Source organism: Oryctolagus cuniculus, chromosome 3, assembly GCF_964237555.1.
Source record: "Oryctolagus cuniculus chromosome 3, mOryCun1.1, whole genome shotgun sequence".
NCBI lineage: Eukaryota > Metazoa > Chordata > Mammalia > Lagomorpha > Leporidae > Oryctolagus > Oryctolagus cuniculus.
In genome coordinates this window covers 74014705-74158883 of record NC_091434.1, presented here as the reverse complement: position 1 = coordinate 74158883, position 144179 = coordinate 74014705, and the positions used below count along the sequence as shown (strand labels likewise).

General features: G+C 37.8%; 1 protein-coding gene across 3 annotated transcripts; it reads left to right on the top strand.

The window, feature by feature from the left end:
• Positions 1-50203: 50203 nt before the first annotated feature.
• Positions 50204-127997, top strand: XIRP2 (xin actin binding repeat containing 2). Of its 3 annotated transcripts, none has more exons than XM_017342905.3 (9): positions 50204-50532; positions 77466-77626; positions 83153-83290; positions 105506-105592; positions 106181-106253; positions 107131-107264; positions 108607-117946; positions 120006-120123; positions 126173-127997. In XM_017342905.3, exons 2-9 carry the CDS (start codon positions 77570-77572, stop codon positions 127671-127673), a joined length of 11448 nt encoding a protein of 3815 aa, XP_017198394.2. In that variant the 5' UTR covers positions 50204-50532; positions 77466-77569; the 3' UTR covers positions 127674-127997. The 3 variants fall into 3 exon arrangements, with proteins under 3 accessions (XP_017198394.2, XP_008256920.2, XP_008256921.2); XM_008258698.4 differs by having other exon boundaries at positions 119990-120123; XM_008258699.4 differs by having other exon boundaries at positions 50324-50532; positions 77466-77577; positions 119990-120123.
• The last annotated feature ends 16182 nt before the right edge of the window (positions 127998-144179 follow it).

Sequence of the window (144179 nt, the reverse complement as noted above, 5' to 3'; positions counted from 1 at the left end):
TCTATCAGGGATTTCTATCACTTGCCCGGAGTACTGCCACGCTGAATTCCTTACTAACCTTCCCATGTACATTTGACCTTCTTCCAATCTAGCCTACTTGAGATTAGTGACTTCTAACAGTGACTCCACTCTTTACAGGACATTTGGCAATGTCTAAACATACTTTTTGATTCTTATAACTGGGAAATTGAGGACAGGAGCTGCTGGCATCCAGTGAGACCAGGAGTGCTGCTCAACATCCTAGAATATACAGAATACTTGTCTACAGCAGGGAATACCTCAACTAAAATATCAGTAGCTGCAATGTTGAGAAACCTCAATTATAGACAAGCTTTTTGCAATGCGGACTTGATTCTGTCATGTGTATACACACATGGACATACACATGCATGCACTCTTAAAATCTTAGTGACTTCCCATTCATCTAAAACCAGAATGGTAAAAATGGCACTCCAGGTCTTTCATAATCTGGCATCTACCCAACTCTATAAGCCAACCAGCATCATATTTTCTCTCAAGCAACTTTCTCAATGACCATTCCATTTACTGTGCTTTTTCCCAATCCAGGACATTTGTGTGTGTGCGTCCGTGCGTGTGTGTGTGTGCACTTGGAAATTTCTTCACCAAATTAATCCCTATTCCTTAATATCTGCTGAATTTTTCCCCTAGAGAGTTTATATGACTTCCAGTATAGATTGTTTCCCCCATTGTAGGCATGAAGAGATTTTGTTATCTCAACATTCGGGCAGTAGATAGTTATATATTTATATTGGACTGCTGATAGTTAAATATTTATATTGGCTTATATGCTTTGTTACTGTTTAGTTTCCTCACTAGACTGGAAATCACAAAAGGCATACAATATTTCTATATTTTGTTTTATTTTATTTCTAATTAAATTATAATGCAACTGATTGGTTGTATTGTCAAACATCGGCTGTTTGATAAATAAATAAATAAATCTCTTCATGTAACATATGAGAAATCAGTCCTCAAAATGCCTAGTGACTGGATCAAGGCCACACTGCTCATGAGTAATCAAGGGAGTAGCCAAGGGAGGGCTTCAATCCAAGCTCTGCATTATCAAGTGTGCTGTAGTTATTTCTTCTAAACAGGTGTTTTATGCATTTGTTTAAGCCTCTACATTTTTACTCCATATATATTTTTAGAAACACAGTATGTAAAACAGATTAAAAGAGATTAAAGCATGGTGCAAGTAAGGCCGCCACCTGCAGTGCTGGCATCCCATATGGGTGCCGGTTCATGATCCAGCTCTCTGCTTTGGCCTGGGAAAGCAGTAGAAGATGGCCCAATTGCTTGGGCCCCTGTACCCACATGGAGGACCTGGAAGAAGCTTCTGGCTTCTGGCTTTGGATCGGCCCAGCTCTGGACATTATGGCTATCTGGGGAGTGAACCAGCAGATGGAGGACCTCTCTCTCTCTGCCTCAGCCTCTCTATAACTCTGCCTTTCAAATAATAATAAATAAATCTTTAAAAATTAATAAAAATTATGACAACATATAGCTTAGGAAATAATTCAGGGAAAATAGAGGCAAATGTAAGTGCTTTAAGAAATGTTTTAAGCATTTAGCTGTCTCTCAAACTTGACTTACATCAGTATATTTCAAAAGTAAAATCAATTGCATCAGTTTGAGTGGTTGTTGTTTATAAATATTGCCTCCTGCACAAAACTTGAACAAAAATCTAAAATCCGTAAGTACTTGTGAAAAACATTTTCAACATATTGATTTTATATATATATATATATATAAAGTATATATATATATAAAGTGTATATATATATATATACTTTTTCTTCTTGAACTGTCTTGGCTCATTCACTTACCTTTTTAATTTTTATTAACAAAATATAGTCTGACTTGGTTTATTTTATTTGATTATATTTCTCAAGTTATAAACTAAGGATTACTAGACTCCCTATATTTTAAATGCCTTTTCTAATTTTTTCCTTTGAGATTCTTTTGTATCTGCCCTTTTGATTGCTATCTCAAAGAAGTAATTTCATACTCTTCATGAATCGACAAACTGTACTCACAGTGTGGTGACTGAATGGATTTGTAATTTGGGAGCTCTGTAATTGCTAAGGTTATCATTATAGAGTACACATGACATTAAAAAACTCATTTCCTTCTGTCTTTAACATGTTGATACAGTGCTATTTGTTGAAAGTCCCGCATTGACATTTCTCAGGCCTAGGAAGTTGCATCTATTAACATATATTACATTGCATTGTGACCCTTATTTCCACTTTCTCTCTCTTATGAGAGGAAAAAAAATCACACACATGAAAGAAAAGCTAATTCAGAAGTGGAACTAGTGGCAGTAAAGTAAACTGTCAGATACGTGTTTGCAGTTCTTGGCAAAGTTATCAAAATATTACCTGCAGCATCCTGGAAAGCATCACTCCCGATGCAAAACCCCTCCCTCTTCGCTCCTGACTTCTAGACTCCCTGAAAACCACATCTGTTTCCCACTGATAGCTTTTAACACACATCCCTTTCATGTCTTCTAACAGGAAGTGGAAATTGAGCGGGGTTTGTGTTCACCAACATGTAAGAGTCAACCCGGGAGCCAGTTGGATGACTTTGTGAAAAACTCAGACAAGAAAGTCGATGAAACATCTGTTGACAAGACGTCCCCTGAAAGTGGTCACAGCCACATCTTGGAAGGTTAGCATGATGTTTTGATGTGATTTCTTGAGATCCCACCTCGTACAGTATGAATGGTTAATAAATAAAATGTTATGAGTTTGTTTAAAAATGTATAAGGGCCAAGCCTTTGGCCTAGAAATTAAGATGTTCGCACACCATATCAGAGAGTGGGTTTTATTTCCTGCTACGGCTCCTGACTTTGCTTCTTGCTAATGAGGGCCCTGGGAGGCAGCAGTGACGGCTCACATGACTAGGTTCCTGCCATTTGCAGGCACTTGGGGAGTGAACTGGAAGATTGGACCCTTCTCTCTATCTCAAATATATAAATAAATAAGTATTTTTAATCAATAAAGGAAATTATGAAAACAAATAGCTTAGGAAATAATTTGGGGAAAATAGAGACAAATGTAAGAGCTTCTATGTTGTATTTGAGAAGTTAAAAACTAAATAATATATATTTGACTATAAATTGATACAATAACCATTTTCAGTGTTGGGTTTTTGAAACAGCATATTTAACCACCATCTGACCTTTCTTTTGTGAAAATAATTTTGGTCCTTCTGTCTTGGTGTAATGAAAGTTTAAAATATAAGTTACTATAAGGGAAAATTTTTTTAAAAAATACAGATGCCTTAAATATCTCTTCAGGCATATAAATTGAATATGTATAATGAATTTGGAATAAAAAGGTGATGTGGTAGTACCTTATTTTAGGGGGAACCTCATAAATGTAATTAATGTTTCACATGTCATTAAAGTTAATAACTCCTAGGTTAGAAATTGCATTATTACTATAATTTTCAACAAAATGACAGAAGCTCAAAGTATAAATAATTTACTGGAAAATACAGATATCATTTTTGCTTCTAATAGGCCCACTATAGATCCCTTTCCATTTTAAAAAGTAATTCTGTATTTTAAATGGTTGTGGAAGATCAAAATAAGTACAACTTCTAGGGTATCATTTAGAATAGATAGCTCACCTGGGAGTTTCTTGGAAGTGCAGGGTCCTGGGAGGCGCACCAGTCCCACTGAGTCAGAATCTGCATTTTAGCAAGATCTCCACATGACTCCTGTGCACATTAACATTTCAGAAGCTCTAGGAATCCTGTCACATTCGGTGACAGCACAGACTGGTCCTCAGGGTTCAGTCCATGCTGATTCTGTGCTTTCATTATGTAATTTGGAGTGAGGTAGGTGTGGGAGAATAAAGGGAAATTTGCTAATGATGGACTGGACATGGATTTCTAAATATGTGTAAATTATCTCCATCGCCATTTTTCATTTTTGATTCATATTGGTATGTCCGATTTATGTCCTGATAGGATTAGTATCAGTCTTCATGAATTTCCTCCACATAATTCTGGGCTGTGATTAAACTTTACATGCACCTGGCTGAATGAAAAAGAATTAGATTGGCAGAGGCCAAAAAATGGAAGCTTTAGGGGATTAATTACGTTCTGATAATGCCTGCCTGTTGAGATCCTAGCACAGGGAGGTGAAAGTGAGGTTGGCAAACCGATCAAAGTTAGGTGAGATAATTACTTCCACTCATCACAGTTCTCACATATGTTTTCTTTGGTTTCCATACTAAGCTTTTCAAAAGGTTTTATTTTACAAGCTTATAAAAGATATTCTGTGGGTGAATAAACACTATAAAATATCAAGGTAGGACTTAAATTTAAGAATGACATAGATTTAAATTTTCAGATTTAAATTTAAATTTTCAGACTGAAAATATCCAGAGCTACAGCTAAAGACACGGAATGGGAAAATTTCATTAAGGTTGATCACAGCAGCTCATTTTGTTTTTATTTTATTTACAAATTGCATAAAAATTTTAATTCCTACTTTTAACATAAGGAAAATTGTTTTCACTTTGAGATTCATTTAACTCTTGACAGTGCTCAAAATTTCTATGTCTGATAGGACAACTAGAAAACTATTTTAATCTCTAACTCAGTTAACTTGGATAGACTTTATTATACAAACTTGATGAAACCCATACAACCAAAGATTATTTTGTTACTATTCTTCTATTGCAAACATTTATTTTTTCCAAGAGTATAAATACATGGGCCTGAATAAAGTGTGATAACTGAAAGAGTTAAGAGCTTATACAATTATATGAGTGACATGAAGGCCTCACATACTAGTCAAGCACGTTAACTAGCCACAAGAGATTCTCCTACTTGAGGTGGTGTTTACTTCGAGCTCTTTCATAAAGTATAGATTTTTGAAATTATATTTACAGAAGATCACTAATGTGCATCTACCTTGTATCTTTCATTTTGAGAATTTAATAAACAATTTGATACTGCATCTCAGAACTGAGGACTAGCAATGCCTGCAGGATTAGTTCCCTCATCCTACCCTCAACCGCAGGTCCAAGGCAGTCCAGAAAGGCACTGGGTCCTCCCCACAAACCTCTCCACCAGCTTTCCTTTCTTTGCCTGCTACTCCACTCCCAGGTTCCCAGGTTGTGTTTAATTGCTCTCACCAGACTGTTTTGTTTGCTACATTTCCCTCCCTTCTGTATTGGTGTCAAATGAAGCATAGTGCATCAGTGTGCGTGTTGATGCATCCCAGCCATATGTTCTTTGGGATGAACTCTTATAGTTGTTCCAATGATTTTGACATGTGACTCATATGAAATTAAACATGTAACATGACAAATCCATAATTTGACAAATTTAGATGATGTAATAGATAAGTGGTAAAAGATAAAATATTAAAGCAAAATTCATTCTTTATGCTTATAATGGTTATTCATCTCCTCTTATAGATTTTACAAAAAAAATTGAGGGGTCTATTCATTTCTAATTTCTACTGTCCTGGAAGTGGTAGGATCCCTTCCAGTTATTAGTATGCCTAAATACTGAAGTATGCATCATCTGTGTATTTGTATGACTGTTATTTACATGTCTTATTTTTCACTCGAAGTCAAACATTTTTTGAGTAGTGTTTGTCCAGTTGGGTTTTTGGCAATAAGAATAGAAGTGTCCTATATCTGTGTTGTTCAATATGACAAGCACTAGCTATATGTGACTTATTAAACAATTGAAAAGCAGCTAGTAAAACTGACCAATTTAATTTTTCATTTCATTGAATCTTTATTAACATATATATATATATATATATATATATATATATATATATATAGTTACCATATTGTAAAACACAGTTTTAGGAGATGACATTCATCCAAGAAACTCATTGTTATAGCAAGTGATCCAGATGCTATTTATTCATTTTAAGATACCCTTTATTTTCAAATTTATCTTTAATGTGTACATGAGGGCAGGCCTTTAGCCTAGTGATTAAAATACCAGTTAGGACATATAGGAGTACCTGTGTTTGAAACCCAGATTCTGCCCCTGACTCAAGCTTCCTGCTAATGCAGAACTTAGGAAGAAGTGATAAAGGCTCAAGTAATTGGGTACCTGTGAGCCACATGGAAAACTTGGATTGAGTTCCTGGCTCACTTCTCCCCTGCCCAACCCTGTCCCAGCCCCAGCTGCTGTGGGCATTTGGAGAGTGAGCCAGCCAATAGGAATGTGTTGCTTGCTTGATCTCTCTCTCTTCCCCTCCTCCCCACCTCTTTTGCAAATAAAATTATAAATAATAACCAATGAAAATAAGAAAGTTATTTTCAAGACGTAATGATAGACTGCTCTACAGTGTTTTCTACTGATGAACTTAGGAAAAATTTTACTTGTGTTCCCTTTTGATGCACTGAAAAGTTTTATCACAGAAAAGTCTACCGCAAGGCTTTGCATTTTTCCATCACATCTTTTCTAGAGCTTGAGAATCTTGGGAATATTAATCCTCTCAGGTCAGAAAGCAAACCTGCCTCTAAATACCTAAGGTCAACACAATTAAATGAATCGGAGGAACAGGATACGTTAAAACTAACACCACATTTCTTAATAAAAAAAGGATTTCATTTGGAAACTTATAATAAATCAGACGTCTGATCACAAAACAGCTCCAGGGCAGCCATGGGCACCCTCAGTTCTTCTCCTGCTGCCTGCTACAGCTAATGTGACTCACAGGAGAAGCTTGTAGACATGCACTCTAGACACAGCACATTGCGGTTAGGATCCCCAACACTGGCTTCTGCTTCCACACTTGCCTGTACTATATAACATATCCCAAGTAGCCTCCTGTAATATTGTCGTATTATCTTAATTGACGTAAGAGACACTTCGTTAGGAAAAATATTATCAGTGATTCACCACTTTAAATAATCATTTGGTGGTGACTGTACAAAGCAAAGGACCCAGTTTTCATATCAGTAACCATCTTTGATCTGTTTTCCCTGTTAATTTCTTTTCCTCTTTGTTAAAGCGGTTGCAATTTTTCAATGATTCTAACATGATCCTTTTAGTCACTATTATAGCCCGTGAGTCAAAACAAATTCCAGAGTTAAATCATGGGCCCAGTGGAAGGGGCAGCTGGGAGCCTGCTATTCTGAGGAACACGAAAGGTCTACTCATGCAGTCATTCACATGGTTACTATAAATCAGCACCTTGGAATGCTGGAGCGTTTCCACTGATTAATAATCAGAATCCCAGGACCTCTGTGAGCTTGTGCCTGGTCATACTTAATTTTAAAACATGATGCCATCAAAAAGAGAGAAAAGCAAAAATAAATATCTTTCTTAAAAGCACTCATTCTTTTTGCCCCCTTGAAAGTGGATAGAACTAAATATTACATTTAATATCTGATAATACAAGCTTAGAGGTGTTTATTCGTTTTTTTAAGACTTATTTTATTTATTTGAAAAACAGAGTTACAGAGCAAGGTAGAGACAGAGGGAGAGAGGTCTTCCATAGGCTGGTTCATTCCCCAAATGGCTGCAACTGTTGGAGCTGAGCCGATTCAAAACCAGGAGCACAAAGCCTCTTCGGGTCTCCCAAGTGGGTGCGGCAGCCCAAGGATTCATACCATCCTTTGCTACTTTCCCAGGAGCAATAGCAAGGACTGGATTGGAAGTGGAACAGCCAGGACTCAAACCAGTGCCCATAGGGATGCCAGCACTGCAGGCCAAGGCTTTAACCTGCTGCACCACAGCACCGGCCCTATGTGTATCTATTCTTACAGACCACTTTTTCATGTGTCAGTTCATTTAATCAGCAAATATTTATCAATAGCCTTCCTGTGCCAACTACTGTTCTAAGTACTTTGGGACATGAATGAATAAAACCTATATAAAAAATATCCTGCTTTTGTGTAGCTTATATTCTAACAAGGAGATATAGACAGTGCACCAAGGGGGAAACTTGTTGAAATGAAATGGACACTATGAGAAACAGTGACTTGATCAGCTCTTGTCCTGACGGTTGATGTACAATGTAATACTTTATCCATTTTAGTATTTTTTTTTTGTTCTAGTACCATTGGTTGAACTCTGTAATTAACACACAGTTATTCTTACGTGTTTAAATTTTAACTGAAAAGTGATCCTTGTTAGGAATTTGGAAAACATTATGCTGAGTGAAATAAGCCAATCCCAAAGGGACAAATACCACTTGTTCTCCTTGATAGGTGACAACTAACTGAGCGCCAAAAAGGAAATCTGTTAAAGTGAAATGAACACTATGAGAAACGGTGACTTGATCATCCCTCACCCTGACTGTTGATGAGCAGCTTAATATGTTATCCCTCTTAGTATTTTTTTTTGTTTGTTCTGCTTAATACTTTTGGTTGAATACTGTAATCAATACACAATTCTTCTTAAGTGCTGAAACAACTGAAAAGTGATCGCTGTTAAATATAAGAGTGGGAATAAGAGAGGGAAGAGATGTGCTGTGGGGAGCAACTCGGACTATACTGTTACTGGAATTAAGACTTATTCTATGCATCTGCTCTGCCACAATATGGCGCTGGGAGAGGAGGAAACAGCTTCTACACAGCTGCCTCCAGTTCAACCAATAAACAGCAGGACCTGCTCCTGATTGGAGGAGAGCAGCGTACTCGGCGTGTGGGTAGCAGAGTTGGGATTGGTGGAAGAGGACTATAAAGGAGGAGAGAGACAACATGCACCAGGAACATCTGAGGGAACACCTGTGCAGCCCCCGAGAGAGCCGGCCGGTGGTGTGCCACTCCCCCACAGAAGTGGGGAAAGTGGCTAGGGGGAACCGCCCTTCCACGGAGGTGGAAGGGTCGGTAGCCAACCCGGGAAGAACCAGCAGCAAACCCGGGAAGGGCCGAGCAGACAAAAGAACAGCGCAGGGTCCTGTGTCGTTCCTCCACGAAGAGGGGGAGCGACAATGTGCAGTTCGGGACATGCTCAAGCTGACTTACCTCAAACGGTAGAGTTAGAAACATACCAGGGGATTCCAATTCAATCCCATCGAGGTGGCATGTACCAATGCCATCTCACTAGTCCCAGTGATCAATTTCTGTTCACAATTGATCGTAATGATAGGACTAAGAGCCAAAGGGATCACATAAACAAGACTAGTGTCTACAAATACTAGCTGATAGAATAAAAAAGGGAGAGAATGATCCAACATGGGAAGTGAGATACACAGCAGACCCATAGAATGGCAAATGTCCTAACAGCACTCTGGCCTCAGAATCAGCCCTTAAGGCATGCAGATCCGGCTGAAATGCCCATGAGAGTATTTCAGGCATGGAAAGCCAAGACACTCTTGGGGAAAAAAAAAAAAAAAAAAAAAAACTAAATGAAAGATCTCCACGAGTGAGATCCCAGTGGAAAGAATGGGTCATCAAAGAAGGAGGTACCTTTCTCTGAAGGGAGGAGAGAACTTCCACTTTGACCATGGCCTTGTCTAAATATGATCAGAGTTGTTGAACTCAGGGGGCTTCCATAGCCTTGGCAGCTCATGACAAGAGCCTAGGGTGATTACTGGGGCCATAAACAAGAGTGTCAATTTGTTAAGTCAACAACAGGAGTCACTGTGCACTTACTCCTCATGTAGGATCTTTGTCCTTAGTGTGCTGTACATTGAGATTTAATGTTATAACTAGTACTTAAACTGTACTTTACACTTTATGTTTCTGTGTGGGAGCAAACTGTTGAAATCTTTACTTAATGTATGCTAAACTGATCTTCTGTATATAAAGAGAAATGAAAATGAATCTTGATGTGAATGGAAGGGGAGAGGGAGTGGATAAGGGGAGGGTTGCGCGTTGGAGGGACGTTATGGGGGGGAAGCCATTGTAATCCATATTCTGTACTTTGGAAATTTATATTCATTAAATAAAAGTTAAAAAAAAGAAAGTAATGAAGAAAGATATTTTATATCAGAAGGTGATAAGAGCTAAAAAAATGTAGAGCAAGGGGTCAGTGCTGTGGCATAGAGGGTAAAGTTGCCGCCTACAGTGTCGGCATCCCATATGGGTGCCAATTTAAGTCCTGCCTGTTCCACTTCTGATCCAGCTCTCTGCTATAGCCTGGGAAAGCAGTAGAAGATGGCCCAAGTCCTTGGGCCCCTGCATCTGCGTGGAAGACCTGGAAGAAGCTCCTGGCTCCTGGCTTCAGATTGGCAGATCGGCACAGCTCTGGCCATTGTGGCCATCTGGGGAGTAAACCAGCAGATGGAAGACCTCTCTCTCTCTCTCTCTCTTTCTCTCTCTCTCTCTCTTTCTCTTCCTGCCTCTCCTTTCTCTGTGTAACTCTGACTTTCAAGCAAATAGATAATCTTAAAAAAAAATGTAGACCAAGACATTTGTCATTTTAATTAAGTTAGTAAGGACCAGCCACAGTGGGGAGGTGACATTTAAGCAGACTTGAGGAAAGTAGTTTGTTTTGCTACAGTTTAAAAAGTAAATATCCAAAGTCGTATTTCGTTAAAGATGAATATACTCTGTGCGGTTTAAAACAGGGTCTCCTCTGGGTGATCCGGGTTGGAGCAACTATGTTGCTGGTTTGGATGCAGTCGCCTGGGCAGTGAAGTCCTTATTCCTTACCACTGTCACCAAGGCAGAGTGTGTCTGTCACACTGCTAGTCTTCCCTTAGACTCTCAGTCTGCATCTTGTGCACTGGGTGTGTTGTCCCATTCTGGTCTCCAAGGAGAACAGGCCTAGGGCAAGGTGTTCAGGCAGAATCACAGAGCTGGCTAGCAGACCTGGAGCCCTCAGATGGAAGCCAAACCCCAAACAGGTTTTTCCAGGGAAAGGTACGTAGGAATTCTGATACCTAATAAATTGGAAATGAGGATGTCAGCACAAAGATGAAACACAAAACCTCACATCTTAAACTGAGGCTATGACTCCGTGTGTCTATACAGATGAGCATGGCTCATATGACTGTCAGTGTTCCAAAATAAAGACAATGTTAGAGACTCATGAGTGTTGTAGGTGTATACTGGAGAAGTCTGATGACAGATATTGGCGCTGTAATCCTAATGAGCCTGGGTTTCAAAATAAAAGACCCTGTCCCTCTGAATTATGACACAGCTTAAAGACTCACTCTACATCAGTATTTTGAAAGGATGGGTAAAAGGAAGGAAGGGAAGCAGGAGGAAGAAAAGAGACAAAAAGAGGCAGAAACAGGAATGGAGGAAGAAAGACAGGGAGAGAAATGGGGGAAAGACTGATCCATGGATCTTTTAAGAAGAAGCTAGAATCCAATTGCTAAAGAATTCTTTTTGGCTTCAGAGAGAAACACACAGGAGCACCATCAACATCCATAATTCCCGCATTTACAAAACTAATGCTATGGACCCGCCCAGTTCTTGGTGTTGGAGAGTCAGATGTGTGAACACACAGACCAGGCTCCTAAGTAGGGGGGCAGGCACATAAAGAAATAGCAACACGGGAAGGTGAGCAGTGGCAACAGAGGACACACAGGCAGCAACTGTTTCTGTCTCCTCAGCAAGCACTGGGCAGGTCAATGATGCTGATAGGGCTCCTGTTGTGTTTCTCTCTGAATCCCAAAAGAATTCTTCAGCAATACTTTAGATGTTTCACAAAAGTGCTTGGTACTTTTGTTTGTTTTTTAGGTGCTTTTAAAGTATGAGTTGAAAGAAGAGAAAAGAGGTGTATGAGAAGGAGGGATTTGGGAAAGGGGGAGATTGCATATGAATCCTGCAAAATCATGAAGGAGCATAGAAAGTTAGAAATTTGGGTGCAATAGGAATACATATGTATATTTGATACTTAGCATCTCATTTCAACAAATATTCTTAAATCCACAAGAGCTGGAGCCATGGGAGATTCTGTAGTCTAAGTCAGAATTCTTGTTGAGTTAGACCCAGCTAGCAAGTTAAGAAGATCGATTTATTGAAAAGAGAAAACTTGTTTTTGTGTTTTCAAAGCTTATTAAAATTTTCATTGACATGTTTTAATAATTTTTAAAAATTGAAAGAGTGGCAGTGCTAAACTCTAGATATTTCCAAAATAGTGACTGGAGGAAAAGCCACTATATATGTTAGCTAATTAGCAATGTTGCTTTTCTATGTTTATATATGCTTTTTATTCTTATTTTTATTTGGAATGTAGGGTGACACACACATGGTTCACTCCCAGATTCCTGCAACAGCCAAAGTTATGCAAGGCCAAAGCTAGGAGCCAGGAGCTCCACCGGGGTCTCCCAAATGGGTGACAGAAACTCACATACTTTAGCCATTTCTGCTGCCTTCCAGATGTCTTAGCAGGAAGCTAAATAGGAAGTGGAAGTGTTAGGTGGGGAGTTAAAAATTAGCCTATGTGTGTGCGCGAAGGGCCTGAAGAAACCAACATGGCTTCCAGGTCTCTTTTGTCTGGTGACAGAAGCAGGTAGAAATCCAAAGTATTCAGTAATGGGACTTCCACATCCCCAGAGGCTATTTCAAATACTACACCAAATACCTGGCCCTAAAATTAATTTTTAAAGTATTTGTACTAATTACAATTTTTAACATCTTTGTATTTCCTCAAGTTAAGCCAAAAGCTTTTATTAAAGTTAAGCCAAAAGCTTTTATTAAAGTTCTCTCCTTTTGAGGGAAGTGGGGTGTTGTCACACAGCAGGTTAAGCTGCTGCTGGAGGTAACTGTGTTCCATATGGCAGTGCCTGAGTTTCGGTTCTGCCACTGCTTCACATCCTGCTTCATACTGATGCGCACCATAGGGGCAGCAGACAATGTCACAAGTACTTGGGCCCCTTCTGGCTGCTTGGGAGATCTGGCTGGAATTTCTGGCTCCTGACTTTAGTCTTATTACGGGCATGGGAGAAGTAGGCCAGCACATGATGAAGCTATCCCTCCCCCTCTCTCACCTTCTCCCTCTCCCTTCCTCTCTCAATCTGCCTTTCAAATAAATTTAATATAAATAAACTTTTAAAAAGTTGTCTCTTCCTCTTCCACTTCATTTCTTATAGGCATTTAATATTAGAAATAGTTTAATGTAAATCAAAATTAATTAGAAGCAATTTATTTTAAACATAACTTTATATTTCCATTTAATACTTCATTTCATAAAATACGTAATGTCCATATTACATTATAAAAATAATGAGATAAATGTGAAGACACAAACAATATTAGCACATAAACCTGTCTCTTTGTGAGGTTACATTTACAAAGAGCCACTTGTTTCTATCTTCAGATATTTTTCTACCTCTATAAATATGGGGAGAGGGCTAAAATAATGTTCTATGAATAAATTGTGCATGTCACAGTGGTGACTGTTTACACTTTCCAAGCTGATGAAATAGTAGATGAGGACTCAGAAGAGTACATGTGGTCCCAGCCAGAGGGTCTCAGGAATTCTTGGAGAATACACGTAAACTTGTGTTGCCTAGACTAACAGCCAGTTGTTTCATTTTTTAAAGATCATCTTGAAGGAAAAGTCAGATGTTCTCAAACACAATAGGTAACTCGTTTCATTAATAGTTTATTTAATCTAACATTTCAACACTTACTATCCTAGCTTCTCTTTGACTTATAATGGGATATGTAATCATCCTGTAGTGATTTGCTTTTCATAAACCTCTGAGATGAATTTGATACACCACCTCTAAGCCTATTTAAATCATTACTTCACAATATTTATGACTCATGGCTTAAATATTTTCACTTCCCTGCTCTGACAATGACATCCTGTCCTGTGGGAAGATGGTATCAAAACTTGGAGCCCATTGCCTTTAGTTATCTATAGGTAGGCAATTATAAAGGAATTTTAACATACCCAGATTATATTTATAATAATCCAGAATAAAAACACAGGAAATGAATGAAAGTACAAATATCATGCATTTTAATGAATACAAGTGAGAGTTCTGGACCACCTAAAAGAAACATTTGATTAAGAGTTGAAAACCTTTTGACTTTTTAGTACAGCTATCCTTTTCTGTGCACTGCACCAACAGACAACCTGATCTTGGCTCCTTCCTGATTGTTTTTTTCTTCTACCATAACACAGAATGTTTTTTTTTTTCCAGTTACACATTTCTAAATCCTATTTCCTTGCAGGAAAATAATGAAAGATGCTACATAAAATTATATTTTCTATAATTGCAGAATTAAAACATGAACTGCACTTTTGCCTTTCATTTTATTCTTTTATTGCCTCTAATTACCAGTCCTACTATACATTCTCATCTTTTTGTAAGCAAGAGAAAAAGCCTCTAAGGAGGCTGGCATTGTGACACAATGGATTAAGCTGCTTCCTTAAATGGCAGCATCCAGTAAGAGTACTGAATCGAGCCCCAGGTGCTCCACTCCTGATTCAGCTCCCTGTTAATGAGCCTGGAAAAATAGCTAAAGATGGTGCAAGCACTTTGGTCTTTGCCACTCATGTGGGAGACTCAGATGGAATAGCAGGTTCCTGGCTTCAGCCTGGCCAAGCCCTGACCATTGCAATCATTTTAGTAGTGAACACCAGGTAGAAGATTAATATGTCTGCATGAAAAAGTACAAATAGAACAAAACATTTGAGGATTTAATGAATGATATAAATCAATAGAAATTCCAGAGAGAGTGCATGGAAACAAAAAGAGTGGAAAAGTCAAATAATTTACTGAAAAATAAATTTTTTCTAGAGCTAAAACAGTACAGTATGCACCTTCAAATTAAAAGGACCACCTCACTCCAAAGAATTAAGTAATAATACATGTAGACACAAGATAATGAGATTATAGAATGAGATCTTACATAAATCCGTGTATTATTGTGAAATCCCAAAAACTTCCATATATGGGAAAAGGACATGTTTCCAAAACAATAAAAAATAATAATAAAAAAAACTGAGTGTCAGTTTGGCATCAAACTTTTCATTGACAACACTGGATGATAGAAAAAAAGCAGTTAAAATTCTTGCTTCACACGTCATTTCTATGGAATTATACAGAAATAGTAAGGAAACCCCAAACTGAGAGGTTAAGTAAATGTTGTCACAAATTCCATTTGTCACTGAATATATGGCAAAAGTGAATCAAATCACTTCCACACCTTTCAGTATTGCCATGGTGAAAGACCATGGACCTGGGCTACAATTCCAAACTTAAAAAAAAAGAAAAAGCAGGTTAATAATCCAATATCAGAGGGAGTCAGTGGAAAATGCAAATAATTAGATTGTCATGAAATTCAGTTAATAGTAGTATTAGGATTAGGTTGTTAAGAGACTATGATAAATATACTTTAAAAGGTGAAGGATATCACAAAACAGTAAAGTAATGGAATGTGTTTAAAAACAAAGAATCATGTTTGGAAAAGATCTATTTTAAGGAAAAGGGGTGCAGAACAGAGAGGAGACAAGATAGGAACTTACATCCAAAATGAACGTGTTCAAGAAGAAAAATAAGCTTGCAGAGGTTGCAAACTGCTGGCATGCTCAGAATGAACACATGGCACAGGGCACAGTGCCCCAGTGGCTGGGCCTTATGTATCTTAGGGTGGACTGAAGGTCCAGAGGCCGGAGTTGGAGGGCAGTTGTGGTGAGCTGCTCCATACAGACTTCTCGGGTTTTTCACAGGCTTTCAAACTTGGAAAACAATGCAGGGAGTGGGGTGGGAAATAATGCAGGGCACGGGGCTGAGCTGATCTCTTGAAAGAAGGCAGGGGTAAGGGGTAAAAAGGAAGTTTATCTACTTTCAGGGGAAAAAAGGAGCTAGAAAGGCTGAGGCTATGTCCTTGTTCCATCAACCCTGACTCTGAGTATAGATAAGGAGATGGGACTCTGGTTTCTTTCTGGCTGCTACCTGCAGATACGGGGCATTGATACTGGGTGTAGTGTCTATACTCTGGATTGGATTGATTGAAGAAAAAAAGTAGTCTTGTGTTGATCGTGGGTGATGGCTCAGGATATAGAAGCCATTTGTTCCTGTAAGAACTTTTGAAATATGTTAATTATACCTGGTAGGAATAGGAGCACTATAATTATGAGGATAAAAGGAGACATTAGAGACGTTGCCCAAGGTGGAAAAGATGACTGAAATGAGGACTGAGGGGGAAATAGGAAAGCATGGGTACAAGTCCCTGTCCAGTCAGTGGGAAGACAGCTCCGGACTGGTCGCCACAGAGAAAAAAATCCCATTTAGTTTAGTGTGTGCATGGTGGCAAGGAGCTATGGGTTGCAGTTAGTCTGGCCTGCTTCCAGTCCCAGGCTCTCCCTCCCTCATTTCCTCTCTCTACTTATGGAAATCCTGCCCGCTGTCAGAGGTTAGGGGATTAATATCTCTGGCTTCTTTAAGGAACCCATGGTCAAGACCAGCTTTCAGCCAGAGAAGGTCTCTTGAGGGGACCACAGTTCAAGCTAACAGAAACTATCCCCATTTGAGATTTCATGTGCATGACCAACTAGAATTTCAGTGCTTCGAGTCTGGAGGAAATAGATCTAACAAGCAGATTAAATACACTGAGTCTAAAACAAAGGAAGAGCATTGTTAGAGGACCTAGAAAAAGTGTTATCCACAAGGAGAGAGTTTTCCCATTGAGAGGCAAATAGAAACCGTGAGGTGGGGGAGGGGGCAGGTGATAATAATTATTGGGCATTAAGGCTTGGACAGTTATATATGAGGTCCAGACCTACCTGTCTCATCACATTGTAAGGGAGATGTGAACCCTGTTGACTCACATTATCTAGCTGGCCAGGTAAGAGACCTGGCTTAAATAGTGGTTTAGAACTGAACAGCTGGTATCTCTAAAAGGAAATTTATACTTCTGCCTGCAATGTTATTGATGCTAGGCCATCCCCCTGGATCGTGGGGCTTAGTTTGGAAGCTGGGCAGGGTGAGGGCTTTTTCAGGTTAAGTAGGGTCAACAGGGTCTGCAACACTGACCTGGGAGTCCTTCAATCCCAAGACAGTTTCATTTCCAATGGCCCAGCTCTTGCCAGAGCAGACAGGAACCTTCAGAGGCTGTCATGACTGTTTGTCCAGTGCCCTGGCTTTCCACATCAAAAACCAGTACCATTTGGGGATGGATTGGTCTTGTTGCAACTCCTTGATGACTGATCACTGTGTAAAGTTATTGTTAATGGGCCTTCCATGTTTCGTTACATTGTTACCGATGCCTAACTTGCTCTTCTTCCTCCTGATCTCTGTTAAAGCAGACCCCAGAGGCAGCCTTTAGTATGTCAGCCAAGGGGGAACTCAATCACATCTTTGGTTTCTGGAGCTAGAAATCTGTGGCCACAAGCAAGTCTGACAGTGTTTTTCCTAAGATAAGATGATGCCCATGGGGGGCGCTCTGTCCTTCTAGGTAAGATCAAACCTGATGACCACCTCATCTAACCTGTCTATAAATTTTGAAGTCATTAGTAAAGCTTCTTATCTCTCTCTTAGTTTGGTTTGAAAAGGGAGGTTTTGACTGATTACTGTGCCCATAGCAAAACAAATCAAGCTGCGAAATCGTATCATAATTTAAGCTCTTGCTTAGGTTATACTATTTGATCTTCTATACATGGTGGTCAGGCATTATTATGGAAAAATGTCACCCATCCCTTTTATAAGGTCTAAAGATCAAACTGTACATCCTGGAGAGTCTTTCAGAAGAGTCAGTTTCCCATCCTGCAGAGAATAGAGGAGAAATGAGGGGAAACGTCAGGCATCCCAGAACGCTCACTCTCTCAGTAACTTAATACTAAGTGAAAACTTAGCAAGCAATTTTAACTGTCAAATAAAAACTTGAGAAAACATTTACCAAAAGGTATAATACCTTCAATCGATTAGAGTTACTTCTTGCTGTTAGTAACCTGAATTAACCATACTTTTCTCAATTAGAACTGTAGTCCATTGTTATACTTTGGACTTGTCTGTTTATGGAACTGTCCCAAAGTACTGAATACAATAGAAATCAGGGGAAAAGTCCTTTGCAACCTAAAAGAGGACACATTTAAACACAGAATCTACAATGTTTTAATTTTCCTGAGCAGTAAGCCTAATTGTAAGTATTTGGAGAAGAATACAAAGCTGGATGACAAAAGATTTTAAATAGCCATAGTTAAAATTACAAAACTCATTAACCAACAAGAAGAGGCAACTGTTTATTCCACACAGTATTTTAGAAGACACCTGTAAGATTTTATATAGCATTTAACCCTTTTAGACCACTGGGCCTTTTTCTTTAAGATAACTACAATGACTGATAACACACCAACAGGATCATTCAACTTTTATAACTTTTTCACATTTGTATTAGTAGCATTTTATATTATCATAATTTAAAATTTAGAACTTCCTATCTTGACAAGATCCTTTATATAACAAAATAGCCAAATTAGTTGGTGTCTCTAAAAGATGAGAGGTACATCCTTTGACATTTCCAGGAGCCCAACTGGAAATATCGAAGTCCAAAGAATTTGAAACTTTGATTTTTTTTAAATGCCTGTCAAAGATGCCACAAAGGCTTAAAATACCTGGTAGAAATAGGATACCTTAATATCATGACATAATATAGACCAGATTTGATCATTGGTATAAAGTAATCACTCAAATGCTTTAGAATAAGTATATACTCAAACAAAACATAACTCTCTTAATTAAAAAAAAAAACTCAGCTGTTTTTAAACAATCAGAACATAAGGAAAGACAGAGAACACAAAGATTACATCAACAGGATGAAAAATTGATGTCTTTTTGATCATTCACCAAAATGGGAAATGAATGTAAGAGTTCATACATGGAGTCATCCCATAGCTTGGAACAATTTTAACAGAGAGTCAGAACTAGAGAAAAGAGAAGAGCTTATTGGAGCTGTGTAGAAAACTGACAAAGAGTCACCAATTAAACAAAAACTATTAAAAGAAGATGCTGCAGTTTTTAAACAGATTTCAAAATTACACATAAGACTATTTCCAAATATTTCTGTTGATTTCCTTCATTTGCATTTTGAAATGACCCTTTAAAAATCTCCATATTAAGGTAGCATTTTCTAAATAAAAGAACATATCGAATTTCAACCTTGGTTACTTTCAAGCAGTCTTGAAATATGGACAGTTTATAAAAACATATTTGTTAACAAACCCAAATAGTTTTTTCCGTAGAATATAAGGTGCTAAGAGTACCTAAGTTCACATTTAGACACATTTTTCTCATTTATGTTTACCCAATTTACATTTAGCAATTATACCTAGATGATTTAAGATGCTGATTATTACGTCATACCTTTATCTGAATTAAGGTCAAAATTACATTTATATGGAATTCTACTCCTTTTTATAAAACTCTAGCTGGAAATCAGTGACATAAGCAAGAGATTGCAAAAACCACCTCAGGGGGCTACAACAAGAGCTGATTATCCATTGCTATTTCATCCAGATCTGTTAAACTAAGTTACAAAACAAGCTTGGCAAGTTACAAAACAAATTTTTTAAGGCAGTCATCTTCCTAGATTCATAAGAGATAAATTCATTTAAACCCAATATCCAATTACAACTGAACCAAATTCTCTTGCATGACATTGTTTACTAAAGACATCTTTTTAGGTTTTTAAATTGAATTTGCATCTTTTTTTTTTTTTCTGAAAAGAACATCTTAGGCCTACTCAACATTCAAATACTTGAGAATTTCTCTGAAACAAACACGTGTCCAGGCAGCTGTAAGACAGGTCCCAAAGGTGACTGGGCCAGAGGTTGGTGTGCCATGGGTGAGAGGCCCCCTGGGGATTGTTAACCATTATGTCAGGTTTAAAGTAGGAGGGCGTATATCAGAGCGGATGAGCACCCCTCCAGATAGAGAGAGAGATTCCTAAGGAGCAGAATCTGATAGGTGACAAGTGAAAGACAATTTTGGAGAAAGAGTGATGCCTAGACCTAGTAATTAACCCGGTGAAGGGCCAGTAGTCCATTATTCCACGTAGCTTGGGAGAGATAGCTCCTAGGGAAATGTTGCCTTAGGAGGCAAGCCCTTCATTTTCTTTCCACTCCCTGTGTGGGACATTGCTGGTTAGAGGGCTTCCTGAGTGTGGACTTCCTAAAATTCCTCCCAGGACTTCACAATGGACTTGATAGCCCTCTTGGTGCAAAGCAGAGGAGATGCCAAGGTGGCTAAGGTTAAAAGAATGGGCAAGCCTCTGTGTCTGTGAAATGTTGGCAAGATTTTGGCTGCCATTCGACAACGGCAGGGGAAAAGATAAAAGAAAGCTAGGCATGGAGAATTCTTGGGAGTGAGGTTGCTCAGGACTTATCCACTGTTCTTGAATTTTTTCTTGGCCAGTTTTGCCAAATATATACTGGAGATAGCTAGAATAGATGATTTGTCTTCATGTAAGAAAGAATTTAGATGTGAGACAGAGTAGCAATGTGAGATGCATCTCCATTATGTTAGGTTTTAGGATTTTAGAGTTTGTAGAAGGAGAGGAGGTGGCTAGATAAAGTAAAGAAGACTTTATTGTAGGGAGGACAGAATGAGGTGGTGGTAAAGAGAGCGTGGGGTTGAGCCTGCCCAGATTTGAAGTCAGGTTTCATTCCATTTTAGCAGCAGGCAGAGTCGTTTCTTAAACTGCTTGATGAGGGACACGCAGAGCACCACATGGCCCCTAATAAGGTGGGCAAAAAATGTGAGAAAGGCTCCTTGGTGAAGTTTACAGTGCATTGTGTAAGCAGTTTGGAATGTCCCAGGTGCCCAGAGCAATAAACATTCTACTAGCCTTTAAATTATCTATATGCACTCAGCTGGAGTGAGTGGCCCAATGGGAGAGGCAGGGTGAGGGAGAGAGGGAGAGGCAGTTGTGGCTGCTGCTGAGGGAAGGTTGGTGGGGGGTGGGGGGGGGGGAACATGGGGGGGTGGAGAAGAGCCAGATAAGGGGGCAGGGTGAGTAGAGGGTCATTCCTGAGGAGGCATTACCCTGACAGAAGAGGGAGAGTGGAAAACAGGAAATTCAAGGATTAAAGAGGAGGTTCCAGGCCTTTCTCCTGCCTAAGAACTTACAATGAGGAAAAATGATTTGGAGAATAAAGGCTTGGATGTAGGGGACCTCTGACCATTTGCCTTTTCTCTGTGTAAAGTTACTAAAAAAAGTGCCAAATTCTTGGCCATTTCTTTAGCCTTATCTCCCCTTTAGGCCTAACCTTTGCAAGCTTTTTGAGAGACAGGCCAGAGGGTAGTCAGGCAACATGTGAAAAACTTCAGAACCATGGATCTGGTAGACTGGGCTTGGAGGTTGGAGGGGCACGCCCTTAGAACATCCCCTAAGGAATCCCACGCAATCAGAATCTTCTCCCAGAGTAGAGTGGTCCCGACTTTAAAACAAGTGTCCTTGCCCAAAAGTGGGACAAGCCCACCCCCACCCCTTGTTAGACTTCCCGGAGTTCTCCTCTTGTTCCGGAAACAAAAGGGAAGGGGGAGAGGGACCAAAGTCTACCCTAGGGATCTGATGCAGGTCTGACATCGCAGGTAGCTATGAGATCTGGCAAGGAGCTCTGGCTGCGAACTCGTTGGGAAACTAGAAAGCGCAAGTGAGGGTGAGGAGGTGAGTGTGAGTACCAAGGCAGTTTGCCACAGAGAGGAAAGTTTGGAGGGGGATGGTCACGGCTCTTACCCAGAAGATGAAATAGCAACCAGTTTCTGAGAGACCACAGAGGGCAAGAGGCTGATCTCTGTGCCCCTTCTCATATGGGGCACCAAACATAAGGAAAAGGGGAGCAGAACAGAGAGGAGACTGGATATGAACTCACAGCCAAAACAAATTTATTCAAGAAAAGCAAATGCACAGAAGTGGCCAACTGCCAGCATGCAGACAGATTGAACATGTGGCAGAGGGTACAGTCCCCCAGTGGACTGAGCCTTGTACATCTTAGGGTGGGCCAAGGGTCCCAAGGGAAGATGGGAGGCAGTAGTGGTAAGTTTCTCCATACAGGTTTTTCAGGATTTTCACAGGCTTGCAAACTTGGAAAGAAAGCAGGGGTTGGGGTGGAGAACAATGCAGAGCATGGTGCTGAGCTGATCTCTTGGTAAGGGGTAAGGGATAAAAGGAAATTTTATCTACTTTCAGGCAAGCAGCTAAAATGGCTGAGGCGTATGTCCTTTTTCCATCACTAATGAAAATTTCAAATATACCATGTTTAGAATTTTTTAAATCAAGAAAGAATAAATATGTTACACAATTAATTACATGTGGCTGAAGAGAGACTCATGATCTAGAAGATAAATTTGAACAAAATTATAGTGAATAAAAAGGAAAGCAATAAATATAAAAGAGAGATTAAGAGACCTGAAGGAAACAATGAATAGTCTAAAGTGTATTGAACTGAAATCTCTCAGAGAGTGGAAGAGAAGAAATATTCAAGGAAATAATGGCTGAGAATTCTGTTCAAATGATGAGGGACCTGAGTCTCAGATTCAGGTTACACAATGAAAAACTATCACGATAAATAAAAAGTCTATACCTCTAAACAAATGATGGTAAAAACCACCGAATACTACAGAACTGCAGAAAAAGAGAAAAATAATAGGAAACAGTGAGAAGGGAAGTTAAGCTGCTTAATAGTAAAAATACAAGTTAAGCTGCTTAATAGTAAAAATATAAGAAGTTACATCTTTAACCCAGTGGGAGCAATAATTTTCCATTCAAACTTTATATTCAGATAAATTCTAATATGTGAATGAGCACAAAATGAACACATTTTTAAATACCAAAAACAGAACCCCCCAAGTACAAACTCTCATTGATGATAATTGCTGGAAAAATGCTTAAGAAAAAGGAAATTATATCACAGAAGGATAGCCTGGAATACAAAAAACAAATAGTACTGACCAGTGAAATTGTGGATTTGTGGCTGTATCAGAATAAACAGCTTACATAAAATAGTCATATGTTAGTACAGAAAAGGGTTAACTCAGCAGGCGTAGGATGTACAAACTCTATAGCTCCAACTGACCAGCTCCTGGGAAACAAACCTTAAACACTTGCATATTTGTCCTGGTAAGGCTAGCTTTGCATGCCATGGGCATAGGACCAGGCCAAATGGTTTATGCCAATAATGTGATTTATGGGGGGGTGAGAGGTCTTGGGCTATGTGTTATCAGTTTGACCTTGGAGAGATGTAGAGTGTGGGGGCAAAGTGGTAGGGGCAGAGTGGGAGGATGTGGGAGTGGAAGGGGATAGGGAGATGGAGACTGTAATGAGGTCAGTCACATAGATTCTCTGTATTTATGTGACCAATCCTCAATAAAAATTGTAGATGCCAGGGTCTTAATCAGTTTACCCAGCTACTAATAGCTCTTCTGTTTTCTCCACACATTGTTGATGAGAGAATTGTGTACCATCCATGGAGGCTGGCAAAGTGGCGAGGCTGGTAAAGCTACTTCCTACGATTCTGGCATCCCATAGGGATACCAGTTCAAGACCTGGATGCTCCACTTCCAATCCAGATCCCTGTTAATGCACCTGGGAAGGCACAAGAGGATGGCCCAAGCGTTTGGGCCCTTGCACCCATGTTGGAGACCCATCAGAAGCACCTGGCTCCTGGTTTCAGCCTGCCCCAGGCCTGGCTGTTGTGGCCATCTGGGATGTGAACCAGCAGAGAGAAGATCTCTCTGAGTATGTGTGTTGGTTGTGGAGAGGGGAACATGTGTGTAACTCTGCCTTTCAAATAAATAAATAAATAAATAGGTAAATAAATAAATAACCAGCATCCAGGTAACTCCACTGGAAAAAGACAACCAGAACTCATGCTCTGGTATGTTGAGGGCCCTATCCTATGTGCTTTTCTACATGTTGATTTTAATCAGTAGGTTTTTGCTGTAATGAACAATAACTCAGTGTAAACTTTTGAGTTCTGTGTTCCTACTGAATAGCTCACTGGAGGGTAGTCTTGAGGATCCCCAACACAGTGGTTTAAAAGATGCTAGAATTAATACCTCAAATTTTAATAGCAGGCAAGCCATTTTGATTACATGTGTTGGTCTTTAAGAGCAAAGATAAAATGTTTAACCTTAAGCTTTGATCAGTTATAATAAAGTTTAGCCAAAAAAAATGAAAAATTTTAAACCATTACTGGAAAAGGAAAAATTATAAACAATAAAAGAAAACAGAAAAAGAAAGGAATAGAAGAGTTAAAATAACTAAAATCACAACATTAGTGAATAACAATATCTTAGTAATCTTTGTAAATATAAATGTCACAACTTTTCAGTGGAAAGACAGAGTCACGTTGGATTGTTCATAAAAGCTAGGCATATACCATGCACAAAAGACAATCATAAAATATTGGAACATGGTACAGGAAGGGAAAGTTTTAACAAGCAAGTATTAACAAAAAAAAGTTTGCCATACAACAATAAAAAGAAATAGTAATTAAGAAACTGTTTAAATTTTTAAATCCTCCCTTTTTTTGTTTGTTTTTTGTTTTGTTTTGTTTTGTTTTGACAGGCAGAGTTAAGACAGTGAGAGAGAGAGAGACAGAGAGAAAGGTCTTCCTTCCGTTGGTTCACTCCCCAAATGGACACTATGGCTGGCACTGCGCTGATCCAAAGCCAGGAGCCAGGTGCTTCCTCCCATGCAGGTGCAGGGCCCAAGCACCTGGGCCATCCTCCACTGCCTTCCTGGGCCACAGCAGAGAGCTGGACTGAAAGAGGAGTAACCGGGACAGAATCCGGCGCCCCAACCAGGACTAGAAGCTGGGGTGCTGGCACTGCAGGCGGAGGATTAGCCTAATGAGCCACATAAAACCACCAAAAACTGACAGAATTACTAAACTTTCTGACAAAATATGATAATGGGAAAAATTTTAGATATATGTTTAGTAAATATTAGTCTAAGCAATAAAAATAACAATATCAAGTAAGCAATGTATTTAACATTTTTATTTTTTAAAGATTTATTTATTTATTTGGAAGGCAGAGTTACAGAGAGGAAGAGGCAGAGAGACAGAGAGATCTTCCATCCTTTGGCTCACTCCTCAAATGACCACATTGGCTGGAGTTGGGCCAATCTGAGGACAGGAACCAGAGGTTCTTCTAGGTCTCCCAAGCAGCTACAGGGGCCCAAGCACTTGGGCTGTCTTCTACTGCTTTCCCAGGCCACACACAGCAGGGAACTGGATCAGAAGTGGAGTAGCCAGGTCATGAGCCAGCACCTATATGGGATGCCAGCACTGCAGGCGGTGGCTTTACCTGCTGTGCCACAGCACTGGCCCCACTTTTTATTTTTTTAGCTTACATACAATATCTTAAAAAGAACGAAGTGTCTTTCTAATTACAGAAGACCTTTGTTGAAACTGACGATAAACTAGGCTAGTGCTTCTCGAACTTTAGGCTGTATCCAAAGCATCTGGAGGAACTGTTATGCTGTGCCATGTTCCCAGAATTATTCAACAGATCTGGACTACAGTCTGATAATTTGAAATTTTTGAAATTTCAAAATAATATTTTTATTTGTTACTCACATGAACAAAAAAAATTGTTTCACAGGACTTAGGGGGAAAACCCACATAATATTACTGTATTATAATATTCCTGTACAAAACAGCTAACAACACAGAGAACTTGAAATCTAACAAGTTTTTTATTGTTTTGTTTTGTTTTGTTTTGTTTTGTTTGACAGGCAGAGTTAGACAGTGAGAGAGAGAGAGAGACAGAGAGAAAGGTCTTCCTTTTTCCATTGGTTCACCCCCCAAGTGGCCACTACGGCCGGTGCATTGCAGCCAGTGCACTGCGCTGATCTGAAGCCAGGAGCCAGGTGTTTCCTCCTGGTCTCCCATGCGGGTGCAGGGCCCAGGCACTTGGGCCATCCTCCACTGCACTCCCTGGCCACAGCAGAGAGCTGGCCTGGAAGAGGGGCAAACGGGACAGAGTCCGGCACCCCGACCAGGACTAGAACCCAGTGTGCCGGTGCCACACACGGAGGATTAGCCTAGTGAGCCACGGCACCGGCCGAAATCTAACAAGTTTTAAAGTGACATTGATGCTACTGTCCACACCGTTCTAAGATACAAAATATGTGTCCAAAATTTCAAATAAATTGTATCATACAGGATACAGAGCAATTTGTTTTTGTTAACATAAAGAGGAAAGATTTCATATATTTCATAGATACAATTCTAAGAACATAATCATACTTCTATCCCTCCCTCAATACATTTCCTTCCTTTCTTCCTTTTTTTCTTTAATTTTTGCAATAACATACTTTCAATTTACTTTGTTATCACAGTCTTAATGCACCACTTAAAATAATGTTCAACAAGAAAAAAGTAGAAAGAACATTGTTTGACAGGAATATAGACAAAGACTACAAGAAATAATCAAATTATAAGATCTGAGTTTCATTCTTATATATTTATATACATTTTTTGTATTCTGTATTAACTAGCACATATCAGAGAAAACATGATATTTGTCTTTGTGAGACTAGCTGATTTCACTAAATATAATCTTCTCCAGTTGCAACCATTTTGTGGAAAATGACAAAATTTCATTTTTTATGGTAAGTAGTATTTCATTGTGCATTTATACCATATTTTATTTATCTAGTACAATTAAGTAATTGAAAATATTTACTTTTTAAAAAGCTTTAAGGATAATTCTTGAAAAATAAAATGTGCTATATTTTCTGAAAGTATTCATTTGTGAGGCACATAAAATACTGATGAAAATATGAGAAGTTACTCCTTCAGAAAAAATAAAGGCAATTCACTGAAGTGGAAAACAAAGAGAAAATAAAATTCTAGAGACATAAGCAAGCCCAGAAACTGTTGGTTTCCCTACTCATTTGGAATGACTATAGCTTTGATTTAATTGATGCAAGCACACAATTGATTTAGAATACTAGGCCCTAGGCTTATACAGGATGAGGGCTAGATTGGTGATGCCTTTTAAAGCTGAATACAACAGTGACTCTCCATGATTGAAGAGTCACTAAAAATACATTTACCTAAGCTTTAGTCTAGTATGATAGAAAGTAATTTTATCTTCCAGAGCTGTAACTCAAGAACTAGTATTCCTAACCAAATTTCATTCACATTTGACAGCCAAATATACTTACTGGTGAGATATTGAAAACATCAACCAACAAACAAAGTTTGTAATTGGTGCACAAGGCAGATGGCAAAAGCAAAATATAAATACTCTCTGGAGGAACACACATTTTCAATGAGGGTCTCAAAACGGTCTCAGACACACTACAAAAAAATCTTGAATATATGACACCGTGGATGCTAATTATCCTAATTTGATCATTAAAATGTATGCATGTATTGAAATATTACATTATACCCCATTATTATTTATAATTATTATTTCTCAATAAATACCAATAATCTAAAAAAAGGCCTCAGAGATTAAAGTTCCAGTGAATTTTAAAAAATCACAATATCCACGAGAAACAGGGCATTACATAAATCATTAAGTATAAGAAAACAGAATTATAACCACATAGAAATCAGAAGTTAATTAGTAAGGAGATTCTAAGTACTACAGCAAGTTAGTTTAATGAATATGTGACATCTCATGTTAGTTGGAAATGGACAGACTAGCCAGTGAACTGGTACTTGGACAAAGTCAGTCAGTGGAAAGAAAACATAGTTCCTTCTTCCATGATATCCAAAATTTATCCCCAGTGATTTTAAAAGCTAAGTGAAAAAACCCAAAACTCAAAATTATTAAAAAAAATAGAAAAAATAAAGGTGATAATTTTGACTTCAGAGTGGAAGAGAAATTCAGAAAAAACTACACTAGAAACAGAAGGCCGGTGCCAGGGCTCAATAGGCTAATCCCCCACCTGCAGCGCTGGCACCCCGGGTTCTAGTCCCAGTCGGGGCACCACATTCTGTCTTGGTTGCTCCTCTTCCAGTCCAGCTCTCTGCTGTGGCCCAGGAGTGCAGTAGAGGATGGCCCAGGTGCTTGGGCCCTGCTCCCACATGGGAGACCAGGAGGAAGCACCTGGCTCCTGGCTTCGGATCAGCGCAGTGCACTGGCCGTAGCAGCCATTTAGGGGGTGAACCAATGGAAAAAGGAAGACCTTTCTCTCTGTCTCTCTCACTGTCTACTCTGTCAAAAAAAAAAAAAAAAAAAAAAAAAAAAACAGAAGACAAAAAAATTGTAGGCAATTCTATATAATAAAAATAGCTCTGTGAAAAATATGTCAACAGAAGTTAAAGATAATATAAAATGGAAGAAAATATTTGCAGTATTTGTAGCAAGTAATATATTAATATGCTGAATATATAAAGTGTCTATTTAGAAAGATACAACTAAATTTAAATTCAGGTGAAACATATGAACCAAAGAAACTTGAAATGGCAAATAATGAAAATGTGAATAACACTAATAGCATTGGAGAAAATTAAAAGAAATCTAATGACCAGCCATAATTTTTCCATGTGAATCTCAAAACAAACAGTGTAACCATTTGCAGCTGTGAAACATACAAAGAAATAGTTCTCTTGGTGAGTTTTTGGTAATAGTACAAAAACAGTATAATCTCTTGAGAAGACAATTTAACATTATAATTAAAATATAGAATCAACTCAGATGTCCATCAACTGATGAGTGATAAAGAAATTATGGTATATATATATATATAGAGAGAGAGAGAGAATATATGAATATATATGGTGTGTATATATATATATATATGAGTACTACTCAGCTATAAAAAAGAATAAAATCCTGTCTTTTACAACAAAATGGATGCAACTGAAAATCTTCATATTTGGTGAAATAAACCAGTCCCAAAAAAGACAAACAACATATGTTTTCCCTGATCTGTGGTAACAAATAGAGTACCAAAAAATGTTATATATGTGAGTGAAATTGACATTTTGAAATTCAGTGATTGTATGCAGTCCTTGTCTCTACTGTTAAGGAACACTAATTTCTTCTTCTTGCTATTTGTTGAACTCTTTCCTTAGTGTAGGGTTAATCTTATGAGTATTAAGTAAACTGAAAGTAGATCATTATGAAAACCAAGTCAAGGAATGAAAGGAAGGAGGAGGAAGGGTTGGAGCATGTGCAGGGGGAGCTGGGGTGTTCCTAAATCTGTATATATGAATTACATGGAATTTGTTCACCTTAAAAATTATTAAAAAAAAGTTTTTTAAAAAAGAAAAGACTAAAAGGAAAAAGAAAAAATAATATACATCGAATTGAGAAGAATGAGGTAGTAAATTCAGTTGCTATGACATAGAAAGTTTCTAAGATATATTATTAGGTTGTTGTGTTGTTTTAATACTTTGTAGAAAGCATTTTTCACGCATTACCTGTACCCACAGAATTTCTGAAAAGAGGAAAATATTTAAAAGAGTAGGCAACATTTGGTGAAGTAAGATTAAGGTATTAAAAATTTCAAAGTACTGGTGTTGGCACATCACTATACTCAAAAATAGCAAGCTATAAAAAGTAGATTTAAACTTTGTAATAGCAACATGAATGAATAATGTCATATTAAAATATAGGGATTTGGACAGCAAATCTGGCCTTTTTTGGTCATTTGATTCTGTAAGATTTTGGAAACTATTTTTTCAATTTCTTTTCAAGTGGGTTGCAATTTTTTAGAGATTTTCAAGTTTAAAACATTAGTGAATAAAGTGTGGAAAGGTTAATATTATATTTTATAACTCGAAATAAAACATATTTTTGGACAAAAATCATTGTATGACATTTCAACATCTGAATAATAGACTTTCTCTCTCTCTTTTAAAGATTTATTTTATTTATTCAAAAGGCAGAGCTGCAGAGTGAGAGTGAGAGTGAGAGAGAAAGAGAGAAATCTTCCATCCACTGGTTCATTCCCCAAATGGCCACAACAACCATGGCTGAGCCAGCCTGAAGCCAAGAGCCAAGAGCTTCTTCAAGGTCTCCCACATGGGTGTAGAGACCCCTGTTCTTGGGTTGTCTTCACTGCCTTCCCAGGTGCTTTAGCAGGGAGCTGGATTGGAAGCGGAGCAGCCAGGATCCAAACCATTGTATATATGGGAGTGAGTTTATCTGCCATGCCATGCCACAGTACTAGCCTCAAGATTCTCTTTTATTAAAGTCTTCGTTTATTGTATTTGAGAGGCAGGGAGAGAGAGAGATGGACCTCCCATCACTGGTACAGTCTCCAAAGGCTTGCTCCATTCAAGGCTGCATTATGCCAAAGCCAGGAGCTGGAAACTCAATCCTGTCTCTCATGTGGGTGGCAGGAAGCCAGCAACTTGAGCCACCCCTGCTGCCTTGGGACACAAACCCATGCACTCTGATATGATATGAGAGCATCCTAAAGAGAATCTTAATCACTAGGCCTGCCTAAGATTCTTTTGAAGATTTTGGAGGGCTTGGCTTCAATATTTGCTCATTTACTACTGACCAATCTGGATTGGATTCTGGTGGCCACAGGACTTTGCCAAGGTTATTTTTTCTTTCAACTGGCTAATAATAAACAATGCAGCTATCTTACATGAAATTGGAAATTGTTATTTGAATGAAGAAAGCTCACATTAAATGTTAACCAATGGCTGAATTCCTATTGAGATAAGGGATCAGTGATAAGATAATGGGATAAGGTTAAAAAATATTAGGAAATAATTGTGGTACTGGAAAAGGTAAACAGAAGATAGAAGATAATGGGAAAACACATTCTTGGATAATAGTACAAAAATAGTATGACTTCTCAAGGAGAAAAATGCAACATCTCAATCTTAACAAAGGATGTTAACACCAGCTATGTGTCAGATGCACACAGTGACAATGCAGGTGATGTAGGCAGGCAATAGGATAAACTGATTAGATTTCTGAGCAGGGGCACCATGCCTTCAACCATGCCCAGAGTTTCTGAAATCATCCTCATAGCATGATTATTAGTGCAACCTACAATTTAAAGCAAAACACAGTTTACTTTAAAAAATTTTAACATGAGGTTCCTGCCCATATGGGACTCACAGTCTGGCTAGGGATAGAGACAATAATATTTAAATCCATTATGACAAAATGGGAAATTGCAAATTTTGAAAGTAAAGAAGGAAAACTAGATACATTAGGGTTTATATGGGATTACAAGGGACAAAGGAATCATTGTTGCATAATTTTTAAAAGTCAATTTCTAACTAGATTTCATAGGAATTTACTCCTGCATCTGGCAAAATATTTCCTGAGCTCATTGTGTTAGTAGATTGTCAAGAGTTTACAGAGGTGATATCAACTCAGTATTGTTGTCATAATTGTAAATCAATTTTAGCAACTCCTGAATTAAGCTACAGGTGGCTGACAGCTGTTTCGATTGGCGAAGTGTGCCAGCATTGTACTTTTGTTTCTGATGAGTTCAGTACACATTATTCCAAATATGGCACTTTGGCATGTTGCATAATTCCAGCTGAAGGCATCTGAGAAACAACAGGTGTAAGAAGGACGTTCTGACCTTGGCCAGAATAAGGGCCTAAGATCTTCATATATGAGGTGTCCCCCAATACCCAGAGGAGAGGAGTGTACTGTATTCAATGATGAAGAGAGAGGAATCTGCATGAACAGGCTTTTCAAGTTTCTTCCACTTCATTATGAAATCAGACATTTTGTAGATTTCAGTTACACTTAACTCATGCATTTGTCCTAGAATCTTTCTCCAGAATTTTCCCTCTTCATCAAACTGAGCACAGAAATACTCAAGTTTAACCAATTGTTTGGGTCTTCATTTCCATTTGAAGTCTCCTGTGTCAGGGAGAATTTACATTAAAACAATCAGTGCATTTCTCTTATTAATCTGTGCTACATTAAGGGTGACCCAGCCTTGAACCTAGGATGGACAGAAAGAAAAGATGTTTTTCCTTCCCAATACCTTGTTTATTTCTTACTTCCTTAAAACAATAGATTTTACATGTACACTATTAGTCACCATAAACTGGGCTTGAAGTAAAATAAGACAAGTCCAATCATAATTATTCAGGTCTTGGAGAACAGTATAATAGAAAACTCAGCTGAGTGACTATTTCAATAAGAGAAAGGAAGCCTATGGAGAATTGTTCACCACTTCAATATCCCTCTATGTAATCACTTCAAGAATTATGAGATTTATATAATAGAAAAAGCTTACGATACATGTCTTCAGGGGAAATTGGTGTCCTGGGCCACTGGCATCAGAGTAACAAACAAAATGATCACATTTGTCATCTACAATTGCTCTGGCAAATGCACCCCATTCCCCACTTAAAGGTAACTTCTGTCTGCATCTATATGATGATTCTTGCCTGATCTACAGTTATTTTTTTACTGACTCATTTACGATTACATAACAATAGTTTCCCTTTGTGGAGTAAATACTCTTTGAACAACTGAATGAATGAATGAATTTTATCCCACAGGAGAGAAACATAAAAGAATTACTGAACAGAGTTATAATTTGTGAATATATGGGGGGATGCTATTTCATATACACATCCAACATGACAAAATAGTTGAACATGAACTTAGGTGACAGGCATGCCTAGATTAAATCCTGTATTGGGCATGTCCAAATCACATGACCTTGAACACATGACTGACCTACTCTCCCTTCAGTGTCCTCCCCTTTACAATTGTAAGATTAATAATAACTACCTCTTTGTTTGAAATACACTATAAAAATGTCACATGCATAAATTATTTTAAGTTTTTGAAATTTTGAAAGAAATGGAATGTAATTTATTTAATAATCTTATAAAATAATAGCTATTTCCTAGGCACATTGTATTACCTAGAATATTGCTTGAAAATAACTTATTACATTACACAGAACTAAAAATAGCACTAATTTTAATAGCAATTCAAAACACAGGTTTAGTTCACCATTTAGGTAGATGCATTCTTAGAAAATCTCTTTAATATCAATCTGTAATTAGGGTGAACTATTTTAAAATCTCTCTCTAAGATGTTTCCAAGTTCGCTGAATTGACAAATAACTACAAGTTCATCAGGTGCAAAGCAAGTTGCATTTGCACACTCAGTGCTTTGTAGACTTTCAATGAATATCATTTGGGTGAATATATGATTTTCCAGTTCTAACAAGAAGGTGATTGACTATTGGTTGTACTTCTCAGGCATAAATTTAAATAATAAGATGTCCAAAACATTTTCCCAAATAAAGTCTGCCATATCCAAATTTTTATGACAAGTCAATAGAACAATTTTTTTAAATGACAAGGCTTGAAGAGTGTGAGAAACTGACCTATAAACCTAAACTGACAACTAAAGCAAAATATGAATGACTGTTGAGTTAATAAAAATTGATGAAGAAATAGGTACTTCTCAGTTACACTTTCAAAGATAATGTTGTTTGCTATTCTTGGTTTCTCTCTTTCATACTCCATTGCTCTATTTAAGATTTTTATTTTCTCCTTGCCTTTTTAAAATATTCAATCTAAAAAATACTCTTGTGATCCATTCTAAAACCTTCTCCAAGTTCCCAATTTGAGCCAATCAAATGTGGCTTAGAAATATTTACTGTTTTTTTTTTATTTACTGCAACAAAATTCCTTGAGAGCGAAAGAAGCATGAAAATGAAATTTATCAATATACATGCAAAGCAGTTTATCATATTTAAATAAAGTTCTTGAAAAGGATAGTAGAAGCCAGTATTCTTAGTTATGCCCTACTAATCTGTTCCTTGTTTGCTTTCAACTTTCAGGAATACATTCATTATTCTTTCACTTATTTACTTATCTATTAATATGTTTATATATTATTTATTCCATAAAATAGAGATATGCTTGAGGTGTGCTTTGACATAGTTCTTCATTCTAGCTTGGGGTAACATTGGATCCTAGAATGTCCCCTGAGGAGTGTCTAGATTTCAAAGTCAGTACTTAGTTGTAGGAACTTGTTGTTTTCATTGATATAAAACAAAGGAGAGAAGACTACACATATATTATTCTATATAAATGCACACACATAACACACATAATAGCTCTGGGGTTATCCTCTGTCTCCATTTTTTTCTAGAAACATGAAACAGAGGGACACACAAACACAGAAGTACAATAAAATAGGTGAATACTTTCTACTTTTGTTAAAAAGCCAGGAATCCAGAATCTTTGCATTTTATTCTCCCCCACAATTTTAAGAATTTTAATCAATAACTATAAATACATATACACAATATAAAACCAAAAAATAACAATCAAATTTTATTACATTCAGTAAAGAAGCTAAAACAACACGGTAATATGAACAGAGGAAGTGAAAGTTTTTAAGAAGAATTACTAAATATAACAAGAGATTGTAACTACAAAAGGTTGACTTCAAGTGATAAAGAAAACATTAAGGAATACCAAATAACTGCTGTGGGAGCAGCCACTGACTCTGAGGGTAACACAGAGCACCCAGGAAAGAAAATATCCATAAATAAACTACTTTCTCCAAGGCTGATCCAACCCTCGCTGGAGAGATTGTTACCATAGGCCACTGGATAGGGATAAGTTCATGTCTAGGGAAATTGACTAGGAATCAGCCTATGGGGTGCTGATGGTGGTATCATAGAATGATACCACATGCTGTTTTCCACAAGACACTGAAGGAGCTTCTCAGGAGAGATGTCTCACAGAAGTCACAAAGAACAGTTTCCTGTCCCGAGTCCCTCAAGGGTCCTCCACAATCTTGATGAAGCTTAAGACCTTGCCAGCTAGCAAGGAAGAAATGCACCAGTATCTTCAGTAGATACACTTGTGTCTTTGCACCTGAGAGGGATAGAATGATAACTAGCACCATGCATAACAAGCACATTTAGATACATTGTATTATTTATTTCTCACAACTACATTGTAAGGATACATAGAAACATGCATGGAGACATCTTAAAATATTCCTATGGAAATAGTTCTAGAATTTGATTTCATGACTTGGCCATTATTATAAAGAATACAACTTGTAATCTAGGCATTTAAAGCATTGAATCTGGGAACAGACTGCTTGGATCCAGTTTCTGATTACGAGATTTTAGGCACAATATGTTGAGAAAGATATTTAATATCACTGTCTCTCTGTTTCTTCATTAAAAAACAAACAAAAATAGGACTTATTCTTACCTCATGTATTTCTTATGAAGATTATATTGGATGATGTTTTGAATATGCTTAGAATATAACTATCAAATATATAATGCTCCTAATGCTCATGTCTAGATTACGGTCTTATTAACATATTGTCGAGTTCATAAGTATATAAAGATAAAGATTAAAAAGCTTCAATAATGTGGAAGAAAGTCTTTTAAAAGCAACAATACTCAGGTTGTACCACGGTACTTCTTCAACATTAGTCACTTTCTTTATCTGAGAAATGTTTGTATATTGCAAAACATGCCTTTATATTCCTCATATGAAAATTACAGGAGCATCTATATATAGAATTCTCCATTAGAATCTATGCTGTATATCTGTAATAAAAATAGGAAAAACCACTTTTATACAATATCCCACTGTATCATAGTATGTCATATCTTAGTGAAGAGCTCTGAGATCAGTTTATTTTTTTCTTATTCATAAACTTTTATCTTAAAAAGTCAGTATCAGGGCATATCCAGGTATCTTGATAAACCCTGAGCTTTTTCATCTCAGATCTTTCTTCAGCTCAAAAACTTTTTTTAAAATTTAATTATTTATTTCTTTGGCATTTTTCTCTTCCTTCCTCAGAAATAGTTATTTTCCTTTGATCATATTTCTGTCCTTCCTGTCCATCATAATCTAGGTCATGATTGTCACCCGTGTGATTTTGTGCCTGCATTATGAAAACATTTCTCACATTTTTCCACATTTCACTTATCTAATTTTATTTTATTGCACTCTTTCCTGTATCAAATGCCGTTTTTGATTTTTCTATTAAATTTTACATTTTCCCAAAACTACTTTTAGCCTTCAGATTTTCCTTTCGATCCATCTTGCTCCACTCCTTTAAAACACCTACTTAGAAGTCATAAAACCTTTTCTTCCTGACTCTGACTGCATCAAAATTTACAAATTGTCAGGGCCAGTGCTGTGGCTCACTTGGTTAATCCTCCGCCTGCAGCACCAGCATCCCATATGGGCGCCGGGTTCTAGTCCGCTCCTCTTCTGGTCCAGCTCTCTGCTGTGGCCCAGGAGGGCAGTGGAGGATGGCCCAAGTGCTTGGGCCCTGCACCCGCATGGAAGACCAGGAGGAAGCACCTGGCTCCTGGCTTCGGATCGGTGCAACGCCAGCCATAGCGGCCATTTAGGGGGTGAACCAACGGAAAGGAAGACCTTTCTCTCTGTCTCTCTCTCTCTCTCACCATCTAACTCTATCTGTCAAATAAATTAAAAAAAATAAAGATTTACAAATTGTAAATGCTTCCCAATTTCGGAATAAATGCAGTTTATGAGTTTCGCTACCAATCTGCCTCATCAAGTCAGTGCCTCTTACCTCTGTCCAGCAGCAACGTCTTGATTTATTTACTTTACTTTCTTGGTTTGGTTGAGTGGGTAAATTTTTCATATTTAGCCATCATTGAATACTTGGAACCTATCTTTTCCTCCCATATGGATTTTTCCCTCTGAACTACATCAAAAATGATCATTTATGTATGTTTTTTAAAAGATTTTATTTATTTATTTGAGAGGTAGAGAAACAGACAGTGAGAGGGAGAGACAGAGAGAAAGATCTTCCTTCCGCTGGTTCACTCCCCAAATGGCATCAATAGCAGGAGCTGAGCAGATCCAAAGCCAGGAGCCAGGAGCTTCTTCTGGGTATCCCACATGGGTGCAGGGGTCCAAACACTTGGGCCATCTTCCACTGCTTTCTCAGGCCATAGCAGAGAGCTGGATTGGAAGAGGAGCAGCTGGGACTAGAACTGGCACCCATATGGGATGGTGGTGCTTCAGGCCAGGGCTTTAACCCGCTGCATCACAGCACCGGCCCAAATTTAAGTTTGTTTTAATGTGAAAAGTGAAGAGAGAGAGAGAAACAGAGAGAGAGAGAGAAAATTGCCACTTCTATCCCATACTTCACAATCCTAATTTAGGTTGTCAAACACAATGTGAAACCTTCCCTTTGTATGGTACAAACATGAAATATTATATAGTTCACCATGTTCTTTCCAAAGCAGTTTGTTAGGAAACTAACAACTGATCTCCATCTTTTTTCCTTCTGTCCAGAGTGGTGTGCTGCATGCATAATTATGCACTGTGAGAGGCAGAGGTGAATTTGTTAGGATTGTAGTTTGCATTTGCTTTGGATCACAAATTATTTCACATAGACTGAGGAAAAAGACTACCTGATTTTGGTCAAAGCAACATGAAACCAATGGGGAGAGTCAAAACCTATTGTTCATGGATGCTATTTATCCATTTCTTATTCAGAGATGGCTCTATGTAGTATGGGATCTACAAGGGTGATTCACATATTTTTGCTTTCAATGACAATCACTGTTGGAAATTCTGTACAAACTTCAGCATATTTTCTCTTAGTCCTAATTTTCTTGCTCTTCTTCTCTCTCTCTCTCTCTCACTCACTCTCACTCACTCTGTGTGTGTGTGTCTTTCTCATCATTAGACTTTCCTGATATTTTGTGATTTTCAAAAGCTATTTTTACTACTTTAATTAAAAGATGATTCAAAAAAAAATCTACCAAGAACATCCAACCCATGGCATTTTTTAACCAGGAAGCTCTCCTATTAAAACTTACCTCCTTTTCCTCAGTCAGATGTCAGCTTCCCTCAGTTTCTTTTATTCATTATAGTCTTTGTTTTTGTTTTTGAAAATTATATGTTTACTTTGCTACTTTTAAAATTTAAATTTTTAACATTCAGCCACATTCACGTCAAATGCACTCCTGCGCTCCCGGGTGCCTCCTAGGATCCCCCACCTCCCTTGGGCCAGGATGAGGCACAGCCCCAGGATAGCCTGTACCACCTTGCGCTTGCAGGCCCCACTCACGGGCAGCCAGCTCCATAGACCCACGGCCGCGCCCCACCCTCCAGCCTGCCTGGACAGCTGAGTAACACAAATGGGAGGTCTCCAGGCCAAGCCGAGTTCCCAGTGCGCGCTCCCCAGAAGGCCTCTGCTGGCAGTTCCCAGGAGATGGAGCTGGCTGTACCTCACCTGGCTCCTGCCCTCTTGCACCGGAAGGCAAAGCTAGATGCGACACCCACCCCCCCCCCCCATGCCCTGTGTTTCTGACCGCAGCAAGCTTAGGAGCAGGCTGGCCCCCCTCGGCTTCCGTAGGCCATTCGCACTCGGAGCCTTCAGGACCCACCCAGCCAGCACTGCCAACTGGCCACAGGTGCTAGCCAGAAGCAGTGGCCGGCCTCAGGAGCAAGCCTGTGGGCTTCCCCGAGCCCCACAAGCATTCTCTGAGGGAAGCTTGGGTGGGGAGGGGCCCCTGGCAGAGTCCTCCGCTGGCTGGCTTGCCTGCTCCCCAGCTTGTGCATGCGCCCTCAGCCAGGGCCTCCCTGGGCTAGGGGCTGCAAGGGCGGGGCACGTTCCCTGGGGTTGCTGCTGGGACACACCCAGTACTGATGCCCACTGGGGCCATCAGGTGAGATGAGCTCGGAGCTGGGGTGCAGGCTGTCCCACGACGGCCTCCTGAGCCTGCGCAGGCACGCGTGGGCCTGTTTTTCTTGAAAACAGAGGTATCAGTATCACAAAATAAGGGAATCATAAAAATGATCATAATGTGGGGAAAGAAGTCTGTATTGTCAGTGAAGCAATATTAATAACTATATAAGAAATAATATGACATCCACATAATTTTTATACTATCTATATATTGACTTCCAAAGTGAGAGAAAAATTAGTGATGTTTGTCTTTCAGAATCTACCTTATTTCACTTAGCAAAATGATCTCCAAATCTAGCCATTTGTTGCCAATGTCAGGATTTCATTTTTTATAAATTTATTTTATATAAAGAGAATAGATTTCATGTATTTCATATATACAGTTTTAAGAACATAAGGATACTTACCACCTTTCACACTCCTTCATTTATTATTTTTCTTTTAATTTTTGTGACAATATAGTTTCAATTTACTTAGAAATCACAAGCTTAATCCTCCAGCAGCTCACTGGGCTAATCCCCCACCTGCGGTGCCGGCACCCCGGGTTCTAGTCCTGGTTGGGGCGCCGGATTCTGTCCCGGTTGCTCCTCTTCCAGTCCAGCTCTCTGCTGTGGACCAGGAAGGCACTGGAGGATGGCCCAAGTGCTTGGGCCACTGCACCCACATGGGAGACCAGGAGGAGACGCCTGGCTCCTGGCTTCGGATCAGCGCAGCGCACTGGCCATGGCAGCCATTTGGGGGGTGAACCAACACAGGGAGGACCCTTCTCTCTGTCTCTCTCTCTCACTGTCTAACTCTGCCTGTCAAAAAAAATTAATTCAACAGATAGAAAGTAGAAAGCTCATTGTTCCTCAGGGGTATAGACAAGGGCTAGTAGCAATATCAAATCTCAAGATGTGGAATTCATTCTCACACATCACATTTTTTGTACTCTCTATGTTAACTAATATAGATCAGGAAAAACACATGATTTTTATGTTTTTGAGACTGGCTTATTTCACTAAGCATAATCCTCACCAATTGCATCCAGTTTGTTGCAAATGACAAAATTTCATCCTTTTTATGGCTGAGTAGTATTCCATCATGTAAATATATCACATTTTCTTTATCCAGTCATCAGTTTATGGATACCTATTATGGTTTTTGTTTCCATTTCCCTGATGACTAGTGATTCTGAGCGTCTTCTGTGTCTATGGGTCATTTGTATTTCATCCTTTGAAAAATGCTTGTTCACATCCTTAGCCCATTTCTTAACTAGATTCTGATTCCTGAGCTCCTTATATATTCTGGTTTCTTAGCTTGATATAATCCATTTGTCTGGTTTTTTGTTGTTGTTGTTGTTGTTGTTTGTTTTGTTTTGTTTTGTTGTTGATTGCCTGTGGCTCCGGGTCGTATCTAAGAACTCTTTGCCTAGGCCAATGTCTCGCAGGATTTCTCCTATGTTTTACTCTAGTAATTTGATGGTTTCAATTCCTAAGTTTAGATCCTTGATTTACTGTGAGTTGATTTTTGAAGAGTGTAAGGTCGGGGTCTTGTTTTGAATTTCTACATGTGTAAATCCAATTTTCTCAACACCTTCTGTTGAAGAGATGGTCCTTTCTCCATGAAATGATTTCTGTTCATTTATCAAAGATTGGTTGTAGATATGTGGAATAATTTCTGGGGTTTCTATTCTGTTTCATTGGTCTATATTTTTTTAATGCTGGATGATGTTTGATTATAACTGCCCTGTAGGGTGTCTTGAAATCTGGTATTGTGATGCCTCCAGATATGTTTTTATTCTTAACAATTGTTCACTGAAATCAATAGCATTATTATATACTAACAATATTCTGGTTGCTAAAGAACTTCTCAATCACATTTACAATAGCTACAATAAATGTAAATATCTTGGGATTAATTTAACCAAGGATATGAAATATTTCTATAATGAAAATTATAAAACATTAATGCAAAAATAGAAGAACCTCCCCAAAATAAAAAAAAAATCTTCCATGTTTGTGGATTAGAAGGATTAATACTATCAAAATATTTATAAAATTCAAAACAATGTACTTATCCAATACAATCCCAATCAAATTCCACAGACATTCTTCACAGAACTAGAAATAGTACCCTAAAATCCATATGGAAACACAAAAGCCCTGAATAGCCAGTCTTTGGCTTAGGAGACACATATAATCCAAATCATATTTAAGGGGTAGGGATAATCCACATACTAAGTGACTAGTGAAGAACATGTTTCTTTTATTTTTGTATCAGGAGCCAGATCATGCGATCACTCCCCAGTATGTACTTCCAGGGTGTGTCAAGAGGGCTCACATTTGGCTTATTAGTCAAGTGTTCACAGAATCCTGTGGCCTCAGATAATGCCAGTTTATTCTGTGGTGGCATAGTTATTAATAGTGATTCTTTCATTCTCTAACATCATGTCACTACATAAGACTATGACATGATACAAATATGAGTAATATATGCAGAGGCTCTTAATCATATTTTATTAATATTGTGACATAATTTAATGGAATTAAACAGGTAAAAGTTATGGTTAATAACTCAGCTACAATTGAGTTGCTTATATTTTAATTCTGCTCACATGCACATGTAACGTACTTGAATGGGTCATGCCACTGACAAAATTCAAAGCAGAGTGCTTAATCCTAATTTATGGGTTTGTATTAAAGATCTTCACAAAGTTCATGGAATATTCATATTTTTGCTGGCTGTGGGAACCAGCATTTAGCCTAGTGGCTAAGATACCAGTTAAGATAGCTGCCTTCTACATCAGCATACCAGGGTTCAATACTTGGCTTGGGGCCGGCACTGTGGCACAGCGGGTTAACACCCTGGCCTGAAGTGCCAGCATCCCATGTGGGGTGCTGGTTCATGTCCCAGCTGCTGCTCTTCTGATCCAGCTCTCTGCTATGGCCTGGGAAAACAGTATAAGATGGCCCAAGTCCTTGGGCCCCACACCTGCATGGGAGACCCAGAAGAAGCTCCTGGTGCCTGGCTTCAGATCCGCGAAGCTCCGGCCTTTGTGGCCATCTGAGGAGTGAACCATCATTGGAAGACCTCTCTCTCTCTCTCTCTCTCTCTCTCTTTCTGCCTCTCCTCTGTGTAACTCTGACGTTCAAATAAATAAATATATCTTTAAAAAAAAAAACTTGGTTCAACTCCTAACTCCAGCTTCTTGCTAATGCAGGTCGTGGGAGGCAGTGGTGAGAGCTTAAGTGAATACGTTCTTGCCACTCACATGGGAGATCTAGATTTGTCTCTCAGTTTGTGTATTTGATTTGGCCCAGTTGAGGCTATTGTAAGCATTTGGGGATTGAACTAATTTTTGGAAGATCAATCTCTCTCTATCTCTATATCTTTCTGCCTCTTAAATAAATAAATACAATTTTAAACTATGCATGGATTTCAAGGTTTTTAACACCAAAATAAACTTTTTTTTTTTTTTATTTGAGAGGCAGAGAGAGAGGGGGCAAGTGTGTGTATTCCCAACTGCTGGTGGATTCCCCTAATTGCCACAGTGGCTGGGGTGGGACAGGGCTGTAGCCAAGAGCCCAGGAATTCAATTCAGGTCTTCCAGGCAGATGACAGAAATTAAATCACTTGAGCCATGATTAACATCTCCTAAGATCTGCACTGACAGGAAACTGGAGTCAAGAGCTACATCTGGGAATAAAACCCAAGTACTCTGAGATGGGACACAAGTGTTTTAACTGCTAAATATCCATTCTATAAAGTTACTCTTTAATTCCATTGTTCTACAAACTTTTTGACATACCCTTGTATAATAGATAAAAAATATAAATTTTAAGTATTAATATATTTATTTTCTAATTTTAAAAAGTTTAGATGGGCCTAATGTGTCTAGAACTTACATGTCATATGTAAGTTGTCCTATCTTTATTTTATTTTATTTTATTTTATTTTATTTTATTTTATTGGCAGAGTTACAGAAACAGGGAGAGAGAGAGATCTTCCTTCCACTGGTTCATTGACTTCCCAGATGGTTGCAACAGCCGGGGCTGGGCCAGGCCAAAGCCAGGAGCCGGGAGCTTCTTCCGCATCTCCTATGTGGTGGCAGGTTCCCAAGTACTTCAGCCATCTTCCACTGCTTTTCCCAAGCCATTAGCAGGGGGCTATATTGGAAGTGGAACACTAAAAACACAAAGCGGCTCCCATGCAGGATGCTGATGTTACTGATGGTGGCGTTACTAACTAACCACGATGCTGGCCCCAGTTGTCCCAACTTTAAAGTCCCCACTCCTCCTGTCTTTGAAGAACCCTTGAGAGTTTATTTTGCTTCCAATGTACAAAGTTTTCGTATTGCAGGCATGCACTACTTTAATCTCAGTAGTTATTAGTATGTAGAAAAGTTTATCCTTTTCAAAACTGTCATCCAACACACATAAAAGTGATTGGATAGAATTTTCAGTTCAAGGTCAGGACAAATAATATTCCAAATAATGTGAGCCTATAGATTCAGCAGAACTGAGCCCTATACCAATTTTTGTTTATTATTAACTTTTTCCTTTGGAAGAGTTATTTAACATCACTCATCCTCAGTTTATTTTCTAGGAAATGATGAAAACATCAATATCTTGGAGTTTATGAGTTAATAAGAGAAAATAAATGTAAATACCTAATAAAATCCCTGTTCCAATCCCTTTATAAAGTATGGATATTCTTGTTATGGGAAAATTAAAGAAGAAAGATTTACTGCTTTTCTTGGAAAGTTTTTTTAATAAACATTATTTGTTAGAGAAGTTTTAGGTTTGCAACAAAAGTTAGGGTAAGGTAGAGAGATTTTTTCATATTCTCCTTGCCCTTACCACATACATAGCCTACTCCATTATCAGCATTGTTCCCCAAAGTGGTCCATTTCCTACTATTGATGAATCGACATTAACAAATCATAATCATCCGAACTCCATAGTTTGTATTAGGATTCATTCTTGGTGTTAATCATGGACCTTAAAATCACCCTGTTCTGTTGACTTATCCTCCCCTCCCCCACTCCCATCTCAATTCTAGAAAATGAGTGATCTTTTTAGTCTTTTTACTTTTTTGCCTTTTCCAAATGTAGTAGAGCTGAATTACATAGTACATAGCCTTTTCAGGTTTTAATATGCATTTATGTTTCCTCCATGTGTTTGATTGGTTTATTTTTTAAAGATGAATTTTTTAAAGAATGGATTCCAATAGGGGAAGAGAAAGAAGAGGCAAAAAAAAGCAGCCGTATACTAAAAGTGGATGATAAAAATTGATATGCTTACAATAAATTTAAATTAAACATCTTGTACTCTGACCTTTTTTCCAGCAGACTGAATCCTATCCCTTTTAAAAAAAAAAAAAAGATTTATTTTATTTATTTGAAAGACAGAGTTAATTAGAGAGAGAGGTCTTCCATCCACTGGTTCACTCCCCAGATGGCCGCAACGGCTGGAACTGTGCCAATCTGAAGCCAGGATCCAGCAGCTTCCTCCGGGTCTCCTATGTGGGTGCAGGGGCCCAATGACTTGGGCCTTCTTCTACTGCTTCCCCACGCCATAGCAGAGAGCTGGATCGGAAGAGGAACAGTCAGGACTCAAACCAGCACCCATAGGAGATTAACCCGTTGCAGAACAGCGCCAGCCCCTGATTGGTTTGTTAGTTTATTTCTGTAAGTGCTGAATAAGGTTGCATTGTCTGGAGGACCAGAGTTTATACTCACCTACTATAAGATACCTTAGGTGATTCCATGTTTTGGCAATTATGAATAAAGCTGCATTAAACATCCATGTTCGAGTTTTTGTGTAGAACACAAAGTTTACTTTGGGTAAATACAAAACAGCGTGATTTCTGAATCATATATTAAGAGAATGTTTATCTTTGTTTACAACCAATGAGCTGTCTTCCATAGTAACTCAATTATATTTCCACCAGCAATGAATGAGATCTTCTGTTGCCCCATATCCTCACCAGTATTTGGTGTTGTCAGTGTTCTAGATTTTGGCCATTATAATGTTGTTTGAATATGCATTTCCCTGATGAAATATGATGTGGAGTATCTTTCATATGGTTATTTGCCATTTGTATATCCTCTGAGATGAAGTGATTGTTAAGGTTTTTGAGCCATTTTTAAATTGAATTTTTTGTTTTTAATTGTTTAGTTTTAAGTGTTCTTTGAATATTTGGCTAAGAGTCATTTATCAATGTTCTCTGCAATTTTCTCTGAGTCTGTAGCTTGTCTTTTTATTCTCTTGACATGCATTCCACAAAGTAAAAATTTTTAGTTTTAATCAAGTTCAGCTTATCAATTCTTTCATGGATTGCACTATCAGTGTTAAGTTTCTAACCTCACCCTGAACTCTATAGATTTTATCCTGTTATCATCTAAGAGTCGTATAGTATTATGTTTTATAATTAGAGCATTTAATGATAGTTTTCGTGAAGGATATAGGGGTTAATTCTATCTTTGTTTTATTTTTATGTGTATGTCTAGTAGTTCTAGCACAATATATTGAAAAGAGGGAAGTTTGGCTTATTTGTTCCTGCCCCCAGCTTTTTGAAATCGTATTTGGCAAATAAAAATTACATATATCTAGAGTACAAGGAAATGTTTTGATATATGCGTACTATGTAAGATGCTGAAGTTAAACTAATTAATTTATATGTTACCATTCCATAAAAGAAGAAAGTTATTTAATTTACTTGAGAGGTAAAGTCGTAAAGGGAGAGAAATACAAAGAAAGAGCACTTTCATCCACTGTTTCACTCTCAATTGCCAAGAAAAACCTCTGACTAGGCTGAGAGCCAAAGTCAGGAGCCAGGGTCTCAATCCAGATTTCCCACAAGGGTGGCAGGAATGAAATCACTTCAGCCTTCACTGCTGCCTCCTGGAGCCTGTGTGAGCAGGAAGCTGGAGCCAGGAGCCAGAACTTGTTTCCTAACTCAGCAACCTGAGAGGGTTCCTGACTATCTCAACCTCTATGCCAAATGCCCACCCACAAGAAAGCTTTCATATTAACGAGCATAAAACAAGAAACGAAACCAAATGAGTCCTCAGATGTACCTATTTTTGTGTCATGAAAAGTAGTTTTACTGGCAAATGTTAGCACTAGGAAAAGTAGATAAGAGAATAAATTCATGATGACTGATGACCAGATAAAGAAGCACATAGATTTACTGAATTCCCTAACCAGACAAATTTTATTTCAAGTTACCAAGAACACCTACAAATATAAATTCAAGAAAAGACCTAAAATCATGCATCAGTTTTATTTTAGACAGAGTTCTTCAGTGATTGTATGGCATACTATATGGCAATGGTTCAATTCCATTAAATATTCTTTATTATAGACTTAAATATAAATAGATTGCAGCTTGTGAAGAACACAACTATATTATGGCATAAGCCAACTGTAATAATGGGAGAGCACTACTGTCATTTACTTATGCCTATAAAACTAAACAAATATAAAAGAAATTGACTTGTCAGTATCATTTAAAAAGTGACTTAATAAACTATAGATATACAGATAGATCTAATGGACCCCCCTCTCTCTATATATATAGCATATATATATATATATATATGACTCAACAATGCCATATTTCTGAAGAAAATCTAGTGAATACTTTTTGATGTTCAACATAAAACCAATATCTAAACAAAGCTCTCTATTTTTTATGCACCTATCTTCCAGATTACTCATCTCACTTTTTTCTGTCTCTAATCTACTGTTCAACCCTTGATTAAGCTCTTAATATCTGATTTTATATTGCTAAATTTTTGAATATTCATTTCATTTGTTTTGTAATTTTAGTATTCTCATGAAATCCTCATCTTTTTGTTCTTTTTCAAAAAAAAAATTTAATGTATTTATTTGAAAGAGAGAGTGACAGAGAGAGAGAGAGAGACAGTGATCTTCCATTCATTGTTTCATTTTCAGATGCCCACATGAGCCAGGTCTGGGCTAGGCCTAAGCCAAGATTCAGAAACTCCATCTGAGTCTCTCACATGGTTGACAACTCCTCAAGTATTTGTGTGATCATCCATTCCCTTCCCAGGCACAGTAACAACTATATCAAAAGAAGAGCAGCCAATACCTGAACCAGCACTCCAATATGGGATGCTGATGTAAGTGGTAGCTTAACTCACTGTGCCACAATGCCACCCCATCCATGTTTTCTTATTTTCTCTGTGTTATTTCCTATATTTTCTTAATTACTGTATATCAAGCATGATTATTTTAAAGTTGTCTGCTAATTAAAATATTTACAATGTCCACTTCCTTTGTCTGGTTTTATTTTTGAATTTTCAGTGACAGTGATCTGTCTCTTTGCATGCTCATATTTTTATAATTGAAAATCAAATAGTGTATATTCAAAATCAGAGATTACAAATTTCCAGATGATGCTATCTCATAAGAGAGATTCAACCTTCCCTTTGCCAGAAGGATAGATAGGAGAGGAGAAGGGAAAACCAACACATTTCATGGTTTTCTTTGAAAATCTGTGAGATTCTTCTCTCTTCAGCACTGAGACTAAAAGAATCTATATTTGTGAGGTCTTTGGTTCATATATGTGGACCTATGCCCTGTGAAGATTCAGAATGTCGCAATTGCCTTGAGAGAGAAGTAGTCTGGACTTGAGTCAAATCACCAAATTTTTCACAGAAATAATTGCCAAAATGTCTGCTGGTTTATTTATCTCCGATTTGCCAGGAGCCAATACTGAAATCTCAGCTTCTAGCTAAGATCAAGCAAACATCTCCAGAGAAAAAGCATTTGTTTCAAACTATTTAGGGTCAACTCCCATTTTATTTGGGGACACTCACCTGTCCTCTTAGTACCTATCTCTTAAGTATCCTAAAAACGTTGACTATTCCATTTTATATTTCTATGTTTGGGCTTACAATTCTATTCCACCATCCTGTAAGATTTTGGAACTTAACACATATCCTTGGGAGAAAACAGAATTTGCAGCCCATCTACTCTTCAGTTCTGTCACTTGTGCCCATGTAACTGCCAAAAGTTCTGCTGTTTTTCCTTCCCCCAGCAGGTGCACTCTTCCTGGGCCAAGCCCATATTCTCAGCCTCTACTTGCATCCAAAATTGACAAATAGCCCTCTTAGCCTCAGATCTTCAGCTCATATTCACATGGTTCTTACCTTGAATTGGACTCCCTCTGGTTCTTATTAGTTTGACTGATCTCTGTTGCTTTGGATATATTATCTTTTTGATTGAAACAGGTTTTCTAATTGTTCTCTATGGGAACAATTATCCTGGTGCTAATTACTCCATTCTGCAAGATCCCATGTGAATTTCAGTGAGTGCATTACCAGTCTAATCAGTAGAGGTATCCAGGTAATGTGAAAATTGAAGCATATTTATAATTTAGATAGTAAAAGTTTCCATTTGAGCTTTTCTAAGACTATTTATACAGTGACTTGTATCAAGGTACTCTATTTGTATATCTATCTTTCTATTATTCATGTACACAGACAACTTGCTTTCAGAGTAATTTCATGGTAATAAATTTGATTTCTATTAAAGAATAAAATTTAGTGTCAAAACCACTGAAATAGCAAATGGTCAGAATCCAGATGCTACTGTTCACTTCATCCTCATAACTAAAATAAGTAAGCCAAATTATGTTTAACTAATTTTATAGATGAACATTTTTGCTTTACCTTCAATTAGTTAATTTATGCATGCTACAATGGATGTAACTTTATTTTTCTCAATCCATTGCCAATTATTTCATAATGTGCCACAAAAGTTTCTTTTCCAATCCATTTCTTTATTTTAGCAATGTACAATAATTGGAGCTTTAGACTATTATAAATCATTGGAAAATTCACAATGAGACAAACTTGAAACATGGCTTTTTTGTATATGTGGTTAAATCACTCATACCTTCTTTCCAGAAAGACAGTAACTTTGAAGAAATGCTATCACAAATGAAACCTAAAGCAAAAAGTTAAAAATTCAATCTTCAAAAAGGAAAAAGAAACCAGGGAGATATGTTTACTTAAGATATTAGTAAAGTAGATGTCAGATACTTGAGTAGTTAGCAATATCTCAAAAAGAGTAAAATTTCCATGATTATCATTAACAAGTATATGCAAATACAAGAATGAAGTTGATTGCCATTTGAAGGGTAAGTCTCCTCATAAATTAAATTGAATTATTGATATTTTAGATCTAGTACAATTGTCTCATGTACAAGGCAAGGTAAAATAATATTGTACTAAGTATATTAGGCTCATGTAATAATGTAATGATTATTTTAGATATATATAAAATCCAATTTAATCTTGAGAACAATTTAAAATTGGCAAACTCCATCCTACTTCATCACCGATGAAGACAGCTAAGCTTAGATAACATTTGAAACTTGCCGAAGTTATGGAACACAGCTAGTGGTGAAGCTGTGCTGAAATACTGTCTCCATTATCTGTTAGAAGCTTCTGAAATGATTTCAATGTTCTATATTTGTATTGTCTACTACATAGCCAGTACCCAGTTTCTACAGATTGAGTACTTAAAATGTGAGGAATACAACTGAGGGACTGAATTTTTTATTTAATTTTAATCAATTAAAAATTAAATGGTCCCATATGCCTATTAGCTACTCTCCTGGTATGCACAATTATAAATAATTAGACTCTACCAGCACCTGTCCCAGGAAAATTTTATGGAGTATACAAAAAAAATTCTCAGAAGTTTTTTCTTATAATTAATAAATTGGCATATTACTCCTCAACCTATGATTAAAGAGAAACTAAAATTGTGTATGAAAAAAATGTAATGTATAAGCTGATTTTTGTTCAAAATAATATGATAGCTAGTTTACTGGTAAACATGTTGCAAATGAAGTGGAGCATATATAATTCCAGCGCTTTCTCAAAGTGGAAGGGCAGTTCCCTCTTTATTTGGGTTTACTGGTAGACCTGTTGGATACACACTGAACACCATATTAGAAAATAATAGGAGCCTAAAAAGATAGGGGAAGCTGACTGTAGTTTATATTTACTTAGAATATATTAGTTGTTGGCATTATGGAGCTCATGCAACAGTTCCCCTATTTTCTTCTTGGTTAGGTTGACAGGGTGTGCTGAGTCAGTAAGGTAGCTGCAAAGGACATTTAATATGATTTGCTCAGGAGCATGTGAGGTGACTTCTCTTCCGTGTCTGCTCTTCTTCATGCCAAATGATTTTCAACTAACATAAACAGACAGGAATTCCACAGTAAGTGTTCCCTTAATTCTTTCTAGAATGCTGTCTCACCCCTCTTCCTTTTTTTTTTTTTTTTTTTTTTTTTTTACCAAAAGAAAACTTACTTCATAAACACTGGAGTAGTGTTTTGCTCTATATGTGACACCTCAAGGGAAAAAAAAAAAAAAAACACAACTAGTGTTTAGCTAAGAACATTTTGTGCAATAAAAACATTTCCACTTCCTCAGAATGCATATGAACAAGTCCACCAAAATAAATTAGAACATTTCCTAACTGCACTATTTTCATATTCCTAGTTCTTAAAATATTGAAATTATTTCTTTTAATACAAGTCATCCAAAGACTTTCCTCCCCCCTTTACGCTGGTTACTTTCCAGACTTCGTTGAGAATTTCTGAGTTGGCCTCTATCCATGGCTACAGGAGGAAGTTTGATGGACTGCACATGTGTTAGAGCCGTGCATACATTAGTGAGGTCACTGTGAGGCAGCCTGCTCTACGAGGCACAGTTCTGGAAAGAGTGGTTGACTCAGGCCCCACCTATACAGAGCTCAGTTCCTAAAAATAGGGACACGTTGCATCCTTTAGTTGCATGGCTAAAATAAATTCAGCCGTCCCTTCTAGTTGCTTGATAGACCCTTCAGTGGAGCTGGCCTCCACTCCACCGATTCCTTTCAGGGGACTGGGAAATTGCTGTACACGAAACAAGGGAGGAAAGTATTGAGTGAAGACTATAAAGACATAGGAGATATCAGCGAACTTTCGGTTGAGTCTAAACATTACGGAAGGTACGTGTAAAATAGTCATTGATACACATCTTCTTCCAGGTTTGTAAATGCTCTGTCTAGGTACTGAAGATCAATGAAGACCATATAGGTCAAATTATAATCACTGTAAATGAAAATATTCACCTGGATTTGGTTTTATGATAATACTTAGCACTGCCTTATGTTCCGAAATTGATGGCTTCATACATAAGACTCTTTGCAAATTAGCATTTTTTGTATTTAATATTGAATGATAATGAGCCAAAATTGATAAACTCATATGGGTTAAAAATACAGCACAACGTTTAGCAAAAACTTTAGTTTGTCCTTTATGAGCATAAATTGAATGAATATATTAAACTATTTCTTGGACTTTGGTGAGGGAACGGAAGAGATTAAATATTTTCAACTGTTGCAGCTTGCTCAGAGAAATGTATGAAAATTATTCTTTCCGAGCCATGTTTGATTTTTAAGTCCTTGCTCCAGCCATACTCTTATGTCCACTGAGAGTATTACTGGAGTAAGGATTAAAGAATCAGGTTCTTACATGTTTTGCAGAATTAACAAAAGCATTGCCAGTTGGATCTGCCAGCCCTAATTATAGTAGCTACAAACTTAAACAGAGAAGACTGAGATTGTACTTTAAAAGTATCATGCCCTGTGTTGTTTCAAATGGATTTTTTCTGTTTTCAATTGCCTGTGATTTACCTTAATTTGGTCCTGTTGTACTTTAAGTGTTTAGGTGTTAAAGAGTGAAGTGATTTGGGAGAGACATTCTAAGGGAACTTCTTAAGACACCAACTAAAAGCAAGGACACTTTAAGATTGCATAATACAGAGTTTAAATTTAGCCAGCTGGTGCTGAAATGAAAGATATTTTATTTTTACCATAGCTCTATTTGGTCACTGACGAGCTGTAGGTTGTTTGAATTATTTTAAAATTTTATGTGCAAGGTGCCAAAGGGGACGTAAAATATTTACTTCAACTACATTCAAGACCATGAATTTTAACATGGCAGACCTCCCATTTTGAGTTTTAGAAGATATTATTATTGAGTGGCGAAAATATTGGATCAGAAATCAGAAAATCCTGAATTCCATGCTCTAATATTTCCCTGCTCCTATGCCTAATATTGTAATATTTTTCCTTCTTGCTGTCAACATGTAAACTACCAACTAGACCCATTTTTAAAAGCCAGCCAGCATTTCGGATGTCTGCAATATGGCAAAGTGCCAGCTGTTTGGGGAAAATGTAGTCCACGGTTTGCACTGAATGCTTCTGCTTTCATCTGGTGTGGGCATCTTTAAGAAACAGCTTCTCCCAAACACCTGCAAAATAGAAGCAGACATTCTTTCATGATCACAGAGGGCTTTGCTGCAGAAAACACTCGTGTACACATGTCAGCCCACGCCTGGTGTCTTCTGTGATTACAGAGGACAGGAGAATGTCGCCTTTCCTCAGGTTTACTTTTGGGTAGGAAGCCCGCTGAGGTCACGGATAATTTACCATTGTTTACAGTTGATAAATGCCTGTTATTCTATCAGTTCCAGCATTCTGCCTCTCACATCACAGCCACTACATTTGAAAACCTCTGTGCACAGCATTCTCTTTACTTTCTTGGTAAAATTGTACTTATGATGAGATAATTTGGGGTTGCACTCTTTTTATAACTTCAATACTTGGAACTGATTTATTCTCCCTCTCCATTCCCCCATCTTCCCTCTCCTCTCCCCTCCTTCTCCCTTCTCCCTCCCCTCCCTCTCCCCCCTCCTTCTTCCCCAATCAATCCTTCAACTCTGGGTATTAAGAGAAACTATTTTGGAAGGTCTGTTTGATAACCAGGACTCATGTCTAGGTTTGGTAATTTATAGAGCAGGAGTTTACACTTAATAAGTGTCTGGCTATGTAATTCTGAGAGTGTTGATTGAATAGTTGTAGGGGGACAGAACTTAATTGACATTATTTGTCCTTTTTATTTGCTTCCCATCTCCTCTTTGGGAATCATTAAAGTTACACTTTGAAATTTAATTAAATTGTAATTTGTTTTTTCCTACTTCTGAAACAAACACTTGCTCATTCAAATCACAAATTCATCCCTATCCCTTGTAGAGTGGTGAGTAATTTCAGACTTTTTCAAATTCTTTATAAAGGTTTTTTTTTTTAATTTTTAGTTTTTAGCAGTTTCAGTATAGTTCATAGAGACAATAACACTGATTTATGCCATGAAAGTGTATCATCTTTTTAGAACTGTGTAGTATGTTGTATTGTCTGTTTCCTGACACTAAATATATCTTTTTCCCACACTGCCAATTCTCCAATACCAACTGGAGATCTTACAATTCAATTTTGCACTAAACAAAGACCCTAATTCTTGGACTTAACAAAAATCCCACAGATTAAGGGCTCAGTCCCACAGGACTGTCCCCACTTCAGATATCAACTGAAACTGGAACACTCAGGTTACCACTCTCTTCCAGCTCTCTACTGCTTCAGAGGTTCCCACAAACCTCTCCCCAGGCCCAGGAGTTCGCTAGAGAGGTTCACAGAACACAGGAAAGTATTGTGCTTACTGTCACTAGTACACTATAAAGGGTACAACTCAGAACAGCCAAATGGGAGCGAGGCATATGGCAAGGTATGGCGGGGAAGAGTGGAGGCACAGAGCCACTGCACCTTCTCTGCTGTGTTCACCAACCCAGAAGCTCATCAAACTCGGACAGTTAGGGACTTTGGGTGGTTGCAGTACATAAGGCAGTGACCAAGTCACTGGCCATTGCTATTTGGACTCAATCTTTAGCTCCTCTTCTCAGAGGTGCAAGGTAGGGGGTGAAAGTTCTAAGCTTTTAATCATTTCATTGGTTTTTCTCGCAAACAACTGGCATTCAAGCTACTCCCCACTCCCACCATGAACGCTACTACTCCTAGTTGTCAGGAATGACTTTGTGAGTATATAAAAGATACAGCTACTCGGGATACTTGCAAAGTTTCTGTGCCAGAAACCAGGGACAAAGACCAAATAGTCACTTTTTTATTATACTTCATTTGTCCACAGTGTGCTTCCCTTTGAAACTTCAGAGCCACAATTTGCTACCATTTGTTTTCCTAGTCATGGGAATCTTCCTCTTGCAAATTTGTCTAGCTTGTGTGTTGTTCCATTTGTGCAGTAGAATCAGAACACAACATATAATGCAATCAGGCAATGAAAACAGCAAGGTCTTTTTTTTTTTAAGTTGAAAATCTACAAGTTTGAATAATTATTTATGTCAGTTTTGATACAATAATTGACAAAGAGGCTTATTTAATGACTCATGAAAGATTGTGGGACTAAATGATGGCATGAAAATAACTTGACCGTGAGCAGCACAGTAGGTCATCAAAATTCTAGGAGAGGAGTTATGTTTATTAAAATGCTGCCGATGCACCAGATTCTGTCCTGGTTGCTCCTCTTCCAGTCTAGCTCTTTGCTGTGGCCCAGGAAGGCAGTGCAGGATGGCCCAGGTCCTTGGGCCCTGCACCCACATGGGAGACCAGGAGGAAGCACCTGGCTCCTGGCTTCTGACCTGCGCAGCACGCCGGCCGCAACGCGCAAGCCATAGCGGCCACTTGGGTGGTGAACCAACAGAAAAAGGAAGACCTTTCTCTCCCTCTCTCTCTCTCTTGCTGTCTAACTCTGCCTTTCAAAAAAAAAGTAAAATAAAATAAAATGCTGCTGATGGTAAAAAAAACATGTATTACTTAGGTAGCATGAAGAAAATCAGTGACTATTTGGTTTAATTTCTTTAAGTTCTAGATTAAGAAAACCAAGGCAGGGAACACTAATGAGTAACTCATACACGGTTTAAGCACAGAGAATGAGATGGGACCTAACTCTCAAAGTTACTTTCTAGTGCTTCATGTTACTCTGCAAATCTCTGCATCTTAACATCAACCCAGCCCCACTCACCTTCAAGACTTGGATACATTTTGAGTTATATATTGACAGAGTCTTTTTTTTTCCAGTAATATTCTTTGGTTGCTTTTCATTCTGCATTTCACCTTTCTCTTAAAATTAAGACAAACTGTAGAGAAGGAGGTCTGAGTCACATATTGTTAAAACTATATAGGTGAAAACTGCTTATTTTTCAATTTTACTAGACATTCAAGTATGTTCAGCTTTTATGTTAAATGAGATTCCCACTGTAACCCCCACTGTCTTGTCTTTTCCCTGCTCTCCTTGGCAGGACAGCAAATAGATCTTTGCTTTTCACATTTCTCTAATGTATGCAGGATACATCCTTGTTGCCTGGCAAAGTGAGTGCTAGAGATATGTCAGACTGTTCAAAAGTAAATAATCGCCAAATTGTTTCAGGCATACATATGACTTTAAAAAACACAATACTAAAAGAGTTTATTTGGGGAAGTTAATCAGAGATCTGATGGCATCTTCCATAAAATATGAATTAATTTGGCAGTTATCAATATAGAATAGCTAAAAAAAGGTCACTACTAATTTTGAAACCACAGGCTGGCATTAAAAATGATTTCAAAACATGTTTATGGTGTTTTTTATTTTAAGTTCAATAAATGTGGACTGCATATAAAATAATGTTTAGATAACAATTATATATTTTATCTCTTAATTCACAGGAGCTTAATTGTATTGAAATAAAATGCAGGTGTGCCAATATTATAAAGCATGTGGGAGTTTGAAAACTATAAATGTTAACTTTTCATAAGTAGAGTCATGTTTTCTCCATTTAATCACAGTAAAATTTTATGGATAATTTATTAAAATCTCTGTTGTTTCATTTAAGTCAACATAGTCATAATAAGAATTCACCTTTATATTATGTAGCCAATAAACCAATTAGACAAATAATTAGAAGTTTATAAATAAATATAATATTTAAGTGCTGCAGGGAATCAGTGAAAAGTCTTTTTGTAAATTTAAGGACATCCTTTGATTCATCTGCTTTGTAATTTGCAGTTTTCAAATGTATACTCAAGGGTCATAATATCAAGTTGGAATATTCTGGGGAAACTGGCAGAATAAAGGAGTTTGTTATATGATGAAGGACTGTCAATTCCAGCTACAAGCTTTGTTTAAAAATCACTGCTTCTGCTTCTGTTGCATCTGGAACCATTTGCCTGGGTGCTCTCTAGGGTAGAAGTTGGCTGTGTTCCTACTAGGGTCACAACCAGGAGCAAGGCACACGGGGGTGGGGCAAGAGGATACATAGAGGAAAAGCAACTGGCAGCAATCAGAAACTTGATCAACTCCTTTCCTCCGCCCTATCCCAGGATGTCTCAGTGGGCACAGAACTTCAGTAGAGCCTTGAGTCTTTTGGTAGAAAAAATGCTAGTGTTCTGTGTCCTGGAGAACGCCAAAAACATTTATTTTTAGGAATGGAACTGCACTAGTACATGTCTGCTTTCAGTCACTGACTCATTCTGGAATGGAAATAATTGGACGATTCATCATTCCTTCGTCATCCAGAGCTGGACAGCAGCCCCAACTTTTACACTGTAAAATTTCAGGGAAATGGAATTTGGGAGGCATGTGCTTGAAGTATTTTAGTGACATCATTTCATTTCTCAAAAGATTTGGTCCAGTTATTGCCACTGTTAGCTCAAAACTACTGTTTACAGTGTTGAATAAATTAACCCTAACTTCAATTTTCTTTAATTAACTTTCATTAACCATTTCAACCCAACTGGTCCCAGTTTCTCAGACTATGTCATTATGTTATATTATAACTGTTCTTTCAATTATGTTCAAATATCATCATGAACATACACAAATCTGTATGTATAATATATGTACATATATATGCATGTACAAGGGTGTTTCACGAAGTTCATAGAAAATGCATATTAAAGAAAACTATGCATGAGTTTCTAATTTTGATGCCAAAATGAACATCTTTTTAAAAGATTTCTAAAATTTATTTGAAAGGTAGAGTTACAGAGAAAGAAGGAGGGAGGGAGGGAGAGAGGGAAAGAGAGGAGAAAGAGATGGAGATTTTCCATCTGCTGGTTCACTCCCCAAATGGCCATGACAGCTGGGGTTTGGCCACGCCAAAGCCAGGTCCCCAGAGTTTCTTCAGCATCTCCCATGAGGGTGCAGGGGCCCTAGGACTTGGGCCATCTTCTTCTACTTTCCCAGGTGCATTAGCAAGGAGTTGGATGGGAAGTCTAGCAGCCGGGTCTGGAAACAGTGCTCACAAGAGATGCCAAATCATAGGTGGAGGCTTAACCTGCTATACCACAATGCCAGCCCCAAAATTAACTTATCTGTTAATTCCACTTTCCATTAACATTTTGAAGTAACTTCATGTTCTTTTCTATAAAACATAGTGCTGTACATGCTTTTTGCATATTGTTCTTCATTTCTCTCATACTCTCAAATTCTAATTGGATATTCAAAAAATGATGAGTAGCCTTCAGCAACCAATAACCGCAATAGCATGCCTAATGCCGTCCCTTTTTACTCATCATGTTAACACTGAGCAGGAAGCCGGGAAGAGGACTTCATAAATATTTGTATTGAGAAAGTGACAAGATAAATCCTAATAAATAATAAAAGTGTTTTATGGGATTACTCTTCTAGAAGGGAGTACATAAAAGGGCTCCATGGGTCGATCTATAAAATTTCATTATTGATACCATCTTTGCATTTCAATCAATCCTTGAAATTATGAAGATTTCACCAACTGTTTACAGTGTTCCCTCTTTCTCTTTCCTTTATCCATTCCTTACTTTTATTAAAATAATTCTTAATAAAATTTCTTAACCCCAGAACTATAAGTATCCTTAAATGGATGATGTGCTCTTAGTTCACCAGAATCACAAAAACAGCATCTCCCATAACCAGAAAAGGTTTCAATGAATTCTACATAACTCTTTACTGGAAAACCAGAAAATGTTGAACATGGACTTGGAGACCAGCTGCCAGGGTTTAAATTCTAGCTCTGACACTTACCTACTGATTGATATTGGGCAAACTCTGTCTCATTTCCTCATTTGAAAATAAAGATACTTGTAGTATTCTCTCTTAGGATTTCAAAGTTTAAATATGTATTTGTAAAGGGCCTAAAATATTGGTGTCAGGCACATAGTAAGTGCAGCATAAGCTTTTAATACCACTATTGTTATTATTTAATGTATGAGTCTAGTATAACATAATAATCATTATTAATACATTCCCAGAGAACCAGATAAGAACATAAATTACTCAGTTACTCTATATGCTGAACGTTCAAAATAGCAACACACTACAAACTGTTTGAGAAAATTGTCTGCTTGATTTAATAGGTTGTTGTGTTGTTAAAGGCATTCTTGTCTTTCATGGATGCACTCTTCAGTTCAAATTAGATTTCTGTCCTCTCTGAAGTTTCAGAAAGCTATTAAGTTTCCTCTCTCTATTATAATTATTCCAACACTTGAAAGAAATAACCGTCTGTTATCCTTCATGTTGTCAACATCACATTGCTTAAAGACACTGAATTCTTCAACCTATACTTTAGACCTTGTTATTTCTTTGACCCGGTCCTTGGACTCTCCAAGTATTCTTTCTAATCATTTGAAACCAGCCTTGGCCCTCACACAATCTCCACAGTCTCAGAAGCCCCTTCTGCCTTTACGTGACTCATCTCCCTATTTCTTAGATCCACTCACAGCATCAGAGTAAAAACGGAAGAATTCTCGGAGGTAGGCTCTGAAAAATGTGACTGTGGAGACCAGATTTTTTTATCATGCGAATCTAAAGTAGAAAAGGCACAGAAGAATCTAATAGTAGAAGATAAAACACAAAATCATATACTAGTAAAATGGTGCAATGTGTCAAGTTCAAGCAACAAAACTGAACCACAAACAGCAGCATAAATTTCATGTCAGAAATAAGGGGACAAGGCAGGCAGGATGGATCTTCTGATTGACTGGGGCACATATTTCAAAACAGAGACCTAGAACAATTCAGATGTGTTGGAAGCTCCTGCCTCCAGGCTTTAGGGGTAGCTTGGAGAAGTTAAAGGCAGCCTGCTAGACTCAGTTCTCCCTCCCTTCAGCCTGGATGAGGTTGTCAGCTTCAGCAGTGCAGCTACCATGGAATGCCTGTTCCTTAGGTTCCCACAGTTTGGGCAAAATACACCTCACTGGAAGCCAATTCAACTTTTCTCCCACAATCTGCTATTGTTGTTCCCATACCCAGGATACCAAGTATGAGGGTGGGTATAAAAGTTCATGAATTTGTGGGCTGGCGCCACGGCTCAATAGGCTAATCCTCTGCCTGCGGCGCTGGCCCACAAATTCATGAACTTTTATACCCACACTCATACTCAAAACTCCTCCGCTGGCACACCGGGTTCTAATCCCGGGCAGGGAACTGGATTCTGTCCTGGTTGCTCCTCTTCCAGTCCAGCTCTCTGCTGTGGCCCGGGAGTGCAGTGGAGGATGGCCCAAGTGCCTGGGCCCTGCACCCACATGGGAGACCAGGGGAAGCACCTGGCTCCTGGCTTTGGATCAGTGCAGTGCGCCGGCCATAGTGCACCAGCCGCAGCGGCCATTGGAGGGTGAACCAACGGTAAAGGAAGACCTTTTTCTCTGTCTCTCTCTCTCTCACTGTCCACTCTGCCTGTCAAAAAAAAAAAAAAAAGTTCATGAATTTTTACATTTGAAAATTTTCTGCAAGTGTTTTTGTCACTTTAGCTGACTAGTTATTATGGTCGTCATTAAACCTGGCAATCCCAGATGTTCTCTAGTTTAATATACAATCAGAAAATTTGAGAATAGAAGCACAATGGCAGGTAATATTTTTTTTAGAAAAGACATGTTGAATTCTCAAAGTTTTGGCAACAGAAGTTAAGGGATAAAATATTACCAGCAATGGGCATTGGGTACAATATGGGTAAAAAAGCTCATAGAGTGTATGTGAAAAAATGAAAAGGAAAGTCTGGGATGGAGGCCTATAGATGATACATGGTTGGATCAGGAGTGCATGTGTGTGTGTGTGTGTGTGTGTGGTATGTGATGTGGGTGTGTGCATGGGTGTAGGGGCTTCAGGAGGCCGGTCACAAGAGATGAATGCTATTTGTGTCTGCTCCAAGTCACTCACTAACTCCATTTCATAAAGAATGATGAAGATCGTGCTGTACAACATCAGGTGTTAGGATCCTTCTCTGGGATACTTTCTGTTATGGAAAGCAAGTGTTGTGCTTGGTCAGGTTTATGACATTTTCCTGAGGCTCTGCACTGCTGGTGCGTGGGACCTAGGGCTTGGTGTCACACCTGCTTCCCTTGGCAGGCTTCCAACATCAGAGTGCACTGGAACACCTGGAAAGCCTACTGAGGTTCTTCTTCCCAACCCCAGAGAGCAAGCAGCACACTGCTAATGATTATATTGTCCTTCAAAGAAAATGTGTGTGTGTGTGTGTGTGTTGTTTGTATGGTCTGTCTATACTTGAGCAGGGGAGACTTGTTATCTTCTTCTGCTTCAAGAATGTGATAGGCAAATTGAATGCATTTGGACATTTTTAGCTGTAACACTTTTCTAATTACATTTTGCGTCTATGGAAGACTAGGAAAAATCTGGCAGAAATGAATTTTGGCACAAAACTCAAAGACGGCTGGTTTCACTTTCCAAGCAAACATTTTTGCACAGTTCTAATTTTCACCTGCTCAAGTAGTGCCCTGCTCAGCACTTTGGGTGATGAGCCACATTTCTTTATGGGAGGTTCGCAGTCAAGGCATTTAGTTTTGTTCCCTCCTGAAGTTCTACTTTAACTTTCACATACTTTCTCTGTGTTGCTTAATAACCACTTTCCTAGAATAAAAAATTTAATTTCTGCTACTTAAAAAGCTGGAAGAATGAAAGCAAGAAAAACTGTCAACAGGAACCATTAAAAGATGGGCATTGGATGTCATAATTACTTCAAAATAAACACATTCCATAAATGCTTAATGAGAACCCACTGCATATCAGTCATCATGATAAATGTGAAATATTTGTAAAGTTGTCCATTTAAATCTCAATCTTCAGCTTGCTTCCTGGGAACCTGGAAATTTTAGTTCAGGTAATAAAAATTTGTTAACCAGTTCTGCAGAAGTGTTAGGGAGGCCTCTCCCATGCAGTGTTGGGGAAAGCTGAAGCACATCTGAGAAATGCTTTGTTTTTACCCCACCCCAATGTGAGAAGCATTTCTTTGTTAAAAAAGATTTATTTATTTATTTGAAAGGCAGAGTTATACACAGAGAGAGGAGAAGCAAAGAGACAGAGAGAGAGGTCTTCCATCTGCTAGTTCACTCCCCAGATGGACGCAATGGCCGGAAATGCGCCAATCCGAAGCCAGGAGCCAGGAGCTTCTTTCGGGTCTCCCATGTGGGTGCAGGGGCCCAAGGACTTGGGCCATCTTCCACTGCCCTCCCAGGCCATAGCAGAGAACTGGATCAGAAGTAGAGCAGCTGGGTCTCGAACTGCTGCCCATATGGGATGCTGGCACCGCAGGCAGCAACTTTACCCGCTACACCACAGCGCCGGCCCCTGAGAAGCAGTTCTATAAGGGGTGGTCCTGGCCACTGCGTACTGGCCAATCTTCCATCCTGACACTGCAGTGCTGCCATTTTATAAACAGATTAACCTATGGATGCTGCGTCTGAAATCCAAATAGATATGGCTATGCAGGATACTAGAAGATTTAGAGATGAAAACTGATGCCAAGTTGCTGGTTAATGGTTGATTTCTATAGTCAGGGGTAAATTTTAAAAGCAACTTTTTTAGACAAACAAGAAGATGCTTAACTTATACTTAAGTTTGTTTATAGGTGAGCTTGTTCTCTTTTGGGTGAGTTTTCCTAAGGCAATGCTAAATTACACTAAGTTGAGGTGATCATCCCAGGCTTTTGGTGTGAAAAGAAGCTGTGAAGGCCTTTTTTTTTTTTTCCAAATAAACCCAACATATAAAAATTTGTAATTTATTTTCTCATTTGCCCACCCCTCCATTCCAGCTTTTCTCCCCTCACTTTCCAGTACACTTGAGTTTAAATACCAGTGGCCCAGGAATTTTTTATTTGCAAGTTTAATTAAATTATTTGTTGTTCACAGATATTACTGTCTTAATATGCATGGGGAAGAGCAAGTTTCTACCAGAATAATTTTTAAAGGCTGATTTTTTTTTACTTCACCCTTTAAAAAACGGTAGACAATAAACAGCATAAATTGAGTTTCTCCATTTAGAGTACACTTAAAGAATAAGTTTTGGATCTGAGTGGAAAGAAACAAATGCCAAATCCCAAATTTTTGAAGATAAATAACTGTAAATAAATTAAGGGATGACGAGACTTACTAACTATGCCCTGCATGTGTATATTAAGAAGGGAAGACTATTAAATTACTTCTACTCTTGGGAAACTGTTCCTAGTACCAGCATATGATTAGAAATCTGACATCATATCTTTCTTTTGAAATTACATGCTGCATTTCTATGCAAAGGGTATTTGGGTCAGGTTAATGGTGACAGGAGGGAGTAATCCAGTAACTGATTGATTCAAAGTTTTCATACATTAAGGTTATTATAAGCTTTCATTTGTAAACATCTCTCTTCTAAATTTTTAAAAACTTGTTTAAAATGTATACAACATTATCCAGTGTACCCTGCAATTACAGAGGACAGATATCAGAAAACAATTTTGACAGTACAGACGTCTGAACAAGATGGCAATTTTGTCCAAATTAAGCAAGCATTTCACTTTTATTTCAGAGCACATTACAAGAATCCATCGCTTTGGTAAGAAAAGCAGTTTCCTATATTGATTCCTAACAATTCCGTTTATCATCAGTCATTCTATGCTTCTACTCACAATTAAATAATTGCAGACCACATTGTTTTGAAGTTGTTCAAAGCTTTGGGTAGAGTTTTTCCTAAAGACATCTTTTCTCTAAAAAAGTGAATTTACTCCCAGAGGAATAGGTTATTCATCAAGCAATGAATCATTATTGAGGCATTTCAAAGTTTGCTCCTGGATTGCTTAGCTTTTCCAAATAACGTTCAGTAAAAAAAGGACCCAGAATCGGTGTGGTTTCCCTCCTTTAACTAAACCTATGCTCAGGCAGAGAGAGCATTTGAAACAAAGACTTACTTAAGATTACTGGACAGAGTGTCAGATCCATGGGCTGGATTTCTCTAAGGCAAATGATAAATTGATTTACTACCTTTCATTATTCAAAGGAAAAGTGTGATTAGTAGGAGAAAAGCTGCTACAGCACCTGTTTCTAACTTGGCGAGAGTGAGTTGGATGATTTGGACTTTCCTTTAATATTCTTTGTCAGAATAAATTTCACATGCTCACCAACAGAGAGGAGAAAGCTAGGAAGACAGTAAAGAATTGAGAAATTATTAAAAACAGATCCAGTTTTGGCTGCTTAGAATGCTTTTACCATCGAAATGATTTAAGTTAATAGCCAACGAGTAATTAACTTTCTTATCTCTGCCTACACTCAGACAACGTAAAGATGAGCAAGCCAGGGAGATGGTTTTCAAAGCTGGAAATGATTAAAGTTCCTCTCCATTGTATTACTGTTGCTTGTTTTGGAACTGTTGAGTGCCAACAGTGTACTTTGAGCTCAACAAAATAGTTCCATACACATGAAATAGCTTCATATGGAATTTTACAAAGCCTGTAATACAAAAGCCAATCATTTTAGAAAAAGACTTTAAGCTGTTATGCGTAGGTCATCTCCATCTACGGATACACTGCTTTAACCCGGAATGCAACCACTTTCTGTGCATTCAGGGGACCCCTATGGCTTTAGGGCTGGAGTGGATATTTTAGCCAGTTTTTCAGAGCCAGGCGCACTTGCTATTAATCAATGATTGGGTTTGCCCACTGTCTCTCCACGGATGGCAGGATGAGCACATATGCTTGCTGTTTCCCACATTTTTATTTCCAGCCTAGAAAAACATAAAGGAGACAAATTCTCCTCACAAAGGCATTGACCCCTAGTAACTGAGCTACACATAATATCATAGGGAGGATTGGGAACAGAAAATGCAGAAATGGAGTAGTAGCAATAGGATAAAGGGGGAGGAAAATAAATTATACCACAGAAAATGCAACTCAGCAAGAGGTGGAATAATGTAGAGTGATGTGAAATTTGGCAGTTTCCTTGATTAGAGACTGCAAGAATGGGCGAGAACTTGATTTAAATAATAATAATCTGTATTCAAACGAACTGAACATAACAATACTTCCTTATTTAGGAGTTTTCTTCACAATGTAAAGTTCTGGAACATGCAGGTACTTTGTAGAGCAACATGGAACAAAATGTACATGAAAAATGTGTTTCCTTCTCTCCTTTTGGGAGAAAGCCACAAAGGCAGCTATTATCACTTGGCATGGTCCTGTCAAGGCCCCCTGGTCCCAAGCCTCATAGGAAATTTTAAACAGTAAATACCTTGAAACAATGGTTTTGTGGTTTGACTTAAAATCATAGTTCAGGGGAAGATAAAAACTTTGGGGCAGAGAGAGCAGCAAATTTGTCACCAATGTGTGATATGCTCTGGTGATTTTCATGAGCTTTGTATTTTTGGAAGACTCATAATGCTTACTGGTGAAATATTGGTAGTTCACTAGTGCTAAAACACAGATAAGATAAACCTTTAAATATCATATGTACTGAGTTACTGATTTTTCTTTTCTGTATTATTTTCTGCATCCCACAACCATGTCAGTAGGACTATGCTGAGTTCCTCACTCCAGTGCCAACTGGTAACTATCCATTCTGTGTTCTCCTGTCAGACGTGGTGGATCCTTGGCTTGTAAAAAGGAAGGGAACGCTTCTTGGGGCGATAAAGAGGCTTTCGACTCAGATGGAGCACAATGAAATCCTGCTCTTGTTCATTAGTCAGTTTTCAGATGTGGAGAAGCATCTGAATTTTTCTGTATTGCAAACTTCCTATCTGTGAATTCGTATCTGAATAATAATACTTGAGATGTATAATAAAAACACAGTGTGATTGGAAGCTGGGGGCATTTGTTATTTCTATGTGCAAGATACTCCATAAACTCTACTTCTTCAAACATTCAGCTCCACAACCATTTAGGCTGGTTCTATATTCATGCCCTTTGTAGTTTAAATAATGGAGATTCAGAAAAGTTAGGCAATTTGCTTCAAGTAAAAACATAAGTGTCAGAGACTATAAATCAGGTTTTCTGGGTCTAAAGCTGATGGGTAGGCCCCTGTGAACCTGCCTTATTGTACATGAAGTGCCCAAGATGGAGACTGGCAGAAAACGGTTTTCAAACCTATTCTGGAGGAACCTGCACACCAATGGAAGTTGAGAGAAGCATAGAGTACTGAGACACCTGTAAGTCTCTCATACCGGGTTTGCACTGAGGCGTAGTGGGCTAAGCCCCTTCCTGCGGTGCCAGCATGTCCCATATGGGCACCAGTTCTAGTCCCAGCTGTTCCTCTTCAGATCCAGCTCTCTGCTAATGGCCTGGGAAAGCAGTGGAGGATGGCCCAAGTGCTTCGGCCCCTGCACCCATGTAGGAGACCTGGAAGAAGTTCCTGGATTTGGATCAGCTCAGCTGTGGCCATCTGGGGAGTAAATAAGTGGGTGGAAGACTTTTCTGTCTGTGACTGTGCCTCTCAAATAAATAAACAGTTTTAAAAAAAAGAATGATAAGTACATAATATAATCAGAAGTATAATTATAAAATGTGTGGGACTGCAGCAGAGGGACCTCCTCTATGCCTGGATTAAAACTCAGGAAAATAGAGCTACATGTGACTTGGAGCCCTCTTCAGATCCCAGCCTGCCACCTGGAAAATTGTCTAATTTAGAAGTTGGCATGGAAATGATACAACCTTTTATATTTCTGTTTTTAGACATGAAGTTAAACCAATAGTTCTTTTTTTATAAAAAAAAATTATTTATTTATTTGAAAGTCAGAGTTACACATAGAGAGAAGGAGAGGCAGAGAGTCAGAGAGAGAGAGAGAGAGATCTTCCATCTACTGGTTCACTCCCAAGTTAGCTGGAACAGCTGGAGCTGTGCCAATCCAAAGCCAGGAGACAGAATTTTCTTCAGGGTCTCTCACACAGGTGCAGGGGCCCAAGGACTTGAGCCATCTTCTACCGCTTTCCAGATCAGAAGTGGAGCATCTGGGACTTGAACCGGCACCCAAATGGGATGCCAACACTGCAGGTGATGGCTTTACTCACTCTGCCACAGCACCAACCCCTCAACACTTGTTAAGATATTGTATTTCTTCCTTTAAAAAATAATATTTGAGAGAGCGCACTCCAATCCACTGATTCACCTCCTAAATGCCTATAATAACGGGCTGGGCCCATGCCAAAGCCTGAAGCCACAAACTTGATCCAGGTCTCCAACGTAAGAAGCAGGAATCCAACTGCTTGAGCCTCCCAGGGTGTGTATTTGTAGGAAGCTAGACTCAGAAGCCAGACCTGGGAATTGAACTCAAGTATTCCAATGTAGGATACAAACATCTTAAACTCTGGGCTTAAAAGCCCACCACATATACTGTATGTCATAAGGATCTATCTGGAGTTTCCCCTTTCTCCCCTTTTCCCGTGGGACTTGACTGAATCTAATGTCAACTGCTCTGGCTCCAGCCCTGAGCACAATGCCTGGCACAGTAGTTCATTTGCTTGCCATCCACTTGGATCTGTATTTAATACTTTCGCAGATTTAATGTCTGTAGTGACCAATGCAGTCGAACTGCATAACTTGGTTTGATTTCTAGTTCAAACTCAAGTTTATAAGAATGAAAAGGAGCTATTTAGAGTTAACAAAATTGTTTATTGGTTTTCCTTTTATTTATTCTTAGATTACACTAAAATCAGTATCTATAAAGAATTCATGTGTGAATATTTAAGAAGCAGAAAGGAAGATTTATCTTAATTAAAGATTGTCTTTGAAATAAAAACACTGTTTTTTAATGATAAAATATGCACATAAGAGACTGTATAGAGTTGAATAACCTTGTAGGTGAAAATACCCACAATCAGTGCCAGGTTCAATGACTTATTATTTGACTTTACCTTTGACTTTACCTTTATCATTACTCCCTCATCAGGGAAATGGGAATAAACTGCCTACCAGACATGACTTTTATGAGACTGATTATACAATATATGTAAAATGATTAATACATAATAAATACTCATTAACTGACATTTCTAATTATTATAATGTCACGTAATTCTCATTATGCTAGTGAAACGTCCAACAAGAAAAGAAACTTGTACTGTAAAAATATGCATCATCTGCAGGCATTTAATGATTCTAATTCATTTTACTATTTCAATGAAATTTTAGTCAATTATTGATTTTTTAAGCTGGCCAATTTTCTAAGCCAAGTAACTAATTTAAAAATATTTAATAGAACTATGATTAAATTTTCAAATATGCTCAAACTAGCAATGTTGTTATACTAATAATCATCTACTTTCTTATTAAATTCTGTGCATGCATAACCGCTCTCGTACCAAAAGTACCTTCTGGGAGGTGATAAATGAACAGATGAATCTTTAGAACAAGAAGTTACTATAATTATAAATGATTATTTTCTTATTCAGAGAGATTAGAATCTGATGGGACAATAGATCCAAGTACTTTTTAAATAAATTTTATATATTTATTTGGAAGGCATAGTTACAGAGAAAGAGGGAGGGACAAGGAGAGATTTTCCAAACAATGGTTCACTCGAGAAGCCTGGAACTCTCTCCAGGCCTCCCACATGAGTGACAGGGGCCCAGGCATTTGGTCCATTTTCTGCTGCTTTTCCAGGCGCATTAACAGAGAGCTATACTGGAAGCAGAGCAGCTGGAACTCAAACTGGCATCCCTAAGGATGCTGACATCACAGGTAGCAGTTTCACCCACTAAGCCACAATGCCAGTCCCTAGGAGTGAGTTTTATGTGTAAGTAGGTGGCCGTTTCTTCTTTAGGGCATAAAGAGTAACTTCAAAGATGTGTCCATCATACAGGCATTTATACATACACAACTGCACAAGTTGGGGGGAGCTGGAACTGACATATGCCTTAGAAAGACCCTAGTGTGTAGTAATTCTTGACTTGGACAGAACTATGTGTTTGTGCACAGTGAATGCTTGTGTTAGTTTTCAGTCACTGCTGTAACTAATGACCACAAACATACTAAATTAAAACAGCACAAATTAAATACAGTATTGCAGTTCCAGTTCTGAAGTCCAAAATGAGTATCACTGAGCCAAAATGAAGTTTCATCTGAGCCATGGTTTCTCCAATAGCTCTGGAGAGAATCTGTTTTCTTGCCTTTGCCAGCCTTCAGAAGCTTCCTGTATTCCTTCATTCATCAAGGCCAGCAGTATAGATCTGCAAGTCTCTCTCTATGACTCCTGTCATCACATCTTTGTCTCTCAGTCTCCTGCTCCCTCTTTCAACTCCTGAGGACCCTTTTGACTTTATTGAACCCACCTAGATAAACTGGAGTCATCTCTTCATCTCAAAATTCTTCATCACATCTGCTTAACCTCCCTTTTGCCACATAATTTAGCATTCACAGGTTCTGGTGGTTGCAATGTGAAATCTTTGAGGGAACAAATATTCTGCCTCCTACAGTGCTAAATATCACCATCTCTGGTGGGCAACTGGATTTACAGGATTCCTTCCAATATCATGGACTAGGAGAATGCTAGCTAGGGAAGAGTTAGCAAGGAAGCAACAGCTAATCCTTTTCATTACCATGAGACATGCTTTTGATAAAGCACAATAACCAGATATGAATAGATAGATGTTTTTTGGAAAGTGACAAGGGGTACTTCAAAAACGCATGGAGAGGCCAGTGCCATGGTGCAGCAAGTTAATCCTCTGCCTTTGGTGCCAGCATCCCATATGGGCGGTGGTTCTAGTCCCAGCTGCTCCATTCCCAGTCCAGCTCTCTGCTGTGGCCTGGAAAAGCAGTAGAAGATGGCCCAAGTGCTTGAGCCCCTGCACCCACATGGGAGACCAAGAAGAAGTGCCTGGCTCCTGGCTTCAGATCAGCGCAGCTCTGGCCATTGCAGCCATTTGGGGAGTAAACCAACGGAAGACCTTTCACTCTGACCCTCCCTCTCACTGTCTATAGCTCTTAACTCTCAAATAAAATAGATAATAAAAAATGCATGGAACGTGGGATTAAAAGATAAGTTTATTTTGATGGGACAAATTTTGAAATCCATGCATAGCTTATTCATCATATGCATATTTCCATGAACTTTTTGAAGTACCCTCTTACATGTAATAACACAACGCATTTGTGTGGTAATATGATCAGAGAGAGAACAGTTCAAAAATGAGATCTGATTCACTGTATTCATATGCTAGAAGGATGCTACAAGATGGATTTTGTGCTGTCATGACATGCACTTCTACTCTCTTTGCTCCTTTGATTTCCCTCTCCATGGTTTTAAGAACTATAAATTATTGCAGGGCTGTGCAGTGCACTTGCTTTTTTCCTTTTGTTCTCTATTTCTTGGTTCTATAATATCTAAATGAGGATAAGAATATATAAAACTAAAATTGACTACAAATTTGATTTGGCAGCAGCATTCTGAATCTTTAAAAGAGATGACTTTTATCATTAGATGAGGGATAGGCAAATATTAAGATCTACAGAAAAATGTAGTCATGCCAATAGCTCTGAGGCATGATGTGTCTATCGGTATGAAATCCTGCATACAAATACAAACTCAGTTACCATCATATATTTAGACTTTATAGAATTTACTTTATTACTCCTGCAAATTTAGTTCTAAATCAACTGTCTAAGTACTGAACAGTTGACTTCTTTGTAATGTACCCAGAACAAAATAGCAGGGCTACTGAGGTGCCACCAAAACTGTGCTGGCCTTCTTGAACACAGTATCTACGATCGCATCAGCTTCACAGACACCCATTTGACTTTCTAGCATGTTTCTTCTTGGTTCTTACTTGGGACTAAAATAAGGCTTCTTGGGTAGAGTTCCACATATTTCTGAGGAAAAATAATCGAATTCTAGTTTTTCTGCTAAACAGTTTAAACTATTCAAAATTAGAATTTATTCTATATCATTATTTTACACTGCATTAGCCATCTAGGGATTTTTTTTTCAATATTTTCATTGTATATGCATTATGAGTAAGTTCACAACAGAAAAAGATATCTCTTTGTTGTTTGAATTTTTCTTCCGTTGTTTACTGGGAAAGGTGATTTTTCATTTGTTCATTCTTTGGACACTTAGACTTCTTGAGGGCATAGAACTTAGTTGAGCACAGATCCCGGAGCTAGAATGTGTGACTTCCCTTCCCAACTCTGCAGCTTACAAGCCACTTGATCTGGAGCAAGTTTTACCACCTTCTGCGTGCCTGTTTCCTTTTGTTAAAGTGGAGATAAAAAACAAAAGTGGTTTCTAACCTCCTTGGGTGATTGAGAGCATTAAATGGGTGGATATCTATCTGATGCATAGAAAGTACTATAAGCATATTTGCTATTATTTTTTCACTTGTGAATCATTCTATTGAATCCTTTGTACCTTAATAACAATGCTAGTGTTTGTTCAGACCTATTAGCATTCTTTATTGAGACTTTTTTTTTTTTGATAGGCAGAGTTAGACAGTGAGAGAAAGAGACAGAGAGAAAGGTCTTCCTTTCCATTGGTCCATCCCACACAAATGGCAGCTACGCGCGCTGTGCCGATCTGAAGCCTGGAGCCAGGTGCTTCCTCCTGGTCTCCAGTGCAGGTGCAGGGCCCAAACACTTGGGCCATCCTTCACTGCCTTCCTGGGCCACAGCAGAGAGCTGGACTGAAAGAGGAGCAACCAGGACAGACTCTGGCACCCCAACCAGGGTTAGAACCCAGGCTGCCGGCGCCACAGGCAGAGGATTAGCCAAGTGAGCCGCAGCGCCAGCCTCTTTATTGAGATCTAACATAACATCATCTGTTCTAATTGTTCCTTTCAAGCTTTCCTTTTTTCTTATGAATTATGCCAAAATTAATTTTTACATTGTATTTTTGTGCTTTGACAATTCAATTGAAATCATTTTATTAACTACTTATGGCTATAAACTTTTCATTGTTTTTCAAAGACAACTCTTTAGCCTATCTGCTATCCCATTTGCAATATGCTGTGAGTTGAGGATCTCTTTTCATGTTTTCCTCAAAATCATTACCAAATTTTCCCAACACAATTTGCTGGTAATGCTAAGGCTTCATGCTCCTGGATTTTCCTCTTGAACACTCACATGGCCAACTCCATTTCAGTGTAGATGTTTCATTTTTCAGGATGCCTTGTTTCCTGACACCTGCCTCACTGACATGCCCAGGTGGATTATGTCTCCCTAAAGGCTGCTAACTCACCTGATTCAAATGCATGAACATATTGGGCTTATAATTAATTGTGTCTCTCTCCAACTAGACTGGAAAAATCTGGAAGATAGGTAGTTGTCTCCTGCTTTGTAAATCATATTTATTAGACAATATATATATTAAAATAACCATATTAATTATATAATTCAAATAGGTTTTTTTGGAATTTCATATGGCAACAATGAAGAAAGATATGTCAAAGTCACCCATCTATAAGGTTTTCCTTGTTCTTGTTTATTGATAGTATATTTTTTTATATACTGTACTGACAAGCATGCAGTGTTATAAAATTATTACAGCTCCACAGTGGGATGGTATCTTTGGTATACAAAATGACCCTCTATTTAATTTAATATTCTTTGGTTTAACAACAGTTTGAATTAAAGGAATATAACCATAATGACTTTTTCTTCATTGATATTTGCCTGTGTAAATTTTGTAAAAGATTTACTCATTCATTCATTCATTCATCCATTTGAAAAACAGGGTGGTGGAGAGGAGTTTCTGTGATGAAGAAATAAAATTCAGGGGTGAGCTTTGCGGCTCAACTGTTGGGCAGCCACTTTGAACACCCACAGTATCAGAGTGCCTGATTCACATCCCAGCTATTCCTTTTCTGACCCAGAGTCTTGCTAATGCAGCCTGGGAAGCAGATGATGATGGCTGAAGTGGTTGAGTCCTTGCCCCCTGCTTGGGAGACTCAAATGGAGTTCCAGGCTCCTGGCTTTGACCCAGTGTAACCCTAGCAGTTGTGGACAGCTGGAAAGTGACCTAATGGGTAGAATATTTCATTCTCATTCTCTCTCTCTTCAAAATGAATAAAGAAGTAAGTATTTTTTACAAAAAGAAATCTTACCAATCTCACTAAGAATATATACACACATATATATATCTTATACACACACACACACTATAATGATATCATTTATCTAATTTGTATCAGATTTTTAGATAATTGTTTAATGGGAAATGAGGATATATTTATCACTTCTTAGTGTGACAAGAACTTTTTTTGAGATTGATTTACTTATTTATTTATTTATTTGCAAGGCAGAATGAGGAAGAGAGAGAGCACTTCCATCCACTGCTTCACTCCCCAATTGCCTGCAGTAACCAGGGCTATACCAGGCAAAAACCAGAAGCTGGAAACTCCAATCAGGTCTCTCATATATGTGGCATAAACCAGCGCATTGGAGACATCATCTGCTGCCTCCCAGATGCATTATCAGGGTTTGGATTGGCGCAGAGTAGCTGGGACTCAAACTAGTGCTCCAGTATGGGAGACAAGCATCCCAAGTTGTGTCTTAACCCGTTACACCACAATGCTCACCTCATATTTTATAAACCGTCGAGTGCCAAACTTGAAATTTCCTGCACAGCTAATTTAAGATGTTAATATTAAATGTATTAAGGATCTCTTTTAAATATGTATCAATATTAACCTTTACATATTTGGTTTTTTATTTTTTAAAAAAATTATCTTTATTCATTTGAAAGGCAGAGTTACAGAGGGAAAGGGCGAGAGAGACAGAGAGAAAGGGATCAATCTTCCATTCACTGATCTGCTCCTCAAATGGCCAAAATGGCCAGGGCTGTGCCTGGCCAAAGCCAGGAGCCAGGAGCTTCTTCCAGGTCTCTCACGTGGATGCAGTGGACCAGGCACTTGGGCCATCCTCCACTGCCCTCCCAGGTGCACCAGCAGGGAGCTGGATCAGAAATGGAGCAGCAGAGACTCTAACCAGCACTACATGGGATGCCAGCACTGCAGGCTGCAGCTTAACCTGATATGCCACAATGCCAGCGAAGTAACCTTCACATACTTGAAGAATTCTTTCTCTGTTAATAGGTTATGAAATTTGGCCAGCGCCATGGCTCACTTGGTTAATCCTCTGCCTGCAGCGCCGGCACCCCGGGTTCTAGTCCCGGTTGGGGAGCTGGATTCTGTCTCAGTTGCTCCTCTTCCAATCCAGCTCTCTGCTGTGGCCCGGAAGTGCAGTGGAGGATGGCCCAAGTCCTTGTGCCCTGCACCCGCATGGGAGACCAGGAGAAAGCACCTGGCTCCAGGCTTCAGATCGGCACAGCACGCCGGCTGTAGTGACCATCTGTGGGGTGAACCAATGGAAAGGAAGACCTTTCTCTCTGTCTCTCTCTCTCTCTCACTGTCTAATTCTGCCTGTCAAAAAAAAAATAGGTTATGAAATTAGAAGAAAATTGCAGGATGAATTAATTACATTGACTATTCCTCATTGTTTTCTGATACTGAAATCTTAGAACCATTATTTTATCACCTGCAAGGAAACTGATCTCTTCTATATCCAGTTGCAGACATATGAAAGGAAGGAATAATATTCAATTGTTCTTTTTTATCTTTTTTAAAATTTATTTTTAAGGAATACAAATTTCGTAAGTACAACTTTAGGAATATAATTATTATTCCCACCATACCCGCCATCCCACCCACATTCCCACCCCTCCTCCTCCTCCATCTCCCTTTGCCAGTCCCATTCTCCATTAAGATTCATTTTCAATTAATTTTGTACATGGAAGACCAAAGCTATACTAAGTAAAAATTTCAACAATTTGCACATACACACACACACACACAAACTGTTTGAGAACTGGTTTTACAGTTAACTCTCAATACAACTCATTGAGGACAGAGGTCATGCATGGGGAGTTAGCGCACAGTGACTCCTGTTGTTAATTTAACAATTAACACTCTTATGTATGACGTCAGGTGACCACCCGAGGTTCAATTGTTCTTAAAAATGCTTTAGGGGCCAGTGCTGTGGCTCAATAGGTTAAACCTCCACCTGTGGCACTGGCATCCCATTTGGGCACCCTTTCTAGTCCCAGCTGCTCCTCTTCCAACCCAGCTCTCTGCTATGGCCTGGGAAAGCAGTAGAAGATGGTCCCAGTACTTGAGCCCCTAAACGCGCATGCAAGACCTGGAAGAAGCTCCTGATTCCTGGCTTTGGATTGGCCCAGCTCTGGCATTATGGCCATTCTGGGAGTGAACCAGTAAATGGAAGAATTTTCTCTCTGTCTTTCCCACTCACTGTCTGTAACTCTACCTCTGAAATAAATAAATAAAATCTTTTCAAAACTGCTTTAAACACGGACTTTCCTTTGACAGTAAAATTCAGGAAGGCATAATGAATTTCTGTAAAAACTTCACTGATTCATCGTTATTTCAGTTTTAAATGCTGTAGAAGAAAAGTATATGTTTAAGGCTTGATAAAATACATCTATAGTCACTCAGTCTCTCATGCTTTAGAGAAAGAGAAATGGACATAAATTGGATCTAGCTGAGGTCTATAAATTTTTATGTTACAAAAATCATCATGGGGACTGGCGCTCTGGTGTAGAAGGTTAAGCCTCTGAGTGAGGTGCTGGCATCCCATATGGGCGCCAGTTTGAGTCCCAATTGCTCCACGATCCATTTGAGGAGTGAAACAGCAGATGGAAGATCTCAACTCTCTTTCTCTCCTTCTCTCTCTGTAACTCTGCCTTTCAAATAAAATAAATAAATCTTTTAAAAAATCATGCAAATCTTTTCCATAACAACTTCAGAGTTCTTATAAAACATATTCTATGGTATCTAATAGTTGCCATCATAACAGATTTTATTTTTACTGCTTTATTTTCTTTCAAAGTGACTATATATCATTTGTGTTTTATAAAACTTTTGTATTTCACTGAGAATTAATTATTGACTAGATCAGAAATTATTTTCATATATGCAAATAAATGAAAGCTTTCTATATTTAAAGTGTGATGGATCCTAAGCTCAGCCATACCATTAACTCTAGAGCTGTCAGATAATCCACTGAAGATCTCTGGATTTTTGTTTACTCATCTGCACAGTGAATTACCTCTAAACCCCAGAGACAAGAGACTTCTATCAAAATGATTTTGCAGTATTAATATTTATAAGGCTTTCTTACAAAAAGAGTCATCTGAACATCATTTTTCCTTGCCTCTTTTTCACAGAGCACTTCAGCCATATAGCTTGTTTTGCCTCTGTTTTACACATTTACCTCTTTCATCATTCCATATTTTTCCACAGGAATTGTATGTCAACAGGCCTCTTTGTTCTTCTATGTATTGTTTCTCTTTAAAAGTATACTTAATCTCATTTTCACTACTTTCCCTTCCAAATTACATTCAAATATTTCCAAATAGAACATTATGAGGTGAGACACTTCATGTTCCTGTTTCTTTCACACACATCACTAAGGGAGGAACCATTTTGCCAACCACAGATATTTATCCCAGGTGTTTTCAGCACCCAGATAAAAGTATATAGGTTTACTGCATTATAGTAGACTGAAGATTACAGTAGTCTCACTTTTAAGACAGAAAAAATGATAGATGTTGTCTTAGAAATTTAAGAAACCACATAGATATTGCCTGTGAGCTCAAGGCAATTTTTCTACTCCAAGATGCTACCTGAATATGCAATTATTGATGCAAGGGGGAATAATGAAAGAGAGAGAGAGAGAATGTGTGTGTGTGTGTGTGTGTGTGTGTATTTTCCTGATCTGCCTTCAATGCTAGGATGCAATGGAGTCTGAATATTTTAATACCCAGGGGAAAAATTTTCTTAACCAGTAACCTTGGGCATGTTCGAATAGAATGAAAAGTGATAAAAACTGAACATTGAAAAGTAAACACTGCTTTAAATTTTAGCAAAAATAAATAAATTGACTTCCTATTAAGAGTAATAAAAGAATGACAACTTTAATGAATAAGACACAAAATAAAATTTGTATTTTAATGTGGAAAATCTTTAGGGGGCATGTTCAATAAAATTGATCTAGTTCATTCACAACAAAATAAAACAGTACAGTTGAATACGAACTAATTTCAGCTGTGTAGACAGGTAATCCACAGGGAAAATAAAGATGTCTTTTTTTCAATGTGAGAAAAACTTTTAATGTTTTTTGGGGCATATCTTTTTTATCAGGATGTACTGGGGGAATTTTCTTTTAAAAGATTTGAAGTTTTGGATGACAGGTGAATTTCAAAGATAACTGATATTTTTGCTGCACAATCATAGCATTCATATAATACAACATCTAATTCCTTTAGATTGTGTATTTTTGATGGCATGTTGAATTAAATAGATTTGCAATTTTAATTAAATATATGAAAATGTTTATTTGAATGGGAAGTCTCCTTGGAAAATCAAATACTCAGGGAGGGAGTAAAAATGCCAATGACTTTTCATTTTTTCTGGGGCACAGAAGTTTTTCTCAACTGCTGTTGAGTACATAAGCCTTAAATACCCTAACGGGAAAAGCATATAATTCAACAACATGGTTGAATATAGGGCTGAGGGCTGAGGAAGGAGGGACGGGGAACAGAGAGGGGAGGCAATGATTTGGATGTTACCTGGGGTTGTCTGGACCTTGGTCCATGGTTATTAAATCAAACCAAACTAGATAATAAAGTACACCAAAGATCCCGAACCTGTGAGCCACAGAAACCACCAACCCTTAGCGTCAAAGGCAGAAGGGACACAAGTGAGTGATGAATGGACTTAAAAAGCACACACACACACACACACACACACCCCTATAGTGTACACTGTCTCAGAGCTCTTGAATTTGTTTTGTAATCAAACTTATCTAAGAAAGAATAATGGAACATGGAGCACAGTGATAACATACAAAAGAACAATTTAAAAACTAATTTTGTGGTCACTTGCAGCATATGTTAAATAACCACAGAGTCCTTATGTTCCTTTCACAAAAGGAAATGCTTAGACATCTTTTATGTCTTCGTATGCCTACAAGGAGTTGGTTAGATTAGGGTAAACTAGATGATCTCTGAGATATTTCTGTTTCTGTTCCTGTGATCATGAATCAGTCTTCTGCTGTTTTCAGACAGATAATTCATACTACCTTGAATTTTTATCAGGTTGATGGCTTTAAAAGGGAAAATGGATGATTGAAAAAGCTCTTTCTAATGATATTATTATTCCTTTCTCGTGTAATACTGTGAATAAAAGAAAAAAATCCTGTTTGTAATTCTCACAGCACTCACATATTTCAGCTTGATATATATCTTCTTGAAGGTTGAGGGGTGCAGAGAGAAGTCAAGAGCGATTTTGAGTTTTATAAAAGATTTAGTTAAACCAGGTTCAAATCTGCCATTTATTGTGTGAAGCTGGGAATGTTTTCTTAATGTCCATGCATCTCTGTTTTCTTACATTGAAATTTCAGCCAATAACAACACTTGCCTCATAAAGTTGTTAGACAAGTAAATGCCTTTATAGCATTTGAGGAATTCTAAATATTAACATTATATATCTATTAATAAACACAAGCAATTCACTATGATAATTGCAGGAGTAGGAGGGAGACAATATTTCTTGATGTTCACACAGCATATGTTCCTACATAGGAATTTGTACCTTCACTTGAAGACTTAAAAAAAGAGGATGATTGTGAAACACTGACAGTGTGAAATGTTGTAGTCTGTTTAATGAGACCAGGCAGTTTAAACATCTTCACTGTTCACCAGGTACTGCTGTTTTCTTTTCAAGTCTTGACATATTTGAACATACCACATTTGTTTCCAGTGACTGTTGGCCCTAATAAGACCGCGAGTGGACTTGCAGAAGAGAGTGCTGCCGAGAGCGAGGGCGTGTCAGATCCACACCAGGCCATCTCCCTGAGAGAGCGGATGGCGAGGTACCAGGCAGCTGTTTCCAGGGGGGACTGCCGCAGTTTCTCTGCCAACGTAAGCTGCTCCTTGTGCTTGTGCATTAGGCAGTGTGCCTGCTGTCTGCCCAAACTCCCTTCTAACAATGCGAGAGGGGGATAATGGTGAAAGAACACAAAAATCGTGATTCAGATTTGCACATCTCAGTGTAAGCTTCAGCTGTGATACATAGACTTGAAGACCATGGTCACCCCTCTATGAGCTTCAGTTTCCTTAACTGGAAAATGGAACTACTCACCTACCACATAGGGCCTTGTTGAGGAATCAAAGAGATAATTTATGTGTACACCGTATGGCACTGTGTAGATGTGTTATTATTGATATTATCATTATCACTTAACCTATAGCTATTCTCAGGAAGACCGGGAGTTAATTTCAAATTTTAATAATGTGGGTTTGCGTATTGCCCCTCCTTGGTCTCATGTATGGTTCATTTAAAATCACTGGCAGTGTAATTTCTTTTGCTTTTCTCTGTATGCACTAAATCCATTAGGAGAAGCTTAATCAACATAGAAATGAGAGAGATTAGCAATGTAGGCACTCTGCTAAACCAATTATGATTGCAGGAGACTGCATAATTTTCTAAGACCACCGATTTTTAGGGCCAGCCCATAATAAAGTCGTATTCAAAAGGATTTATTTTGTATTCTGTGGCCTTCAGCTTAATGGAACATAAGAATATTCTTTTATAATTATAATCTCAAAATTAGTCATGTTGTCAGGTGTGTGTGTGAGGGGAGGAGGAAAAAGAGGGGATTAGCCAAAATGGTGGTATTTAAAATAGCTACTTCTAACATCCTTCTTTACAAATTATTTAGAGACAAGGCTAACTGCCAAACTCATTAACAATACTGAAATCCAAGATGACATTTTTTTACATAGTCATTGAAATACACATTAGACACAGCGCAGATTTGAAATGAATGTACAGAAGGAACATAAGCTAAATCACTTCCAAAATAAATAGTAGCACTACAATACCTCCTGCCAGTCTTCTTAGATAGCACCCCCTGCTGGATCATTCAGAAACTTCATCTTGGTGTTCTGTATTGGAGAAGTGATTTCTGGGAAAACAGCTAATTTAAAACTGCCTCTTTAGTAAACATATTTCACTTTGGAAGACTCAGGGCCCTCTAAGAGCTAGGAGAATATACAAAAATTGACATCAGAGCATGATTTGTACTTATAATATGCTAAAAATGTTAAATTTGAGCATATAGGAAAATTATTATCTAATACAAAAATCAAAAAATTTAATGTTAACCTGAAAACAATAAACATATATGGAATTTAATTATGCTTAATTTCCTGCCCATTTTTACAGACAAAACAACTAAGGGAAAGTTACTTTTGGGAGATTGTATGGTTAGGTAGTGAGGAAGTCTTTCCAGAATCCTAATTTCTTGACTGCACTACTCTGTTTTTTAAAGATTTATTTATTTATTTGAAAAGCAGAGTTACAGAGAGAGAGAGACAGAGAGAAAATTCCACCTGCTCCTCAAATGGCTGCAACAACCAGAGCTGGACCAGGGTGAAGCCAGGAGCCTGGAGCATCTTCTGGGTCTCCCATGTGGTTCAGGGGCCCAAGCACTTGGGCCATCTTCCACTACTTTCCCAGGCATGTTAGCAGGGAGCCAGATTGAAATCAGAGCAGCCAGGATCTGAACCAACACCCTTATGGGATGCTGGCGCAGCAAGCAATGACTTAACCTGCTGCACCACGGTGCCAATCCTGACTCCAGTACTCTTTTATACCAGATTTTCTTCCTCCTCTCACACAGAAAGTATTTTTCGGTCTCCAAAGTAACATACTACTTTATTTTTCCCTAAACAAATATAAAACAGAATAGCACACATATCATTCAGAGGAATCCTGCTAAATATGTAAGGCAAAGCAAAATAATTGCCTTGTTTGGTCATATCAAATGTTATGTAGTTCTTCCCACCCCACCATACAAAAAAGGCTTGAACTCTGTCTACATAATTACCCCGAATATTTTTTCTTTTTTTTAAGATTTATTTATTTATTTGAAAATCAGAGTTACAGAGAGAGGTAGAGTCAGAGAAGGAGAGTCTTCCATCCGCTGGTTCACTCCCCAGATGGCCGTAACAGCCGGAGCTGTGCTGATCCAAAGCCAGGAGCCAGGAGCCAGGAGCTTCTTCCAGGTCTCCCACATGGGTGCAGGAGCCCAAGGACTTGGATCCTCCTCCACTGCCCTCCCAGGCCATAGCAGAGAGCTGGATGGGAAGTGGAGCAGCCGGGACTAGAACTGGCACCCACATGGGATGCCAGCGCTTCAGGCCAGGGAGTCAACCCGCTGTGCCACAGCACCGGTCCCCTACCCCAAATATTTTAAGTGCAAAAATCCGGAGTCAAGATTTGGACCCAAGCTGAAGTCACTATATTTTCCATCACATTTAGAAAACTAGCCATGAGCAGTTTCTCTTTGTCTTAGGACCAGTTGGATGGCATTTAGTTGGGCTTAAATGAAAGTCATTCTTGTGAAAAAAGCAGAGATCTGCAGAAGCCCCTAAAGACAGGGGGAAGTAACATTTTGCTGAGTGATTAGTTTTAATGCCAGATTCTGTGCTATGCAATTTTATTTCTTTTATCTTTTTTAACACTCACAATATATCTAAATGTATTGCAATGTCCAGTTTATAAAAATGGAAACAGTCTCAGAAATTCTAGCCCAAGATTTCAATTGTCCAAAATGGGATTGGAATCACTGTCCAATTTCCCAAATTATGTTATTTCTATAATGCCCTATAACCCATGGACAGTTCTTAATAAAGGAAATTGATGACCATATAATATATTTACCTAGATTTAAGTATTAGGTATTTAAATTAGCTTACTATTATCAGTATATACTTTAGATAACAAATCTTATTTCTAAGGCAAAGAAATAGAAGAAATGCAGAGTAATAATAGTAGACTTTCACAGGTTCAGCCCAAAGCAATGTTATCTATGTGGTCATTTATGATAACATGGATTGGTTGGGATATTTGGAACATGGGGTAAACAAGGCAAAGCCACAGAAGTGATACCCAGTTGGGCATGGAAGCATTGTCCACAGACTTGAGCAAGTCCTACAACCTCTCATTCTTACCACCACTATACCACACTTTCGAGGATTCATCTCACTTGGGTGAGGGAGCAGCTGCACTAATAGTAGTGTTAGTACAATTATAAAAATAATAGACTGTATGCCTTTTTGCATGTCTGACATGGCTGATTCAAGGATTGGAAAGGATTGGGTATATATGGCTTTTAATCCATTTGGTAGATGAGAGGGGTCCTGTCCAGTATAGGAACTGGTATATCTGTGAAAACACACTTAGTATTGGAATAACCAATCATTAACATAGTTAATGAGGCTTACTAGATTAATTAGCACATGATTAGGGCATTGTTCATAGGATCTTAATGATAATTTTTTTAAAAAATATTCATTTATTTACTTGAAAATCAGAATTACAGAGAGAGAGAAGGAGAGGCAGAGAGAGAGAGATGTCTTCCATCCACTGGCTTACTCCCCAATTGGTGCTGATCCGAAGCCAGGAGCCAGGAGCTTCTTCCAGGTCTCCCACACAGGTGCAGGGGCCCAAGGACTTGGGCCATCTTCCACTGCTTTCCTAGGCCACAGCAGAGAGCTGGATCGGAAGTGGAGCAGCCGGGACTCAAACCAGTGCCCATATGGGATGCTGGGACTGTCAGTGGCGGCTTTACCTGCTCTGCCACAGTGCCGGTTCCAGTGATAAGTCTTTAATTTCTACTTTTAATACTGACATCAACTAAATGGTCTATCCAGGAAGGCCATTTATATAAATTCAAAAAGTGGAAATAATAAAAGAAATACTGTGTTAATTCGTCCTTCCCTTTCTCTACCTAAAATTTCAAAATGGATGCCACTCTTTCTCATGATCTTAACATGTATCAAATAGCAGTAATTATTATTTATATTTAAAGTTGCCTTCAGAATTTAGGAGAATGTCTACCTAATACATAGAAATGTATAGCATGAGTTCTTCACATAGAGCCAATGTGCATATTCTAAAACATTGGATAGTTCGTAGAAGTGGGGAAGAATTACCTGTGAAAGGAACCACTTGAGTATTTCCTAATAATGCAAATAATTCTGAGAATAGTTCAGTCTCTAATACTCTAGTAAGGGAAAACCCAAAGCTCAAAATAGTCATTGTATTTTTAGTATCTGTTATAGAAATTACATATTTTACTTATGATTCCAGGACCTCAGAAGTCCACAAACTATTGTATGAGAAACTCAGCTTCTGGGCCTGCAGTCAGTTTCAAAGTTTTTAGGTTTCCAGGGTTACAAGAGGACAAGCGCAGACCTCAGGAGATCTGCTCTGATTTGAAGTGTCCTTGAGCCTTCTCCCAGTTGCAGGCAAACATGGAAGCTTCCAGGAGAAGGAGGGGTGGGGGGTTGGCATGAGGCCTGATAGCATGAGAGTCATCCAAATTGGGCTTGGATGCGTGCTGAACTCTGGAGTATGTTGAGTCATCAAAACCAAAGCCATGGAGCTAAGCCACTTCTGTGCTTCCAGAAGGTCCTTAAAACTGACAGGAGCCCTCTGTGTGTAAGATTTAGGTTGCTTTCATCTATGTATATTGAAGCCATTTGTTCATCTGTATAATAACAAGATGAGACTAGGCCACCCCCCCCAGTATTAAGACCCTCCCAACCCCGATTCCAACGTGCTAGTACTCAGGATTATTGAAGCCCTGGAATAATGTAGTTGCTGTTTTTGCACCTGTTCTTTGAGGCTAGTGATGAAGTCAGACAGGTGTGACTTCAAATTCCAGTGCCTACAATATGTCCAAGCTAAAAAACTTAACCAGCTGCCTCAATTCCCTAAGATTTCACTTCCTTATTTGAAAAACTAAGAGGTACCTATATCTCACAGACTACTGAAAGAATCTATATAGAAAGGTATCTATATCTCACACTAACCGAAATAATATTTACAAATGAGTATATACTAAATCATGTAGTACTGTACTTTAACTAAACACTATTGCTACCGATATTGATATCTTTGTGTAAGGGATATTCTGAGGCCTCTTTTTTGTTCATCCTTAATGAATTCAAAAATTTAGAATGAGACAAAATTATTTTAATAGTTATTCTTGATAATATGTTGCCTATGTAGATGTTTGATGATGACATTATTGTGAGTTAAAATTGAATCCATTATTCTAATATCCAATATTCAGTGAGTTATTAGAGAAATACATTCTAATAGGTCTAATCTGAAGACATAAAAAAATTATCTGAGATAAGGAAAATGACCTCAATATTTTGAAGAGTCTTCTGATTTTTTATTAAAAGACAAATAAATGAGGAAACAATATGGAGAGGCTGTTTTTATTAAGGTTTTCAGTAAAGGGCTATTAAAATATGCATGCTGATACCTTTTTAATGTACTTGCTCATCAATAATTGGTAACTATTCAAAAATAGCTCCCATCCTGCACAGAATTAAACCTGAATTTTCCTTTTTCTTAAACTTTCCTAGATGATGGAGGAATCAGAAATGTGCAGAGTGCCTGGCGGTTTGGCCAAGGTGAAGAAACAATTTGAGAAAGACGAAATGACTTCTTCCTGTAATACCTTTTCTCAGTACCAATACCAACACCAGAACAGATCTGAGCAGGTAAAGGATTCACTGGTGAAGGATAAAACAGGTGTGGCCGAAAAGCTCTCATTTCAGTGCCTGTGTAGAATCTCCCTTCATTTATTTTTACCTCTCATTAACAAGAAGTGTAATTTTTAAATGTTTTAGAAAATGAACTTTAGAGCACATCAATATATTGATTTACTTGCTTGGAGCATTTTGCCACATTTCTAGAAAACCATACTAGAATATCTTCCTCCCGGCTTCTAATGTGTCAGCCATGAATGAAAATTAAATACCCTAGGTTAGTCAACAGTAAGTGGAAAGGTTGAGAGTAATTTATTTTAAACCGTCACTTCTAGGTTATAATTCATGATAAACTACCTGCTGGTTGTTTGCATAGATTAAATTTGAGGCATTATTCTGCTGTTTATTGTATAGAGTTTTCTGTTTTCTTAAAACCATCAGAAATTGAGTAGTAGAACCCAGATGCTACATAAAACCATGTAATGTAACTTTTAAATGTAATCTTATATAAATATTTTCACCATTTCATTACTTCATTATCATATATCATCACATATTTGCATGGGGTATAATGACTTTTGAATGTGAGAGACTATATAATAGAACTCGTCATACTCAATTTGGAACTTTGAAAAATAGTAATTTTCCCATAAACAGCTGGAATTAGGCCCCTGTTGGTTCTGAGGAGCGAAGTAATGGGTATTTCTGAAATTTTGTAGTGGGGAATAAAAGTGGGTAGGTTTTACTCTCATAAATCCACAAGATACATAGAGTTGTCTACATTTAAAAAAAAAAAAAAAAAACAAAGCACTTGACTGTTACTTGTGGCAAGGGAGAGGGAAGTATATCAGGTAGAGTGACTGAAATTTAATATGTGAGCTCATTTGATTTCTTGTTCTGGCTTATTTGGAAAAGCAAAAAATGTACAATATGGGTAATTCCATAAATTTAGAACAAAATTTCCTTCTAATGTTGCCAAAGGAACATAATATAAATAAGAAATTAAAATGAAGATACGTGTGACCCAGTACCTAGCAGGTGCCACATAGGAGGCTTTGAGTGAATCAAGCATAGATATGTGTGCTTACCCAAAATTGATCAGTGATATAAAATAGAAACATTTTTAATAAATTGAATAGCAGATTCTACATAGAGGTATCACTAGTGTAATTATAGACCCTTGCTTTATGCAGAACAGTGTGATTGAGTGCAGGACTGTGGGCATTGGAACTTGCAGATATGAGTTCATACCATCTCTGCCACTTGCCTGTCAAGTGACAAACCCAGGACCACCTTTGTGGGTGTGTGATCTTTCCAGTAAATAGTACAAGGACCCATGCTTGCAAGAGCACTGTACCCAGTTCAATGCTCTGCTGTCTATACTATGAAATTCTTAGTAACTTTTGCACGGTAACTAAGGGGACAGATATTAGAGCTGGATACATTGGGCCCAAGTCCCTACTCTTTCACTTATTAGCTTGGTAACATAAGATAAGATCCTTCTCTACCTTGGTTTCCTCAATCATAAGTCAAGGTAATAATAATTTCACTTCATGGGCTTTCTTATATAAATAAATGTGTTAGTATTTATAAAGTGCCTACAAGGATTTCTGGGCCATTGTAAGAACTACACAAGTGTTAGTTTCTTTAAAAAAGTATCATCTCAGGGCCAGTGCTGCAGCACAGTGGGTTAAGCCTCTGCCTATGGTGCCAGCATCCCATGTGGGCACCAGTTTGAGTCCCAGCTGCCCCACTTCCCATCCAGCTCCATGCTAGTGCTCTTGGGAAAGCAGCAGAAGATGGCCCAAGTACTTGGGTCCCTGCACCCACATGAGAGACCTGGAAGAAGTTTCTGGCACCTGGCCTCAGCCTGACCCAGCCCTGGCTGTTGCAGCCATTTAGGGAGTGAACCAGCGGATGGAAGACCTCCCTCTCTCTCTCTGTAACTTGGCCTTTCAAATAAATTAAAGTAAATGTTTAAAAACAAAAATGTATCACCTCAAACAGATTTCTTCTTTGAAACTCTGAGCCTTATTTCCTCTGTGTGGGCTCATTCTCACCAGGGTTTTCCCCAGAGGTTAGTAAGAGGGATGCATATTAAAGTGTGGAAACACTTTTCCCATAAGTCCTAGGAAGACACCCTTTAGCAGTGAATTGGCTCTGCAAGGAACACTTATAAACTCATTGCTAAATTGACTGCTATAAGCAGAGGATGATGATGGGCTTAGACCTCTGTGTCCTGTTTATCTAACTGGATGTTCTCAGCATGTGGTTATCAGTGAAGAATACACACTGCGTAAAAACAAAGCCAAATGCAAATATATATCCACTGAAAGCTCATTGAAAATGTTCTTTATTATAAGATATTGTGCCTGCTTTGTGAGTGTGTGATACTAACCCATGTGAAGGCATTAAAAGAAAGTACACGCTGCAAGTGTGAATGACGTAGGGCTCAGGAACTGTAGTTACCTCCCTGGATTTCAGTTTCATTAGGTTTAAACATGATAACACTACAGGATAATTCCATGCGGAAAGAATAAACCTATGTCATAATGCAATGCAATGTAAGAATAATACAAAGGCAATCAGTTAGAATAAACTTGTAAACACCATTTTATAGAATGCCAGCTTTATGTGGAAGTCTGTGAGAAAATGAAAGAAAAAACTCATTTGTGCCTTTAAAATGATTTCAATTTATAATCCTTATTGTAAGTTGGAGATAAATGTCAAATTTGGTTAAAAAGGCGAAAATGTAGAAAAACTGCATGTTAGATATTCACTTAAACTTCAAAAGCTATCTAAATGCATTAAAGAGTTGCTTCATTTATCAGCAGAGATTGAGGACAAGATGTTTCCTAGTGAAGACAGGCAGTTAATTCTGCTCTTACCTAAGATGTTTTCGACTCTGATAGTGTTTTCAATCTCTCTGTATGTGGAAGGTGCTTGATGTTTTGTCTCTCTGCTAGCTATGCCCGTGACCAGAAAATGTTTATTCTGTTGGCACGTAACAATTAATGTTAATTTGGAAATCAAGTCTAGACTTGCCATGCCTATTAGCCTGTGGGGTATCCTTATGAGCATTAAAAAAAGAACCACACTGGAAAAAGAGCGACACTGGATCCTCATGAGAGAGGAGGAGATAGCAGGACCAGGTCTCCTTTTTAAAAGAATAGGTTAGGGGATCTTTTCGTAGGTTGCCTTGATGGTTACCACTAACCGTTTTTACTATGACCCACTTAGATTCTGCATTTCCAAACAGCCATTACTGTTTCCAACAGATACAAGTAAAACCTAACTCTCTTGAAAGGATCATAAGCCATGCAGCTTTGTTTCATGCTGTTCTTTAAGTTGGAAATATCCAATCTGCTTTTTGTTTTATTTTGTTCTAGGATTGAGTTGTCAGTGTTCTGTGCCAGTGAAAAGTCAGGAGCTTGAGGCTCGGACGACTGGGGCAGAAAGGACTCCTAGAAGGGGGGTGGGTTCTATTCACTCACCACACAGACTGCATTTGGGGAAAATATTCTGAAAAAATCCTCCCTTTCAGCCATAAAAGGGGGGTCCTCAAATATGCTGGAGCAGACTATAGGAGAAATGTGTTTTGGGTGTGAAGCTGCCATTGTCTCTCTCTCTCCCTCTCTCTCTCTCTCCCTTTCTCTCTCTCTCTCTAGTTCATTTGCTCATTCTATGGTTTCTGGGGGTTTTTATAAAGGCTTATTTATTTATTTATTTATTTAAAAGAGTGACAGAGAGATGCAGAGATGAGGGAGAGATAAGAGAGGGAGAGAAAGACATCTTTCACCCACTTGTTTACTTCCCAAATGCCCATAGCTGCCAGTGCTGGGTCGGACCAAAGGCAGGAGCCAGCAGCTCCATACTCGAGTGGATGGCAGGAACCCAAGTATTGGCCTTCATTTGCTGCTTTCCCAGGCACATTAGCAGGAAGCTGGGCGGAAGTCAGAACTCAAGCCAGCACTCTGATATCAGATGTGGGCATCCCAAGCAACCGCTTAATCTACTGTGCCACAACTCTTGGCCCTGGTTTCTGACTTTTTTGAAGGACTTTCTTCTGTTTTTTTCTTTAGTGCTTCATTAAGGTTTAACTTGAATGTCATAAAATTCACCCTTTTGATGAATACAATCCCCTGACTGTTTTGTGTATTTACAGAGTTGTGGAGTATCACTATAATCTTATTTTTAAATATTCTCATCCCCTAAAACACTGTATCTCAAAAAAAGTCTGGAACTTTGTACTATATTCTTGCACTCAAGGGTTGACTTTCATTTTTACATGGCTTTTGTCTCAGTTTCTTTTTCTGTGTTTTTGCAAGGCTGAGGAACTCTATGTATTAATTGTGAAGCCCTGGAAGCCTTTTCTTTTCTGGAATTGCTTTGTTTTTTCTTTCTGTTAGGTGGCTTCAATACAAAAGAGCAGATAGAGCTCCAAATTTTTGGAAATAATCAGCGCAATCCAGTGTGTAGGGATTGTTTTCATGTGAGGTCGCTGCACTGAGTCATGTCAACAAAGGCACCCTGAGCCTCTCACACTGCCTCCAGCCCTGATGTGCAGGGGAACAGCATGTGCCTTTCCACACACCTCTGACGCCACAGAAATCTGAACGTAAACATCGGTACTCTGTAAGATTGTGTGGATGTGGAACAATCTCCAGGCAATTTTAGATCAATAGAAAACATTTCTGACAACTTGTGACAGATGTAATCTGACATCTGTGTGTTTTAAACCCTATAAAGGTGGCCTATAATTATTTTCTAGCCAACCAAATGTATTTTAATCAGCTAAATGTCTATATTGCAAAGCATTTCTCATATAAGTGCTTTAAAAATACCTTTAGCTTCTTCCTGCACACATAATTTCTCAAGGTAATAGATTGTTATTAAAAGTCCAAGTCTAACCTAGATCTCTGTCAATGCACAAGCCTATCACTGAGGGTATCTCTTGCATTAGCTTTTAACTATATGTGCTACTTTAAAATGACTATTTTGCCTTAAAGTAGTCCCACATGAAATGAGGCAATCTGGAATAACAGTTAGGTCTGCAACCTCCAGCATCAGACAGCCTGGGTTATAATACTGAGTCAGCCAACTAAATTCTTCTATAAAATGAGAACAAGGAATAGGGTCATTTTAAGAATAAAGAGATGATCCTTGTAAAATTCTTGGTGTATTCCTAGTGTATATTATGTGGTCAGTGAACACCAGCTATTATAAGTGGTACTATCACTACAGCCAAAATAGGACATGACCAAATCATAAACACTATTGAATTGAAACACTATTGAATATGTGTAAAAAGACAGAAGGACTACCTTGTCTTGTAAGCTTTCTTTTCAATTATTTAGCCCTGAGAGGCTATCATTCCTTAGGCGCTCTGTAGGTGATGAAAGATTATCTTAAAATGAGAATACCACTATAAGCTCAGGTTGTTCTTGAGTAGTGAGTAACACTATTTCTTATTTTGAAAATTAGTATAGCAGGTGTTCTTTTGAGGAAAAAAGTCTTAACCCTGACTCTAAGAAATGGCAAGATGAGCTGGCCCTCTAAGAGCACCAAGCAGAGAGATATGTTGAAAACCTAATCTATACGGGGCCATTGCATTGCCAGGATGCCTCTGGGAATCCAAGTGTAGTTATATAGTGAGAGCAGATGAAGAACGTAACATTTGTTTTTTTTTTTTAACTTTTATTTAATGAATATAAATTTCCAAAGTACAGCTTATGGATTACAATGGTTTCCCCCCATAACTTCCCTCCCACCTGCAACCCTCCCCTCTCCCGCTCTCCCTCACCACCCTCCATTCACATCAAGATTCATTTTCAATTCTCTTTATATACAGAAGATCAGTTTAACATATATTAAGTAAAGATTTCAACAGTTTGCACCCACACAGAAACACAAAGTGAAAAATACTGTTTGAGTACTAGTTATAGCATTAAATCACAATGTACAGCACATTAAGGACAGAGATCCTACATGAGGAGTAAGTGCACAGTGACTCCTGTTGTTGACTTAACAATTTGACACTCTTGTTTATGGCCTCAGTAATCACCCTAGGCTCTTGTCATGAGCTGCCAAGGCTATGGAAGCCTTTTGAGTTCGCCGACTCTGATCATATTTAGACAAAGTCATAGTCAAAGTGGAAGTTCTCTCCTCCCTTCAGAGAAAGGTACCTCCTTCTTTGATGACCTGTTCTTTCCACTGGGATCTCACTCACAGAGAACTTTCATTTAGGTCATTTTTTTTGCCAGAGTATCTTGGCTTTCCATGCCTGAAATACTCTCATGGACTTTTCAGCCGAATCCAAAGTAGCATTTGTTTTTGAAGACTGCATTATTCATAAATTTTTAACAAGATGTACTGTGAGGAAAATAATAAAGTTAATATATAAATTAAATCAGTAGAATAGAAAAGACTATGCTGCTTGCATAAGAAAGAAAATTAGAAAGAGTTGAGAATGCTTTTTTTCCATTTCTGTAAGTATGAGTGTAGTGTATTGATGTTTCTGTACATGTCTGAGGTGATGTAGGGAGAAAAAGACAGGGACTTGTAAGGGGAAGAACCTACCTCATGACATTTTATGGTTTGTGTATTTGGAACAATAAACAAAAATATATTTCTATAATTGTCTTAAAATATAGCTAGAGTTCGTTTCACTCACAATGCTATTATGTACAAAACTAAAGAATGAGGGCCTCTACTTGACAGAGAGCCATGTCTTTCCATTTGATTCAGCCGAGGGAATCATCCCGGCCTTTCACCAGATAGGTTGGAGCAGACACTCAAACCTGCCACACACTGAGTGAGGCTCCCAGTGTGGCCTCAAAAGAAATGGCACAAACCTTATCCCCATACAGCACATAAATAAGATCCATAGGCAAACTATATGTAACAGTCTTTTGCTGTTAAAAATTAAAACTCCCATAACAAATCTTTCACTGTTTTTTCTATCCAAATCCAAGCCCTTTAATCTGTTTATCCTCCACAGCTCTGTTTCTGCGCCTATGGCCAAGTAAGCTTTGGTGATGTAAAGCATACAGGAAGATTAACTATTTAATGCTGACTCAGAATCAGAAGACCAAAATTTTGCTAAATAAAGTACAATGGCCATAGTCAGTTATCATTGGTAGTACCCATGCAGCCAGATCTGCCCAAGGTTGCTAGTGCAAAATTCAGCTGACTAAAATCACCTATAAAACGAATAACCCAGCTCCTGACTGTGCCATATAATAAACCAGCTCTGCTCGGTGCTAATAACTCAGTTTTCCTTTGAGCTGAGTAAGAAATGGAAATGTAAACTGATCCAGTTGTGAATTTGTAGATGCGTGTTTCCTGGACTGGCTTCTTTCCCTTACTCTTGCATTCCAAACTGTCTATGCCATGGTTGGGAATGCCCTACTCATTACTGCTTCTCAAATCTGCCCGTGGTGCTCCTGCCTTGCCATTTTGTGGGAGGTTACCTCTTGGTATCCAATCTCTGTTTCCTCTCTTCCTGACACATCCACCTTCCTGTAGCTCTACAGCTCATGGCAGAATCCTATATACTTTTCTGTGGGAATTGAATCCATAGAATGATATACTGTGAAAAAATTTCCTTGCTCAAGTTATGAAGTAAATTAAGTGCATTTAGAATGCCTGCACCAACTATAGAGAAAATGAAAGCAAAGATACAAATCAAATCACATAAGAAGTCATATTTCACAATATGAAAGGTACAAAGGCCTTCTGTAAAAGCCATTAATTTTTCCCCTGCCTCCCACAAGGGCTGCTTGCAACTGATAGGTCTAGAAATGCATCCCATACTCATAAAACCCTCCTACCTTCTCTAACCCAAGCTTTCCTTGGAATAAGCTCTAGTATGTAGTGGTCATGCATTTCCATATGTCCCCTGTCCACTAGTTCCCACATCTACTAGGCCTAAAGCAGGGCATTTTACATCACCTCCTACCCCTACTTTGATTGTGTAAGGATCCTGTTGGGCTGCTAGGATGGAGCATAAAAGTCTCAGTAGGAGTTCAGGGCATCTTAGCCCTCTTCGACATGAGCTATACACTATAATTCCCCTGGCAACCAAGCTAATTCTGATTTAATTGTTCTGGAGCATGGTCAGGGATCAGGGAATTTTAATTCTCCAGGTGATTGTAAAGCACAACAATGAAAATGACAGGACAAACCTGAGTGAGAAATTGTTTCCCCAGAGCTGATCACACCTGTTTCTGATCAGAGGCATGGCCACATGCACAACATATTCTGTCCCCCCTAACAATAGGGACCTTCTACTTATGCTACATTTCATTTGAGGTGCCTATTGCAACCAAAGACTAGAACATAAAACTGGAGAATACAGAGAAAGCAAGTGCTTAAAGAAATCATAGTGACATTAATAGTTACCAATGAACCAAGCAAACAATTTATTAACAATTTATTATAGTTAACTCCAGCTAACTCCTCTGTTAATAGCAGATAATATAGAGAGTGGAGTTTTTCATATATATGTAGTATATTATAATTTTAAAAATAAACTGAGAGAATGATAGAAATTAACTGAAGACAGATATAATAAAACATCAAAAATAAAACAATAGAAAAAAAACCTAATGTAATTAAGTTGTTAGATTAATATAGCAACAATTAATTAGTTGGAATTTCACTCCTTATTAGTGATTCCATTTTTTATGGAAAAGTATGCCTATATTAAACATAATCACTCTTCAGTTTGTTCCTTTGATATTTATATATCAATAATATTGTTTTATGGAAGACATAGAGCTTTACTTAACTGTAAGGGAAAACCTTGTTAAATAATATACATTTATTCACAGTCATTTTGTTCTCTATATAACTAAACCACTGTGTGGTCCTTCCCTCGGATACAGAATATGCTCATAAAATATAGCAAGACTGTCTTCTGTGACCTACTAACATCAATCACATTACGTTATAGCCATCCACTGTAACTCTCAACCTCTGCTGTCCCCAGATGAAGTTAATGGTAATGGCTGAGGCATGACATGGTCCCTTTGCACCTTGCTGAAGCTGCACCTTCAGCTTCTTTCTTTAGAACTTGTTGTTATGAGTCATCCTGCTGGTGCATATAGGAATTCACTCTTCCCTCCCTGTGGGGACCAGTATAGCACAAAGGGAAGTTCATTCTAACCCCACGTGGTAAAGACACAGGTAGAACGCATGCCCGGTTCTTTGGTTGAAACCTAATTTCATGGAGAAATAGTGTACTCTGTATAATTCATGTGTTTATCCTAGATTTCTCTTCTATGCCAAAAAAAAAAAAAAAAAAAAAAAAAAAAAAAAAAAGCTGGGTGAACTAATCTCCCAGTTGTTCACAGAAGTTTAAAAATATTAACATATGGAGGCTACCTTTGCCCTGTTTCCCAGGGAGGCAGCACCTCAGTGAATACTACGGGCATCCAAAAGTAAAATGAGTTGCAAACCCAGAGTCAAGTGTTGTCAAGAAAATCTGATTTGGTTGGACCTCTCTCTAGGATTCATCTTACTTTGTCTCCAAAATAGAATATATAGGAGCAATGTTTACCCCAATTATTGCCATTCCACAACTACAGCTTCTCTTCTCAATAGTATTGTGGGTCTTCTGTTTCTTTACACCTATTTATTCTTATAGAACTCATTTTCAATTTCATTTAGAGAGCAAAACAGCACTCACAGATATATTCTGCACCCCTTTAAAGCAAAATGAATTGAGATTGCTTTGGGAAAAAAAATCGTGGTGTTGTTATTATCACAGGGTTCCTTTGATGAAGTGATGCCTGAATCTTTTCCCCAAAGATACAAGGTCACAGCAGAGGTTGTCAGGGCTTGAGTAAGTGATTTAAACAAATATTCAATGCTGATAAAGTTGTAAAATATAGGTCTTTTACCATAATAGAATTTTCTGTCCTTTATCAGGAGAGTAGACTTTTTTTTTTTTTTTTGATGCCTGAACAGGGACTTGAACAAGAGTAGACATTTAAGGAAAGTTGAAGTAGAAGAAAAACTTGTACCATCCCAATTCCTGTATGAAGGTTCAAATTAGCGTAGAAATGCTATCTTTTGTAAATTATATTGAAAAAAATTATCAAGTGTACAGATAATATTTTATGACATACTAATTAAATTGACTATATTTTCAAATTGTTATAATGGATTGGCAGTCACAGAATCAAAATATCTTAGATGTTAGTCTTCTGTGAGATGTAAGGAAAATAGGACAATGAAAGTAATCACTAAAGTGATAGGGTGATAGACTCTGCATGCTGGTAGATTTATTGAAATCCACAAAATATTTTTCCACATAGTTACTTTTATGACAAATGGGTGTTTATTGTAAATACTTGACATCAAAATATATATTATCTCTTTCTGCTTCTTCTGAGTCTATATTTCTCAAAATAAACCCTTCCTCATGGATCCTTGGAAAAGAATGGATTAAGTCCAACTTGTGTACTCTTTTGGATGTTCATCTAGTTATTGATTTGCATAATTACAATTGTCATACTAACTAAAGCTGGAAAAATAAAAGGCTTGGGAGAAGCAAAAGACAGAAGCTTTGTCCTTAGCATCATACTATTGTAGAGATATATTTGGGAAGTTTTTCCTTTTTTTAGCTCCTTCAGAAACCTCATAACTTTTCATTTTTTGTTTTTTGGTTTTTGTGTTTTTTTTTTTTTTTTTTGACAGGCAGAGTTAGACAGTGAGAGAGAGAGACAGAGACAGAGAGAGAGAAAGGTCTTCCTTTTCTGTTGGTTCACCCCCAAATGGCCGCTACAGCCGGCACGCTGCAGCCAGCACACTGTGCCAACCCAAAGCCAGGAGCCAGGTGCTTCTCCTGGTCTCCCATGCGGGTACAGGGCCCAAGCACTTGGGCCATCCTCCACTGCACTCCCGGGCCACAGCAGAGAGCTGGCCTGGAAGAGGGGCAACCGGGACAGAATCCAGCGCCCCGACCGGGACTAGAACCCCAGGGTACCGGTGCCACAGGTGGAGGATTAGCCTAGTGAGCCACGGCACCGGCCAAGATTTCGTTTTCTTGTCACAGCCTTTTTGCTGGCTGCTTCTTTACCCTTTTTCCCTAAGTGATGTGCATAGAAATGCTAAGGTTCTGTTCACTTCTTTAAGAGTGAATGGAGGCTCCTCATTTCGCTCCCCATTATTTTTTTGTGTGTATTCTATACTTTATTTAAGAAATACAAAGTTCATGCATTTCATATATACAAATTCAAGAACATAGTGATTCTTCCCTCTGTCCTGCCCGTACTCCTACACTTTTTTTCTCCTCCCTCTCCCATTCCTATTCTTATTTTTTACAAAGATCTGTTTTCAGTTAACTTTCTGCTTGTAAGGTTAACCCTACACAAATAGAGAGTTCAACAAATAGTATGAGAAAAAAACCCACAAACAAACAAAAAACATTGTTCCTCAACAGTCAAAACAAAGGATGTTCAAAATCATTGCATCACAAAGTCTCGATTTCACTGATGGTAGACATCATAAATCAACCACTAGAACAACACCAGTAGGGGAAACCAAGAGCTCACCTGACCTTTCTTTTCCTTGAGTAAATCCCAGTGCCCTCCAGAGACAATAGTATTCCTGGTATGACATTAGAAATTCATTAATTGTTCTCTGAAAATTATGATACTCCAATACAGTGATTGAGCATACTGCAACGTTTAGAAACATTTGAGGGAGATTGGGGTGGGAGTGGGGGAGAAACTTCAAAGAAGTCAGTACAGTATTTTAGGATAGGGATCAATTTATGAGGTGCTTATAATCAGCATTTAGTATCATCATAAAAATGTTAACAAAAAATTTCCCCAAGCCACATTTTGTTTATTTTTCCCTCCCTAACTTCCTCTCCTCTCTCTCATACCCTCCTCCTCCTACCCTCCCTCCCTCTCTTTCTTCCTTCCTTCCTTTCTCTCTTTCTTTCTTTACTTTTTCTTTCCCTCCCTCCTTTCTTTCTTTCTCTCTCTCTCTTTCTTTCTTTCTTTCTTTCCTTCCCTCCCTCCTTCCTTCCTTCCTTCCTTCCTTCCTTCCTTCCTTCCTTCCCCTCCTTCCTTCCTTCCTTTCTATCTATCTGTCTATCTATCTATCTATCTATCTAGAATGTTTTATTCTTACCTCAACTCCTTTTCCTCCTATTCCTTATAATGTAGGGCTTTCATTATTGTATAGGGAATTGTGGTAATGACAAAGTAGATCATCAAGCCTGTACTCTAAGTACGCCACAAATGCATGTTGAATTTAGAATATGCCATTTATTGATTTTAGGTGTAAAATATGCTTCTTCAAAATATCTGGCCAATGAGATTCTAATTAATATACTATATTCATGGTTTGTCTTTATTTTAAAATTACACAAAAAATTCTCCTTAAATTCCTTATACTGGTTGATATTAAAAAAGTTTGCTAAAGTGGTAGAATTTTAAAGAAATGTGAGGTTATTCAGGTTTAAAGAATCTTCATATTTATCAACACTCTATCAGTGGCAACCATTCCTGTCATCTCAGTGCTGCTTCAACATCTGTCTCAGGCATTTACCAAAGGGAATACTAAGTGAGGCTGCATTAGTTATGATTTATTGACCCGATTTCTCACTTGAATTGATGATCAACTCCACCCCTAACTTAACATTCCTGTTTGTTGCTCCAATCTCTTTTCATTTCCCAAGCACTGGTAGATGCATTCACCAGAGCAATTACAACTAATTTCTTTTCAGTTATTCCAATGTTCCTTGTTTTAAAAAATCAGATTAATGCATTTTTAGTCACAATGAATATTTGCCCCAAAATGCCTTGTTTGCATGGATAGCCTAACAACACTTAGATCAGAACCAATTGTGTTCTTCTCCTCCTCCTCCACTACTTCTCTTCCTCCTTTTCCCCTTCCTCCTCTTCCTCATCCTCCTTCTTCCTTCTTGTTTGCATTTTATATAAGGTTTAGAATGCCATCCTTCCAAGTTAAAAAGATTTATAGCCATGAAGATTAAGGAACAGTGAAGGAAGGAAGGATATTTGTACAACAGGAACTTTTTATAACACTGTTAGTAGGCAAATTGTTTAGTTCAGAGTCTTCCTACATGTCACTGTAATATCACACGACATATACATAGCCAAGAAATAAGCCCAAATGGGTTTCATTGTAAGACTTAAATCGTGCTTTCTGCTATATAATCTACCGCCAAAAATGAGTGACACACCTTTGCTTGTTTATTTAACTGGTTTCCATTTTGTTGAGAAGACCTCAGTTTTTTGTTCAATAATATAGTTTTCACTTTTTGTACATCTTAACCACCTTCTATTACATAACCCCATGAGGAAGAACCAGCTACTACTAGGGGATATTGATAGTACCAAACACTCACTCTTTTAGACTTCCTGGGATAAAGGACCCACGCCAGTGGGCCAGACTTTACTAATCAATCATCACCAGCTCAGGTTTTGTATTTGAAGTTAGAGACATGAGAGGCAAGGACCACTCAGAAGCCATTTTGGCTGGTGGCAGGAGATTAGCTACATCTATTTCAAGAAATAACTATTCCAGAAGCAACATCCAGTTCACTTTACTGGTAGCACCAGCAGCACCCAGTGGTACAATAAGGGTACATTTGCTGGACAATTCTGCAACTATGTTCTGTAATTTTACTGGCTGCAAATTCTCTGAGTCTTAATTCCTAGTGTCCTGCAGATTACTTGAGATGCACTCCCCACCCCTGACACATAATGTTTCCTTTTTTTTTAATACAGACTCCAGTGCTTAAAACCAGGAATTATGATTGATAAGAAAATAGTTTGCAAATGTTAATGTTCTCTAGCGTCAATATGAGAGTCACACAGCAAGACCTTTAGGAAAAGACTAGGTGTGGAAAAAATTGTATAAAGGTATATTAAATTACTATGAATTGATAGCTCACTAAATATTTCATGAAAGAACTACAGGAAAACTGGGTAGGTGATCACAAACCCACTCTCTGCTGTATTTCTTCAGAATAGTTTCATGCCCTAGGGACCAAAATGTTTTGGAACTGTCATAACATGTACAGGCTCCTATTTCTTCTCTCACTTTGAGTAACTCCCCAAATATACTACATTTCCAATGGACACATAATGAACTTAAGGAGACTGGATTTTTCTTTAGCTACTTGTATGATGAACGCTGGTAAAATGCATGACATAGCCACAATCTACTTTCATTTAATCTTTTTTTTTCTGCCTTAATTATGACTGTGTCCTGTAATATTAACAATTTTAATAAAAAGTAAATGACTGTGTCCTGTAATATTAAAAATTTTAAGTGTGCAATAAATATTTAAGTAAAAATAGAAAGCACTAATGTAGCACATGTGAGCCATGTTTTATATATATTTATATGTATATATCTATAAACGTTTCCATTTCTCAATAATCTTCTAAGATAGGCAGTGTTATTACTCTTGTTTTACTGATCAAGAAATGGATACATGGAAGAGCTAAGCAACTTTGCTGAAGAAAAGGAGTAAATGTTATGCCAGCCTAGGAAGGCTGACTCTATAGCCCGCGTCTTATATTTGCTTGTTTATTTATTCAGCTGATAATCTTTATGTACTCGGGGCCGGCACCATGGCTCACTTGATTAATCCTCTGCCTGCGGTGCCGGCATCCTATATGGGCGCCGGGTTCTAGTCGCAGTTGCTCCTCTTCCAGTCCAGCTCTCTGCTATGGCCTGGGAAGGCAACGGAGGATGGCCCAGGTGCTTGGGCCCTGCACCTGTATGGGAAACCAGGAGGAAGCACCTGGCACCTGGCTCCTGGCTTCAGATCGGCATAGCTCTGGCCGTAGTGGCCATTTGCGGGGTGAACCAACAGAAGGAAGATCTTTCTCTCTGTCTCTCTGTCTCACTGCCTAACTCTGTCAAATAAAAAATCATTATGTACTCACCATATGTCAGATACAAAAGGTTTAATGATGAGTGTTACATTATTTTGTCATCAATCATGGAGCTCACTCTATCATGGAGAGTATATAACAAATAATAACAAGTGCACATGGTAGAGTCTGTGATGTAAAATACCAGTGAGGCTCCTTGGACTGAAGAAAGCTGTATAAACTGTAATCTGAGTGAAAGAGAGTCAGGAAGGATTTCTCAGGAGAAAGAATGTTTCCACTGAGACTTGAAGGGTGTTTTTTTTTTTTTTTTTTGCATATAGAATATATTCCAGACAAAGGAACAACTTATGCCAAAAGGTAAAATAGCATGATATATTTGTAAAAATATGAAGAAATCAAGCTGGAGATATAGGCAATAGCCAGATAATAGAGAAAATTATAAGCCATGTTCAAGAATTTGCACTTCATTCTAAGGTAATCAAGAGCCATTGAGAAAATTTAAGCAGGGGAGTAAGATGAATAGATATGCCTTTAAGAAAGAATATTCTAGATATATGGGATTGATATGAAGGAGGTTAAGGTTAGACAGAAGAAGATAATTTAGAAGACAAGTGAAGTAGTCCAAATTAAACAAGTAAGGAGTGGAATGGGTCGTAAATTCTAGGGTAGAGAGGGCACTACTACATTTCCATATGCAAGAGGTATTTAAGTATCACTGGCAGGACTCTGAAATCCACTGGATGATTTCTTTTACTTTGGTTTGTATTAATTTGCATAAAATAAATGTTACCACTAGTATTCTTTTTCTTTAAAACACTTTAAGTTTTTTTTTGCAGACTTTTTTATCTGTAATTTCCCTACTTAAGTTTCAACTTCTTTTGATTTACTTTTATGTTTATTTATATTGTAGTGCTACTTTGGTTTTAAGAAGTCTTCTGTCTATGTTGGATTGAAGTGTTGCACAAATATATATTAACATATGTCTACATAAAACTTCTAGAAAGCATCCTTTATTTATTACAAATTGAGTGTTTTTATGTAAGTTGCTCTTTACTTTGTCAAATAAATATTATTTATAGAGTTAAAATGTTAGATGACCCAGTTGGGAGTGCATCTTTTATATGTTCATTTTATGAGTCTTCAGCATTTTTGGACTGTGGAATATGGCTCTATAAATAATAGTTTTGGAGAAGAAGAGGACAGTTAGATTTCTAGAAGTTAAAGCTGTTTTATCTAGAATTCTCCTTTTCTGAAAACCAAAATTCTCACTTTTAAACTAAGTATATTTTATAAAAATGCTGTTTTCTCCTTATAGCTAAATATAACTGAAGCATGATTGCTTTAAGTCAAGAAAGAGTTGAAGTTAATTGATGAGAATACTTCTCTGAAATGTATGCAGTAATCCAGCATTGTTCATGTGTCTGTATGTATTTTTAAAGGAAAAAAGTTGCTAACCTAAGTTTTTCTAATGTTCTGCATCATTAGTCTCTTGAAAGCTGGTAATCCAACGACTATACTCCTATTACTTTAAGCAGGAGTGCTTTGAACCAAGTAAAACTGGGGGGGGCTTCACTTCTGAGATTATTGAGTGATACAAGGAATTAGGACTTACACTTGCCTTGATGTTTGATTCCTTTTAATGTTTTTTTCCTATTAACGTAAATTAAAATGAGGGTGAGGCAGTGTTTTTCATTGGCATCATAAATATTTCAATTGAATTTTTCAGTGTCATAGTAATTCCCCCCAATGTATTCTTGTTATTTATATGTGATGCTTGGCAACACATCAAATTCATCAGCTCAATGAATAATGACAATTCACTTAAAAAAAGAATATACAAACTATTTTTCACCATGAATATCTTTTTATAAAACTCTTTTTGAAAAAGCATTTAATTATTTTTCTTTTTTTGAAAGGTTCTCTAATTTAGTGTATGTTTCCACTGAGTATTTATTGCATTCTTAATACAGTCTTCTCTCTCCAACAAGCCTCACTGTCCTTTTTTTTAAAAAAAAAAAAAAAAAGAATTTATTTATTTGAAAGAGTTACATGGAGAGAGGAGAGGCAAAGAGAGAGAGAGAGAGAGAGAGAGAGAGAGAGAGAGAGAGAGGTCTTCTATCCAATGGGTCACTCCCTAATTGGCCGCAATGGCCGGAGTTGTGCCAATCCAAAGCCAGGAGCCAGAAGCTTCTTCTGGGTCTCCCACATGGGTGCAGGGGCCCAAGGACTTGGGCCATCTCCTACTGTTTTCCCAGGCCATAGCAGAAGTGGAGCATCTGGGACTTGAACCAGCGCCCATAAGGGATGCCAGCATTTTTTTTTTTTTTTTTTTTTTTTTTTTTTTTTTTTTTTGCGAGAGTGTCTTGGCTTTCCATGCCTAAAATACTTTCATGGGCTCTTCAGTCAGATCCAAATGCCTTAAGGGCTGATTCTGAGGCCAGAGTGTTGTTTAGGACATCTGCCATGCTATGAGTCTGCTGAGTATCTCACTTCCCATGTTGGATCGTTCTCTCCTTTTTAATTCTTTCAGGTAGTATTAGCAGACACTAGTCTTGTTTATGTGATCTCTTTGACTCTTAGACATATCATTATGATCAATTGTGAACTGAAACTGATCATTTTGACTAGTGAGATGGCATTGGTACATGCCACCTTGATGGGATTGTATTGGAATCCCCTGGCACGTTTCTAACTCTACCATTTGGGGCAAGTCCGATTGAGCATGTCCCAAACTGTACATCTCCTCCCTCTCTTATTTCCACTCTTCTATTTAACAGGGATCACTTTTCAGTTAAATTTAAACACCTAAGAATAATTGTGTGTTAAAGAGTTCAACCAATAGTATTAAGTAGAACAAAAAAAAAAATACTAAAAGGAATAGAGTATTAAGTTGTTCCTCAACAGTCAGGACAAGGGCTGATCAAGTCACTGTTTCTCATAATGTCAATTTCACTTCAACAGGTTTCCTTTTTGGTGTTTGGTTAGTTGTCACCGATCAGGGAGAACATATGATATTTGTCCCTTTGGGACTGGCTTATTTCACTTCTGTTTTTTCCACTCTGGTGAGGCAGTTATCATCTACTATTCTGCCAGTTTTTCTTCATTCTTTTCTATTGAGAATCCTTCTAAAAGTGACAGTACTGAGTCATCATACTTAAAAAGTCTGTTTCCTTTCTCAATGCACTAGAAGAGTTTGCATTTGTATTGCTAGAAATTTACAATGTCTTTTCCTATAATGGTAATAACAATGGCAAGTTGGGCAAGTAGAATGTGAATTCTTCTGTACTGAAAAATATCCTTATAAATAGCAGATAAATTGTGATATTCTTGGCTAATATATAAGCTGACATCAGATTAATGTCAGCAGTACATACATTGTTTTGCAGTTGTGTTGCATTTTTTCCATTAGTTTCCAAAGTTAGGATATATACATCCATACATATATATATATATATGTAAATTAAAGCGTGTCTTTTTTTTTTCTTTTTAATGTCTGCAGGAATTTAAGTGTGGTTAAACTGAATTTAAATGTGATTTAGATACTTATCCAAGATTAAGGTGTACGTGATAAAGGAAGGAATTAATACTAATACCTTATCCCTGGCTAATGGTTGATCCACTTATAAACAAAACAGCATTTCATCTCTCTTGCAACATCACTTATATTTTCATTTAATTTTCAGGAACAATTCCATGAATCATTTCATATGAATTCGTTTGGTTTATTTTGACCAGAATTTTTTGTTTTATATTATTTGGACAATTTGATTTCTGCTTGAACATTAGGATGACTCATCCTTTTGCTTAGCCCTATATTCTGTATACACCAGCAGTGGGGATGGAGGAAAACTAGATTTAAAATACAAATTAGTCTAGTCACAAAGTATGAAAGAGGATAAATGACAGTAAGAAAATCTTGCAACATTTTAAAACAGATTTTATAAAAGTTTCAGTAACCAGAGGGTAGTAAAAATGATGCATTGATTCTAACCAAACTAGTGTAGCAATTATAGTTCTATTTAATAATAGCACATGAGTGCTAAAGTAGAAACTTACAACTTTATACAAAATTTATATATAATTGAACTTTTTAGGTTGTGTCATCTTCTACAAGAAAATATAAATTTATTTATAGTTTTCTTACTCCAAATATTTTGCATTTGTTTTCTCAGTACAGAGGTTCAGGTTGCTAACTGTATCCATCCAGTATGACTGGAAGGTATCAGAAACTTGAATTTGGCAAGTTTGTTTTAATGTCATTTTGGTGTTAAATATTAACAGCTGGTAGGGATGATAGCCAACCGAAAAGTATATGTCACAACCGAAAAGTCAGTAACTACTTTGTCCGAACCAGAGACAATCATGCAAGAATATGAACCAAGAGATTACATTTAACCAATATGGGAAACTGGGAATGGTTCATTAATTGTGACAAATATGTTATCCTAAAATGAGGTGTTAATAGCAGAGGAAGCTGTGTGTGGGGCATACGAGAACTCTTTGTACGACGTCAATTTTTTTTTTAATTTGGCAGTATTCTGAAATAAAATGTTACCAAATTTTAGAGGTTTCAAAACAGGATGAAAGTTTTATTTTAGTTGACATTAACTAATTTAAAACTTTAAAATCACTGTGCAGGCAACTGAAGTATGTCTTTAGGCTACAGCTGTCACACAGGCCTCTAGGCACAAGCAAGAGTCTGCAGACATGGTCACAGTGCCTCTCAGTAAGGACCTTCCATTCTGCTCAGGTCACCATTCTGCTTTGTTGTTTCACTGTCATTTAGTCTTCCTATTTCTTGATGTGTGCATAAGAAAGTCCCAGAACAATCCCATTAGATCCCTACAGGTGGAAACGGTTGTCATAGAATGTAAAGAGTTGCCGTTTATGTCCCTGCACTTTTTCTATCAGAGTTTACAATTTTGTTAGGATTCTCACCAGCACAATGCTATGAGTATAAGGTAAACTGAAAGTAGATCATTGTAAAAATTAAGACAGGGAATAAAAGAGGAAGAAGGAGGAAGGGTGGGAAGTGTGGGTGGAAGGGAGGGTAGGCTAGGAAGGATCACTCTGTTCCTAACTCTGTATATATGAAATACATGAAATTTATATATCTTAAATAAAATATTTTACAAAGGAAAGAAAAAACTTGGCTGTACAAAGCATCTTATTATAAGAACTTGTGATTCTGTGAACTTATATAAAAGAACATGGATTATTTTCACACACTCCTTGTTAAGAAAGAAAAGCATTTTGCTTATTGTTTTATGCCCAGTTTCTAGAATAATCCTGGCAAAAAAGAAGTTTGAATAGGATTTATTTATTAATGGGAGCTTGCCATTTTATTCATCCACTTACTTCCTGTTCATTCATTATGTGAAATTTTCCTTAGTACAAATTGTATGTCAATGATGTGATCAAATACCATCTGAAATATGGATTATTAGCTAGAGCTCAGAAACCATTCTGACTACTACAGTGGTCTTCAAATAGATGAGATATAACCTAAATTTTACAGTAGAAGCCTGTATTTGGCTTTTAGTTCATCTTCTCCTGCTTATTTCACCTACCTATAAAAAATATAAGAACAGATTATACTGCTCACCTCTAAATAAATGTCTGTGCCCTGTTTAATCAGATATATAACCTTGTATACCAAATACTCTAGAGGAAAAATGTCATACACTAAAAATCTACTAGCAAAAAAAATTAGAAGTCAAGATTTTATCAATTAATTTTATACTCCTATTTTAAAGGATTAGTATTTGGTAGTTTAAAACTATTTAGTTCACCATAAAAGAAAATTTTAGTAATCCTATTGGATTAATAATGATACTTTTGCTCGGTCAACTATTGTTTACTAAGACAAATTTCTAAAAATCAGATCTCAGAAGTAATAATTGCTAGTCACTTAGACATCCAGATAAAAGTGAAGCCCTCACTTCAAACACGTGTGTTTTTGTACAGTTAAATGTCTATATCCTTTGCTAAGATTTCTGGCAGTATACCTACGGCATAATCACTTTATTGGCCATATACTTGTGTCAGAATCATGGTCCACAGTAAATGTAGGCCTAGAATACCACAATTAACAAGAGCTCCAGTTTCAATAAGGATCACCTGTTCTAACTGAAGGAAAGTCAAAAGTAAACTCCATTTGCGAAGATAAGAAGATACAGCCTAGCATAGTAGCACGTATTTATAGTGGTTACATTTATTGATTATATTCTTCAATCTAATTCTGGATGTGTCATATTGGATGGCCAATTTGAAGACAAAAATGACATTTTTACTGTGAATATGAGTCTTATAAACAACAAAATGTTTATATTTTCACTAAACACTTGCATTTTTGATATTCATATTTGTAGTATTGGGTACAAGATGCATCATTAACATTTGTTGCTTAGTAAGACAGAGTAATGACCTCTGAGCACTTTTATGTTTCAATCTTCAGAATCTGTGAATATGTGAAATCACAAATGACAAACTAAAATTAAAACTGCAGATGAAATTAAAAGTTACCTGCTATCCAGCTTATTTTATGGCAAGGATACCATCATGGATTATTTGAGTTGGTCCAATATAATGGCAAGAGTCCTTAAAAGTACAAGATGTAATTAGATGATGGCAGGAGAAGAAGGTCTTAGCCTGACAGCAAAGGAGGCCATGAACCCAGGAAAGCTGGCAGCCTCTAGAGGCTGCAAAAGGCAAACAAACGTGTTCTCCCCTACGACCTGCAAGAAGGAATGCGAACTGCCTCACCCTTGCCAATATCCAGTTAGACCATTCAGGCCTTCCAGCCTACAGATAAATAATAAAATGTAATAATATAAGTATTATAATATATACATATAAATAATAAAATAATAAATTATGTGGGTTTAGGTTTATTTTATTTTAGTTATTTGAAAGACAGAGAGACAGACCCAGAGCTGTTGTTCACAGTTCATCACCCAAATGGCCCCAATATCTAGCGCTGAAGTCATGAGCAGTGAACACAAACTAGATTTGCCAACTGGATGGCAAGAATCCAACTAATTGAGCTATCACTGCTGGTTCCCAGGACCTGCATCAGCAGGAAGATGGAACCAGGAGCCAGAACTGGGCGTTAAGCTCAGGTATTCCAGTGTGAGATGTGGATATCTGAAACAACCTCTTAACCACTAGGCTAAACGTCTGCTCCAAGATTATACAGTTTTGATTCACTGAATTGGTTACAACCACCAAGCCAACTAATATATTAGAGAATCTTCAGTTTTTTAAAAGAATCTTTGGCTTTGAAATTGCATTAATTTAAAAGGCTAAATTGTATTATTTATTTGTTTATTTTTAGGAAGTAATCCATGGCATCCAGGAAGTGGAAAGAAACAAACAAGAAGTTTCAAAATCACATGAAATTGATATTTTTGAAACAAAAATGGTAACCATTTAAACAATATTTTCCACTTTCTTTTCCAGAACTTTCCATACTTTCATGTTAGAAATCCTTTTAAATAAAAAAACGTATCTTTACTTTCATTTTCCACAAACTTTTTGGAAAAAAGTTTTATTTACCTGAAGGCAGTGACAGAGGAGAGAGAGAGAGAGAGAGAGAGATCTTCCATCCACTGGTTTACTCCTCACCACAGCTGCAAGCAGGAACTCAATCCAGGTCTTCTGCGTAGGCAGTAGAGACCAAAGTACCTGATGCATCATCTGCTGCCACACATAGCAGAAATCTAGAATAGGAAACAGAGTTAATACTTGAAGCCAAGCACTCTGATATAGGATGAGGTTGTCCCCAGTAGAATCTTAACCATTTCACCAAATGTCCATGATTTAAGTTGGAATCCTCTGGTTTTTTTTCTTGGAATCCTTTTAAAAATAATATGAGCACCCTAAAAATAGGATTGCTCATCTAAAACTGAGGTTTTAGATGAAAATCACTATAAAATAAAGAATATTATTTGCAGTTTGAAACAGATGATATTAAAGAAATACTTTTTTAAAAAATTGTCTTTAAACACAGGCCTCTCATCTTGAAAAACACACTGAGGAAATAAGCCAAGCTTCTCAGTTGCATCAGTATGTTCAAGAAACAGGTAAGTCTGGTATTATCGTCCCTAATGTATCTTTCTCCTATTTATGTGTCTGAGTTTAAATAGATGGCTTCCAAAGCAGTTTTCCCAATGAGTCACTTCAGTACGTGTGACTCATGGACTTAAAAGGGAGAAAGGTGGTGTTTCTATGAATAATGATATGATGCCTGTGGTAACAGCCTCAATGCTGTTCTAAAAGTTTGTAGTGAATCACCCCTATGAAATATTCATCCTCAAGCCTAGAAGGTGATAAACTAGCCACTTCTGAATTCCTCTATGCCTCAGGACCTAGATTAAAACTTGATCTTTAATAAGCTCCCCCACAGCAGAATTATCTAGATTAAATTAATTTTGAGAACACGGTTAAGCACCATTTAGGCCAATTTTCTACTGAACAGATAAGAGGTGGTTAGACTTAGTCAAATTTGTACAAGTTTTCACTTGGAAAGTCCCAGTTTGTCATAACCTAGAGTAGAGGGAAAGATTTTTCTACTCTGAAGACCTAAAGGGAAAATTTAAGATAACTGTGACCAAACCATTACTTGACAGTATCCTTTTTTTTGGTCTAATTGCTTAAAAAAAAAAAAAAAGGCCTTCCAGTAATATGTTTTGTTTGTTTTATACAATTTATTATTATTTCCTGTGCATAGAAGTAGAACATTCCTGTAGAAAAATTGGAAAATAGTCTCACATAGGTACAACCAACTTGTTTCTTCCTGTATGTCTTGCTGTAGTCTACGTTATATAGTGAAATTATGCCTTCAGTATAAATTTGCATGCTTCTTTTCACTTAACTTCTATTATGAGAATTCCCCCAACAGTATTATAATTTCTTCTCAAACATCACTAACATAGTCCCTGGTTTTCTTTTTGTTTGCAGTCATTGACACACCTGAAGATGAAGAGATTCCAAAGGTATCAACGAAATTTTTAAAAGAGCAATTTGAAAAGTCTGCCCAGGAAAATGTCCTTTATTCCGACAAAGTAACAATAACCCCAGCCAAGAAGATTAAAGTAAGTTAATTTCTATAAACAGAAACATATTAAGCATAAAACCAGGTTTCAATGCAAAGTATCTTCAAATTATTGAATATATGAGGTGGTTTTTCAAAAAAAAAAAAAATCCTGAACCAGCACCGACTCACTTCCTTAAACAGTAGGTTGATCTACAGGAAAGAAGAGGAAGAGTAAAAACTTTTCTCACTAAAGCAAATGAGGAAAGATAAAAAAAAAAAAAAATTATATATGCCCTAAAGTCTAATGCCTAACATTAGATAAAGTAATTAAGTCAATTTTAAATGTCAGATGCTTATTCTGTTCTGTTTAAAATTCCAAGGAAAACAAAACAACCCTCAAAAGCACTTTAAGATTTTTTTTATTATTCCCCTCTAGATTTCTCTGCATAGCATATTAAGTATAGGGGGGAAATGAAGAATATGTGTAATTGTTAAAATGCTAAGACGGAATACAATTTTAAAAGTAAAAATGGATTATACGAAAGATAGCAACAAACATTGAATATTTATCATGAGTAGGCTTTTTTTTAGCTTTTTTTAAAAAACACTTATTTATTTTTTTGGAGGGTAGAGAAGGAGAGACAGAGAAAGAAATCTTCTATCTGCTGATTCATTCCCAAAATGCACACAACAGCCAGTCAAGTAGAGACAGAAAGAGAGAGAAAGAAGGAGAGGGAGAGGGAAAGAGAAAGATCAATCCTCCATCTGCAGATTTATTCCCTAAAAACTCAGAACAGCCAGAGCTGGGCCAGGCCAAAGCAAGGGGCCAGGAACTCCATCTGAGTCTCCCATGTGGTGACAGGGGCCCACATACTTAGACCATCATCTGTTGCCTCCCAGGTACATCTTCAGGAATTCAAAGCGCAGAGTAGCCATGCTGAGAAGGTCTTTAAAGGGAGTATATCAGGTCAGTGCTGTAGCAAAGCAGGTAACGCCTCCACCTGCAACTCCAGCATCCTATATGGGCACTGGTTCAAGTCTCAGCTGCTCCACTTCTGATCCAGCTCTCTACTAATGCAATTGGGAAAGTAGTGGAAGATGGCCCAAGTCCTTGGGACCCTGCACCCATGTGGGGGACCCAAAAGATGCTCTGACTCCTGGCTTCGGCCATTGTGGTCATTTGGGGAGTGAACCAGCAAATGGAAGATCTCTCTTTATCTCTCTATCTCTCCCTGTCTCTCTGTAACTCTGACTTTCAAATAAATAAATAAATGAATTTTTTTAAAAATCAAGAGAGTATATCACCTATTTTTCACTAAGAGGAGGTTATAGCAGGACCCTGATTGAAGTAAAGCTGCCATTACTGTACTTTGTAAGATTTGATTTTCTCTCCTTCAAAGATTGAAAGTGAATATGAAGAGACTTTCAGGCCATCATCAGTTGTGGGTACCTCTTCTGCTTCTTGCACTTCCAACAGCCAGAGGAAGGAAACATCAACCACAAGATATAGTGATCACAGTGTCACTTCCTCAACTCTGGCACAAGTTAATGCCACACCTTTGGGACAGAAGGAAGAATTCCCTCCTCCCCCACCTGATGTACTTCAAACTCCAATAGAGGCAGCATTTTCCCAGTCCCCTGAATTTCCTAGCCCTCCTAGAAGACTGCCCATGCCCAAAGATTTGTATTCCAAGCAAAGAAATTTGTATGAATTAAATCGTTTATACAAACACATCCACCCTGAGCTAAGAAAAAACTTAGAGAAAGATTATATCAGTGAGGTGTCTGAGATTGTTTCTAGTCAAATGAACTCAGGGAGCTCAGTTTCAGCAGATGTGCAACAAGCCCGGTATGTTTTTGAAAATACAAATGACAGTTCGCAAAAAGATCTGAGTTCAGAAAGAGAATACTTACAGTGGGATGAAATTCTGAAAGGGGAGGTACAGTCTATGAGATCGATCTTTGAGAACCAGCCATTAGATTCCATCAACAGTGGGTCTCCAGATGAAGGTAACATTTCCAAGGGCATTGCCAATCAAGAAATCATTGCTGGTGGTGATGTGAAATATACCACATGGATGTTTGAAACTCAACCCATTGATGCACTGGGGGTTCATTCTTCTGGTACCGAAGAAAATGCTGAGAAAATCCCTGAGCTGGCCAGAGGAGATGTCCGCACAGCCCGATGGATGTTTGAAACAAGGCCATTAGATTCAATGAATAAAATGCATCAAAGTCAAGAAGAATCAGTAGAAACTGTCGTTAAGGACATAACTGGAGGGGATGTCAAGACTGTGAGATACATGTTTGAAACTCAACATCTGGATCAACTTGGACAGCTTCATTCAGTGGATGAGGTTCACTTACTACAACTCAGATCTGAGCTCAAAGAAATTAAGGACAATGTTAAGAGAAGTATAAAATGCTTTGAAACTCAGCCACTGTATGTTATTAGAGATGGTTCAGGTCAAATGCTAGAAATAAAAACTGTTCACAGAGAAGATATTGAAAAGGGGGATGTGAGAACAGCACGCTGGATGTTTGAAACACAGCCCTTGGACACAATTAACAAGGATATTACAGAAATTAAAGTTGTCAGGGGCATATCCATGGAAGAAAATGTGAAAGGTGGGGTCAGTAGGGCAAAGTGGTTATTTGAAACCCAACCTTTGGAGAAGATCAAAGAATCAGAAGAGGTCATCACTGAAAGGGAAACAATAATAGGTACAGATGTCTCCAGAAAGTGCTGGATGTTTGAAACACAGCCATTAGACACTCTAAAAGAAGCTCCTGATGCATATCCTCTGCCGCCTGAGGAGATCATAGGGGGTGATGTCCAAGCCACTAGGCATCTGTTTGAAACAGTTCCAATAGAAGCTCTGAAAGATAGTCCTGATGTTGGAAAGCTTCAAAAAATCATTGCCTCTGAAGAAGAAAAAGGGGATGTCAGACATCAGAAATGGATTTTTGAGACCCAACCTCTGGAAGAGATTAGAGAAGATAAAAAAGAGTACACACGAACAGTGAAACTTGAAGAAATTGACAAAGGAGATGTAAGGAATTACACACATGTCTTTGAATCAAATAATCTAATTAAGTTTGAGGCATCCCACAAAATAGAAGTGGAAGGGGTCACAAGAGGTGCTGTAGAGTTAAATAAATCCCTCTTTGAAACAATGCCACTGTACGCCATACAAGACCACCTTGGAAAATATCATCAAGTAAAAACAGTCCAGCAAGAGGAAATCCTAAGAGGTGATGTAAGAAGCTGTAGGTGGCTTTTTGAAACAAGACCCATTGACCAGTTTGATGAAAGCCTTCATAAATATCAGATAATTAGAGGAATATCTGCTCAAGAAATACAGACTGGAAATGTGAAATCCGCTAAATGGTTGTTTGAAACACAACCTCTTGATGCAATTAAATATTTCAGCAATGTGGAAGAAATAGAAAGTACTACTAAACAAGATACAGATATTGTTAAGGGAGATGTCAAAACCTGTAAATGGCTATTTGAAACCCAGCCAATGGAATCTCTTTATGAAAAAGTTTCACTAATGACTGGCAGTGAAGAAATTCATAAAGGAGATGTCAAAAGCTATACTTGGATCTTTGAAACTCAGCCACTTGATAGCATAAAAGATGACTCTGAAGCAGTAGTCAAATTGCAAACTGTAAAACAGGAGGAGATCCAAGGTGGGGATGTTCGTACAGCGTGTTTTCTCTTTGAGACAGAAAATTTGGATAGCATTCAAGGAGAAGAAGGGAAGGAAAGCAAGCCTGTGGAAATGGATATCCAAGCTGGAGATGTGTCCAGCATGAGGTATAAATTTGAAAATCAATCCCTAGATTCTATAAGCTCCAGTTCAGCAGAAGTTTTGAAAAAGATCAAAACTCTAAAAACGGAAGATATTCAGAAAGGCAATGTTTTAAACTGTAGATGGCTTTTTGAAAACCAACCAATTGATATGATAAAAGAAAGCCAAGAAGGTGATGAGTTAGTGAAGACAGTGACAGACATACAAGGTGGGGATGTAAGGAAGAGGTGCTTTATTTTTGAGACATTTTCATTAGATGAGATTAAAGAAGAAGCTGATCATATGAGCAGCAAGAAAACCATTACTGAAGAAATCATAAAAGGTGACGTAAAAAGCTACAGGATGCTCTTTGAAACGCAGCCCCTCTATGCAATTCAAGATCAACAGGGGTGCTACCATGAAGTTACAACAGTTAAAAAGGAAGAGGTAATTCATGGAGATGTACGAGGAACAAGGTGGCTTTTTGAAACAAAACCATTAGACTCAATTAACGAGTCAGAAACTGTGTATGTTATTAAATCAGTGACACAGGAAGACATTCAGAAGGGAGATGTTAGTTCTGTCAGATATAGATTTGAAACTCAGCCACTAGACAAGATTTCAGAAGGATCACGTAATGTTATTCCAACAGTTGACTATATTCAAGGTGGCAATGTAAAGACAAGTAAACAATTCTTTGAGTCTGAAGATTCTGATAAGAAGAATTATATAAGAACAGTAAGTGTCAATGAAATACAAAAAGGCAATGTTAAAACATCTACATGGTTATTTGAAACTCATACCATAGATGAACTGAGAGGAGAAGGGTCAGAATATGAAAACATCAAGACAGTGACCCAGGAAGATGTGCAGAAAGGTGATGTTAAGCAGGCAGTATGGCTTTTTGAAAATAAAACTTTGGATGCTATTAAGGAAGCAGATGAAAGCATGACAAATATTACCAAGGAAGAAATAATTTCTTCAGATGTTAAGACAACCACGTGGCTCTTTGAAACAACACCCATTGATGAATTTAATGACAGCAGAATAGAAAAGGTAGAAATTATTGGCAAGAGCATTAAGGAAACATTAGAAGATCTCTACTCTCAGAAAGTTATTGAGTCTCCTGGAATCATTATCGAAGCTGATGAAATTGGAGATGTGCGAATGGCAAAATACAAGCTAATGAACCAAGCATCACCTGAGATACAAAAAGAAGAAATTATCAAGGTTGACCTCAATAGTATAATGATGAACTTACTTTCCAGAAGAGACTGCACGAAGAGAGAGATTTTGGTGAGTGAAGAAGAGAAGGGAAATGTCAACTTGACTAAAACTCAACTATTAAACAGATCCACTGAATTTCATGCTGATAAAGAAGAGGTAGTGAGGGGTGATGTACAGCAAGCAATAAAAAGCCTGTTCTCAGAGGAAAAATCTGTGAAGAAGGGCATTTTAATCCAGGAAGATGAAAGAGGAGATGTTAACATGACTATCTATTGTCTTCTTCATGAAAATGCTGGTGACACAATTGAGCGGGAAGAAGTAATAGGAGGTGATGTAAGGCGAACCATTCACAATTTGTTGTCTTCCACATCAAACAATAAAATACCTGAAAAGGCTAAAATCGATGCCTCTGAGAGAGGAAATGTGCAGTTTTTCACAACATGCATAGAAACTGGAGCTTTGGATTATCTCAGACAACTGCAGACAGGGTCAAATGAAACATTAACACCTAGGAAAGAAGGAGAGAAAGAAATAATTGGTGGTGATGTTGAGGGCACAAAATTGTTACTAAAGAAAAGGCAATCTCAGGTTGAACGTACTGTTAATGAAACTGACATCATCCCAGGAGATGTACATAATACAGCTAAGGTTTTTATGACAGAGCCTCAGAGTGCATCTTATAAGACAACCAAAGAAGAAACTGTAAAAGGGGATTTAAAATCAACCCTAAATTCCCTCAGCCAGGCCATAAATCAGCAAACAGCGGCTAAAAAAGAAGAAATTACTAAAGGTGACATGTTGACCACACTCAAGTCATTTAAAACATCAAGCCACCAGTGGAAAGAATCAAAACAGCCTGCTACCATCCCTGATGATATTGAGCAAACTATTGAGCGTCTTGAAAGGGCTACAAACACAAGGACAGAAATCATGAAAAAAGAACTTATCAGAGACGACCTTGAAACATCATTAAGATCTCTGAAAGAAGCACAAAGAGGTTTCAAAGAGGTAGATAAAGAATTTGCAAACAAAGAAGCCCAAGCTGTGACAGTAGGGTCCTCAGAAGAGCAGAAAACAAGCATTCATCTGAAAGCTGCCCAGAGGGACCAAAAATGTATTCTCCAGCCAAGGCCAGGACCATTTGAGCCAGCAGCCAGGTGGGAAGGAAAAGCAGAGGCTCCCAGTCAATCTGAAGAAAGAACCAAGGTCAATCTGCCAAAAGCCCCCAAAGGCACTGTAAAGATTGTCATAGATCGAGAACAAAACAATGATGCCCTTGAGAAAAGCCTTAGAAGACTGTCTAATTCCAGCCACGAAGCTATTGAAAATGTGTTACAATCAGGGGACCGAATGGATGTCTGGACTGATAACACAAGAGAAGAACATCTGAGAGAGGAGCATTTGAGCAGACAATTAACTTCAACTGTGTCAGCAAAGAAAAATAAAAAGTCTGAGGAATCAAGGAGACTGAGAGAGCTGAAAGAGGACAATGTGTTCAACTCCACCCAATCTATTGACAAAATAGTTGGAAAGCAGCAGACTCAAACATGTGGACTGAGGAATGACCACCAGAAGACCGAGACTTTCCATGTAAAGAGTGCTAAAAAGAACAAAACCATTCAATTACCACCATGTACACAAAGCTCCACGCCCAGTCCCACTCAGTACCATCCAGTCAGCATGCCAGTTGGAGACACTTACAAAGTTACAGAGGACTTTCAGAAGCAAACCTCGATAAAGCAAGAAATGCAATATTCTAATGAGGATATAAAGACAAACAACATGAACATTCAACCTTTGCCTGTAAATCAAGACCTATCCAGTGTAACTAAAATGAAAGTCTTTGAAAAAAGCCATAATAAATTTAAGGTCAATGACAAAAATCAAAGGACTGATGTTCACCTGAAAAAAGAGGACTTTCTAATGAAAACAAATACTTCTGCAGAGTTGAAAATGGCAATGGAAAGGTCCTTTAATCCAAGCAACTTTAACCTGGAGAACGATGGGAAAGAAAGTGAGTGTTCTCTTCCACCTCCATCTCCACCTCCTCCTCCACCTTCCAATGCATCATCTGAAATAGAATTTCCCCTTCCTCCTCCACCTCCTTTAATGATGTTGCCTGAAAAAAATGTGTTTCCGCCATCACTATGCACAGAGAAGATAAAGGCTGAATTTGAAAACTTCCCAGGCCTCCCTCTTCCTCCACCACCAGTAGAGGAGAAACCTGAAGTAGAATCTCTATCAACATTTCCACCACCTCCCCTTTCTCCAGCATCATCTCAGAAATCAGCACAGCCTTCCTCTTCTGTTCCACAAAAGCACAATGAAGCTTTCATACATGAATGTTCCTTAAAAGAAGCATCAGGCTCTCAGCAAACTCACTCTCAGGCTAAAATCACAACAAGAAAATCAGGAGCACGTATTCCACCTCCCACATTACCCAAACCCAAATTTTTCAAGGGAATAGATGATAAAAAGAACCTTCTTTCTCAAAAAGTGGAATTGGAAAATTCCCTATCTGATATGGAATTTAATATTGCTTCCACAAAGGATCAGAGAAGAGGCATGATGGCAACCAGCAGTGAATGCACAGAGACAAAGCAGGACACATTCAAAGGAAGCCTTGATCAAAGAAAACAATTATCTATTGACTCTGTAAAGTCTCCCTCTCAGATAGTTCCAGAAACTTCATCACCCAGAGAAAAGCAAGCAGCTCCTCTCAGAAAATCACATTCATTTCCAGCAAATTCAGGACAGCAAAGTCCAAAACCTTATATGAGAAAATTTAAGACACCTCTAATGATTGCTGAAGAAAAGTACAGACAGCAAAGAGAAGAGCTTGAGAAACAGAAACAAGAGAGTTCTTGCTACAACATAGTCAAAAGAGAAAGTCAAAGTCATAATGTATCAAAGTTAGAAAAAGAAATGCCATTACAAAAAACAAATGAGGAGGTTCCGCTATCTGGAATGTTTTCAGAGCTCACTGTGCTTCAACCAAGCCCAGACTCTCAAAGTAGTGCTCAAGTCCTTGAAGTGGATTCTAATAAACAGCTCTCTACAACATCAACAGTGACAGTGGCTGACAAGAGGCTCCAACATGCTCTAGCATCCTCAGAAGCCAAAGATAACATGAGGAAGGAAACTTTGCAGAGCTCCAGGGACATAATACAATCTACATCAGCTTGTGAAACTAAACAGAGTCAGCAAGAATGTAGTATACAACAAACACAACAGAAGAAATATCTGGAGCAGTTGCCCTTGCTCCAAAGCCAACCAGTTTCCCCAGCTTTCAAAGTTAAAACCATCAAGCTCCCCAGCATAGATCATACATTAAATGAAACTGAACACAGATATGAAAGTCACAAAAAGCAATCACACGTCGATGTCCAGACCATTACCAAACAACAGTATCAGGAAACCAAGAAATTGGAAGCAAGTGCCAAATACAGTAGTAAGCAATCCACGGCTGAAAAATATGACCAATTACCTAAGAAAGAAAAAAAGGTAACACTACCAGTGTCTACAGAAGCTGAAGAGAAGGGAAATGAAAGGAAACTCCAGATGAATCATGAAAAACAAACAGAATTTAGGATGTCCGAGAGAGGGAAGCTTATGGCAAGTGAAAGGAAAAGCCAGGGGCCCTCAATGATTGGTGCAAAAGAAGAGAGATTCATAGTTGAAAGACAACAAGAACATTTGAAGGATGAGTCAGCACCAAAGGTAGTCAAGCAGAAGGTGATTGAAGCACATTTTGATTCACAGACTCAAGATTTTCAGCAAACAGAGATACAGACTTCTGAAAGTAAAGTTGAACATGAAAAATTGTTCCAGCCAAGTAATAGTCTGCAGGGAAAAAAATGCCTTGGAGTCAAGGGCGTTCAACAGAAAGAAGTCTTCTCTGACGCTAAAGATTCAAAGGAAGAGGTTACACAGAACAAATCTTTATTTTCTTCTGTGAAAGAATCCCAGCACGATGATGGAAAATGTGCTGTAAATATATTGGAATTCTTGAGAAAGCGTGAAGAATTACAGCAGATTTTGTCTAGAGTAAAAGAGTTTGAAGCAGAGCCAAATAAAAATGACCTGAAAGCATTTCAAGCACTGTTACGTATTGTTCCAGGATGGCTGATAAGTGAAGAAAAAAGAGAAAATGGAGTTTGCATTGCAATGGAGAACAATATAGAAAAAATCAAGGAAGAGATAGCATACATTAAGACTCAAGCGGAAGATATGCTTGTGTCCTGTGAAAACGTAATTCAAGCAGCCATGATATCCTCCAAAATGGGGAAACAGGAAAATAAGCCTACTAGTCTTAATGAGGCAACATCAAAAGTGTCTAATGCTTATGGCCACTATGATAAATATACTGAGCAGAAAGAAAATAAAATTGTAGAAGCAGCAGCACACCATGAAACAGCAACTCATCATGAAGTACTTGCTCAAAGCCATGTAAAAACCCATCAGGAAAGTAGACGGGATGACAGCAAGATGTCTCCTCCCTCTTTAAAAACACGCCCACAATCACCTACTTTTATAACGATTGAGTCTACTGCCCGACGGACCGTACCTTCTACTACAGATGAGCTTTCTCAGTCCCCTAAAGCGGACAGTTTTGTTGAACCCTCACCAGGAAGGCCTATATTGCAAACATGTAGCACTCCCAGCGCAGACATGTCCCCTTCTCCACCCAGGAGTCGCTCAGAACAACTTGTCAAACTCAAAGATACCACTGCAAAGTTATCCAAAGGCACCGTCCCACGTGCATCAGTAACCCCAGTTCCAATTGTGGAGAAAAGGTCTGAGATCATCATGTCTCCTGCAACACTTCGTCGCCAAATTAAGATAGACACACGTGGTAGAGACTCTCCACCTACAATCACCATACCTGTAAGCGTAAATCATGTTGCTGGTAGTTCCTTCAGAGAATCTATGGAAGCTCAAGAGGAAGTTAGGAAAGTAGAGAAAAGAGCAACTTACGTTCACAAAGATGGATTAAATTCTACTAACTGCGTCGTGCCAGAAACTGAGAGTTACGATGCGGTCGAAATCATCCGCAAGGTCGCAGCACCTCGCGTGCCAGAGCACAGGCAGAGATACGAAGCAGCCAAGCGATCTGTTCAGATGGCTGAAAAATTCGTGAATGATCATGAAAATGAAATAAACAGATGGTTCAGGGAATTTGAGGATGGCCCAGTTTTTGAAGCAAAGTCAAACAGAAGAGTTTATGCAAATGGAGAAGCAAACCGTAATGTAAAACAAGAAAGCCGAACATTTTGTAAAGAGGAATTTGGATTAACATCTTTAGGAAACACTAATTTTACAGACTTTTCTTGTAAACATCCTGGAGAGCTGCAAGAAAAAATTCCTGTTAAGCAGCCCAGGGTGAGCTCTGAAACAAGGTCTCTCAGTGAACATTTCTCAGGCATAGATTCATTTGAGAGTCACGTTGTTGGGTCAAAGACAACCACGTCATCATCCCATAGCTCAGAAGCTACCAGATCTGGCCTTGACTTCAAACATGCCCCACCAACTTATGAAGATGTCATCGCTGGACATATTTTAGATATCTCTGATTCACCGAAAGAACTCAGAAGGAATTTTCAAAAGACATGGCAGGAGAGTGAAAGAGTTTTCGAAAGCCTGGGATATGCAAGCTCTGATGCTTCTGCAACTGAAATGAGAACCACCTTCCAAGAGGAATCCGCATTTCTAAGTGGTAAATGAGCTCGCGAAGTGTGAAAGAAGATTAACCCATTTAAAGGCATGAGTTCTGTGGCCAAGATGATTTGCAGTTTCAAAATGGCCTGGAAATAACAAAGCAGTTAACAGCTTCCCCTGTGTGTTGACTAGGCTTGCTTTTGCTACTTTGTCATTAACAAAAACATCCAGTATGATTCTCCTGCACTGTTTGAGAATAACTAATACTATTATATGGATGATTGAGACCTATATTGGTCAAGGTAAATAAGATTTTTGATAAAACATCAAATGTATTAATAATTGCAATTTATAGCAATGTTAATAATTACATACTACTATGTATTTGTTAATAACTATAGAACGTAGCATTTATTACTATTTCTTATTAAGATATTATTTCATTCAATTTTTAGATGATGTTAGATAACATGCCTTGACCTAATATTGACATACTTTTAACTGCCAGGCATAAGTGGTCTTTGCATTGAATTCAGTGCAGCCTGGAAATAATCCAAGAAACAGTTTGCACATTTCATATGTGCTTTAAGGATTTTTATTGATCTGTATCTCTAACAAAAGTGTAGATGCAGAATTAGCCATTTTATATATTTAGTTGCTGTTTTTGAGCTTAGAGTTGGCTTTATCTGATGCCACATTTTCACCTTTATGAGAAGAACTCCCAAATGAAAACTCAGTTGGCTGTATTCACTGATGAACATGGATAATAGATTTTAAACCTTTGATCATATTCAGAATGAGGGAGTTTAAGTCATTTGAGCTTAGTACATGTTTTTTTCAACATCAGGAAACAGGTCATTTCTTTATATTTTCCCTACTTTTACAATAATGAGGTTTCATATTAAAAGGATTTGACATAATTAATGTGCATCATTAGTGTTACCCATTCTTTTATACAGATTTAAAGAAATAGCAAGCTTAAAAATAAAAACTGCTGTAAACTAATAATTATGCCACTATCATATTTGCAACATATGTGTCTAGTTTATCAGGTTAATGTGGTTTCTTAATGTACTCGCTTCGGGCGTAATTAGGCAAAGCTGTCTAATTAATTTCAGATGCTCAGTTTCTGGTATGCTGTATCAAACAAATGGGAAATATGAAGAAACTGATGTTAAATATAAGAATGTGTTGCCTATTAGAGCCAAATAAGTAAGGGAGTCCTCCAAACCCCAGACAGAGCATCAAGGTGCTAAATTGTATATGAGTATTTGTATAAAGAACCCGACACAAGCTCTTATACTTGTGTGAAAGTTGAGTTATTCTTGGAGTATCATTGTGAGGATCACAAACAACACCAAAGTGAAAGTTCTGTGCCAATTTCTAACTGTTGCAAAAGCATTGGTTAATAGTACAACCACTACTTTCATATGGCTAACTCTAACATGAAAGCAAAAGGAAGGGATCATGGGCACTTTAGAGCAAGAGAAGAATAGAAAATGACAAAAAGCAGCCATGAGAATCCAGATTGCTCTAATACCTAAAATCATTTAAGATGAGAACAAATAGCCCTGAACATTTCAATGCATTCAGGAGTCTCTTTATGTTAATTAAGAATTAGTGTCATAAAATCAAACCTAAATCATCAAGAAAATATTAAACTCATGCAATGTCCACTGTCTAAAAAGATATGTAAATAGAAAAATCCATCCAGAATGCTTTTAAAAACAAGACTTTGGACCAAGTTAGGTATACACCTTCATGTGTAGGGAAGTTCAGTCACCTAGATCGCTAAGTTCTCCCAAGACCCCATACGAGTCAGTGATTACTTATAGTTATACAAAATTAGTTAATGAACTTATTTTACTCATGTGTATTTCCTTAAATAACAGAGTTCAACTTGTACAATGTGTAAATAGAAGTACTAGAGCACTGCTAATCATAAAAACTGCCCTAGACCTAAAGATAGAATTAGCCCATGTCCAGAAGAGCATATAAGAACAGCAGCCTGTTGATAAGTGGTTGTCAGTTATGTTACATTATGTTATCACAAAGTTATTAAACAATACTATATGAGCTTTTGTATATTTTTATTTTTTAGAAGCTGCTGCTCCAAGACAAGGAAGTTTGTACACTTTGTCAAAAGACCGTTTATCCAATGGAGTGCCTAGTAGCAGACCAACAGAGTTTTCATAAGTCCTGCTTCCGATGCCACCATTGCAACAGTAAACTGAGGTAAAATGCCTTGTGGTCTGTGGCACAAATATTCATAAAGGCTGCAGTGTCTGGGTAACATGTCTCTAGGAAAAGACAAAGATGGTTCCATATCTCACTGTTGTCAGTGGTTAACAGTGAGATGAGCCCATGTTCTGTTACGTATTGCTGGGGATAAGGATGGGGATGGCTACAAACTTTATCCTTTCTGGAATTTTGTTTTCCCAATCAAATCCAGAAAGGTCCTTTTTATGCAAATATGGATATAATATGGATGAGAAAAACTGAGTCCTATTGTGTAAGTAAGAATTTTTAAATCAGTTCTTTATCTAGAAGTTGAGACTGTAAATCGAGATTTTCCAAACTTTTTCTGTTAAGGCCCACATAGTAAACATTTTTGACTCTACAGCCCATACTGTGTTTTTGGTCCTCAGTTTCCACTATATATATATAACTAAGCAAATGAATGTGACTGAAATGAAATGGGTCTATGTTCTAGTGAAATTTCATACACCAAAACAGGTGGTAGATTAGGGCTAGACTATATGAGTAAACAAACAAAAAAGCCAACAAAAACAGACCTTAGAATATATCAGTGACAGCACAGAGAAAAAAAAAAACACTGTTTATTCTCTGTAGCAAATGAAGCATCCTATTAGCACTTACAAATGCATTCATTTTTCAAAAATCTTAAACACATTTAAATGAATCTGACATTCATTTGGTATAACTAGTCTAAGATGCTGAAATGGATTTTTTTTTTTTTTTTTTTTTTTTTTTGCTAAATCTAATGTGCATCTCTCAGGCTTCCTAACTTTAATTGACAATGTCAAACGCCTCTCATTGCAACATTTTTTCCCTTAGTTTCCTTGACTACAGAATATAGCAGTTTTCCCCTATCTTCTGGGTGTTCTTTCTCAGGCACTTGTGTGGGTGACTCTTTCTCTGTTCATCACCAGGATGTTAGCATTCCACAGAATCCCGTTACGGGAATTTTTTCTTACGATTTCTATTCTATCTGGTGAACCAAATGCTCTCCAATAACCTCAGTCATCATCATGTGGGCAGTCTATCCCAATAGCCCCAATCTGATGTCAGTACCAGTAGGCACAGTCTCCCCTTTGTGTATCAGATGCTTATATCTCATTAGCTAGAATATCTCTTCCCAAGTAAAGCCAAGTCATTACACCCTACTTTCTTCTCCACAAAAATCCATTCTTTGATTGTATGAGTATGCTGTCATCTTAGTAAACGACATTAACTCAATGACCAAAGCATGAAATTAACTTTGACTCCTTTGTCTTCTTCATTCCCTAGTTCCAAGGCTTATAATTTCTGTTCCATTAATATTTCTTGAGCTGTGTACTTCTCTCCATTTCTATAACCCAGGTATTCTTCAAGCAAGAATAACCTCTCACCTGGGCTAATGGGACAACCTTTCTAGCCAGTTGATTTCTCTACTTCTATTGTTTCTTATTACCATTACCACAAAAAAGTGTCCCAATGCTATACTCCATGATGTAACAAAAATGATCTCTCTAAAATGAAAATCTGAGGTCACTTCCTTTCTTAAAGCATATAAAGACTTCCTTCCCTACCCTACCCCCCCAAAACATAACACTCTAACATGACTTAAAAGGCAATTCTGAATCTGCCCATAGCTCCCCTATCTAAACTTCTGGCATCCCTATTTCAACCCACTTGATTGTTACTTTTCATGCAAACAACTTTCAGTTACTCAGAAACATTATTTTTCTCACACATTCAGCTGATATTATATTTCTACTTGTTGAAGAGTACTGTGCCATTCCCCAGCTCTCTACTAGGCTCAGACCCACTCATTTAAAATCAGAATTAAAAAGCTTGCTTGCTTTGCCACCGATATGTGTTAGGAGTCCTCATTTTCTCCTTCAATATCCCCTGTGCTTCACCCATTCCTCACATAACCTATTGTAGCTCCACCTAACTATAGAAATTAAGTTTATGTTTGCCTGGCTAATGTATAATACAGGCTAACATATGATAAGGATCCAAAAATATTTATTCAATGACTGATTCTTTAAAAAATGCATATTGTATCAAAAACAAAAACATAGACAATCAAACAAACCAAATGTATACCTCAATAAACTATTTTAAAAACCACTTTGTACTACTACCAAGGTCAGGAAATACAACTTTATTGATCACTCCAAAAGCTACTACTATCCTAAGAACATACAGTGTTTTTCTTAATAATTTCTCACTTGTACTTTTATAGTTTTGTTATCCAAATGTGCTTTCTAAGACATGATACTTTAGTTTTGAAAGCTTTGATATGTATTTAAGTCTTTTTGCACCCATAGGTTTCTCTTTTATTCCTTTCATCCTTTACAGTTTATTTGTGATGAGTCCATGACATTTGACCTGTATAGTTTCTGGTCTGGAATTACTGGTTGCACACTCAAGCAGTTCAACATAATCCTTTCTCCTCTGTACTTCCTACAAACTGTCAGTCGAACTTAAATTCTGGATTACAGTTAGGTTTTACATCTTTCACCTTTCACGAGAAGATAGATAACATCTGATTGTCTCTCCTTTGGGGATCTTAGAAAATGTTGAGGTTTAACAGCTATATTCATTCATTGATATTTATAAAATGTTGATAGTTTAATGCTCTAATTTCTTTTTTACTTCTTAGAATACTCTGACAAAGATATACTTCCTCTTAGCTACTAAGTACTAGCATTGTGATCCAGTTAGCTGAGGAAAGTCAAAATAATTATTTACCATTTTGCCAATGTATTGGTTATTAATTTAATAACATGATGGAATGTTCTTTGTCATTCCCTGGATGTAATTTTAAAAGGAAAATTCTTTACAGACTCTTGGATTTGAGCATATTGGATTGGTTTCATTCTAAAGCAATTATCATCATTATTCAAGCCCAAATTGCCCTCTTCCTGGCCTAGGAGCACCTATTTGTCTCCTGAGTCATTTTGTCCTGACTCTAGGAATCACTGTGAGCTTCCTCATTATTTGATAGGATCAGATGTTTCAGACTATCCTGTACACTTCCTGCCCCAGACCTGTAATCAGTAATTTCTCAATGATCTGGTTTCTTTCATTGAGAAAAGGTATTTCAAGAGAACAATCCTGATGTTAATTCTACTAGGTTAGCCATTGTTTCTAAGCTATTTTTAGTAGGAAGAACTAGAAAATATTTACATACGAAATATATTATAAATTCATCGTGATATTTCCAAATCAAATGCAGAACTGCATTGCTTCTACTTAGCCTATTCTCTACTATGTATTTATCCCCATTCTTCAACTTCAGAACTCCTGGCTCTCAAAGACAAAGGAAGTAACAGAATTGGGATATCACATATATTCATTTACATAACCATCTTGGAATAGCAAAACTACTAGCGCTACTAATATATCAAAACATTAGGCCAGCGCCACGGCTCAATAGGCTAATCTTCCGCCTTGCGGCGCCGGCACACTGGTTTCTAATCCCGGTCAGGGTGCTGGATTCTGTCCCAGTTGCTCCTCTTCCAGTCCAGCTCTCTGCTGTGGCCCAGGAGTGCAGTGGAGGATGGCCCAAGTCCATGGGAGACCAGCAGAAGCACCTGGTTCCCGGCTTCGGATCAGCACCGGCCGCAGCGGCCATTGGAGGGTGAACCAACGGTAAAGGAAGACCTTTCTCTCTGTTTCTCTCTCACTGTCCACTCTGCCTGTCAAAAATAAAAAAATTAAAATTAAAAAAAACATTAAAAATTACATTTCCCTTCACAAATCACCTATTTTTTTTTTTTACATCGCTATACTATCTATGGATGGAAGGATGCATAAGTACATATGTGGGCAGGGAGGTAGATGAATACATAGATAATCTTAAGTATCAGATCATACAGCCACAGCGTACCATATTATCTTCCTCAGTGTCCTGGTTTTCTCTTAGTTTGCAGGTAGCAAGCTATTAATGCCATCACTAATCCTGACTTGATGTTTCTGTATTAATTCTGGTTACTAAAACTTGTTTTTTAGTAGTGTGTTCAGAAAAGTTTCATTGAAACAATCTTACCTGAGTTCTCACATGCTGATAACAATTTCTCTGTGACCTTTACAATGGAAATTTGGTTTGACTGTTATTAAAATCGTTGGCTTCCTTTTCTTACTTGGAGGACCTTAAACGCATGATTTCATTTTCTTCTGTCATAAAGTGTTGGAATCATCTGACAATAATTAAATTTTCTTTTTATTATACAATTTTAAGATTAAGATATATTATAATATTTTTCCTTTATTTTTATTTTAAGCATAGTGATTATAATAGAATAGTTTTTTGGTCATTGATTGTTCTGTGTCAATAATACCAATTACCCAGTGTGCTCTTTCATTTTGTTGTTCTACACTTTTTTTTCAAGAAAGTTTCTGTGAATTGTAGCTTTTTAATATTTAATCTGTTTCATTATTTTAGGTTTATTTTAAGAAATTTCTATGAATTGGGGAATTTTTGCTTTGTGTCTTATCTTTATTATATGTCTCTCTCAGATTATTTTGGCTCTTCATTTCTTTTTGGCTGTTTAAAATTTTATTTTATATTCTTTTTTCTCTACATAAGACGCTCTCCATTGTGTTTCTTTGGTCTTTTGTATATTTTAGTTTATATTGTATTCCTGAGAAAGATTTTTCTTATATAATTGTTTTTTTCTTGATTTCTGTCATCTCATTTATGAGTTTTTTCTAATTCTGATTTATGTTGTTATTTCAGGTTTTTTGTCATATTTTTATGTCTTTTTGCTCATTTTGAAACAGTACATTAAAATTTTTTATTTATTTTTACAGCATGTTTTTATGGCAAGTGTTCATTGTCTGCAGGCTACTATCCCTCACTTTTATTTTTTATAATAAACCTTTGTATAATTTTTTATAATAAAACCTTTGTGTAAGGTTTTACCTTGATATGTTTCTGTTTCTGAGTTGTGTAAGAAATATATTTTTCCAAACCTTATAAGGAAATGAGATTCAGGATGGTATTTCTAACTTCACAGCACTACCTCTTCTAGTTTCCATACACTGGTTTAAAATATAAGGTTCCAGACTCGGAATATCCTGGTTTGGTTTCTCTGTATACTGGTTGGAGCTTTCTTTTTCACATATATTGTCATTGTCCTGCCCAGTTTTGATCCCACTCCCACATTTTTTTTCTCTCAATTTGAGTTTCTTTTCTAAAAAGTAACTCCAGAGGGTCAGGGTTGAGAATTTACCATCCTTGTTCATCTCTCTTACCACAGGGCACTTGCACTTACTGGCTGTCAGCGCTGTTCTCTGACTGGCATGCAATGCTTTCCAGGGAAAATTGGTTACTTTGTGGTTTCTTATTTTTCTGGTCTGTCAGACTCCTTCCTTGATCCCCTTGGTATCATCCATGCAGATGAGACTGTCACTCTGGTCTTATTTCTACTGGTGGTTCTGGCATTGTTGACTACCTTGCATTCAATTTTTTTGTAAATGTCACTCAGGGGCTTCCAGTTTTACCATCTAGTTGATATGTCTGCTTTTATGTGTAGATTCAGAGAAATTCAAAAATTATGCTGCTGTCTCTGACAAAATTTTATTTTCATTTTAACAGGCACTCTTGTTTGATGATCTCACCAGAGAGGGCTGACAAGCAAACTTTCTGCTCATTTAAAATGCAGTTGTAAAGGAAGTTCAAATAACTTATTTGTGTGTATATATGTGTATACACTGTTGAGGATTAATTGAAAATTGTAACCTCTCATAATGAATCATTGACTTAGCACAGGTTTTTTCTGTTACTTTACACCATCCATAACTACATGTACATTTTCTATTGTATCAATAATTGACATATAACATGAAATTCTAAATACTGTAAGACATAGGTGGGCTAGTGGTGATAACTATAATCTAACAGGAATATTTAATAAAGTCAATTCCATTGATAGCAACTTAATTTTTACTTAGTCTCTGACTCGTGGAAATAATTAATTTTCTAATTCCCTATTTACAATAAGTATGCAGAATGCTAAGTGTTGTGTTTTTTTTTTTTTTTTGGCAGTTTGGGAAATTATGCATCACTTCATGGACAAATATATTGTAAACCTCATTTTAAACAACTTTTCAAGTCTAAAGGAAATTATGATGAAGGTTTTGGACACAAACAGCATAAAGATCGATGGAACTGCAAACATCAAAGCAGCTCAGAGAACTTTATTTCCGGTGAAGGACAGAATATGTACAGAAACACTGCAGCACGCACCTTCGTACTCGGAGACCTTAATAGACATTCGGATGCTGGTAACAGTGAAGCACAAAGAGGTGATTTGAAAAAATTAGGAAAGAGAGGAAAATTAAAAGTAATTTGGCCTCCTTCCAGGGAGATGCCTAAGAAAACCTTCCCCCTTGAAGAAGAGCTCAAAATGAATAAACCCAAATGGCCACCTGACGTGACAATCCCTGTGCCCCCTGAATGTGCAAGTGAATTGCAGACAGAACAGATTGGAACTCCAGAAAAGAAAGAACAGGGACAAGATAAGCTCTCTCTTCTGCACCCACATCGGCTGTCTGCCCATATGTGTCAGAAAGAGGAGGTTTTAGGAATGAAAGAAATGAAAATGTACGAAGGAAGCAAAGATGACAAGGAAGGAGGCAAGAATGTGCAAGATAAGCTGAATGAGGATGAAGATACAAATAAAAGGAAAAGTGAAATGGATCTTAATGGCAACAATAATGTGGTTGTGCAGAGTGCTGAAGAGGAGAAAAATGAAAAAATTAATGAACCTGATGGTGCAGATGTTTTACAGGTTACTAACACTAATGATGAGGTGGTACCAGAAAACTGTAAAGAGAATTTGAATAAGAATAATAATAACAATTATGTAGCAGTCTCAGGTCTGAATAATTGCAGGCAGAACACATCTATTTTAGAATTTCCTAATCTATTACCACTGTCAAGTGAAGCAAACTATGCTGCAAGTGAATATCAAATTGAAAAGTTCAAAAACACATCTAGAATTTCAGAGTTACTTGGTATATTTGAATCTGAAAAGATTTATTCAAGGAATGCACTAGCTATGGCTCTCAAAAGACAGACTGACAGAGCTACTGCTGGCAGTCCTGTGCAGTCTACTCCAAATCCAGGCCCTGAGGAGGGTTTGATAGTAAAGGAGAACTGTTCAGTGGTCTCTCCTGATACACATCTCTTAAACATGAAAGGAAATCACTTAAGTCACAAAAAGTTACACTTTTTCTTTTCTAACACTGTGAAAATCACTGCTTTTTCCAAGAAAAATGAGCAGATTTTTAAGTGTGATTTAATAGATTCTGTAGATCACATTGAAAATGTCCCATGTTTGTATGTAAGAGAATTTGAAAAAGACAGCAAACAATGGCATGGTGAACCTGAGGGAGAAGCCCACAGTCACGGAAACACAAGTTCACATGCTCTGAGCCACGAGTGCATGGCTGGCTCTTCCTGCCCCAGAGCGGAGGTCCAGGCTGAACAACTCACGGTGGAGGAGCAGATTAAAAGGAACAGGTGCTACAGTGACACTGAGTGAAGCCTCTCTGGCCACTTCAGTCCTCATTCTGGGACGGAGAGGTACGGGTTCTTGAAATAAGGTTTCAGGCATTTTAATAACCTTGAGGTGAACTTATTGTAAACATGACATTCAAAAATCTCATGTCTTTCTGGAGACAGGTCTTGTATTACAGTTTGTATTTTTTCATAATTCATCTGAAAATACTTTTATTCTGAATGGAACGCAGAGATGAAAAAATAAGTTGATGTTATGCTGTCAAATGGCACTGTGCCTGTCACTTGTTATACCTTCTCCATGATTTTTGCTGAAATAAAATTGAATCCTTTGGTGTAGAAACTAAAATTGTTCTGCAACTTTTTTTCCAACCGTTCTCCTGGGTATTATGGTTTCCATGATTTACAAAGTATTTGCCTTGGAGCATGCAAAAAGACACACAATCTTGGAAAAAATAAAATAAAACAGAAGCCACACTAACATTAGAAAATACAAAATTATCATTCTCCTTTTTGGCTCTATATTTTAAAATTTAAGTTCTTACAATTCTTTAAATAATAACCTGTATTAAACTATCATGAGATGCATCAATAAACATGTAGTGAAAAACTATTTTTTCAGAATAATGTAAACTCCATACTCAGGAATCAAGCAACTAGAAAGTCTTAAGCTAGTCAAATAATTTATTCACACTATGTTTTTATGGCTTTTTATCATGCAACACCTATAAAAATTATAACAGTTTGTCAGGCTTTTTTGCTAATCACATTTGATAAATATGAACTTTTTCTGTCATGGAATCATACTTTTTAAATATTAGGCTTCTGAATTTTCTGCTGCTTTTGCCTTTTCTCAAATACATTTGATGATCCAAGGGAAAAGATAACATGAACATAAATGAGTGGCTTTGCATAAATTTGGACTACACATATATGAAACAAGCCTTCTTCCATATTCTCCCACATAAACACAAACCATTGACTTTCTATAATTATGAAACCAAAATGCTGTGTTAAAAGCTACTTCTCTTTATAAAGTTTAATAAATTCCCTTTTGCTAATATTTTCTCAATAGATATCTATGACATACATTATGTTAGTTCACAAAGGTTGCTGAGGGACTTAAGCAACAAAAATTTCTTTTCTCAAAATTCTAGAAGCTCAGAAGCCAAGGTCAGTGAGCAGGCAGGGTTGGTTTCCCCTGAAGTCGCTCTCTTTGACTTGCAGATGCTGCCTTCTCCTTGTGGTCCCTGTGTGGTGTTCCTCTGTGCACTCATGTCCCTGATATCTTCGGCTTTTTACAAACACACCAGAACTGTTGGATTAGGCACCGTCCATAGGACACCATTTCACTTTACTTACATCTTTAAAGGCCACATTTCCAAATAGTCATACTGGGAGTTAGGGCTTCAACACAGGAGTTTTTGGAGACACATTCAGTTTGTAACACATACTTTTTACCCAATTTAGTTGAATAATGTGAAAGTTTGCCAAAAAAAATGGCAACCAACGCAACTACATCAGCAAGGTTTTATTTTTGAAATTTAATTACTGCATTTGCATTGCCCTTCATGGTTTATTTATTTATTTATTAGATATTTGAGATTTGTGCTTTCTTTTAAAAATTTATTTACGGGGCCGGCGCCGTGGCTCACTTGGTTAATCCTCCGCCTGCGATGCCAGCATCCCATATGGGCGCCGGGTTCTAGTCCCAGTTGCTCCTCTTCCAGTCCAGCTCTCTGCTGTGGCCCAGGAAGGCAGTGGAGGATGGCCCAGGTGCTTGGGCCCCTGCACCCACATGGGAGACCGGGAGGAAGCACCTGGCTCCTGACTTCAAATCGGCGCAGCACGCCAGCTGTAGCAGCCATTTGGGGGGTAAACCAACAGAAGGAAGACCCTTCTCTCTGTCTCTCTCTATCACTAACTCTGCCTGTCAAATAAAAAAATTTTTTTTTATTTACTTGAGAGGCAGAGTTACAGAGAGATGTAGAGGCAGAGAGATGTCTTCCATTTACTGGTTCACTCCCCAGATGGCTGCAACAGTTTGAGTGGAGCTGATCTGAAACCAGGAACCAGGAGATTCTTCCAGGTCCCCCAAATGGGTGCAGGGGCCCAAGGACTTGGGCCATCTTCTACTGCTTTCCCAGGCCATTAGCAGGGAGCTGGATCAGAAGTGGAGCAGCCAGGACTTGAACTGGTGCCCATATGGGATGCTGGTGCCACAGGCCAGTGCTTAACTTATGCCACATAACCAGCCCCTCTTCGTAGATTCTTAACACAGTATTATTTCTACAATCATTGGTGCCAAGATAACAGTTTTCATAGAGGAAGAGATAATTTATGAAAACTCATAATATCTTAACATATAGCTTCTTTATATCAGTGGTCCTTCTTTCTCTTTGTTTTAATTTTTAATCAGTTTTAAACAGATTCAATGTACTTTGTAGATACAAATGTCAGAATACAATGATATTCCTTTCCTCCCTCCCTCCCTCTTCCTCCTGGCTTCTTTCATTCTCCTTTTTTTTTTTTAGTTTTATTTTATTTTTAAGATTCATTTACTTATTTGAAAGGCAATGTTAGAATAGCAGAGGCAGAGGCAGAGAAATAGAGATCTTCCATCTGCTGGTTCACTCTCCAGTTGGCTGCAATAGCCACAGTTGAGCCCATCCAAAGCCAGGAGCCAGAAGGTTCCTCAGGGTCTCCCAAATGGGTGCAGGGGCCCAAGGACTTGGGGCATCTTCTACCACTTTCCTACACCATTACAGAGAGCTGCATCAGAAGTGGAACATCCAGGGCCAGTGCCACGGCTCAATAGGCTAATCCTCTGCCTGCGGCACCAGCACCCCAGGTTCTAGTCCTGGTCCGGGTGCCGGATCCTGTCCCAGTTGCTCCTCTTCCAGTCCAGCTCTCTGCTATGGCCCGGGAGTGCAGTGGATGATGGCCCAAGTCCTTGGGCCCTGCACCTGCATGGGAGACCAGAAGGAAGCACCTGGCTCCTGGCTTCAGATCAGTGCGCTGTGGCGGCCGCAGCAGCCATTGGGGGGTGAACTAACGGAAAAGGAAGACCTTTCTCTCTGTCTCTCTCTCTCTCTCACTGTCCACTCTGCCTATCATTGGCCATTGGGGGGTGAACCAGTGGAAAAGGAAGACCTTTCTCTCTGTCTCTCTCACTGTCCACTCTCCCTGTCAAGAAAGAAAAAGAAAAAAGAAATGGAACATCCAGGTCTTGACCCAGCACCCATATGGGATGCTGGCGCTGTAGGCGGTGGCTTAATCTGCTATGCCACATTGCCAGCCTCTTTTTTTAATTTTTGAAATAACATTTTAAATTTACATTACAGTAAAAGTGATCCTTTAACAAAAGTGACTCTTACTTTACAAAAATTCTCCCTTGGGACTGTGATTCTGCCCACTTAATCTTGCTATCCCAGCCTTCCAGCCAATTACATTAAAATTTAAGATTAAAATAAGCTAACAGGATGAGCATTTGATGCTGCACCCTGCTTCAGAGTACCAGTTTGAATCACCTGCAATCCTATTCCAGCTTCCTGCTAATGTAGACCCTATGAAGCATCAGGTGATGGCTCAAGTAGTCGGATCCCTGCCAACTTCTATACTAAGAAACTCTGAGTTCCCAGCTCCCAGCTTCAGACAGACTTAGCCCGTTATTGCAGGCATTTGGAAAGAGAACCAGCAAATCAGATCTCTCTCTCTCTCTCTCACAAATAGACATTTATAAAACCTAATATATGTATATATTAGATATATATATAGACACATACAAAGGAAAACAATAAAATGCTGTTCTTTTAACTCTCATTTAATCAAACCAATATTTTTAAGTATTCTTAATCAGATGTAGCATTGTATCATAATTGCTTACATCACCTTTCCTGGAGGACATGTAGGTGCCTACAAAAATTCAAATACTCTTAAGAAAGCTGAGTATAATTTTATTTAATCATGGGTTCACTGTATGCTAAAAATCTTCTAGCTAAATAGCAAGCTTTAGAACTATAGTATAGCTAACCACAAACATGAAAACCTCAGTAAGTTTTCTTATTGTTGCAGGCAGAAGAGTATGCCGCTATTACAGCATGCCATAGAGTTGCTACAATAATAGATATTTATTTTCTCATAATTTTCTAGGCTAGCAAAGTCCAAGATCAAGATGTCGGCTGGGTTGGTTTCTTCTGAGGCCTGTGTATTTGACTTGTAGATTGCTGTCTCGTTTGTGTTCTCCTGTGGTGGCTGGGAGTAAGACAGCGCGGAGTTGCAACACAGACTGCGGTAGTCGGGTGAAAGTCGGCTAGAGGCGAGCAACCCATCGACTCGTTTATTTCAGGAAGTACATGTGCTTATATAGCCGAGGAAGCCAATCCAGTCAGAGGGAGGGCCGTATTGTAACCAATCACTACCTGTTGCTAAGCAGACTCCTTTGCCAGGTGGATCCCGCCGTCATTCTCTGTGCAGCTGAGCGCCCGTCTCACTGGTTCGCCAGCGCCATCCTGGCGCAGCCTGCTCGTTCCACCACAGTAGATGTCTTATCTTTTCTGTCTTCATGCGGTCTCCTCTCTGTACAACTCTGAATTTTTTCTTATAATGATGCCATTGTATTAGATTAGTGTCCAACTTAATCAATTTAAGGAACCTATCACCTATTAAAGGCACATTATGAGGAATTGTAGGTTAGGACTTAAATACATGAATTTGGAGAGGGACTCAGTTCAGCCTACAATAGGCAATAACAACATTGAATTGGTAGTTCGATAAAAATATGATGACTAATATTAGAAACTATTTCCCAATAGTTTTTCACTGGAGATTTATACCACAAAACTATGTAATGTGGAGGTTCATGCTGTAAAAGTTAATATTTCCAGGGACAAAGTATTTTATAAGGGGAAAAAGACAGGCCCCTGGTAGTGCAGTTGTTGCACCAGAGGAGCGTTTGTGATGGCAGAGCTAGGCGTGGAAGGTGTTCTGTTATAATCGTTCATAACTGGCCATCCAATGCACCTTGTAAAAATGTTCTAATCCCCAGAAAATGATGCTGAATGGCCTTTTGCTGATTCTACACAAGCAATACTTACAGCAGATTTGGGGCTTTGGGCAATACATTCTTTGGACCAGGACAATGGTTTTCCCATAGTGCAATAAAACCAAAGAATGAAAACCTATCACCCACTGCATAATGTGCAGCTAATATGTATGTCTGGCATATTTTCCCCAAAGCTAACAATTTTCTATAAGCATCTCTAGAGTAATTTCTACAGGAACATTAATTTTTTAAGGAACAGAACATAAAAAGTATACTTTCTCTGCTGTGTTTTCAGACTAATGGTTACTACCCAATTAAGGAATAAAAAAGTTTTCTCATTGCCAAGAAAATGTACTTATAGAAAAATCTTCACAGCTGTTTGAGTAAGAGAGAGAAATATAACACATTTTTTCCTCTCCCTCTGGAAATATTACTGAGAACCAAGGTAGATTTCCAAATCTAATGCAAAAGCTTTGAAATCTGAGGTATTAACAATAATCTGAAATCTTATCTTAGAAAAATTGAATATACATGAAGATCAGAAATAGGCTATGACCTCAGATTCAAAATAAGAGCCTTGTAGAAGAGATGAAATACATTGAAGAGGGCAAGTTTCAATCCCTTGGAAATTAATTCCAATAGAAGACAAAACATATTTTTGGATAAATATAATCTAAAAGCAATTTAACCTCAGCATTTATGAGGTCCTTTGGAAAGACCAGTTTAAGCTACCTAGCAGGTTAATTTACTGTGAATTTTTTTCCTTACGTTGCTATGAGAAATTAAAAACTCTAAATATTCTTATGCAAGTGAAGTAAAAGAGGGAAAATAAAAAGTAAAATATCTCCTTCAATATAATACATTTTGTGGAAAATAAAATTGATAAAAAACGGATTAAAAAGCCTGACAAACACTATGATGCCACCTTGTCAACAGCCATTCCACAAGCTTTTATGGAGTCACCAGTATGTATAGAGATAATTATTAAGGGAAAAATGGAGAAATCATGATATCTTTCATATGAAGATCTCAGACAAGAAAGACCATTAATAGAACAAAATAAAATAATTACTGTTGATGCTTATGGATGTAACAAACCTAGGAAAGTGCAGAACCACTGAGTTTTGTTAAATTGGAAGACTTCATAACAATAGTAAACAGTTGGAAAAATGCTTTTGGGATTGGATCAACAATTTTCATTTTGTCATAATTTGCTTAGTTTTAATTATGTAATTGTGGACTCTATTATGCACGGCCAGATTCCTCTTGAGGAATGAAGGATTTACTTCCCAAGATGCTGGGAGTGCTGCTCAGAGAAAACCCTTAACAATCAGCCCCCTGCCAAGATTGATGTAATTGCTTTAACGCTTTCAGAGAGGGTTGTATTCAAGTTTTGGTTAATGGGAGGACATTTCAGCACAACATCTAGGGATGTCTCCAGCTCAGAACTTTTTGTATCATCGGCTTGGTCCTCCATTGAGCCCACATCTCAACACAACTTCTGTTTGCGTCTTCTACTTTCCCATCCCTTCTGTCCCTTGATACCAAGAGCATACCCTTCGCAGGAAAATCCTTCACAGTAACCGCTGGTTCAGAATTTACTGCTTAGAAAACCAACCCAGACCAGCAGATATTAGGAGAGGTCCAAGGAAGCATACAATAGGATGTTAATTTGGAGCTCAATTTGTCTCTGCTTGGCTTAAAATGGGCACAAGGTGGCAGTGCAATTAAGAGGTGGACTAGAATGGCTATAGTGATTTAAACAATTCTGTAGCTGGTACCATGCACCAAACAATTGAGCCATGCAAGAAAATAGCAATTAGAAGGCAAACTGCATTGAATGTCATGCTGAACTCTGTCATTCCAGGGGGAAGGTAAACAAAAAGCTGAGAGTCCTTATCAACAATTAAAAACTGACTACAATTTCATTGTGAAAGTTCCTAAGTCCCATGGAAAGTTAAATTTGCTGCAATGATGAGGGAGTTATTTTTGAAAAGCATGGGATCCATAACATGGATGAAGTTATGTTGGCTGATACAATCAAAGATGGAAAACATATTTCTCTGAACTCACCAGGCCTGCACACGTGCCCTCTTCCTTCTTTTTAGGGGTTAGCACCTTCACTTGTATACAACAATGCTACAGAGGTCTCAACCCTTTTCAACTGGGTAGTTCCACTGGTTTGGGCTGGTGTCAATCAGGATCAGCAAGTCTGATGGGAACTGTGTTGCAGGCTGTGCTTGTCTGGGACACAGATGGAGCAGTTTGGGACTCGGTGATATTCCTCCTTCTCCTCCTTCTAGGCCAGAAGGCATGCTCGGGACAATGGCAGAAATAAAACAGGGACATATACTAGGCTCAGATCTGGCACACTGTTTGGTTTTTACTATATTCTAGCAGTCTTAGTTTCGTAGCCAAAGAAACAAAAGGAAAGTGTTCTGCAAAAGAGTTTGAATACAAGGAAGGGGAAAGAATGGAGGCCCTTTGTGAAATTTACTACACTAAATAATCAAAACCAAATATGGGGTGGGCATTTGGACCCAGCGGTTCAGATGTCTGTTGAGATGCCTGCCCCCCCCTACATCAGAGTACTTGGGTTCCATTTGTGGCTCCAGCTCCTGATTGTGGCTTCTCACTAGCGCAGACCTGAGAAATAGATTACAGCTTAGGTGACTGGCTTTCTGGCACCGTTTTGGAAACCTGTATTGAGTCCTAACTCCTGGCTCTGGCCCTAGTGGTTGCAGGCATCTGAGTAGTAAATCTGTGCATGGGGCTGTCTTTTTGTTTGTCTCTCTCTCTCTCTCTCTCTCTCTGGCTCTCAAAAAAAGTAAAAAAAAAAAAAAAAAGTCTGTTTACAGTCATGCCTTGCTTAACAAGGGAGATATGTTGTGAGAAATGTGGCATTAGGAAATTCATCACTGAAGGTATATAATAGAGTGTACATATATGAACCCAGATAGGATAGCCTACTATACACTTAGAGTATTTGGTGTATAGAGGGAATATAGTCTCTTGCTCCTACAACCATAATGAACCAACACCATGAGATCAAATCAAACATAAGAAAAAACAATGCAATCAAAAGGTGTGGTAAGTTTGAGAGGTCTGAGGTTGCCACCAGCATAACATGACATATAATATTATAGAAACTGATTTTCATAAAATAATAGCAAAAGCTGTTGTATAGGAAATATTTAAGTCAGTAGTCATTATCAACTATTACATGCTGTATTCAATGGTATGTACTATATTTTAAAAGACTGTTAGTATAGCAGGTTTGCTTATAACAGCACTGCCATGATGCAAAGTTGCAAAAACAATGTGTGTCAGGCTCAAATGCTAGAGCATTTGGTGATAGCAAGAGGGAAGAAGTATACAAGATGCAGATCCTAGCAATATGTCAGTCCACCAAAGTTGGGAGATCCATTCCTTCAGCCACTGACACACACAGCTAAGCAGCTCCAAGAAAGCTATGCATGTGCTGGATGCAATGAAAAGGATGTGCTGGCTGAGCTCTTGGTATGCAATATGATTTGTGAGGTTGCCAGCATGTCCTGTACCAAGCACAAGACTCTTCTTGGCAATAGGATATAGGCATCAGGCTATGCTTGGACCTTCTCTTATTTTATCATTGTAACTTAAAATTGTTTCTGAAAATATGAAGGCTTAAAATATTCAGAAGCAATAATTGCTAATGATCACCACAATATTTGTATTAGTCTGTTTTTGGTTACATTACCTAAAATACCTAAAAGAGCTTCTTAAGAGGGGAAGAAAAGGTTTATTTCAATGTTTGGAGATTACAGTGCAAAATTGGGCAGCCCCAAATGTGGCATCTGATGGAGGCTGCTCATGGTAAGTGAAGAAGAATGATCACATTGTGAGCCAGGAAGCAGAGAGAAAAAGGCAGAATATGAACTCAGTTCATCGAAACTCTTGAGAGCACCACCCTCCTAGGACCTGCCCCCAGGAACCTAAACACCTCCCATTAGACCCACCATTCTAATGTCATAATTATATGAAGCCTCTACCCTTAATCCATCAACCATTAACATTAAGTACATACTGCCCCAGTACACACTGTCCTATAGTAACATATGCAAATTGATAAGGAAATCTTCTGGAGTGTTTTTGAGTTATATGCAGAGCCTAAGCATCTGTGCGAGTTTTGGGGGAAACAAGTCCTGTTCAACCCATAATAGTATCCATTCTCTAATTTTGTAATGTGGTTGTAGATGTTTATTTAAGAATTTTCATGGTGTTTCTATCATCCCAAATAAGTCACTTCTTTTAGGAAAGGATATACAAGTTAAAGAATATTTATGGTTGGCAAATCTTCCTAAATTGTCTTTAGTTACCCCTGTAAAAGTTTACTCAAATTAGTTAAAAAATCAATTCCAAAATAATATCATTATTTCCTTAACTCTACCTAGCCTAAAATATTTATTGCTCAATAAAAGCTTTATGATTTTGTAATTGAGATGATACATAAAACATAAGCAACACTAGCAATATCTAAGAACAAAAAATTTAAAAAATTAATTAATACCATGTTCTAGCTCATTAATTGATCTCTTTGATATCTTAATCCTTCAGTTTAATACTGTAAATGTGTGTATGTATGTATGTATGTGTGAATGCATGTGTGTTTAATAGTTAATGTCCATATTATGGAAAACATCAATATCAGTAATTTTAATGCCATTCATCCTATTTTTAGTAAGCCAACAAGTTCAATCTTCTTACCATCAAAATCACCAACTCTGAAAACATATTTATTATAAATTAATATTAACATTAGTTGGATAAATATATATTACCCAGTAAATGTTATTCGCTTGGATAAAATTTATATGAATTGTTAATACTAAAATTCCACATTTTACTCCTTTTAATTTGGTTAATACCTGCATTGCCTTCTTGTTGTAATACAGTCATTGTCCTTAGAAGTAAATACATTTTTATAAGTTTTTTTTTTTTTTTTTGACAGGCAGTTAGACAGTGAGAGAGAGAGATACAGAGAGAAAGGTCTTCCTTTTCCAGTGGTTCACCCCTAAGTGGCCGCTACAGCCAGTGCGTTGCGACCGGTGTGCTGCACCAATCTGAAGCCAGGAGCCAGGTGCTTCCCCCTGGTCTCCCATGTGGGTGCAGGGCCCAAGGACTTGGGCCATCCTCCACTGCACTCCCGGGCCACAGCAGAGAGCTGGACTGGAAGAGGAGCAACAGGGACAGAATCTGGCGCCCTGATCAGGACTAGAGCCCAGGGTGCCAGCGCCTCAGGCGGAGGATTAGCCTAGTGAGCCGCAGCACTGGACCATTAATACAAGTTTACATATCAATACTATAGTCGCTCAGAAGGTTTTAATAAACTATTTTATTTTCTCATCAAACCAATTTCATATCCAAGGCTTCAATTATTTCCTTAGTATCAGCGGTATATCTATCACCTTTTCTGAGATTGTCTAAAAACTCTGGAATCACATAGACAACTACTTCATAATTTTTCATAGAGGTTTCAATGACACCTTAAATTAAACATGGCCAAATCAAAGTGTCAATCACCTCCAACTTCAAACTTGATTGTTTTCCAGTGTTCCCTATTTCAGACATCATTATCCATCCAGCTGATAAAACCAGAATACTTGAAATCATATTTTGTACCTGTATTTCTTTAATTCATTCCCAACTAAAATCTCTCACCAAACCTGGTTGATTAGAAATCACTGTATGTGTTTGAGAGGCAGAGTGATTGAGAGAGACAGAAATAGAGAGAAAGAGAGATAGAGGGAGAAAGACACTAACAGACAGAAAGACAGATCCTATCCGTGAACTCACATCTTAAATGCCTGCAATGGTTGTCATATAGGTTATAAGGACCCCACCACTGAGCCATCACCAGTTGTCTCCTGGAGTCTGCACTAGTTGAAAACTGGCACTGGGAGCTAGGGCCAGGGATTGAACTCAGGCATTCTGATGTGATGCAGTTGTCTTACCAGTGTCTTAACCACCAAACCAAACAAGTACCACTACTTAAACCTCTCTGACTCTCATCTATCCTTCCTAGCACATTACATATAAAATGTCACATTTTCCTGTAAATTATTTGATTCATGTCAGTGAAACTCCCCCTATCTCCATACTAACAGGAAGATTTATGAAGCTAGAGATTGCATCTAATTTTATTCTCCAGATTCCTCCAATTCCAAGAAAAAGTTTAGCATATGGTATGTATTTGACAAATTTTGTTGAAAGATTTAACTACCATATAAATCTAAAATTGAGCCCCAGTATACACCATCCTAGAGTAACACAGAAATTGATAGGAAATTTTCTGGAGTGTTTTCGAATTATATGCAAAGTATCAGCTACAGATCATGTTATACTCTAAACAGTGTTTCAAGAGAACTGCAGTTCTACTTTCAGATTGCCTGTTTGGATGCTAATGGCATCCTGGGCTTATTTCTCAAACAATGGCTGATTTTGTATATTTCATTATTACAAACATAGATAGGTCAGTTTTATGGGATTTAAGTGTATTACCTTAAAATTGTGAAAATAAGTGTACTATAGACAAAATACACGCATACATCTGCGATTTGTATTAATGTTCACTGTAACACCTTTTAAAGTATATATTTCTCCTATATGTTAGAAATTAATATTTTCTGCATATTAACTTATATAGAACACTTAGGCTGGACAAAGGTTGTATTGTTGATAAATTTTTTATTTACAGGTCACATTTCAGTAAATAGATCTCTATATAAATAAAATGCTGTTGTAAATGGAATTTTAAAGGAGGTATTCATTCAATTTTTAACATATAAACTTAATGCGGTAATATCTGCTATTTTATTAGCTATAGAGGTTTCCATAGCTCTCTGTAGTTTATAAAGTATGCTAATATGATTAATGTCACTCAGTCGAAATATCATGTCTACTTTGTTGGTAAATCTTAACTCCAGTTGACAAATAAAGAAACAGGCAGGCACAGAGTGTTTATCCCAAGATAACCCAGTAAGTCAGAACTGGGAAAGATATTACTATATCTTGTTATGTTTGAGTAAAACTAGATTTAGAAATATTGAGTTTTCCAAGAGCACATGTATAGTAAATACTGAGACATAAACACATGAAGGATGTGTTGCTTAAAGTTCTACACCCCTTCTTCCATCTAAGTATTCCCTGTGGAAAGTTTTGTGATTTTATTATCAGTCATTGATTTTCTAATCACAAGCTTTATTGGTATGTTTATAAATTTATAATTGTATATAGTTGAGCTGTATACATATGCATGTATTTCACTTATGTATATATGTATGTATATACATATAGTAATATTTTAAGAGTAAATAGGTATATATATATATACACTATATTCTGGAACTAAATGAAATATTCATTATGTAATCAAGATCTTATTTACAATTTGAAAAATGTCATGGTTTATAAGATTTTATATGCTCCACTTAAGTGTATTTAGAAATTTAGTAAAATGATCATTTTAGTAATTTTTGAAAAATCTTTGAAAAAGAAAAGTATTAATCATTACTTAACCACAAACTTCAGATAGGCAGGGAACCAAGTATAATTAATTGAAGAATGGCTATGCATATTCATATAAAAGTAGTAGCATGCATTCAAGCACTATGATCCTTGATGTCATTAAATTTTTACAAATGTCTCATGACATGGTATGAGGTAAGGTTTCATTTTCCTGGTGAAGAGTCTGTGATGTAGGGAGTTTAAGTTACTCAACCAAGTTTACCCAATTTACAAGCCTCAAGACACAGATTAAAATTAGTTCTAACTGACCAGAAAGTCCATTAAATAAGACTTTTCCATAAATATGTGGCCTCTCAACAGTTCCTTGTGCATATACAATATATTAAACACAGGACATATGAATGTATATACAAATGAACTGTGTATCAGTAGTGTACTAATGAATATGCAAATGTATATATTATATGATGGTAAAATGGGTCTTCAAAAAGTTCCCAAAAATGCATGTTAGAACAAAACTAGACATGGATTTCAAGAAATTGACACTTTGAAATTCACTGATTTTGAACAGCCCTTGTCTCAACTGTTGAGGAATAGTGTTTTTTTTTTCCTTCATACTATTTGTTGAATTCTTTACTTAGTCTAGTGCTAATCTTATGAGTATAAAGTTAACTGAGCACAGGTCTTTGTAAAAAATAAGAATGGGAATAGGAGAGGGAGGAAAAAAAGGTGGGAGTGTGGGCAGGAGGGAGGGGAGGATGGAAAGCATCACTATTTTCCTGAATCCGTACATGAAATTTGTATACCTTAATTAAATAAAATTTTTAAAAGTCCTCACCAAAAAAAATTTCCACTAAAATATATTTATGTTTTGTTTCCATTTTCCAATAAGCTTTTTCAAGTAATCTGGCCTGTATGCATGATGTATTTACATATGACATATGTATGTATCCGTGTGCATATGTATGTATCCGTGTGTATATGTGTGTATCCGTGTGTATATGTATGTATCCGTGTGTATATGTGTGTGTGCATGCACATAAACATACTCACATATTGTATCACGAGTACCTGCAGGCGCCTAAGCCTGTATATTGCAGAGACGTATTTATAATGCAAAGTAGAGAATAAAAAAATAAGATTACTTATTGAAAATGTCATCAACTGCTGGGAATGGAAGTGAAGGAAATACATCAATCCTCCCGCCTACCTTAAAGGCAAGCAGAAAGCAGAACTGCTCTTTTTAAATCGATGAAATTAACAAAAGCAATTGAATGTGGCAGCGAGGAGATGTCAGGTAGGAAGCAGCACTTGTGGGACCTGCAGACTGTGAATAACTTAGAGAGAGACATCAATGGCTGTGCTGCTACTGATTACCTCACTCTCCGTGCAGCTGTAAAACATGGCAGCAGTTGTCTCTGTGCCAGGAAATGTCAGGCCTTTAAAGGTTCAGCCCTGGTTATGTGAGAAAGGACAGGAACTATTTGCCCTAAATGCTAAACCTTTTAATTCTAAAGGTTCTGAAATATTTAAACCAGAAATACTTCCAACACTGGGAGCTGTTAAATGGCTACTTTACAAAGAAGAAAGGCAGAGCATGGGCCTATTTTTTAATTCATAAGAAAATTATTAAATCACAAGCATTTCAAAGAGCCCACTTTCAATTACTCACGGAGAGATTGCCTTCAGAAAATGTTAAATTCCAGGCTGGCGTCGCCAAGCTACCCAGACCACTGCCTCCTTTCTACCTACACTGCTATCCTCAGGGACTAACAACGAACTTCAATATCAGTAGAAGTAAAGCATAATGGCCACATTTATAACATAATTTCCCCTGATATTTTTATTGCAAGGCCGAAGGAGTTGTGGGCAGACCTGGCACACCTGGATTTTGCTGCTTCTGCTGCCAACGGCAGGCTTTTGCATGATCCAGCCAAAGGATTGCCCCATTGTCTGCCCATCCAGCTTTCTTCTGCCCTCAGTGTCTGCAGCCGCATACTCCCAAGACAGCCTCTGCAGCTGTTTATTATTGTGGCATCCTGCCTCCCTCTGCCCCAACACTAGTGTGTGGTGAGTACTCACTCAATGAATAATGAGCAAATGAGTGCATGAATGAATATCATGGGTTCCTGTGGGCAGCAACAGGCAGCACTGACCAAAGAATCTTCAGTCCTTTGTCCCCAATACAGTTACTAATCAAGAGTGAGAAGGAAGAAAGAACAGAAGAAACATTGACAGACTGACTGCATTTTGCCAAAGTTTGGATTTTCAAAATAATGATTTATTAATATCCATTTGGTACTGATATTAAAATATATGAGATATATTTTAGTATCACCATGCTGTCTAGACTTTCAGATGCCCAATCACATCTATTTTTTGCTACATTTTAACTGAATGTTATTCTTTAAAATTTATAATTGTACAGTTTATTGTCTTTCAGTTAGTAAGCCCCAGAGGTGAAGAAATCAAAGTCCAAGCAGTCATCTAGGTAACATCGGGAGGCTGAGCAAAAAAGCACGGGAAGGATATTCTAGAAGAACAGCAGCACATAGCTCCAGGAGTCAGCAGCCGGTGCAGTCGCGATCAGACTGGCAGGTACTTTATGTTACAGAATCGAAGGTAGGAGATCAGGCAGGGGATTATTTCAGTCAGACCTGAGTCTCTGGAAGAACTGGGAGTTCAATGCAACCCCCAGCAGTAGAAGACCTGAGAGGCTGCCTGATGGGAGACATACATGACAGCAGAGAGATTTGCAAGCATTCAGCAGTAAGATCCAAAACAGGGTATTGCTCACTTGGAACACACCGAGAGCCCACCTCTGAGATGTGAGTAACTGATTGACTTGGTTGCTGTTCCTGGCTTTACACTTAGGAATATTTCAAGATATCCAAAGAATGGAGAATTGCTGATAAGCTTACAAAAATGGGGAAAGCTGAAACCTGATGAGAACAGAGATCATGAATGGGTATGCAAAGATAGGACTGTAGCCTCAAATGCAGAAGGCAAAAGGGACAACTTCCCCAGTCCATCATTAGTTTCTCTAGCTGAGGGGAGAAGCATTCTAAATCCAAACACGAACATGTTTAGCTGTGGCCTTATGTACTGCTCTAAATTATCTATGACATCTGCCTCTTTGCTGGAGCATGCTGTGGGAAATTGCATTTTTTTGGAGCCAGGTGACAGCCTGTGATAGACCCAAGGATCTCATAACATCATTGCTGCTATTGCCACCCCTACTGCTGCTTCTCTGTCCCTTCTTCCTCGGCAGGGACACCTCTGGATATTTAGCCATCGAAGACAACTTAATTTAGTTCTGTATTTTCTCTATATGTTTTGTGTATTCTCATATTTTTCCTTGCAGTTATTCAAACTGGGTACCTATTTAAGCTTTATGGAAATAAAGACCACAGGTAAATAGGTACCACAGGTCTTTATTTCAAGCCATGTCTTCATATATGTCAAAAAAACAATATTCTCTTCTTTTTAAGAGAATAACAAAATGATCTTTCTGGGCTTGTAAGTATAGAATAGAATATAGGCATTCTTAATTAACATGTGAATAAATTATATTTTCTTTCAAGTATTAAAATATAATTATATTTATAGAGACTCTGGTTTGATGCCTAATCAGCCACAGATGTTTTCTAAAGACTGTTTGAATTCTAATAGTTGAAATACACATTAAATATATTAACTAGACAGTTCATTTAATTTCATTAGACATAAAATCATCAACATCTACTCTGAATACAGTTTGAAAGAGTTTAAAGACAACAAAGGAACAAATTCTGCCAGAGGAAGAAGAGTTGGACGCTTATTTTTCCTCATCAAATAAGTAAGTGATTTATGATGCATTAAGTGGGGATATGATTAATAGATTCAAGTGTCACCTTATTATAGAGTTGACTTTTTCAGTGCTTATTTTAAAAATACACTGTCATACTAAATGAGCTCAGGTATTTTAACACTTTGTTGCAT

Coding starts and splice junctions, on each gene's coding strand:
- XIRP2 (XM_017342905.3), top strand. CDS start 77,570: ATGGCGAGGTACCAGGCAGCTGTTTCCAGGGGGGACTGCCGCAGTTTC. Junction 83,291..105,505: donor ACCAGAACAGATCTGAGCAG/GTAAAGGATTCA, acceptor GTTTATTTTTAG/GAAGTAATCCATGGCATCCA. Junction 105,593..106,180: donor ATATTTTTGAAACAAAAATG/GTAACCATTTAA, acceptor CTTTAAACACAG/GCCTCTCATCTTGAAAAACA.